Source organism: Heterodontus francisci, chromosome 14 (assembly GCF_036365525.1).
Source record: "Heterodontus francisci isolate sHetFra1 chromosome 14, sHetFra1.hap1, whole genome shotgun sequence".
Lineage (NCBI taxonomy): Eukaryota > Metazoa > Chordata > Chondrichthyes > Heterodontiformes > Heterodontidae > Heterodontus > Heterodontus francisci.
Window position 1 is genome coordinate 64069004 of NC_090384.1, and position 144179 is coordinate 64213182.

Sequence of the window (144179 nt, forward strand, 5' to 3'; positions counted from 1 at the left end):
TATCATCTTGTAATCTGAGGCTTTCCTCCTCACTATTTACGACACCACCAATTTTCATGTCATCTGCGAACTTACTGATCATATTTCCTATATTCGTGTCTAAATCATGAATGTACACTACAAACAGCAAGAGTCCCAGCACCGATCCCTGCGGTACACCACTGGACACAGGCTTCCACTCGCAAAAACAACCCTCGACCATAGAGTCATGCAGCACTGAAACAGGCCCTTCGGCCCACCGAGTCTGTGCCGACCATCAACCACCCATTTATATTAATCCTACATTAATCCCATAATCCCTACCACATCCACACCTTCCCTCAATTCTTCTACCACCTACCTACACTCAGGGCAATTTATAATGGCCAATTTACCTATCAATCTGCATGTCTTTGGCTGTGGGAGGAAACCAGAGCACCCGGCAGAAACCGATGCGGTCACAGGGAGAACTTGCAAACTCCGCACAGGCAGTACCCTGAACCAAACCCAGGTTGCTGGAGCTGTGAGGCTGCGGTGCTAACCACTGTGCCACCTCTGCCTCCTGCCACGAAGCTAATTTTGGATCCAATTTGCCAAATTGCCCTGGATCCCATGGGCTCTTACGTTCTTAACCAATCTCCCATGCGGGACCTTATCAAAAGCCTTACTGAAATCCATGTAGACTACATCAACTGTTTTGCCCTCATCTAAACATCTAGTCACCTCCTCGAAAAATTCAATCACGTTTGTTAGACACGATCGCCCCCTGACAAAGCCATGCTGACTATCCCTGATTAATCCTTGCCACTCCAAGTGGAGATTAATCCTGTCCCTCAGAATTTTTCCAATTGTTTCCCTACAATTAATGTTAGACTCACTGGCCTGTAATTACCTGGTTTATCCCTACTACCCTTCTTGAAGAATGGTACCACATTCACTGTCCTCCAGTCCTCTGGCACCTCTCCTGTGGCCAGAGAGGATATGAAAATTTGTGTCAGTGTCCCTGCAATCTCCTGCCTTGCCTCACATAACAGCCTGGGATACATCTCATCTGGGCCTGCAGATTTATCCACTTTTAAGCCCGCTAAAACATCTAATACATCCTCCTTTTCAATGCTAATATGTTCAGGTATATCACAATCCCCCTCCCTGATCTCTACACCTACATCGTCCTTCTCCATAGTGAACACAGATGCAAAGTAATCATTCAAAATCTCACCTACGTCCTCCGGTTCCACACGCAGATTGCCACTTTGGTCCGTAATGGGTCCTATTCTTTCCCTGGTTATTCTCTTGCCCTTAATATACTTATAAAACGCCTTGGGATTTTCCTTTAGCTTGTCTGCCAGTGTTTTTTCATCCTCTCTTCGCTCTCCTAATTACTTTTTTAAGTACCCCCCTACACTTTCCATACTCCTCTAGGGCCTCTGCTGTTTTCAGCACTTTGAATCTGCCATAAGCCTCCTTTTCTTTTCTTATCCAATCCTCTATATTCCTTGACATCCAGGGTTCCCTGGACTTGTTGGTTCTACCCTTCACCTTTACAGGGACATGTTGGCCCTGAACTCTCACTATTTCCTCTTTGACTGACTCCCACTGGTCTGCTGTAGACTTTCCTACAAGTAGCTGCTCCTACTGGCCAGATCTTGTTTTATCATATTGAGATCGGCCTTCCCCCAATTCAGTACTTTTATTTCCGGTCACTCTTAGTCCTTTTCCATGACTACCTTAAATTTTACAGAGTTATGGTCACTATCCCCAAAATGCACCCGCACTGACACTTCTACCAATTGTCTGGCTTCATTCCCCAGGATTAGGTTCAGTACCACCCCTTCTCTTGTAGGACTTTCTATGTACTGGCTCAAAAAGCTCTCCTGGATGCACTTCAAGAATTCCTCCCCTTTAAGCCTTTTGCACGAAGACTTTCGATATTGGGGAAGTTGAAATCCCCTACTATTATTACCCTTTTAATTCTACACCTCTCTGAGATTTGCCTACATATCTGCTCCTCTATCTCTCCCTGTCTGTTTGGAGGCCTGTAGTACACACCCAGCCAAGCGATTGCCCCCTTTTTGTTTTTAAGTTCTACCCATATGGCCTCATTTGAGGAACCTTCTAAGATATCATCCCTTCTTACTGCAGTAATTGACCCCTTGATCAACAGTGCAATGCCACCTCCTCTTTTACACTCCTGTCACGCCTGAAGATTCTATACCCTGGAATATTGAGCTGCCAGTCCTGCCCTTCCCTCAACCATGTCTCTGTGACAGTAATAATATCATATTCCCATGTGTTACTCAATGCCCTCAATTCATCTGCCTTACTAGTAAGACTCCTTGCATTAAAATAGATGCAATCCAGCCTTGCATTAGTCGCATGTGCCTTAACAGGTCTATATTTGCTCTGCCTTCCAGACTGACTCAGTTTCTCTTCTATATTTGACTGTGCATCACCCCCTACTGTACCTCCACTCTGTATCCCATCCCCTTGCCAAATTAGTTTAACAACCCCCCAACAGCACTAGCAAACCTCCCAGCAAGGATGTTGGTCCTGTTCCGGTTCAGGTGCAACCTGTCCAACTTGAACAGGTCCCACCTTCGCCAGAAACAGACCCAGTGATCCAGGAAGCTAAAGCCCTCCCTCCTGCACCATGTCTTCAGCCACGCATTCATCTGCTCTATCCTCCTATTCCTATACTCACTAGCACGTGGCACCAGGAGTAATCCAGAGATTACAACCTTTGAAGTCCTGCTTTTTAATCTGCTACCTAGCTCCCTAAATTCCTGTTGCAGGACCTCATCCCTCTTTTTACCTGTGTCGTTGGTATCAATGTGTACCACGACCTCTGACTGTTCACTCTCCCCTTTCAGAATGTCCTGCAGCCATTCCACGACATCCTTGACCCTAGCAGCAGGGAGGCAACAGACCATCCTGGAGTCACGTTTGCGGCCGCAGAAATGCCTGTCTGTTCCCCTTATGATTGAATCCCCTATCACAATAGTCCTGCCACTCTTCTTCCTTCCCTCCTGTGCAGCAGAGCCACCCATGGTGCCATGAACTTGGCTCTTGCTGCTTTCCCCTGAGCTATCTCCCCCAACAATATCCAAAGTGGAAAATCTGTTAGAGAGGGGGATGGCCACAGGGGACTCCTGCACTACCTGCCTTCCTCTTCTCTGCCTGGTGGTCACCCATTCCCTTCCTGCCTTTGCTGCATTTGCCTGCAGTGTGACCACCTCGCTAAATATGCTATCCATGACAATCTCAGCAACGCGGATGCTCCACAGTGAATCGATCCGCAGCTCCAGCTCCACAATGCAGGTAGCCAGTAGCTGCAGATGGATACACTTCCTGCACACATGGTCGTCAGGGACACTGGAAGCGTCCCTGATTTCCCACTTAGTGCAGGAGCAGCATATCACGGGTGCGAGCTCTCCTGCCATGACTTACCTTAAGATTATTTAGTTACTCCCTTTAATTAAAAAATACTAATTATGTTAGGGGCCTTGTTCTACTCCAAACACTACCTACTACAATCTAAAGTCCTTAATAAGTCATGACGTCTGAATGTTGCCTCACCCCTCAATGGCTACAATTTCTCTCTCCATTCCCCACCCCCCCCCCCCCCCAGCAACAATACCCCGCTTCGGCTGCTCGCTTCCCGCCTTGCCGCTCCCCCCACCCCAGCTGCTCGCACCCGGCCTCGCCACTCTCTCCCCGCCGGCCATTTGCTCCCTGCTTCCCCCCAACCTCAGTCTCTCGCTCTCCACCTCTGCCCCTCAGCCACTCACTCCCTGACTCCCCACCTCGGCCGCTTGCTCTCCGCCTCACCACCTCAGCCGCTCACTCCCAGCCTCCCCGCCTTGCTGCTTCAGCCACTCGCTCGCCGCTCCTCCCCACGGCCAATCACTCCCTGCTTTGCTGCCTGGAGAAGCAGTGGGGAACGAGCTGCTGAGGGAGGAGCGAGTGGCCAAGGGGTGCTAGGACGATGTGGGAGCGAGTGGCCGAAGGGGGGATGTGGTGAGGTGGGGAGTGAGTGGCAAGCAGATGGGCGTGGGAGGAAGCGGCAAAAAGAAGCGCGATGGCAGGAGGGAGCGGGATACTGTTGGGGTGGGATGGAGGCAGCGATGTCAACCATTAAGGGGGTTGGGGTTTAATTTGTTTTTTGTGACAAATTGAGCAGCGCCATCTTTATTACTGGCAGCTGCCTGAGACATCATTGACAGTGACGTTTCAGTGGAACAGGCTACATTTGCGCATATGCCAGTACTGCACTAGCTAGTGGTTGCATTGTCAGCAAACATAGCCCTTTCATTTTGAGTTTGCAGTCTCTGTAACTCAAATCTTCTTGCCGCCCCATCTCTTTGTATTTCTCTTTCCTCTTTTTCCTTTTGATGCTGCATCTCTTCCCTCTTCAGCTGCATCTCCCTTTCCTCTTTTTCCTTTTGAAACTGAAACTCCCTTTCTTCCTTCTCCTTTTGAAATTCCCTTTTGTCTTTTTCATTTTGAAGCTGAAATTCCCTTCCTTTTCCTTTTGAAGCTGAAACTCTCTCTTCCTTTTTCATCTGTAACTAAATTCTAGCTAGAATTATTTTTTCAGACTCCGATTCTAAGCTTTCTTCTTCTAGTTCATGGGTAAGTTTAAAATGAAATAAAAACAGCAAATGCTAGAAATACTAGCAGGTCAGGCAATAGAGAGAAGCAGAGTTAACGTTTCAGGTCTGTGACCTTTCATCAGAACTGACAAAGATTAGAAAAGAATTAGGTTTTAAGCAAGTGAAGGGAGTGGTGGTGAAGAGAACAAGAGGGAAGGTGTGTGATAGGGCTGAGGGCAGGAGAGATTAAATAACAAAACTGTCATGGGACAAAGGCAAAGAGCATGTTAGTAACTGTGGTGAAAGACAAAGCATTAGTCCAGAGAGAGTGTTAATGACAGAATAATGAGCAGCTCTGTCCACATGAAAACAGGCACATGGTTACAAAATAAAATAATAAAAAATATTAAAAAAGGCCAACCATGCTCTGAAATTGTTGAACTCAAGGTTGAGTCCACAAGGCTGTAGAGTGCCTAATTGAAAGATCAGGTGCTGCTCCTTGAGCTTGCCTTGATGTTCATTGGAACACTGCAGCAGGCCCAGGACAGAAATGTGGGCATGAGAGCAAGGGGGTGTGTTGAAGTGGCAAACAACCGGAAGCTCGGGGTCATGCTTTCGGACTGAGTGGAGGTGTTCCGCAAAGCAGTCACCCAATCTGCGTTTGGTCTCCCCAATGTAGAGGCGACCACATTATGAGCAGCAAATACAGTATGCAAAATTGAAGGAAGTACAAGTATTGAAGGAAGTACAAGTAAATCACTGCTTCACCTGGAAGGAGTGTTTAGGGCTTTGGATGGTGAGGAGAGAGGAGGTAAAAGGACTGGTATTACACCTCCTGCGATTGCATGGGAAGGTGCCGTGGGAAGGGGATGAGTGTCAGGGGTAATGGAGGAGTGGACCAGGGTGTCGCGGAGGGAATGATCCCTTCGGAATGCTGACAGGGGAGGGGAAGGGAAGATGTGTTTGGTGGGGGCATCATGCTGGAGGTGGCAGAAATGGTGGAGGATGATCCTTTGGATGTTAAGGCTGGTGGGTGGAAAGTGAGGACAAGGGGAGCGCTTTCGCGGTTCTGGGAAGGAGGGGAAGGGGTGAGGGCAAAAGTGCAGGAAATAGGTTGGACACGGTTGAGGGCCCTGTCAACCATAGTGGGGGGGGGGGGGGGGGGCGGAATTCTCAGTCCACAGTTTTAAATCAGTGTCCTGAGCATATATTTTCTAACGCCACCTGTGAAATGAAATATTGATGAACTGAAGTTTATCCTATGCTAAGTGGAGTATGTCCAATTTATTTTCAAACCAGGCCCATAATTCATAGATGAGGGAACAGGAGATGGATGCTTCTATACATACAGGATCTATCTGTGTGTATGAATTGTATTATGAGCATGTAGTTTTTTTTTTCCGGAAATATGCGGTGTGCCTTTAAGGCTCGCAAAGGATCAGTACTGCTTTAAAAACCAGCAAGCCTCAGGAGTTGGAGAAAGTGCATTTTCAGTTGCCATTGGATACAGCCATTTGGAGACTGCGATTCAAAGGGTGCATTCTCATTACCTTGGAAACAGCCACTTGGACTGAGCATCAAGCGATACATTTGTTACAATTCAATTTTGAACTGGATTTTTAGTTGACGTCTGTTCTAACAGAACACAGACAGACAGACAGCTGGTGTTAGCAACTGAAAGAAGAGCTCTCATCCACTTAAACTGAAGGAAGAGAATTTAGTCTGTTTAATTATTATCTCTCCAAATTCTAAAATGTCAAGCCAAAACAGAGATCACTAATAATTTAAACTGAAGGAAAGAAAGCATCACTTACTGCTGGAATTAGACTATGGAAAAACCTTTTTTCCCCATCGGACGGCTGTGAGGACTTCAAGCAACATTGGACTGTAAATTTGCAAGGACTCTAATTTTTTCTATTTTAAATGTTGTTTATATCTTCATAGTGTTTAAGAATTTAGTTTTTTAAATTAAACAGTTAATTTATTGATTTAAAGACACCTGATTTGTTTAGCCGCATTCAGGGGTTATAGTTGGTACAATTTGTCTGGGTCTTTCTTTAATTTGGAAAGTTTAAAATGATATGTTATGTGATCTGTGGAGGGACAGGATTGAATTAACAGTGCGTTTCTCCCACCACAAGCAGAATCATATATTTTGATTGGGGGCTTTGACTGGAGCGGTCGGTTGTAACATATTAATTCGGGACTTGTCCAGGATTTGAATCACATATTAATTGGGTTTCTGGATTTGAGTCATATCTTAATTGGGGGCTCACTCACTGTTGAATCATATTTAATTTGGTGGCTCACATCTGGGATCAGAATCAGACTAATTTGGAGGCCTTGCATTTGGAATCTACTTGTCTCTGGAATAACATTTAAATTGGGGTCCTGCGTTTGGTATCATATTAATTGCTCGCACATCTGGGATCATAGCAATTGGAAACTCTATTGTTGGGATCTAAATCTAACACCAATTACAAAAAAATTAAAAGAACCAGGTCTCTTGTATAGTAAGATACAGTCTATACCATTGTTATGGCATTAGTGGTTGTAGCAGAGTTTTTGGGAAAGCAGAATGTTTCCCTGAGTGACTTGATAACTTTAACTAAGAACAAATTAAAAGAATTGGCAGCAAAATTGGAGTTGGAATTGAAATCAGGTGCCAAAAAAGCAGGAATAATTGGATTGATAGTCAAACATCTGGAATTAGTAAAAGAAGATGATGATGATGATGATGAAGCTGAAAGGGAATACGAGAGACATGAAGGTCCAAGAGTGATGCAGTGGTATTGGCTAAGATTCAGTTAGAAACGAAAAAACTTGAGGCAGAAAAAGAATTAAGAACACCTGCATTGGAAAAAGAGGAAAGGGAGAAAGAGAGAGCATTTCAGACAGAAAATGAAAGAGAAAAGAGGTAATTTAAGTTAAAAGAGATGGAACTAAGACAAAAGGGTAGTCTTGAATCCAGGGAAAATTCGGGTCAGGAAGAATCTGAGTTTAGATCACAACCCAACGAGAAGTTGTTTAAATTTATACAGGCTCTTCCTAAGTTCAAGTAAAGGGAGGTAGAGACATTTTTCATATCTTTTGAAAAAATAGCCAAACAGATGAAATGGCTGAAAGAAAGCTGGACATTGCAGGCTGGTAGGCAGAATTCATGAAGCTTATGCCATGCTTTCTGAAGAGGCTTCTGCAGATTATGAGATGGCAAAAAAGGCTATTCTCAAAAAAGGCGTATGAGTTAGTCCCTGAAGCTTACCGTCAGAAGTTTAGGAACTTACGGAGATTGACTGGGCAGACATATTTAGAATTTGAGAGGGTGAAGCAAATGAATTTTGACTGTTGGATATGGACATTAAAGAAGAAACCACATATGGGAACCTTCGAGAATTGATTCTCTTAGAAGAGTTTAAAAACTCCATTCCTTCAGTAGTGAGAACTCATATAGATAACCTGAAAGTTTGTTGTGCCACATTAATATGCTCAAACCATATTACTGCAGGGAGGAGGATAAGCCAGTACAGGTATGTCAGGTAATCGGGACTGTTGAGAAAGAAAAGGATAGTGAGGGTGAGGCAGAAGCAGGCCTAGGAAATTCTCAGATTGAACCTCCAACTATCCCATTAGCAAATGCAGAATGGCTAGGAAAATTAAACAATAGGCTTTTACACTTAGAGGCTAAACAGGGTGAAATCCTAACCAGGGTTTTCACAACGTTTCAAAAGGTTTGTAGGGATAAGCCAGGATATACAACCTTAGCCACACATTATGTGGGTATAGGGGGAGCCATTCCTTTAAAATGACATCCTTGTCGCTTAGGTCCAGACAGACAGTCCCAAGTGGAAGCAAAGGTACAATGCATGCTGAAGGGCAGCTTAGATGAACCTAGTCAGGACAACTGGAATTCGCAGATGGTTTTGATGACTAAACCTGGTGGGTCAGCTTAAACTTGCATAGACTCTAGAAAAGTCACTGTGGTAAAGAAGGCAGACTCCTACCCAAATTCTCATTTAAAGAACTATAAGGACTGAGTGGGCAAAACAATGTATCTTAAAGAGACGGATCGGAGGGATACTGTCAAATTCTTTTGACACCCCAGGGTAAGCAAAAATAAGCTTCTGTTACACTGGACAGGGTTTTCCAGTGTCAAGTGATGCCACATAGGTTAAGGGGTACTCAAGAAATTTCTCATAGAATAGTAAACCCAGTAGTGGTCAGTGCTCCTGAATTTACAGTTCACCTGTCTGAGGTGATGGACAATAGGGAAGGAAAACACGAAACAATTGGAAGACTATTCTTGTAAATTTGAAGTGGGTTAATTAGAACAACCTTTTGAAAATTTAAAGCCGAATGTTCTGATGGAACTTATTGCTGTAATCTAAACATTTTTTTTAGAAAAGTCTATATCTGTAAATGCGGGGAAAAAAATGTGTTCGCATTCTTTCAATTTGTATTTTTTTTTACCCATTGTAATGAAACGCATTCCAGGAATGGTGTTTCATTACACCAGGGACAGAGGTGTTATGATCCTGTAGTTTTTTTCCCCGGGAATATGCAGTGTGCCTTTAAGGCTTGCAAAGGATCAGTACTGCTTTAAGAACCAGCAGGCCTCAGGAGTTGGAGAAATTGCATTTTTGGTTGCCTTTGGATACAGCCATTTGGAGACTGCGATTCAAAGGGTGCATTCTCATTACCTTGGATACAGCCACTTGGACTGAGCATCAAGCGATGCATTTGTTACAATTCAATTTTGAACTGGATTTTTAGTTGAAGACAGTCTGTTCTAACAGAACACAGATAGACAGACAGCTGATGTTAGCATTTGAAAGAACTCTCAGCCATTTAAACTAAAGGAAGAGAATTTAGTCTGTTTAATTATTATTATCTCTCAAAATTCAAGCCAAAACAGAGATCTCTGATAATTTAAACTGAAGGAAGGAAAGCATCACTTACTGCTGGAATTAGACTATGGACTGTTCTACTGTGGAAAAAACGTTTTTCCCCATCGGACGGCTGTGAGGACTTCAAGCAACATTGGACTGTAAATTTGCAAGGACTCTAATTTTTTCTATTTTAAATGTTGTTTATATCTTCGTAGTGTTTATGAATTTAGTTTTTTTAATTAAACAGTTAATTGTTGATTTAAAGACACCTGATTTGTTTAGCCTAATTCGGGGGTTAATAGATGGTACAATTTGTCTGGGTCTTTCTTTAATTTGGAAAGCTTAAAATGATATGTTAGGTGATCTGTGGAGGGACAGGATTGAATTAACAGTGCGTTTCTCCCACCACAAGCAGAATCATATATTTTGATTGGAGGCTTTGACTGGAGAGGTCGGTTGTAACAATTGGAAAGTATTCAAGTGAGTTATCTCTAGGAGGGAGATAACAATTGCTTTGGTTCAGCATGTGATCACGGATTTGTGATGTTTTTTGTTGGTTCTGAGTATCTAAATCTTACAGAAAGCCCACCGACATAGGATTACATAGGACATATGGCACAGAAACAGGCCATTCGGCTCAACCAGTCCATTCTGGTGTTTATGCTGCACTCGAGACTCCTCCAATCTTTCCTCATCTAAGTCTATCATCATAACTCCGCCTATTCCCTGCTCCCTCATATGCTTGTCTAGCTTCCCCTTAAATGCATCGATATTATTCCCTTCAACCACTCCCTGTGGTAGCATGTTCCACATTTTCGCCACACCTTAGGTAAAGAAGTTTCTTCTGAATTTCCTATTGGATTTCTTGGTGACTATCTTATATTGATGGCCTTCAGTTGTGCTCTTCCCCACAAGTGGACATATTCTCTCTGTATCCATCCTATCAAAACCTTTCATAATTTTAAAGATTTCTATTAGATCACCCCTCAGCCAACTTTTTCAAGAGAAAAGAGACCATGCCTGTTCATCCTTTCCTGATATGTATACCCTTGCATTTCGGGAAATCTTCCATGCACCCTCTCCACTGTCTCTATATCCTTCTTATAATATGGTTACCAGAAGTGCACATAGTACTCTTAAGTGTGGAATAACCTAGGTTCGATACAGTTTTAGCAAAACTTCCCTACTTTTCAATTTATCCCTAATGCATTGCCCAGTGCATTGGTTTGCTTTTTTTATGGCTTTGCTAACCTGTGACTCATCTTCTGGGTATTTGTGTATTTGTACTCCCAAGATTCCTGTCCCTCTACCCCACCTAGACTTGCACCTTCCAAGTAATAATTGACCTCCTTATTCTTTTTACCAAATTGTGTATATAGGAATCATTGTTGCTAAAGTTCTTCCATTGTATAGGTAAAGGGAAATATGGTCAATTATGGAAACATTACATGCTTAGTTATTTAAAAGTTGCAATTATGATTCATATTTCTGACTTCTAAAGCCTAGCAACATCTTTTGAATATCCACATAGAGAAACCATGTGAAAACCATATTACCATGTTCTAAGGCTCCACCTACATGTTAAGGTGGATGTAAAAAATTCCACAGCATTATTCAAAGATGAACAGGGAACTATCCCGCCACCTGAGCCAATATTCCTATTTCAACCAATATCATCAAAAATAGATAAACTGATCAAAATTAACTATTTTGCTGTATGTGGAACCTTGCTTCATGCAAATTAGCTGTCACATTTGCCTACATAATAGCAACTAGATTTGAAAAGCAACATCGAGAATGAGACATTTTAAGATGTACAGTAGTGAGAATGTAATGAAATGCTATATTTATGCAATTTCTTTATATAGTTGGTTATGCAAAAAAAAAGCCAGCAGGAACTCCCTTTTGCTTGCAGCATTGCTGCTGAAGACATGTCTGCTGGCAATAGTAGCGCTTTCAGGTATATGCAGCACAAGTGTCAGATCAGTTTGTTCGTGCCACCAAGAAATTAAAACGACATCTTACTCCCCAGTTTTGGTTATTATCTTTTAAAAAATGTTTACAGTTATAACATTGATTGTTGTTGGCATCCTTCCATCTATGAGAGATGATGGACATGCAGCAAACAATACATTTAGGTGGGGTGTCTTTATATAGTGCATCTTTGCTGATGGCTGTTGAGGCCATGCCTTGAGAGGCAGGTTCTGCCACAAGTGCTGCATATGAAGTTGCCAGGTGACATTTTGGATTGTTGCTTTCAGTGTTGGCACTAGTTGCGAAGCTGTAGTAGCCACTGGTCATGGTGGTAGTGCATGCCATGCAACAGGAGATGTTTGCCATTTCCCTCGTTTGTCAGCTAGTGATTTCCAGGTGTGATAGTCAATGTTTAGGGCCATCATGTCACGCTTGCAGGCACCCTTGAAGCAGAACTTTGGACACTCCACTGGTTGTCTGGCTCCGGCTGCCTCATCATACAGAAGGTCCTTGGGTATACGACTATCTTCCATCCTGCAGACGTACCCAATCCACCGTCAATTACTGCAGTAAGGAGGGATGATATCTTAGAAGGTTCCTCAAATGAGGCCATATGGGTAGAACTTAAAAGCAAAAAGGGGGCAATCACTTTAGAGTCATAGAGTCATATAGCACAGAAACAGGCCCTTCGGCCCATCGTGTCTGTGCCAGTCATCAAGCACTTACCTATTTTAATCCCATTTTCCAGCACTTGGCCCGTAGCCATGTATGCTATGGCATTTCAAGTGCTCATCTAAATACTTCTTAAATGATGTGAGGGTTCCTGCCTCTACCACCTCTTCAGGCAGTATGTTCCAGATTCCAACCACCCTCTGGGTGAAATAATTTTTCCTCAAATCCTCTCTAAACCTCCTGCCCCTTACCTTAAATCTATGCCCCCTGGTTATTGACACCTCCGCTAGGGGAAAAAGTTTCTTCCTATCTAATCTATCAATGCCCCACATAATTTTGTCTACCTCAATCATGTCCCCCCTCAGCCTTCTCGGCTCTATGGAAAACAACCCTAGCCTTTTCAGTTTCTCTTCATAGCTGAAACGCTCCAGCCTGGGCAACATCCTGGTGAATCTCCTCTGCACCCTCTCCAGTGCAATCACATCCTTCCTATAGTGTGGTGCCCAGAACTGTACACAGTACTCCAGCTGTGGCCTAACTAGCATTTTATACAGCTCCATCATTACCTCCCTGCTTTTATATTCTGTGCCTCAGCTAACAAAGGCAAGTATCCCATATGCCTTCCTAACCATCTTATCTACCTGTGCTGCTGCCTTCAGTGATCTATGGACAAGTACACCAAGGTCCCTCTGACCTTCTGTACTTCCTAGGGTCCTACTATCCATTGTATATTCCCTTGCCTTGTTAATCCTCGCAAAATGCATCACCTCACACTTCTGAAGATTAAATTCCATTTGCCACTGCTCCACCCATCTTACCAGCCCATCTATATCGTCCTGTAATCTAAGGCTTTCCTCCTCAATATTTACGACACCACCAATTTTCATGTCATCTGCGAACTTACTGATCATACCTCCTATATTCACATCTAAATGTAGATAGGAGTAGATATAGGGGGAGATAGAGGAGCAGATATGTAGGCAAGTCTCAGAGAGGTGTAAAAAGTATAGGGTAATAATAGTATGGGATTTCAACTTCCCCAATATTAACTGGGATAGTCTTTGTACAAAAGGCTTAAAGGGGGTGGAATTCTTAAAGTGCATCCAGGGGAGATTTTTGAGCCAGCACATAGAAAGTCCTACAAGAGAAGGGGCGGTACTGGACCTAATCTTAGGGAATGAAGCTGGACAAGTGGTCAGTGTCAGTGGAGGAGCATTTTGGGGATAGTGACCATAACTCTGTACGATTTAAGGTAGTTTTGGAAAAGGACAAAGATGGCCCGGAAATAAAAGTACTGGATTGGGGGAAGGCTGATTTCAATATGATAAAACAGGATCTGGCCAAAGTGGACTAGGAGCAGCTACTGTAGGAAAGTCTACATCAGACCAGTGGGAGTCATTCAAAAAGGAAATAGTGAGAGTTCAAGGCCAACATGTTCCTGTAAAGGTGAAGAGTAGGACCAATAAGTCCAGGGAACCCTGGATGTCAGGGATATAGAGGATTGGATAAGAAAAAAAAAGGAGGCTTATGGCAGATTCAAAGGGCTGAAAACAGCAGAGGCCCTAGAGGAGTATGGAAAGTGTAGGGGGGTACTTAAAAAAGTAATTAGGAGAGCGAAGAGGGAGCATGAAAAAACACTGGTGGGCAAGTTAAAGGAAAATCCCAAGGCGTTTTATAAGTATATTAAGGGCAAGAGAATAACCAGGGAAAGAGTAGGACCCATTATGGACCAAAGTGGCAATCTGTGTGTGGAACCGGAGGACGTAGGTGAGATTTTGAATGATTACTTTGCATCTGTGTTCACTATGGAGAAGGACGATGTAGGTGTAGAGATCAGGGAGGGGGATTGTGATATGCTTGAACAAATTAACATGGAAAGGGAGAGGTATTAGCTGTTTTAGTGGGCTTAAAAATGGATAAATCCCCAGGCCCAGACAAGATGTATCCCAGGCTGCTATGTGAGGCAAGGCAGGAGATTGCAGGGACTCTGACACAAATTTTCAAATCCTCTCTGGCTACAGGAGAGGTGCCAGAGGACTGGAGGACAGTGAATGTGGTACCATTATTCAAGAAGGGTAGTAGGGATAAACCAGGTAATTACAGGCCAGGGAGTCTAACATCAGTGGTAGGGAAACTATTGGAAAAATTCTGAGGGACAGGATTAATCTCCACTTGGAGACACAGGGATTAATCAGGGATAGTCAGCATGGCTTTGTCAGGGGGAGATCATGTCTAACAAATTTGATTGAATTTTTCGAGGAGTTGTAGATGAGGGTAAAACAGTTGATGTCGTCCACATGGACTTTAGTAAGACTTTCGACTCCCGCATGGGAGATTGGTCAAGAAGGTCAGAGCCCATGAGATCTCGGGCACTTTGGCAAATTGGATCCAAAATTGGCTTAGTGGCAGGAGGCAGAGGATGATGGTCAAGGGTTGTTTTTGCGATTGGAAGCCTGTGACCTGTGGTGTATCGCAGGGATTGGTGCTGGGACCCTTGCTGTTTGTAGTGTCTTCTTCTTCTTCTCTTCTTTGGCCTCCTTGTCTCGAGAGACAATGGGTAAGCGCCTAGAGGTGACACGAAAATTGGTGGTGTCGTAAATAGTGAGGAGGAAAGCCTTAGATTACAGGACGATATAGATGGGCTGGTAAGATGGGTGGAGCAGTGGCAGATGGGATTTAATCCTGAGAAGTGTGAGGTGATGTATTTTGGGAGGACGAATAAGGCAAGGGAATATACAATGGATAGTAGGACCCTAGGAAGTACAGAGGGTCAGAGGGACCTTGGTGCCCATAGATCACTGAAGGGAGCAGCAAAAGGTAGTTCGGAAGGCATTAGGGATACTTGCCTTTATTAGCCGAGGCACAGGATATAAGAGCAGGGGAGTTATGATAGAGCTGTATAAAACACTATTAAGGCCACAGCTGGAGTACTGCGTACAGTTCTGGTCGCCACACTATAGGAAGGATGTGATAGCACTGGAGAGGGTGCAGAGGAGATTCACCAGGATGTTGCCTGGGCTGGAGCATTTCAGCTATGAAGAGAGACTGGATAGGCTCGGGTTGTTTTCCTTAGAGCAGAGAAGGCTGAGGGGGGACCTGATTAAGGTATACAAAATTATGAGGCGCATAGATAGGGTAGATAGGAAGAAACGTTTTCCCTTAAGCGGAGGTATCAGTAATCAGGGGGCATAGATTTAAGGTAAGGGGCAGGAGGTTTAGAGGGAATTTGAGGAAAAATAATTTCACCAGAGGGTGTTTGGAATCTGGAACACACTGCCTCAAGGGATGGTAGAGGCAAGTACCCTCACAAGATTTCAGGAGTATTTAGATGAACACTTGAAACGCCATAGTATACAAGGCTATGGGCCAAGTGCTGGAAAATGGGATTAGAATGTGCACACTGGACCTCAGCATCTCCGCCTCACCTTATCTCAAAAACAGTTCTATTCCGCAGTTTCATTTCATCCTTCGTCTCATCTGACGCATTAACAAAAAACTTTTTTTCTTCCTTTCAGGTGTCAAGGAACGCAAGCCCCGGCAGTTGATGGGGACTCGTGCCTCTCCAGATCCTTCTTCCCCTTCACTTCCCTCTGACCCCACCCATTCTGATCTGACCCCTTGCCATGTATTCACTATACCCTCTGACCTCCCCCTCTCTGACGCTGAACGTTCTGTACTCAGCAAAGGTCTCAGTTTTATCCCCTTATGCCCGCACCTCAATGAATTTCATGCTCGGCATGACATTGAGCTCTTCTTCTGTTGCCTCCGCCTCCAGGCTCACTTCTTTGACCAGGGGTCCTCCCCTCCACCTCCAGCATTCTCCCTCTACCTGGAGCCCTCCCCTGGGCCTCTTAACCGCTCATGATCTTATCACTGAAAACTGTCGGCGAGACATTGGTCATCTCAATTTCTCTGCCCCCCTCACTCACTTTAACCTGTCCCTCTCTGAACTTGAGGCACTCAGTTCTCTCCGGTCTAACACCGACATGGTTACCAAACCTGCAGTCAAGGGTGGTGGTGTTGTTGTATGGCGTACTGACCTCTACCTTGTAGAGGCTCAGCGCCAACTTTCAGACACTTTTTCCTACCTCCCCCTGAACCATGACCCCACCGCCAAACATCAAGCGACTGTCCACAGGACTGTCACTGATCTCATCTCCTCTGGAGATCTTCCCTCTACAGCTTCCAACCTCATAGTCCTGCTACCCTGGACAGCCTGCTTCTACCTCCTTCCCAAAATCCACAAACGGGACTGTCCTGGCAGACCCATTGCGTCATCCTGCTCCTGCCCCACTGAACTTATTTCTTCCTATCTTGACTCTATCCTTTCTCCACTGGTCCAGTCTCTTCCCACCTATATCTGTGACTCTTCTGACGCCCTACGTCATTTTGACAATTTCCAGTTTCCTGGCCCCAACCGCCTCCTCTTCACAATGGACATCCAATCTCTCTACACCTCCATCCCCCACCAGGACAGTTTGAGGGCTCTCCGCTTCTTCCGTGAACAGAGGCCCAACCAGTCCCCATCCACCACCACCCTGTTCCACCTGGCTGAACTTGTTCTCGCATAGAACAACTTTTCCTTCAACTCCACTCACTTCCTTCAAGTAAAAGGTGTTGCTATGGGTACCCGCATGAGTCCTAGTTATGTCTGTCTTTTTGTGGGATATGTCGAACATTCCTTGTTCCCTTCCTACTCAGGCCTCCTCCCCCAAATCTTTTTCCAGTACTTTTATGACTGTATTGGTGCCATTTCCTGCTCCTGCCCCAAACTGGAAAACTTTATCAACTTTTCTTCTAATTTCCACCCTTCTCTCACCATTACATGGTCCATCTTCAACACTTCCCTTCTCTTCCTCGACTTCTCTGTCTCCATCTCTGGGGATAGACAGTCTACTAATATCCATTATAAGCCCACCGACTTCCACAGCTACCTCGACTACACTTCTTCACACCCTGCCTCCCATAAGGACTCCATTCCATTCTCCCAGTTTCTCCATCTCCAACGCATCTGCTCTGATGATGCTACCTTCCATGACAGCGCTTCTGATATGTCTTCCTTTTTCCTCAACCAAGGATTCCCCCCCCACTGTGGTTGACAGGGCTCTCAACTGTGTCCGACCCATTTTCCGCACCTCTGCCCTCACCACTTCCCCTCCCTCCCAGAACCGTGACAGGGTTCCCCTTGTCCTCACTTTCCACCCCATCAGCCTCCATATCCAAAGGTTCATCCTCCGCCATTTCTGCCACCTTCAGCGTGATGCCACTACCAAACGGATCTTCCCCTCCCTTCCCGTCAGCATTCCGAAGGGATCTTGCCCTCCGCGACACCCTGGTCCACTCCTCCATTACTCCACCACCTCGTCCCCTTCCCACGGCACCTTCCCCTGCAATTGTAGGAGGTGTAATAACTGCCCATTTACCTCCTCTCTCCTCACTATCCCAGGCCCCAAACACTCCTTTCAGGTGAAGCAGCAATTTACTTGTACTTCTTTCAATGTAGTATACTGTATTTGCTGCTCACAATGTGGTCTCCTTTACATTGGGGAGACCAAACGCAGACTGGGTGACCGCTTTGCAGAACACCTCCGCTCAGTCGAAAGCATGACCCCGAGCTTCCGGTTGCTTGCCATTTCAACACACCCTCCTGCTCTCATGTTCACATCTCTGTCCTGGGATTGCTGCAATGTTCCAGTGAATCTCATTTACCGATTAGGCACACTGCAGACTGCCGGACTGAACATTAAGTTCAATAATTTCAGAGCATGATGGGCCTGCCATTTTACTTTTATTTTTAGTTATTTTTTCTTTTTTTGTGTGTTTATTGTATTTCATCTTAGTTTGTTCAGTTTGCCTACCCACTTTTTTTTTCATGTTTGTACTTACCGCTGTTCAGTTTTCAGTCCGTTAACACCCTATCTGTACTAATACTTTGTCTTTCAACACATCATTTACATATTGTTTGCCTTTGCTCCATGACCTTCTGGTCAGTTATTCTCTGTGACCTTGTTCTATCTACACCTTCTCCTTTGTTATCTCTTGCCCCACCCCCGCTTTGCTTGCTTAAAACTTTTTACATTTCTAATATTTGCCAATTCTGAAGAAGGGTCACTGACCTGAAATGTTAACTCTGCTTCTCTCTTCACAGATGCTGCCAGACCTGCTGAGTATTTCCAGCATTTCTTGTTTTTATTTCAGATTTCCAGCATCCGCAGTATTTTGGTTTTATTTTAGGATAGGTGCTTGATGGCCGGCACGGACACGATGGGCCAAAGGGCCTGTTTCTGTGCTGTATGACTCTATGACACCGAAGCCACCTCTGTTTGATTAGTGCTAATACACTTGCGAACTTTGCCTTTGTGAGGACTGCTGCATTTGTGAATTTGTCCTGCCAGGATATACCCATAATGCGCTGCAAACAATGAAGATGGAAATTGTTCAGCTTCTTTTCCTGGTAACTGTAAGTCGCTCATGTTTCGTAGCAAGATGCTGAGGACACAGACCTTATAAACCATCAGGAGTTATTCCATGCGTGTTTTGTGAGTTGGTCAAAGGTAGTAGCTACTTTCCCTATGTGTGCATTAAGCTCTCCATCAAGGGACAGACTGTCCATCACCGTAGACCCGAGGTAGCAGAATTTGCTAACGATTTCCAGTGGGGTGTTATTTTGTGTGATCAGGAGCAGAGATACAACACCTTGTCCCATGACCATGGTTTTCTTGACGCTTATAGTCAGGGACAACTAGTTACAGGCACGGGAGAGACAGTCCATGAGTCTTTGTCGCTGAGTTTCGTGTGGGCGACTAGCGCAACATCATCAGCGTAGAGGAGTTCCCTGATCAGGACACGATGTGTTTTTGTCTTCGCTTTCTGTCTTGATAGATTATAGAACATCCACGTCTGACCTAGTGTGCAAGCAGACTCCTTCCATATCTGCAGGGAAGGCGAAGGTCAGGAGCATGGAGAAGAAGATACCAGAGTAGGGTGTGTTTAAAATTAAACCCTGTTACAATAAGACAGGTAAAGACAGCAAAAGACCCCTAGACACCTTTCGCACCTGGTCATAACACAGATCCAGTGTTTGTTTGCGCTGTGTTTCCCTGTCATTAGCACGGCTTTCTTAGCTATTTTCAGGTCATGCAGTGCCTTAGTTGTTGGGTTTATGTTGTGCATCATGTAGGTTTTGTTTTTTGCATCAATAACAGATATCATCACAGCTGAGTAGGTCTCAAACCAGTCCTTGTTGTGGGTTCCGCCTTTACCAAATGATGCTTCTGCTGCTTCATAGATAATTAAGCTTAGTGACTTCTAAGCTTCATCAAAACCAGATTCAGTACTTCCCAGTAACACCTTGGTGGGGAGAATTCGGTCTAGCAACAGTGTGACGTGCTGGTACTTGACATCATTACTTGTGCAAGGGATGTTGACATGTGGTGGGCTGTTGTGTTTGGAGCTGTGGAACTTTCGGGGCTGCACTTTCACTCTGCTGCTGACAGGAGAGTGGTTGGTGTCGCAGTCTGCACTATGGTAGGTGCGGGTGTGGAGAACACTTGGCAGATCGCACCTCCTCGTGACGACCAGGTCTAGTTGGTACCAATGTCTTGACGTTGGGTGACGCCATAATACTTTGTGGCGATGTCTGCCCTGGAAGAAGGTGTTGATGATGCAGAAATCGTTCAGGGCACAGAACTCAAGAAGGCACTGCCTGTTATTGTTGATCTTGTCCACCCCAAGACAACTGAGGCACGTTGGCCATGAATCACTGTCTGCCTCAACATGTCACAGACCTGAAACGTTAACTCTGCTTCTCTCTCCACAGATGCTGCTGACTTGCTGACTATTTCCAGCACTTTCTGTTTTTATTTCAGATTATAGCTATGGCAGTTTTTAACAGATGCCTATCCAACCAGATCGATGATCATGCTCAGGCTTTATGCTGTGACTTCTTCCATATATTTCATCTGGAATCTGCAACATTAACTGTTTCTCTCTCCACAGATGCTGCCACACCTCCTGAGTATTTCCAGCATTTTCTGTTTTTATTTCAGACTTCCATGATCTACAGTATTTTGCTTTTGCTTCCATATATTTCTTGTAGTTTCCTTGAGCCTATTACAATCGTGTTACAGTTTCACATGAATGAAAAGTGCAGAAGCAATAATAAATGTTGGGATATTTTGTTAAATAGTAAAGGAAATGTATACTAAGTATTATAACACACCTGAAAATGTGGTGCAGAATGGTGGGAGGCTTTTTTCCCCTCATATTTCTTTAGCAGGGGTTGGGGGCACATTGGAAAGGTAGAATAAAACTAAGCCTTGCAAAATCAGTTTTATTCAACACTGAGTAGGTAACTGGATGATTCCCAATAAGAGGATGAACTATACTTGGACTATCATTTGAAAACACTCACAGAAATCATTTCAAACCAATGAATACATTTGTGGAAGTTTGAAGACACATACAATTAAAATGGACAAAGACAAACCCTCAGGCTATATTATGTGGTTGGCTGACTTCATTATGGAGATGATGCATTATGAATTTTGAAAGCTGATACTTGTTTGAACTGGTCTAGAGGTATTACTCAAAATTGTTCTGGCACAGGAACACAAAATTACTTCGTATCCAATAGTTTAACATCAGTAGTTGAAAGAATCTTGCAGTGTCATTAAATAGTTTCACTATAAAAGATAATTTTTCTAATTTTTTTATTGGAAGATAACATTTTGAATTATTTAAAATACTTCAACCAGGACTGTGTTGAAAGCCAGATGGCTGATGCAGATGAAAATTAGGGTAATAAAAATGTATGATCGCCAAATATATTGTTAAATTTGCTAAACTTAGAATGATAGAAGCTGCTTTATGTGACTACAAGGTTGAGGAATGACCCGATTGATGGCTTTAACATTATGAATGATTATTATAGATTGTTTCCACTGGTCAGTGTGATGATAACAAGAGGGCACAAATTTAAGATATTGGAAAAAAGAATTAGAGGAGGTAAGAAAACCACTCTTTCCATAGAGTGGTAGAACATTAGGTTATCATTGACAATTCTTTGTCGAAACAGTATCCATTAGTATTTTTAAAAGGGAATTGGATGGTTGCTTGAAAAAGAGGAATTCTGAAGAGTATGGAAAGCCAGCAGAACAGTTAAATACAATTAATAGCTTGGCTAGTGTAATGAAATATGGTAGCCCAGAAGTTAATAAGACTAAGTAGCTTTTGCTATACATTACTCACTTCTCTAAATGATAGAAACCGATACCTTTCACTAAAGGCTATTTGGACAACTGTTTCAGTAGTTATTTGGTCCGTTGTTAGTGGACTGCCAAGCTTTAGGATCTGCATTAAAACTCATATCATTTTGTTTTAAACGTGAGGCAATTCAAAATGATGGCAACTCTGAACTAGGGAATTAAAAATGTTAATGACCATACCATTTGTACCTGTGCTGGATCTACTTTTATATCCTTTACAATAATGTATCCTATTAATCTTGCACTCGAGCCCCTTGCAAGTTTGTTTTCTCACTTATCTGGGATATATTGCACAATATAATTATATCTGCCATTGCAAATGAATAAACAGTCAGAATTTAAAAGTCTGAATTTTTTTAATTTATTAATTACAGCTTATAAAAACAAAATTTAGGCCCCAGAGTATACACATTGGTATCATTAGGAGAGAGAAGGATGGGGGAGTGGGGGGGGTAGTCGTTGGGAGAGAAATACAGCGTAAATTAAGGGACTAGTATTATGCAGTCTGTTCTATTTAAATACTGAATGTGTATGTCAAAAAAGATCAATTCCTATACAATTCCACATAATTAATTGTGTAGCATCATATTTAAATGTTCGGAATAATAGCCATTGGCTTTTCATAATGCAATGCTTCTTGTAAACCTTGTTGCATGATGTTTTGATCCCAAGTTTAAATATGCCAGCATTCAGTGTCTCATCAGAGTACAATATAGCAGCTTACCAGTTTAAAAAACACAAATGTGCTTTTATAAGCAAACTTGTCTCTCTAAACTTTGTGTGGCAGGCTTTGAACAGTTAAAATTAGACCAGCCAAGTGTTGGTGCAGCACACTACAACTGTAATATGCTGCACATGGATTAGTAGACTATGTTGCCTATTTTTCTCCACTTGGCAAGGAAGTTTCAGTTGTGCTATTGCATGTGGGGTTTTTTTTGTTCGTTTATAAAATGTGGACATCACTGGCTAGGCCAACATTTATTGCCCTAATTGCCCTCGAGAAGGTGGTGGTGAGCTGCCTTCTTGAACCATTGCAGCCCTTGGGTATAAGTACACCAACAGTGCTCTTAGGAAGGGAGTTCCAAGATTTTAACTCAGTGACAGTGAAGAAACAGCAATATATTTCCAAATCAGGATGGTGTGTGGCTTGGAGGGGAACTTGCAGGTGGTGGTGTTGCCATGCATCTGCTGCCCTTGTCCTTCTAGGTGGTAGAGGTTGCAGGTTTGGAAGGGGCTGTCGAAGGAGCCTTGGTGAGTTGCTGCAGTGCATCTTGTAGATGGTACACGCTGCTGCCACTGTGCGTCGATGGTGAAGGAGTGAATGTTGAAAGTGGTGGATGGGGTGCCAATCAAGCAGGCTGGTTCGTCCTGGATGGTGGGAGCATTGTTGGAGCTGCACCCATCCAGGCCAGTGGAGAGTATTCCATCACACTCCTGACTTATGCCTTGTAGATGGTGGACAGGCATTGGGGTGACAGGAGGTGAGCTACTCGCCGCAGGATTCCTGCCTCTGACCTGCTCTTGTAGCCACAGTATTTATGTGGCTGGTCCAGTTAAGTTTCTGGTCAATAGTAACCCCAGGATGTTGATAGTGGGGGATTCAACGATGGTAATGCCATTGAACATCAAGGGGAGATGGTTAGATTCTTTCTTGTTGGAGATGGCCATTGCCTGGCAATTGTGTGGCGTGAATGTTATTTGCCACTTATCAGCCCAAGCTTGAATGTTGTCGCCCAAGCCTGAATGTTGTCCTGGTCTTGTTGCATATGGACACGGACTGCTTTAGTATCTGAGGAGTCGTGAATGGTGCTGAACACTGCAATCATCAGCGAACTTCTGACCTTATGATGGAGGGAAAGTCATTGATGAAGCAGCTGAAGATGGTTGGGCCTAGGACACTACCCTGAGGAAGTCCTGCAGTGATATCCTGGCATTGAGATGATTGACCTCCAATAACCACAACCATCTTCCTTTGTGCTAGGTATGACTCCAACCAGCGGAGAGTTTTCTCTCTGATTCCCATTGACTCAAGTTTTGCTAGTTTGGGGGCTGGGGGTGGGTGGGTGGGTGGGGAGTGGTGTAATGCTCCTTTCTACAGAAAAGGAAGTGGCAAAATAACCTCAGGTGCTAGAATAGCTTCTGGCAGCTGGTTACAAAACTGTATGGACAGAAACCTGCTAGCCTAAGCACTATCTAAACAGGAAAAGTATATTTCAGAGATTTATAGAGCAATACTTAAATACCATAAAGTATAGAATAAAAACACAGACTACCATTGTGTTAACATCTAATTACACATCGAGGCCAGGGCTCCTCTTGGATAAATTGTATATCACTGTACTGAATCATATGGAGCAGAATGATCTCTGGTTCAATCTCTCCATTGTGTTGAGTTTCTGATCTGGTGCGATAAGGGAGGGGTGAGGAGAAGAGACATGACACCTGGTCTCGGTGCCATTTAGCTAAGGGAAGGTGGGGGAATTGATTAGCCAGAATGCTTGTTCCTAATCAGCATCCAGTGAGCTCCACCAGAAAGAGCACATGTATTTTAGGTTGGGATTCTGATGAAAGGCCACAGACCTGAAACATCGGGCTGGATTTTACCTTATGTGGATGGGAATATACCACCCGCTTGAAGGAGGAAGTCCCGCCTCAGTGAACAGCCAGTCAATCAGTGGGCCGGCAGCTTAGTCCCAGCAGTGCTACTGGGAGCGGTGGCCACTGCTGGGTCTGCAGCCCAGCCGACCAGGTAAGTTGGGCATGCGTCACCAGTGAGATCGGCCCTTCCCTGGTGAGGCTGGAGTGGTCGTTTGGGGGACGGGGGCATCTTGGATCCCGGGGTTGGTTGGGAGGTGGGGGCGGCCCTCAATCGGGCATCCTATGTCCGACTGCCATGCCCCCCGCCCCCCACGGGGAGGCCGGCAGCTATTGCTGGGTGGCATTTCACATGCCCAGCACACCCGCTTGCCACGGGTAAAATACCTATGGAGGCGGGCAAGGGCCCTTAAGTGGCCACTTACAGGCCTTGACTGGCCTTGGGCGGGCCGTTTCCCCCGCCCGACCGCCGTAAAGTTGACCGGAGGCGGGAGCGGGGAGGGCAGAGATCCCAGAGCCTCCCACTCAATTTTACGCCACCCCCATGCCACCATCCAACCCGCTGGGGCAGCGTAAAATTCAGCCCATTAACTCTGTTTCTCTCTCCACAGATGCTGCTAAACCTGCTGAGTATTTCCAGCACTTTCTGTTTTTATTTCAGATTTCCAGCATCCACAGTAGTTTGGTTTTGTTAGGTTGAGCTTGGCTTTGGTGTTTCCCACAATGGAGTAGTTTACCAATACAATGTCTTGACTAACACCTGAGCAACTTAACAGGAAGGGAGTTGCTGGCACTAATGGAACTGTGCCGCAGAATGAGTTGCTGGCTTCGGGAAAAAAGGAAAAGGAAGAAAAAATTGGGGATGTAAAAAAACTAAGACTATTGATGAACTACAAAATCTATCTATTAGCAGCATAATGGAGAACAGGCATTTTGAACCAACACTAGTGTAAAAAATTGCTGTAAAGTGTATCATACCATTTTTTAAAAAGTTGGTTATTTCTGTAATGTTTGGGTCTGCAACAACGATCAAAATTAATTCTTTTCATTGCTGTAACTGTAGGTGTTGCATTTTAATATTTTTTTACACTATATAAGCTGCAAACAGTTCCTGGGGGGACATGTAGACCTACTATAATGTTTGACAATTACCATAATTATGTTTACAGTTGTCATTTTAGGCTTCACCACTTCATTAAAAAACGTCAGTTTAAAAACAAAATTGAAAAGGAGGTGTTGGGTGTCAACAAAAATCTAGGACAGGGAGTGCTGGGAGAGCCCCTCAAAGAATGAGTTTCGTTAACAGTCATTCTGTGATTATATCAAGAGCTGCAAGTCTTAGCCTTCTGTCAATATTCTGTGTTTTTGCCAAATTATTTTTCTGTAACTGCACCATAATTAAAGCATCCAGGAAAAAAGTATTAATTTTTAGCTGTATTTTATACTTAGTTTATAATCACTTGTTATCTTGTGGCATTTGTTCCACAACTATGCCATAATTTAGGGGGGAAAACTATTAAAATTATTAGATGAAAATCATATTAAAAGAATATCAAACTACTGGCATGATTACTGTACTATTTTCTCAAAGAACCAACACTGAAGTGCCAAAGATAAAATGAATTCCATGAGCAGGTAGAACCACAAAGAAGATTGTCAGACAGATTGTTTCTATAGGTCCACTGACTTTTCTCTTCCTGTTTTCCTGTTTATACTTTAAGAGACAATGTTTTTAGCTGAGGACAACGTGGCGATCAAAGACTGATTTCCGCTGTTCTTGAACTTGCTTCTTCCAGCGCTGCTGTGCGTATTCAACTTTATTCAACACGTTGGCACGTGACCGAGAACGGGACAGCACTTCATGAGCATTGGCAAATGGCTGTGTGTCCTAAAAAGAAAGCAGGCCCTCTTTAGACAATAAAGAATAGTTTTTAAATCAATACAGAAAAATAGCAACAAAAGTACTGATAAATTTGTGTCCCGCAATAACTAAGACCAGTACCCTTTAACTAACAGATATTTTGTAACAAAAAATGAACAGAACTACTAATAATGTGGCAAGTGTATCATTATCTGTGAGTGGAACAAATATGGTGTAAAATTGCATTGTGGAACTTTTTTTTAATTCTTTCATGGGATGTGGGCATCACTGGCAAGGTCAGCATTTATTGCCCATCCCTGACAACTGAGAGGCTTGCTAGGCCATTTCAGAGGGCAGTTAAGAGTCAACCACATTGCTGTGGGTTTGGAGTCACATGTAGGCCAGACCAGGTAAAAAGAACAGAATTCCTTCCCTGAAGGACATTAGTGAACCAGATGGGTTTTTACAACAATCGATGATAGTAATGGTGCCATGAAACTAAGACTAGCTTTCAATTCCAGATTTTTATTAATTAATTTTTACTGCCGTGGTGGGATTTGAACTGTGTCCCCAGGACATTAGCCTGGGTCTTTATAGTACTAGTTCAGTGACAATGCCATTACACCACCATTTCCCCACAATGGTTTAAAGAGTATTTTTAATTGCAAGAAGGCATGTTTTAAAATATAAATACATTTCAAAACTATGAATTTGTAAGAAGTTCAACCACTACAGCTACAAAAATAATTCTTCACTTTAAATAAAATTGGCATTCAATACAAAGTGTCCTGAACGAGAAGCCAGTTGCAAATTAATTTAAAATTCAATTAAAGTGCTTAATAGAATTCAGGAGATTTGTGGTGTTTAATTACAAGTTCCCCTCCAAGCCACATACCATCCTGACTTGGAACTATATCACCGTTCCTTCACTGTCCCTGGGTCAAAATCCTGGAACCCCCCACTGCTTACAGCACTGTTGCTGTACCTACACCCCAAGGACTGCAGCAGTTCAAGAAGGCAACTCACCATCATCTTTTCAAGGGTAATTAGGGAAGGGTAATAAATATTGGCCTAGCCAGTGATGCCCACATCCCACAAACTAATAAAAAAATTACAGAGGGAGATAGGAGTCTACTAATGAAGCGCTTATAAAGCAGTTTTTTTTTTTGGAGATGTGCTTTTGCTGTATGCTGCAATTACTGATACTAGGAAGGTAGTAGAGTCGCACTAGACCTCTGTAGCAAATTAAAGGAAAATAAAATATATCTCCATTCTTACCAATAGAGCAGGAATTAAACACACAATCTAGCTTGACACACTAGTGCAGTGCTGAAGAAATATATTGTTGGAGGTACATCCTTGGATGAGTCATTAAACAGAGTCCTGTCTGCCTATTCAGGTTGATATGAAAGCTCCTGTGGTACTAATCAAGAGCAGTAGGGAGTTCCCCTTGTCAAAATTCCTCCCTAAACTACCAAGACTACCTTAATAGTTTAATTGGTCACTCAGATCATGAAACTTTGGGGTCACTTGTTGTGTGCAAAATGACTACCACATTTCCTGACATAGGAACAGTTACTGCACTTCAAAGTAAATGATTGTACTTTGACACATACTAGGAAATAATATAAAGCAATATATAATGTAGTCTTATTTATTTTCCAGCATCAGCCTGCACGTGTTTGAATTCCTCCAATCAGGTTTGTGCCCCTGTACAACACTGAAACAGCTCTCAGCAAAGTCACAAATGACATCCTATGTGACTGTGACAAAGGTAAACTAGCCCTCCTCGTCTTTCGCGATCCCGTCTGCAGCCTTTGACGTGGGTGACCACGCCATCCTCCACCAATGCCTCTTCTCCATCATTCATATGGGTGGGCCAGCACTCACTTGACTCCATTCTTATCTATTTCATCATAGTCACAGAATCACCTGCAAGAGTTTCTCTTCCCACTCACACACCATTACCTCTGGTGCTCTCAAGGATCTTTTCTTGGCTCCCTTCCTATTTCACATCTACATGCTACCTCTCGGTGACGTCATCCAAAAACACATCAGTTTCCACATGTATGCTGATGACACCCAGCTCTATCTCATCGCCACCTCTCTCAATTCCTCCACTGTCACTAAATTATCAGAAGGCCTGTCTGACATCCAGTACTGGATGGGCAGAAATTTCCTCCAGTTAAATATTATGAAGACCAAAGCTATTATCTTCGGTCCCTATGGGAAATTCTGTTCCCTAGCTACCAAGTCCATTCTTCTCCCTACCAACTGTCTGAGGCTGAATCAGAATGTTCGCAACCGTGGTGTCATATCTGACTGCGAGATCAGCTTCCAACCACATCTCCACGCTCTCACTAGGAGTGCTTATTTCTACCTCTGCAAAATGCTCGACTCTGTATAATTTGCTGCATGTAACCCTCATCTTTACCTTTGTTAGCTCTAGACTTGACTATTTCAACACACTCCTGGCCGGTTTCCCACATTCTACCCTCTGTAAACTTGAGCTCATCCAAAACACTGCTGCCCATGTCCTAACTCCCACCAAGTGCCCTTCAGCCATCACCCCTGTGCTCGCTGGTATACATTGGCTCCTGGTTAAGCAATGCCTCAATTTTAAAATTCTCATCCTTGTTTTCAAAGCCCTCCGTGGTCTCGGCTCTCCCCATCTCTGTATTCTCCTGCAGCCACACAACGCTCCGAGGTATCTGTGCTCCTCTAACTCTAGCCTCGAGCATCCCCAATTTGAATCAGTCCAACACTGGCAGCCGTGCCTTCAGCTGTTAAAGTCCTATGCTATGGAATTCCCTCCCTAAACATCTCTTCCTCTCTAACTCTCTTTCCTCCTTTAAGATAATCCTTAAAACCCATTTCTTTGACCAAGCTTTTGGTCATTTGCCCCAATATATGGCTCAGTGTCAAATTTTGCTTTATAATGCTCCTCTGAAGGGCCTTGGGGTGCTTTATTACATTAAAGGCACTATATAAATACAAGTTGTTGACAGATCAGAAATAAGCTGAAGAATTTAATTCATTAAGGGATAGAGAGATGACTCTTGCCTCAAACTGCAGACAGATCCACTGTTTTAATACAGTGCTATGGTCATCTGCTAACAAGGCAATAAGGAATATCTTGACAGAATGTTCAAGAGGTCACCAAGTTTACAACAATTTTGAAAGTTGGCTGCTCACCATCAGATACATTGATGTCATCGATTCAAACAGAATTACAAACATCTGATAGTAATGAAAGATCTACCACTACAGCTAATGCTCTAAGGATGAGAATAAAAGGAGATGTTGTTCATCTCTTGTAGTTCAGTAAATGGTTTCAATAAAAAAAAAGCAGTCAATTTTTACTTTTGCAATATTATATAAGGGCTACTTGCTAATTCAATGTACATATTATTCATCATTTTTTTTATTCTTTTATGGGATGTGGGCGTCGCTGGCAAGGCAGCATTTGTTGCCCATCCTTAATTGCCCTGCAGAAGGTTGTGGTGAGTTTGTATATATTATATATAATATACAAGCTAGATCCTATGCACAAAATTGATGAACTTGTAGCCTGCAAATTGTTGGGTTAAGGCTTTTATGATAAACTAGGGAGAGAATTGCCTTCATAAAACAATGACAAACACCACAGTGAAAAAAACAAAAATAACTCAAATTAATAGGTTATGATCTGTGATGTCACCTATTGATTCGGGGTGAGCCTTTACCTAAAAGTCAGTTCTTGCTAACCATCAGAAATTAAAAGGGTTACACAATCATAGATATTGTATTATTTCTCAGGCTACAGTTACATTTTTTAATTTTTGTATAATGCCTGCTGTACTGCTCAGTTTTTTAGTCCAATAATCAACAGTTAATACATCCATCTGACTAGGGTGTCTTTCCTGAAAGTTAGAGTATGTGCAGACTTGGTATACATTCTGGTACATATCAGCAGAGAGCTAAACATATATCTTGGTACAACCAGAGACGACAAACAGAGCTATGTTAAGTTGATACTGAGCAGAATAGGTGAAGTGCACAATGTTAAATAATAAACAGACCGGCTGGTTAGATAGTGAATTGGAAAAAAGCGACCCCTAAACATTCTGTTGAAAATGCAAAACAGTACTGAAGAATACAGCTGTATTTTTAACTGACAAATGCCCTAATTGCTCACATTAATCTTCATTCTTAAGTGAACACCTGCAAGTCTGCAAAAGTTTTCTCAGTAAATAAAAAGAAAATCATAAACCAGATAAATTTTACAAACACAAATAAAGTTGAGAACTTTCTCCAGTATGTCAGGTTCCAATTCCTCCAAAGTTCCATTAGCCTGCGGTTCTGGGACATGGGCCTCTTGCACCTGAGCCAAGATGCTTAGAAATGGCTTGGGGCGGGAGAGGTTCCTTTGGACGGTTGAGTTTCCAGAATAAAACTGCCAAGATGCGGTGGAAGTTGCTCTTACAATTCAAATGTTTGTTGGCACTTAGTAAGAACGCTGAAGCAACATGTTTTACTTGTTTTACCTGTGAATTTGCCTTTTACAAAATGTCAATGACTATTTCAGTGGTAAGAAAATTTACCCAATATCACATTCCTCGCAAACAGCAGCTGCCCATTTTTAAAAATAAAGCTAGAATTGCTGTTCTTTTTTCAAAAATAGTTACAATATCAAAGAAATTTTAATTGCCTCATATGGATCTGTATAAAGTAACCAGAAATAGAAGTTTAACAAGTTAAAGTTCTAAACATGACTCAAATAGTTCAGCACTATAAAAGAAAACTGCAATTGGGAATTGTTTCTCATTTTTTTTTATAAGTAAGGCCAACTCCTTGAACTTTCAAAGCATGCTTTGTGCACGTCTTGGGGCAACATTACAGAAATACAACATCACAGAGATATGCATCAGCAAAGATGATCAACTTAAACAGATATAGTACCATTGTGATATTGGGTGAAAAGTACAGGTACCGGATTACAATTTAAAAAAAAAATCAGTACCCTGTAGCGTCATTATACTATCACTCTGTATGAATGTCAAACAGTTATGAATGTACATCAATTCTAAAGTGGTTGTATAATTTGGAAATCAGGTTGGTGATCTGACTTTCAAGAATATTAAAACCAGTAGTGCAAGACCTTCTTCAGGAGAGCAGCATCAGAATTCTGATTGTTCTGCATTGCTGGTCTGTGTGGGAAGGCTGTGGTTAACTTCATTATGGTGCAACTGGAAGCAAGAAGGCAACGGAATCATTTAGCTCTGCACCATTGACCCTTTTATCAGATGAAATTGCACCCAATGAAATTGCCACTGAAAAATATTTCTGTGCTACTTATAACACTAGCGCTAGATCCATTACATGACAAATTATGATTTTTAAAAGTTTAAGATGGAGTCTGGAAGGCCAGGTGACTTCACATCCACTCTGCGAAAGGACAAGACAGAGGTCTTGGTTACCAGGACAACAGAAAACATAGATCAAAGACTTATTTTGAAAAAAGAGAGACTGCAGGGGTAACATCTGAAAAACAATGGGCTTCGCTCTCCCAGAATTTGTTTGTAAAACATGGGGCCAGTGATTCTGAAGATGCAAATATACTAAGCAGCTGTTAACACCTGGAAACAATGGAAAGCCCTGGTGGCGTGGTGAAACTTCTGGATTCTGCATATTGGAATAGAGCCATAAGGTATTGACTTTTGAGTACAGATAAATTTAACAGATTTTCTAAAGGCAGACAGGCTGTAAGAGAAGAAACCAGTGCTTGTGGCCAAGAGAGAGAGAGGGAACACTTGCCCTCAGAAGCCTGACACAGCGAAAGGCTGTGAAGACTTGAACCTAGTTTGAAAGTTGAATCTTGCGGAGAAGTAGAAGACCAGCAGGATCACCAGGAATCGCCTTCGTCGTGAACATCCAAGTCAGAAGTGCTCGGAGAGATCACAGAAATATTTCTTCAGTGGCAATTTCATCTGATAAACGGGTCGATATAAGTGCTCGGAGCTAAGAGGACATTGATGTTTGAAAAGGTCTAGGAGATCCAACGCATTGCAACTGGGAGGAGTTTAGGACTTTTAACCATAAAGATTTCACTATCAAAGAGGACTATGTAACGCATGAGTGTGGTGTGAGCTTTTCAAGTATTTTAGTAAGTAAAGAAAACACATTTGTAATTTGAGGTATCAGCTACTTACAAAGTACTATTTAGTTAATGGGGATTTATTTTAATTTAGTTGTTATAATAAAAGTCTTAAAACGTGAAATCTTGTGGTTCATATCTCATATTTTTTCACATTAACGATCTCACCAAGTTTTAACACCATCATAACTCATCCTTCTAGTACCTTGACTCTGGGAACATAAGGGTAAAGCTGCAATGGTGCTACTCTTCAAGACTCCCTATTTGGCAGTTTTCACTGAGGTGATAAAATGGATACCCAGTAACTGTGTCATCTTATATAAAAAAGGGTCACATGAACAAAATTTACTTCCCATATATGGGATACACTCAGTGGCCAAGAGTATCTGTAGAAAGTACAGACAAATTAATGTTCTCTTGAAGATACCGCATGCCCTGTTGAGTGTTTCCAACATTTTGTTTTTGTTTCAGATTTCCAGGAACAGAATTATATTTTTTTCCTTCCTCTCACATATGCAACAGCTACTTAACATTTGCTGACTCTTCAACTATATCCTGGAATATGGAAATATGGAACACAGTCTGTTTAAACCACCCCCATCTGATAAAGCAATCAGCATAGTGCTTCTTGTATTGGTACTTCAAAAGAAGTCAGAATAATTCAAATAGTAAGATTTCAGCTATCAAAATGAATCTTTAATTCCTTATGTGACCCCTAAGTCCACTGAAATAGCTTGTTGTGCCACCTCTAATTCAATTTGTTGTTCAGAAAACAATCTGGACTGCTCTCTTGTAGCCCTGTTAATTCTCAGTCATGATCTTTCATCATCTTGGTGTAATACTGCCCTGAGTTTCTTGAATGACTTTCCCTCTCTCAGTTTTAGGACTAAATGAAAGACAACTGAGTAATATTCACAGCAAGTAAAAGCAATCATTTCTTATAATACCAATGAGTCTAATTGTTCCTATTTAGAAACCATATAGCACCTAAAATCTTTGTTACGGCCAACACTGTATCACGGTGGCTAATTTGGTGACATTAGCCACCTTGGACTGTCTTCTGCAGCTTTGCTTCAGTACAGCTTTTACAGCATGGTATCATTTGGAATTTTTCTGTTATGAAAACATTGCTTTGCAGCAGATGTCTTATACTATACACACAGGTGGATAAAGTGGTGGTCAGTAACCAAAGATGATACCACTGTACTGTACAAAACAAATGGAAAGTACAATGCTCGAGAGAAAATAGAATATATTTATACATTAAAAGCAATAAATACCATAAATATTTTCAGCAATTTACTGTTTTATAGTCCCGTGCACCTGTTTATTGCAGTTGCAATGTCATTGCTGGGTGAGAGATGAGTCGTCCTTTGGTCTGAACAATCTGGAAGTAATTTTCTTCCTTACTATCTTCTAAAGAGGATGTTTTTGCTAATGTACAGTCCTATAGTGTAAATCTAAGCAATGAATGCTCGCAAGCAAATAGAGCTTAGAGGGTATCACAAATGAGCTAAATCTTGTGAGGCCAACTCTAGTGCCACATCTGCTGCCCTGGCTGAGATGGGGTATCTCAGCAGAATCTGGGAACCTCGCCTCAGACCTTGTGGTCTGTACCGCTGAGTAGTACATTGCACAGACCTTTTCCCACTCAGATAGCCACAAATCATTTTTAAACCAGCATGGTTTCCTTTCAATTTATTCAATTACTTTTTAAAGATAAATACATATATATTGTTTTCTGTAGGTTCTTGTTAATTATCTTCCAAAAATGTAGCTCAGTTTATAAAGTTAACATAAAAAGTAAGATTTGCCTACAATGTGGTCCCCATAGCCATTCATTTATTACTCAGTGTATAATTTTCCAAAACTTTGTGAAGAAAATTATGCCAGGGGACGAGCGGATGGAAATATAACTCACCCGCTTCAAACAATGAGACAGAAATAAGCAAGAAAATTATAGGTCATTTATTGGTAAACTGCTAGAGACTATATTATGCGATGGAATTGCGAAGCACTTGGAGAAATGAGTTAATTAATGCCAGTAATGCATGAATTTCTAAAAGGCAGGTCAACAAACCTTATAGAATATTTTGAAGAAATAGAAGAGAATAAAGGAATTGCAGTCAATGTGATTTACATGGACTTTCCCATATCATGTTAGGGTTTCACACAAGTTAAGTCCCTTATAGTATGTTACATTGAATTAAAGTTAATATGGCCAAATGAATACAGACATGGCTAGAAGGCAGAAAATAAAGAGTAGGGCAAGTTTCTTGGACTAAAATATGTGGTGAGTGCTGTTCCACATGGGTCTTTCTTGGGGCCATTCATATTTACAACATATATAATTATCTAGACCTAGGAACTGAGATAATTACATCATAATTCGCTGATAACATCTAATTGGACATCTGATAAATTGTGATGAACATTTGGAATCACTGCAAGAGGACAATGAATTAGCAAGCAAATAAGATCTTTGGTGTTGCATCTAGTAACATAGAACACACAAGAAAAAAACCCAACAAACTCAAACAAGACTTTAGTTAGGGCTGGAATTTTACGACCCCACAAAGAGCGGGATGGTGGTGGTGGTGGTGGTGTGGGGGGGGGGGGGGGGGGCGCGTAAAATGAAGTGGGAGGCCCTTCCCGACCTGCTCCCGCCTCTGCCGCCATTTTACGTGGGGCAGCGGAAATCAAGGCCCTTAAGTGGCCAGTTAACAGCCACTTAAGGGCCTCCGCCTGCTGCCACAGGGATTTTACTGTTGGCAGGCAGGTGGCCCAGGCCCAAGAAAAGTCGCCTGTTAAAAGGAGGCAGCTTTTTGACGGCCTGGTCGGGGGGTGGGGCCCTCCTGATCAGGCATCCTGTGCTCGACGGAGGGCCACCCCCGATGCCCTAACCACCCCCAACGCCCAACATGCACCCCCCCCCCCTCGTCGCCCAATCAACCCCCCTTGCCTTGCCAGAGCCCGACCGATCACCCCAGCGAGGCCCCAAAAAACGTATCTTTTCCCAGTGCCGTCCTTCCTCCTTTTCTTGAAACTGGGTTTCCGTCTTAGCAGTGGCCACTGCTCCCGCTGGTACTGCTGGGACTAACAGCTACCAGCCCGCTGACTGGTCAGCAGCTCCATTAGGCGGGACTTCCTGCCTCAATAAGGTGGAATTCCTGCCTCAGACCAATTAAGGGCCTGGGGACCTTAAAATCCGGACTGGATTCCCAGGCCAGGTGGAGGCAGGGTCGCCACTGACTTTTCGGTCGGTGGACGGCTCCCATCCGATGAGGGTAAAATTCTGACCTATGTCACAGTTGAACAATGTGCTAAGATGCTACTAGGGATGATGGGCTACAGACATGAAGAGAAACTTGGAAAGTTAAAGATTTTTCATCACAGTTGATTAGGTTAAAGGGAACATAACAAAGGTGTTCATTATGAAAGAATAATTATTCTTATGAAAGAATAATTAGTGATAGTTTCTGCTAGTTGGTATGATAACAAATCTAAAATTGCAAAAAAGTTAGAAAAACTTATTTTTCGAGGGTAGGTACAATAAGTAATTGTTGTAATTTTTGCTGAAGCAGATTCAATAGATTTCTTTAAAAGAGAATTAGACAATTGCTTGAAAATAGAAATACTGAAAGTATATACATGTGGATCAAACAGGAAAGCAGAATTAGACTAGGAGAAAAACAGTGGCATTGACTTGTTGGGCTGAATGGTTTGTTTCTGTGCTGTAACACTCTGCAACTGTATGATTTGGTACAAGCGCAGCTGGCTATAATAAAAAGATAAAAGACTTGCATTTATATAGCAGCGTTCACAACCTCAGGACATCCTAATGCACTTTACAGCCAACAAAGTACATTTGAAATATAGTCACTGCTGTAATGTAGGAAACATGTTAAACCAAATAGGGAATTCAGAAGAAACAACTTTACCTAGAGAGTGATGAGAATGTGGAACTCACTGCCACAGGGACTGGTTGAGGCAAATAGAATAGATGTATTTAAGGGGAAGCTAGATAAACACATGAGGGAGAAAGGAATAAAAGGATATGTTGATAGGGCTAGATAAGGAAGGATGGGAGAAGGCTGTTGTGAAGCATAAACACCGGCATGGACTGATTGAGCCAAATGCCTGTTTCTCTGCTATAAATTCAATGTAATATGTTGGGCATTAAAATGTTCACAGACTCCTGCACCACCTCTCCCCCACCATCCTAAAGATCATTTTATTTTTTGTATGGCAACAGTTCATCTTTTGTTTTTGGAGTATTGTCCTGGCTGTCCTCATTGCTGGAAACTTTCCATTACCTTATTTTAGTGGGCTACCACTGAGATTGGGGAAACCTGCCCCTTTAAAAGGGGAATGTCACTGTTCTACACAATAAAGCAAAAGCAGAAAGACAATAAATTAAATTTCTTAAGTAAATGAACAGAAGGAGAGTGTCTTCTAACAAGGCTGCTATGTCAACTGTGTATTATCACAGTTGCAGGCTTTGCATATTAGGTGATACAAGGAGCAAATTTTGAATTTTTTGATGTATTTTCACTCTGACCACTGTGGACCTTTTTTCTAAAATCTTTTTGAAACATGGTAGTCATTTCTTCCTTAACTTTGGGTATTTTCCCCATTTTGGCTGTTGTCATGCACACTGGAAGTGCAATGATACACGCTATGGACTAACTGTGAAGAGTTATGAAAAACTGACTTTGTATTTTTTTAAAAATTAAGCTTTATTTTTTAAAAGTGAACAATGGTCCAAAATGGCCACCAAAGGAAAAGGGACTGGCCTTTGTGTATTCAAACCATCTGACAAAGACAAGGGACAAATCTTCAAAGCTAAGAGGTGTCAATTGCACCCTATCCTAAAAACATTCCAGAATTGAATGGCTTCTTCTGAAACAAAGGAGGTGTGAAGTAGACATGTCCTGGTCCATTGTGCAATCACCATGGGGAAGAGATCTGAACATCTTCTACCAAGGAGGTTAGAAATAACACATCTTTACCTTAAAAAAGACAGCCCAAAGAGACAGTCAAAAAGAAAGAGATAGAGAGAGAGAGAGAGAGAGAGAGCGAGAGATCGAAGCAACATCTAACAGCATGTGTTCCAGCAAGCCAGAAGGCACATGCCCTGCTGTAAAATCTGACATCGACATTAGACAGCAGGGAACCAGAAGTGTGTTACCATCTTCAACTGAACCTTCAATCAACAGAGAATCAGGCCTTTACCCATCGTGAACTTGATTTTCAAGAGAATTCCACAGGTTTATCATGACCTTCCCCATCCCCCCCCCCCCCCCCCCACCCCCAAACTCAATGTTACTTTCCTTTTTTTCCTCTCTCTATCTGTCTCTTGTGTGCACATGTGCAAGCGAGTGCGTGAGTGGATGTTGCAACAATTTCGGGATAAGGCATATTGATCAATAATTGATCAATAAACAAATGATTTTCTGTTTTTTAAAAACTTACAAGAAAAGCGGCACAGTGGCGCAGTGGTTAGCACCGCAGCCTCACAGCTCCAGTGACCCGGGTTCAATTCTGGGTACTGCCTGTGTGGAGTTTGCAAGTTCTCCCTGTGTCTGCGTGGGTTTCCTCCGGGTGCTCCGGTTTCCTCCCACAGCCAAAAAAGACTTGCAGGTTGATAGGTAAATTGGCCATTATAAATTGCCCCTAGTATAGGTAGGTGGTAGAGGAATATAGGGACCGGTGAGGATGTGGTAGGAATATGGGATTAGCGTAGGATTAGTATAAATGGGTGGTTAATGGTCGGCACAGACTCGGTGGGCTGAAGGGCCTGTTTCAGTGCTGTATCTCTAAATCTAAAAAAAATCTAAAAAAACCTCTTGCTGTCTGTTTATTTGAAGAATAAAACACCAAGGGGTTAAACCCTAACAACAAAACACTTGCTGTAGTCAGGCGAGCATTTGGACAGTGGAAACCACCCACATTGCACCACGTGGCCATAACAAATTGGGGGCTTGAGCCGCAATCTGAACCACCAGTTAAACAAAGAGATTTGGAAAATTGACCTCTAAAATTGTGGGAAAATAAACAAACAAGTTTTCTTGTATTCTTCTGTTTGTTCTCTATGGTGCTAGAAACAAAAGAGGTGACCACATTTAATGGTCAGGAATTTGTAGAGCAGGGAGAGATATCCCATGACAAGTTAAACAAATTAAGTGTCAAAGATTTAAAAAGCTTAACTACAGAAGTGGGAATAACTTTCAGACAAAAAGGAAAGAAACCTGAATTGGTGAAAAGTATAGCTAACCATTTTAAACTTATCCCTGAACTAGAAGACAGCATGGAATCAGCTCTAGCTAGAATTCAGTTGAAAAAGGAAGAGAAGCAGTTTGCAGATGAAAAGGGAGGAGATGCAATTTCAGAAGAAAAAAGAGAAAAGGGAGATGCAAAGAGAAACACAGCCAGAAAGATTAAGTTACAGAGGCTGCAAACCCAAAATGAAAATGCTACTAGTCATTCAAGTCTTATCCCCAATTCAGAGCAAAACTTTGATGTGCTGAGAAACTCAAGACTAGTGCCAACATTTAATGAGGAGGAGGTTGTGTCATATTTTATTTATCTCATTTGAGAAAATAGCTAACAGGCTAAAATGGCCGAAATAATTTTGAATTCTCCTCTTACGGGGCAAGTATGTGGGTAGGGCTCGTGAAGCTTTTTACGTGTTATCAGAAGAAAGTTCCTCTGATTATGAACAAATTAAAACCGCAATTCTAAGTGCTGGTACTGGAAGCATATAGACAGAAATTGTGACACACCCAGAAAAGACCCACACAGACCTACGTGAATTCCTAAGAATTAAACATATGGCTTTTGATCGCTGGATGCGATCTCTCAAGCGAGAACCGTCATATGAAAATTTGGGAGAAGTGATGTTGCTGGAAGAGTTTAAAAATAGCACCCCAACTAATATAAGAACCCACATCGAAGCACAAAGAGTCACAAGAGTAAGGGAAGCCACTAAAATGGCCGATTATGAATTAATACACAAATCTCTAACTCAGAATAAATTTGGGTCTCGTAACTCTTACAAGCTAGGATGGCAGGGATGCAGAGGAAGCAGAAATCGACTCAAAAGGAGTAGGGAAGGAAAACCTGACCAGTCTCCAACTTTTAAAAGAAGGAATCCAGGCGATAAACCAGTAGAGGTCTGCCTGACATGTTTCCAGTGTAGCAAATCTGGGCATGTCCAGGCCAATTGTTGGTATGCCAAAAAACCAGAAGGAGGCATTGCAGTCGAGCTGGTGTCTGTGGCTTTGAAAGTGGTAGGCCAGTGTTCTAAAAGAACTCGAGCAGAGCACACCAGAAGTTTTTACAGAAAGGGAAAATGACTCCTTTTGTGTCCCAGGCACGAGACAAGGAGATAACCATCCTCAGGGATACCAGTTGTTGTCAAACCCTACAGGCAGCCAAACCGACAGAAATGCTACCGGAAAGCAGAACAAATACCACGGTATTAGTAAAAGGGCTTACTGGCAAATGCTTGAACGTTCCCTTAGTTAAAATTTACCTACAGAGTAAGTTGGTCACTGGGGTAGTGACAGTCGGAATCATTCCGAGCTTACCCATGCAGGGGATAGACCTATTGCTGGGCATTGACTTAGCAGGAAGTAAATTATTGTACCCAGAGCAGTACACGGAGACTTAAGAAAAAGAGGAGAGCAAACAAATCTCTATACAGCTGCAGAGGGCTGGGGAAGTCCCAAAAATCCCACTGAGGGTGATAGAGACAGAAGAACTTAAAAGGGCCTGGATAGAACCAAAAAGATATAAAGAAGCTAAAATAAAAGTCACAAAAGTTGAAGGAAAAACACCAGAGATATGGTAATCTGAAACCTTTTTAACGATTTAAATGGGATGAGGAAACAGAAATCCAAGAGTGAAGGAGATGTCTCACCTAATGGAAGTGCCACAGGGGAATGCAGTGGAAGATGGACAATCACCTGCGAGCAGTAGTGTCCCAGAGGACATGGAGCAAATTAGGGAAACATCTATCTCTGAAGTAAAAGGAAAAGGGAAGGTAACAGATCCTAAAGTGAAGCACACTTGTGAAACTCAGAAGGAGACTAAAAGCAAGGTCAGTGTGGATCTACCCACTGAGGAATCAAACGATCAAGCTCCAAATCCAAAACTAATCAAACCCAAAAATTTAGATTCAGAACTAAGCAAAAACAAGGGGTAGGAAAAAATCCAAAATGCCTCGCAGGGGCTAAAAAAAGTGTCACCCACTATCACCCTAGAAATAAGATCAATGTGCTAGAACCTGAATGGTTAACACTATGTATTGTGAAAGCAATAGTTAAGGCGTTAAAGCTTGTACAGAACCTTGCCACAAGCAGTAACAGAAATCTACAAGCTTCACCAACAATCACATGTCCTGGAGATTAACATTCCTAAAGTAGTACAAACTGGTGCGCGAGAAACTACAACCCTATTTGACAGCACGTAAACAAAAGAAATGCAATGTTTTAATGGTACCTCATCCAAAGGAAGGATGATGAAAAAACCTAAACTGGAAGTCTGATGAGTGAATGAAATGAATGTGTGCATTGGTGTGACCCTAAACTTTCTTACTTTTTTTTTATTTCCCTTTTTTCTAAACCCCCACAAAAAACAAACAACATAAGAATGAAATCCAAGGAATTTCATTTTTTCCCTTTTTGGGGGAGGTGTAATGTACACCAAAAGCAGAAAGACAATAAATTAAATTTCTTAAGTAAATGAACAGAAAGAGAGTGTCTTCTATCAAGGCTGCTATGTCAACTGTGTATTATCACAGTTGCAGGCTTTGCATATTAGGTGATACAAGGAGAAAATTTTGAATTTTTTGATGTATTTTCACTCTGACCACTGTGGACCTTTTTTCTAAAATCTTTCTGAAACATGGTAGTCATTTCTTCCTTGACTTTGGGTATTTTCCCCATTTTGGCTGTTGTCATGCACACTGGAAGTGCAATGATACACACTATGGACTAACTGTGAAGAGTTATGAAAAACTGACTTTGTATTTTTAAAAAATTAAGCTTTATTTTAAAGAAGTAAACAATGGTCCAAAATGCTGAAGGAAAAGGGACTGGCCTTTGTGTATTCAAACTGTCTGTCAAAGACAAAGGACAAATGTTTAAAGCTAAGAGGTGTCAATTGAACCCCATCCAAAAAACATTCCACAATTTAAACAAAGAAGGTGTGAAGGAGTCACGTCCTGGGTCACGTGCGATCACCATGGGGTAAGAGATCAGAACATCTCATACCAGGAGGTGAGAAGTAACACAGCTTTACCAGAAAAAAGACAGCCTAAAGTGAGAGAGCAACAAGAGAGAGATAGAAAGAGAGAAGCAACATCTAACAGCTTGTGTTCCAGCAAGCCAGAAGGCACGTGCCCGGTCATAAAATACTACATCTACATTAGATATCAGCGAACCAGAAGTGTCCCACCCTTCAACTGAACCTTCAATCAAGAGAGAAATCTATCATCTCAGGGCTGCACCCATCAAGAACTTGATTTCCAAGAGAATTCAACAGGTTTATGATGACTTCCCCCCTCTCCCACCCCCCTCAAAGCCACCTTCCTTTTTTCCCTCTCTTCTCATGTGTGTGCGCGTGTGAGCAAATGCACAAGTGGTGCAGTTGCGACAATTTCGGAATATGAGAGAGAGAGAGAGAGAAAAAGGGGGACAGAGAGAGAGAGAGAGAAACAGCAGGAAAATTATCCCCTATGTTCTCTCCAATATTTATTCCTCAATCAACATTACAAAACAGATTATCTGGTCATTATCAGATTGCTGTTTGTGGGAGCTTGCTATGCACAAATTGGCTGCCGCGTTTCTTACATCAGAACAGCTACTACACTTAAAAAATGTATTTCATTGGCTGGAAAACGCTTTGGGATGTCCTGTGGTTATGAAAGGTGCTATATAAATGCAAGTCTTTTTTTTAAAAACAGTAAATTGTCATCGCTTTGCTTGATGTATTCATTCTGCAACACCCTCTTCACAATCCTTTGTACCTCTTCTACCAATCTTTCTAACTTGCAATAAAGAACCTATAAAGAAGTATAGTTGGTTGACAGATTGGAGGTTTATTTAGTCCTGTAACATTGAGCTTACAATGCCACTTGCAATTCTTTTAGAATACTGTGATGATTGAGCATTTTAAATACATAATTGAATGAAGATATTGGGAAATCCAGTCCAAGTTGCAGAAGTGCAATTTAGCCTAATCTTTTGGTAAGATATGTACGGCCAGAATTTTACACCCCCCCCACCCCCCCCCCCCCCCACAAAGAGCAGGAAAGTGGCGGGGGGGGTGGTGGGGGGCCTAAAATGGAGCAGGAGGCTCGGAGGGCCCTTCCCGACCCAGTCCCGCCTCCGCTGCCACTTTATGCAGGGCAGCAGCGGTGAAAAACGGCCCACCCGCCCCAGGCCAATCAAGGCCACTTAACGACTATGTAAGGGTCTCTGCCCGCTGCCTCACGGATTTTACTGTTGGCAGGCGGGCGTCCCAGGTCCGAGAAAAGGGTCATCTCCACTGTACCAACCACCCCCAACACGCCCCCCCCCCCCCCCCCCCCCCCACCATCGACCACCCTTGCCCCAGTGAGGCAACAAAAACTTACCTTGGTTCCGGGGATCCCCAACAACCTCTTGAGGCTTGGCTGCAGTCCCAGCAGTGACCACTGTTCCCAGTGGCGCTGCTGGGACAGAGAGCTACCAGCCCGCTAATTGGCTGGCAGCTCCATTAGGCGGAACTTCCTGCCTCAAGCGGGTGGAAGTCACACCTCAGAACAATTGAAGGCTGGGGAACCGCAAAGTGTGGGTCAGATCCCCAGGCCAGGTGGAAGCAGGTTGGCCATCGACATTTTAGTCGGCTCTTGTCCGCTGAGGGAAAAATCCTGGCCGTAATTTTAAACTGGTTCCAAATACATAGAGGAACACAATACACGCTTTGACAAGGAATTTGGCTGCTGAAGTGTTAATTACCCAGATGGTACACAAGTCTCAACCTTACAGAGTTTGATCAGTTTTACTGAGATATTTGACAATACCTTGTTGCATTGCATTGCTGAGTTTCATTTATGGCCTGAGGATTGTAAACAATTTCAGTTCTTTATTTGTGAAATAGGAGGACCCAGACTGCTATATTTTTCTCCGTAGTTCTTGCAAGTCTCTGTCCATTTTTTATATTTTGTTTTTGAGTGTTACAAATGAAGGCTGGCCTACATATATCCTCCTCTATGTTAAATAAGGCACATACTTTGGACAAAGGCTAGTGAATAAGTAGCAGGTTCAAACTGATGTGCGAAGCATACAGCAAGATATTTTAGAGCTCTGTAATGTGTTCACTGTGTACATGATGTCTATAGGCAATGTGTATACATTATATACGATGTGTATGTCTCACTGTTTAACTTGTGCTACAGGCTGAGCAATCCTACACTGCATATCTATTTATTTACAACTTATGGACAATTTTGCATAGGACAATCAGTTTCTTTCCACAATAGTTACTTAATTTCGCCACAACTTTTGGATTAAGATTTAACATTGCAAATTGATATATCAATAATTCCTATTAAATGTTGCTGTGTCAACTGTCACAATGTCGTTGCAGTTCTGGACACGATGGGGACAAAGAGGGCTGAATTTTATAATCCCACCACCGAATGGGCGAAAAATGGCTGCACATTGCAGATCCTAAGCGCGGCGGCTCCTTTGAATAGCTAGGGCGGACTGCTCCCCCCGATCACGTGGAGGGGGTGGGCTGTCCGTCCCCGGCAATGGCGTCAACTGCCTGTGAGCAAGTGATGATGCTGCTTTTAAAGGGCTTTGAGCCCTAACATTAAATTTAAGATACAGTGAATGAAAAAAATTAAATACATTTTGCTCCTCTCCCACCCCAATAACCATAAAATTAATAACTTGCCCTCTCCCCACCTTGTCCACCTGACCTTCCCCCCCCCCCACAAAGTGCATAAACTTTAACCTCAAACCCTTCCCACCATCCCCTACACCAATAATGTTACTTTGACCCCGTTTCCTCCTCTCACGCACTGAGAAACTTATGTCCTCCCCCCTCCCTGCAATTGTCGCCTCGTTTCCCTGGATGGGCATCCGAAGGTGCGGGAGTGTCGGCCAGCGGCAGGAAGATCGCAATGAGATGGAAGGCGGTGGCATAAGTATGATTAATGCATTCATTTTAATTTATTTAAATATGCAAATGGGGGTCCTGACGCCGAGTGTTGGGATCTGCACCGACGCCACGTCACCGCCAGCAATATCGGGCCGGGCCCTCCCGGTGTTGGGGTGCTTGGCGGCCCTGTCCCGGAGGCATTTTCCAGCCCACCCCGCCATAAAACCTAATATTGGGGCGGGGGGTGGGAAAGGGTCTGTAAAATCCAGCCCATGAAGTGAGTTTCTTGAAGTCTTTCTCCCAGCTCTGACACCATCTTATGTTGGTAGACCATTGGCATGAGTCACCCAGGTCTTCTCTTTTTGTTTTCCCCCACACAGTTTTCATAAGAAATAGGAGCAGGACTAGGCCATTCAATCTCGAGCCTGCCCTGCCATTCATTTAGATCATGGCTGATCTTCCACCCCAACTCCACCCTCCTGCAGTACCCCCCATAAACTCAGATTTCCTTCGCATCCAAAAATATCTCGAATATACTTGACAACTGAGCATCCACAGCTCTCTGGGGTAGACAACTCCAAAGACTCGCAACCCTTTGAGTGAAGAAATTTTTCCTCATCTCAGTCCTAAATGGCTGATCCCTTATTCTGAGACTGTGACATCGACCTCATTCTGGACTCTCCAGACAGAGGAAACAACCTCTCAGCATCTACCTCTTTAAGAATTTTTACATTTCAATAAGATTGCCTCTCATTCTTCTAAACTCTAGGGAATATAACCCTAATTTAGTCAATCTCTGTTAATAGGCAAACCCTCATCCCAGAAATCAGTCTAGTGAAAATTTTGTGATTATGTGATAAATAAAAACAGAGAACACAGGAAATAGCATGTCTGGCAGCATCTGTGGAGAGAGAAACAGAGTTAATGGGCTGCATTTTAAGACTTTGCCGCCGAAATAGGTAGCAGGTGTGAAAAAATGTAGCCCGCACGCACAGGGCCCACATCGTGGAGCCACCGCAATTCCAAACATGCAAGCGCCGGTGCCATTTTTAAAGGGCTTACAGCCATCAATGAGCATTTAAAAATGAAAGGGTCATTGACTTTAAAGATGTTAAAAATGGATAAAATGACCTTTCCATGCACTCTCCCACCACCCCCCGCCGCCCAATGGCATCACACATCTTTTCTGCCCTCCCCCCCCCCACCCCCCACTACACCCCCCAGGACCACCTACCTTGAAAATTTGAACCCCCCCCCCCCCCCGCAAAAGTTTGGAACCTTTGCCCTATACCTCTTCCCATCACCCCGCCACCCCCCCCCGACCAATCCGCAGCATTGTAACCCCGCTCCCCCCTCCCACACAGAGAAAATCACCTCCTCCCTTCTCCCCACACGTGCCGCACCTCGTTTCCCTGAACAGGGATTTGAAGGCATGGCATTGCCGGCTGCCAGAATAAAGATTGAAATGTGCTGCCTGAGTCACTGCGCCCTGCACGGTAAGTCGGCATTAACATATTTTAATACGGGTCCTATCGCCGAGCGTCGGGGCAACCACCACGAGGCCTCGCCGCCACCATCAGTACGGGGCCTGCTGGCATTGGGGTTGATGGCGAGCCTCCCCCGTTCCGATCTTCACTGCTCCCCCGCCACCATTCCCAGCATCGGAGAGGCTTTAAAATCCAGCCCAATGTTTCAGGTCATCATTAACTCGGTTTCTCTCTCCACAGATGCTGCTGGACCTGCTGAGTATTTCAAGCATTTTCTATTTCAGATTCCCAGCATCTGCAGTATTTTGCTTTTATGACATATAATTTTCTAAGTGCCCTGTTACCACATCCATGATCACAGATTCTAGCATTTTCCCTACGACTGATGTCAGGCTAACAGGCCTATAGTTCCATTTTCTCTCTCCCACCTCTCTTGAATAATGGTGTTACACTTATTACTTACCAATCTGTGGGGACCATTCTAAAATTTCAGCATTTTTAAAAATCCATGGCTAAGTTTATTTCTTTTTGCTCTCCCCAAGTAAACAATGAATTTTCTCCGTACTGCCTGCACATTTTGTTAGTCACTTATCCAGTTCTGCTAGTGCCCCAGTTAGCTTATTCTTTTTGCATGTCACAAAAATGAATTTTCAGTTCTGCAACTCATTTAATTTTCCGTGATGTACTAAATTCATTTACACTGTTCATGTGTATTCTCAGTTTATTTCATTTTTTTGGATGCTATACAAATTGTAATTTACACTATTCCTCAGCTCACAATTCTTTTTGCACACTTCTTGCCCCATTCATTTATTTCTTTTCCACAATGCCGTCAATGAATTTGCACAGTTTCTCACCTTACTTAAAACCATTTGAATGCTTCTGATCTGATGGACTGTTGCACTGAAATTAATTTATAGTTATTCAGCTATTTTCATTTTCCATGTTGTCCTAAATAAATTTACACTGTCAGCTCAATTAATTCATTTCTGATATTATTTTGAATGAATTTATATTTTCCTCAGCTGATTTAATTCCTTTTCATACTTCATTGAATTAATTCTGTTCCTGAGTTTTTTTTACTGTGGCGTAGTGGTAATGTCACTGAACTAGTAATCCAGAAGCCCAGGCCAGTGCCCTAGGAACATGGGTTCAAATCCCACCATGGCAGCTGGTAGAATTTAAATTCAATTAATGAATAAAAATCTGGAATTGAAAGCTAGTCTCGGTAATGGTGTCATGAAACTTTCATTGATTGTCATAAAAACCCAACTGGTTCACCAATGAACCTTTCGGGAAGGAAATCTGCTGTGCTTACCTGGTCTGGCCTACATTTGACTTCAGACCCACAGCAACGTAGTTTTAACTTCCCTCTGAAATGGCCTAGCAAGCCACTCAGTTAAAGGGCAATTAGGGATGGGCAACAAACGCTGGCCTTCCAGCGACGCCCACATCCCATGAAAATTTTTTTAAAATTAATTTCCTTGCCACACTGAATTAAAATATTCACTTGCTCAGCTTTTCTCATACAGGACAAAAATTGTTAAATTTTTAGTGCATGTGCCATTGAGTCAGAGAGTCATTAAGACACAGAAGGAGGCCATTCAGTCAATCAAGTCCACGCCAGTTTAAATAAAATTCAGTACACTGGTGTGAAGGACTCTGGACTTTGTGTGCATATGCAAGTTTTTAAATTTTCACCCAACATCTGAAAATAACCTGTTAATCTATTTTGGTGGTGTTGGCCAAGAGGCAAATATTAGCCAGAAACAGCATCTCCGACAATGCAATGCTGCTTCATTACCTAACTTGACAATTCAGTGCAGTAATGTGCTGAGGTGTGGTTTGTGAACCAGAGCCAAGAGTGCAACTACCCAGCCAAGCTTTTTGTTAATTAATTCTCAACATGTGGGCAAGGTCAACTTTTATTGCCCATTGCTAATTGCCCTGTGAGAATGTAGTGATGGATGTTCTTGAACCGCTACAGTCCATGAGATGAAGATGCTCCCATAATGCTGTTAGGTAGGAAGTTCCAGGACTTTGACCCAGCAACAATAAAGGAACAGCGAATATGCAGTCACAGACCTGCTCCAGTATCATTCTCACTCTGTCTCTATTTGAGATCACTAAACCATAGGGGTTTTAAAAAACCTTACAGGCAAAATATTTGTTCCCACAAATCATATCATATATGAAATTCAGTGCATGGAGCACTCATTTCATTGAAAACCTGAAGTACTTGTTAATCCTGTAGGTGGCACTGTAATTGGCCATTCCAATATTAGAGGTGTAACACTGGGCAAAATGTTGTGCAAGCAGTGGGGATCCCGATGCTGGGCCAGGAAGGCGAAAGGAACCCCGCCTCGGCCATTCGGGGGATTGCCACCTGTATTTAACGACCTGTATTTAATTAATTGCCTGGTTAGGACTGCTGAGCTGCTAGCTCAGCAGTCCTAGCAGTGCCTCTGGGAACAGTGACCACTGCTGGGACTGCAGGAAGGCCTGGCACCATTAGCAGCGCTGGAGTCCTGGACTGGAGGTAAGTGGGGCGGGCTCACCAGGGCCAGTCAGGCAGGGCCCAGCCGGGTGGGTGGATGTGGGTGAGCCAAACCGAGCGGACCTGCGAGGAGACAGGCACCGGCGAGTGGGAGTTCCAACAGCTTAAAAGAGGCTGCGAGAGGCCAGGGAAAGAGCCAGACCAAGCGGACCTGTGAGGAGACAGGCACCGGCGAGCGGCAGTTCCAGCAGCTTAAAAGAGGCATACTCTCACAGGTACAGCGAGTGTGTTTCAGGACTGACATCACAGTTCAGAAAGTGACGCGCTGCAAGGGGAGGCAGCTGATTGGTAAGTAGGAATAGGTGAGTATTTCTACCCTTTTTTTTTTTAACTACTTTCAACAGCCAAAGTAAAAGCAAAGTTAGGGAATTTAGATTGTAGTAGGTCGTGTTTGGAGAAGAATAAGGTCCCTATTGTAACTATTACTCTAAATTAAAGGAAGTAACTAAGGAGCTTAGTCTAAGGCTAAGTCATGGCAGGAGAGCTCAGCCCCGTGGCATGCTCCTCCTACGATATGTGGGAAATCAGGGACACTTCCAGTGTCCCTGGCGACCATGTGTGCAGGAAGTGTGTCCAGCTGCAGCTAGTAGCTGACTACATTGCGCAGCTGGAGCTGTGGAGCATCCGTGATGCTGAGGACGTCGTGGATAGCACGTTTAGCAAGGTGGTCACACCGCAGGTAATGGCTGCAGAGGCAGAAAAGGGATGGGTGACCAACAGGAGGAGTAGTAGGCACTGGCAGGTAGTGCAGGGGTCCCCTGTGTCCATCCCTCTCTCAAAGAGATATACTGCTTTGGATACTGTTGGGGGGGGGGAATGGCCTGCCAGGGGAAAGCAGCAACAGCCAAGTTCGTTGCACCACGGATGGCTCTGCTGCTCAGGAGGGGGTGAAAAAGAGTGGGAGAGCCATACCGATAGGGGATTCAATCGTAAGGGGAACAGACAGGCGTTTCTGTGGCCACAAACAAGATTCCAGGATAGTATGTTGCCTCCCTGGTGCTAGGATCAAGGATGTCTCGGAGCGGCTGCAGGATATTCTGAAGAGAGACGGTGAACAGTCAGAGGTTCTGGTACACATTGGTACCAATGACATAGGTAGAAAGAGGGATGAGGTCCTGCAACAAGCATTTAGGGAGCTAGGTAGCAGATTAAAAAGCAGGACCTCAAAGGTTGTAATCTCTGGATTACTCCCAGTGCCACGTGATAGTGAGAATAGGAATAGGAGAATAGAGCAGATGAATGTGTGGCTGAGGAGGTGGTGCAGGAGGGAGGGCTTTAGTTTCCTGGATCACTGGGTCTGTTTCTGGCAAAGATGGGAACTGTTCAAGTTGGATGGGTTGTATCTGAACTGGAACAGGACCAACATCCTTGCTGGGATGTTTGCTAGTGTTGTTGGGGGGGCGGGGGGGGGGGGGGGGTTTTAAACTAATTTGGCAGGGGGATGGGATACAGAGTGGAGTTACAGTAGGGGGTGATGCACAGTCAAATATAGAAGAGAAAATGAGTCAGTCTGGAAGGCAGAGCAAATATAGACCTGTTAAGGCACAAGTGAAAAATGCAATGCTGGATTACATTTACTTTAATGCAAGGAGTCTTACTAGTAAGGCAGATGAATTGAGGGCATTGATTAGCACAAGGTATTATATTATTGCTATCACAGAGACATGGTTGAGGGAGGGGCAGGACTGGCAGCTCAATATTCTAGGGTATAGAATCTTCAGGCATGACAGGGGAGGGAATAAAAGAGGAGGTGGGATTGCACTGTTGATCAAGGAGTCAATTACTGCAGTAAGGAGGGATGATATCTTGGGAGGTTCCGCAAATGAGGCCATATGGGGAGAACTTAAAAACAAAAAGGGGGCAATCACTTGGCTGGGAGTGTACTACAGGCCGCCAAACAGTCAGGGAGAGATGGAGGAGCAGATATGTAGGCAAATCTCAGAGAGGTGTAAAAATAATAGAGTAATAGTAGTAGGGGATTTCAACTTATCCAATATCAACTGGGATAGTCTTAGTACAAAAGGCTTAAAGGGGAAGGAATTCTTAAAATGTATACAGGAGAGCTTTTTGAGCCAGCAAGTAGATAGTCCTACAAGAGAAGGGGCAGTACTGGACTAATCCTAAGGAGCGAAGCCAGATAAGTGGTAGAAATGTCAGTGGGGGAACATTTCAGGGATAATGACCATAACTCTAAGATTTAAAGGTAGTTATGGAAAAGGACAAAGATGGACCGAAAATAAAGGTACTGAATTGGGGGAAAGACGATTTTAAGATGATAAAACAGGATCTGGCCAAAGCGGACTGGGAGCAGCTACTTGTAGGAAAATCAACATCAGATCAGTGGGAGTCATTCAAAGAGGAAATAGTGAGAGTTCAGAGCCAACATGTACACATTAAGGTGAAAGGTTGGACCAACAAGTCCAGGGAACCCTGGATGTCAAGGGATATAGAGGATTGGATCAGTAAAAAACAAAATGGGTGCTTATGGCAGATTCAGAGGGCTGAAAACAGAGGAGGCACTAGAGGAGTATAGAAAGTATAGTGGGGGTACCTAAAAAAGTAATTAGGAGAGCGAAGAGGGGCATGAAAAGACACTGGCAGGCAAGATCAAGGAAAATCCTAAGGCGTTTTATAAGTATGTTAAGGGCAAGAGGATAACCAGAGAAAGAGTAGGGCCCATTAGGGACCAAAGTGGCAATGTGTGTGTGGAGCTGGAGGACATAGGTGGGGTTTTGAATGATTACTTTTCATCGATGATCACTATGGAGAAGGATGATGTAGAGATCAGGGAGGGGGATTGTCATACACTTGAACATATTAGTATTGAAAGGGAGGAGATATTAGCTGTTTTAGGGGGCTTAAAAGTGGATAGATCCCCAGGCCCAGATGAGATGTATCCCAGGCTGTTATGTGAGGTAAGGGAGGAGATTGCAGGGCCTCTGACACAAATTTTCAAATCCTCTCTGGCCACACAGGAGGTACCGAGGATTGGAGGACAGCAAATGTGGTACCATTATTTAAGAAGGGTAGCAGGGATAAACCAAGTAAATACAGGCCGGTGAGTCTAACATAAGCGATAGGGAAAATATTGAAAAAAATTCTGAGGGACAGGATTAATCTCCACTTGGAGAGGCAGGGATTAATCAGGGATAGTCAGCATGGCTTTGTCAGTGGGAGATCGTGTCTGACTAACTAGATTTAATTTTTTGAGGCTGTGACGAAATGTGTAGATGAGGGTAAAGCAGTTGATGTAGTATTCATGGACTTCAGTAAGGCTTTTGATAAGGTCCCGCATGGGAGACTGGTTAAGAAGGTAAGAGCCCATGGGATCCAGGGCAATTTGGCAAATTGGATCCAAAATTGGCTTAATGGCAGGAGGCAGAGGGTAATGGTTGAGGGTTGTTTTTGCAAGTAGAAGCCTGTGACCAGTGGTGTACCGCAGGGATTGGTGCTGGGACCCTTGCTGTTTGTAGTGTACATTAATGATTTAGATGTGAATATAGGAGGTATGATTAGTAAGTTCGCAGATGACACGAAAATTGGTGGCATCGTAAATAGAGAGGAGGAAAGCCTTAGGTTACAGGACGATATAGATGGGCTGGTAAGATGGGCGGAGCTGTGGCAAATGGAATTTAATCCTGAGAAGTGTGAGGTGATGTATTTTGGGAGGACTAATAAGGCAAGGGAATATACAATGGATAGTAGGACCCTAGGGAGTACAGAAGTCAGAGGGACCTTGGTCATAGATCAATGAAGGCAGCAGCACAGGTAGATAAGGTGGTTAGGAAAGCATACGTGCCTTTATTAGCTGAGGCATAGAATATAAGAGCAGGGAGGCTATGATGGAGCTGTATAAAACACTAGTTAGGTCACAGCTGGAGTACTGTGTACAGTTCTGGGCACCATACTATAGGAAGGATGTGATTGCACTGGAGAGGGTGCAGAGGAGATTCACCAGGATGTTGCCTGGACTGGAGCATTTCAGCTATGAAGAGAGACTGAAAAGGCTGGGGTTGTTTTCCTTAGAGCAGAGAATGCTGAGGGGAGATAATGATTGAGGTATACAAAATTGAGGGGCATTGATAGGTTAGAAAGGAAGAAACTTTTCCCTTAGCGGAGGGATCAATAACCAGGGGGCATAGATTTAAGGTAAGGTTTAAGGTAAGGAGCAGGAGGTTTAGAGGGGATTTGAGGAAAAAAAATTTCACCCAGAGGGTGGTTGGAATCTGGAACGCATTGCCTGAAGAGGTGGTAGACGCAGGAACCCTCACACCATTTCAAAGTTAGGTGAGCACTTGAAACACCATAGGATACAAGGCTACAGGCCAAGTGCTGGAAAATGGGATTAGAATAGTTAGGTGCTTGATGGCTGGCACAGACATGATGGGCCGAAGGGCCTGTTTCTGTGCTGTATATCTCTATGACTCTATGTGGGGCCATTTGGGGGAAGGGAGGGATGGGGTTGTTGGCGTGGGGGTTGCCTTTAACCACTGGGGGCCCTCCGTGGGCCACAGATTGCTCACAGAGGGGGCCAACCAGCCCACAGGGAGTCCACCTGGTTTTACCCGGTGGCTTTCGCATATGATGGAGGACCCCTGCTGCTGTTTAAATGCCAACACTGGTGGGTGAAGCCCTTAAGTAGCCATTAATTGGCCACTTAAGGGCTTCAATTGGTCTCCGGATGGGAAGCTTGTCCTCGGCCTTTTGCTCCCCAGACTTAATCGGAGGTGTGGGGAGGCAGGAAGGCCATGGGCACTCTGCCCCTCCCCCCCACCTGCTTCCCAGCCTCCTCCTGAAAGGGAAATTAAATTCCATTCACTGTATGATGCACTTTAGCTGAACTATTTTGTAACTGGGCAATCTAATGATTGGTTGCCCATAAATTATTCAATGCTTTATACAATATTTTCTCAATAATTGAACTTTCTATTGCACAAACTAAAGATTTAAACAAAACAAAATAACAAAAATTAAATTTAATCATGCTGTTGTGAAAAATGTATCAAATAAGTTGTTGCGTGTCTTTTATTGTCTTCTTTAAAATTTCTGGTTGAAGGCTTCAACCTCTCCGAAAAGCTTAGGTTTGGATTTGATATTTTTGCCCAGAACTGGGACTCTTATGAGCTGAATTTAGTTTGTACATTCTGAGCATGCACACTTAATTCCCCAGGATGCATCAGTATTGTTCAGTTAGTTGAAATGATGGATATTTTTCTTCAGCTCCCTAGCACTTTCTGCCCAGTAGTTTTTTTTCATTTAATGCAGATGAGTTTTTATATTTGCCTTTTAATTCAGGATTGAAAGTGTTTACCCTGTTTTTAAATAGTGGCTCCAGTTTCCTCCTCCTTGTATGCTTTCACTACAAAGTAAGTTATATAACCAGTTAGGATTGCCATGTAGCTAGTTTCGACTATCCAGTTTTTGAACAGTGTGTCAAAATAAAAAAAAAAATGAAAACTGGATGCTCAAATCTGCTGTTTAAAGTAACAGCACACTTTTTACTTCTCAAATTTCATTATAAGCAAAGCAAATTGTGACGAAAACCACACCTACAAAAAATGGGACATATTAATTTTGTCATATGAAACATTTTGACCTGTTACTGGATTTGAAATAACTTGTTTAAAGAGACCACAGCAGTGGCTGAAAACATGGCTGCACATTTGCATTCTATAGGACAGTGGCTGGAAACATGGCTGCACATTTGCATTCTAAAAGAAAGTTCAATAAAAGACAATGGAGCTGCTCCCTGATTCAATTAGCCAGATTGATTTTGATCAAGAGACATTGATAGTGTAAAAAGCCAGCATTCCACCTCCCTCCCACCACCACCCCCGCCCCACTGAGAGTGTCTGCCAAGTTTAGGGGAAAATCCACAAACCTCGCCGGGCAGGTTGTTCCAAATAAGGAGCTAGTCACATGACTAAACTGCTGGCCAACTTGGGAGTTTTTTTTTAATTGTGCCACACAGTTTGAGGACAGACTGCAACTGAACTTGAACAGGAAAGCACCGATCTCTCTCTCTCTCACGCAAAGTTCCAGGGACCCATGGAAATAACTCCAACCTCAAGAGAGGAGTCGCCAGCAGCCTTCTGGTACCAGCTAAATAAAAGTGTGCACTGTGCCCCAACGAGCATTGCAAGATTTAACTGCAATCAAAAGCTTTACATCGAATCCCAAAACGAGTAACTGATCTCCATATTACTTCAAGCCTTTCCCATTTAATTCTTTCTCCTCCTCTGCCTCTATTTGCGTGCGTTTATTGCATATGCTTGCTAGTGTGGTCGCGTCCCATATTTTTCGTAGTTTTAACTGAATTAGAGTTTTAAGGTTAATAAACTTACACGTTTCTTGTTTAAATCTAAGAAACCCTGTCTGGCTGATATATTTGCCATTACAATTAGCGAGCAGTGAGCAAGGATTTACTGAGGGGAAGCTAAAAACACAGTGTTTTAAAAATTAAATGCTGTTACACCCAAACCAGGAATAGGCTGAGAGGGAAGCCCTAGACCCTGTCCTCACCTGGTCGTAACACAAATACTAAAACTCAAGCCACGATCCCATCCTCTTCCTTCAGCCTCTTGTGTGGCTTTAACAAAGTCAAAGAAAGTACCCTATAACCAGTTACAACAGGAATTGATGAGGTTTATACTAACATTCTTTCCCACAATGGCCCTTAGTTTAATTTTCATATGAATGTAAAGTTAGTAGTGTAAACGGGACTATTAACAGTATTTACTATTCCTCTCCACAATGTTATTTATGGTGTAATACACTGGCACAGCTCCAGAATGACTAAAATATGAAATCTCAGATTGTTAAGAAATGATAAAGCTTTGTAATCTAATGTTAACAATACAGAGTTAAAAAGATTGGATTTAGATAAATGTTCTCACTTTTTAATATATAAATAAACACCTTAAAGATTAGATTAAGAAGTTGATTTAGATCACAGCAGCTGCATTTCCTGAACAATAGATTAACCTCTTCATAGTAAGTGAACAGAATTTGTGAATGTTTATTCTTCCAGCTTTTAAAGCATACAGTCAATGTCACTTAGTGTGATGGATAGCTGTGATTTCCTGCCATAATTTAGTGGATATAGCTGATGCATACACAGCATTCTCTCATTTTGTGGTTCCAAAGCAGTACATTACCAGCGACAGATCTTAATTCCTTGTCTCCAAAAAGGCCTGACTTCAGTTTTTTTAAAAAACTTTCTTTCCCCTGAAGTAAATCAAAGCTTTTTAAATGTATTAATCCCATTTAAATGCATAACAAGAATAAAACGTACTGCTTAAACCCAGATATCAGATAGTCCCAGATTACTTTTTTAAAGCTTTCTGTGGAAAAAGTTTTTAGTGTCACACTGAATCATATACTCAGTAAGCAACAATGTCACAACAGCATATTTTTCTTAAACTCCTGGCACAAAACTTCTGACTAAATGAACTATGCAATTAAAAGAAAACTTCAAATGTGGCTTTTAAAATGCTAGACCTGATTGTATTGAATTTATAATCATAACTGGTGGTTTTAAGCAGATTATACATACTGAACCAATAACAACAACTTGCATTTATATAGTGTCTTTAACATTGCAAAAAGTTCCTTTTGCGACTGCTATATAAAAGCAGTAGCTACTGTTGTTGTTGAAGCAGAGACAGTCAATGAACACAGTCTAAAGTCGTACAGGATATGATGTGGTCAGCAGAGTTTTGGTCGACACTAAAGGCTAGTTAAAAGCAGGTATTTATCTACACAGATTTGATTCAAAGAAAGTTTAACTCATTAATACTGGGGCTTTTCCAGCACATCATTCTTAAAATATTATTTAAAAATCACAGATCTTTGCTTAGTAATGAGTTGTTAGTCCAGTAGGTTACAGAACGCCAAACCTAAAAGGTTGCAATTTAGAGTTCCTTAATAATTGCTGAATTCTTTTATTCTTAATGGAGCACGTTGCTCAAGTTCTCAGCCAGTCTATCAAATGAGGTGCTGCACAGCAGCAGAATTACAGCTTCTTTTTCTCTCAAAATTAATGCACCATCACGCACCTTTGTTACAGCAATCAATTCCTCATCATCATGTTGTCCCCTGAAGCTGTATATTCAAATTCTAAATAAGGTTTTCTCTATTATTAGTGGAGAATAGATGCATATGCATAAAAGTAACATATTTTGGAATCTGTTTATAACCTTTAATGCATTCCAGATAGCAAAATAAAGAACAGCAGCTCATCAGATCTTCAAGATGTCCCAAAGCTAGTCAGATCCAACTTGAAGTGTCACTGTTTCGTAACAAATGTAGCAGCCAATTTTGATCACAAACAGAACAGCAAATGTGATGAATGACTAGTTAATCTATCATTGGTGATGCTGATTGAGATAGATCTATTGGCCAAAACAGAATAAACTCTCGGCTTGTCTTCAAATAACACCATATGATCCACCTGCATTAGACAACATAATTCTGGTTGAATGTTTCAAGAGAAAGATGCCAATTCTGCTCTTTGTACTGCACTGCAATGTCAGCCCAGATCATGTGCTCAAACTCTAAAGTAGGGCTTGAACCCACAATTTTCTGACTCGGAGAAAAGACTGCTACCAACTGAGCTAAGCTAACACTATAACAATGCTGGTGCTGAAACTAAAGGTATGTCTGATCATCCAAACAAACTGTTAGATTCTCCAGATACTTTACACCAAGGCTCAAATGACCTGTCAGACACTTTATTTTAATATTTTTTCCTTGCTCCAACATACATAATTACCTGGTTGAGGAGAGAGATACAAAGCCTCCAACAATCCCAAGGCCATAGCCTACTTTCCCAATTTTCCTTCATTACCAGTAGAGAAGTAAATAGTCATATGGCCACACTGCAGTGCTCCTCCTGCTTCCAATTCTAAAAGTTAGCTACAATGTCCATCACCTTTGTTATACTGTACAAATACATTAACAGCCAAATTAGTGCTACAAAATGGGTCACTCTTTTCCAATATAAATAAACTGTAAAGCAAGGCACTGCGCAAACTGAAATGAGTCAAATAAAAATGAAGTAAATCAGAAGATAGTGATTGAAAGACATCAGGTTTTGAGTTTTAAAAGCCTGAAGAAGAAAGCAAATAGTTTTAGTTTTGAGGTCCTGGAAAGGAATGAAGTATAGCAGAAGATGATGTGATTTTTAAAAATCCTTTTCATGGGATGTGAGCATCGCTGGAAAGGCCAACATTTGTTGCCCATCCATAATTGCCCTGGAGGTGGTGGTGGTGAGCTGCCTACTCGAACCATTGCAGTCCATCTGGTATAGGTACGCACACAGTGCTATTAGGAAGGGAGTTCCAGGTTTTTGACCCAGTGACAGTGAAGGAATGGCGATATAGTTCCAAGTCAGGATGGTGTTCATCTTGCAGGGGAACTTGTGGTGAGTAACTCACCTCCTGACTTCCCAAAGCTTGTCCACTATTTACAAGACACGAGTCAAGAGCACTTGCCTGGATGAGTGCAGCTCCAACAACATTCAACAAGCTTGACACCCATGTCCCTCTAGGTGGTAGAGGTCATGGGTTTGGAAGGTGTGTTGAAGGAGGTTTGGCGAGTTGCTGCAGTGCATCCTGTATATGGTACACACTGCTGCCACTGTGCGCCAGTGGTAGAGGGAGTGAATGTCTAAGGTTGTGGATGGGGTGCAGATCAGGTGTTCTGCTTTGTCCTGGATGGCATGGAGCTTCTTGAATGCTTTGAAGCAGTTAAGAGTTGTACCTTGTTTTGAAATTTCAGTGCAGCGTGAGGAGAGAAGAGTAATTAAATTCAAAAATCCTGCTGTGCACCTTGTTGAACCTGCCATTGGGGTATGCTGACCTAGAGAGGAGTGGCCACAAAACATTGTAGGCCTTTGAATGGCATCTTAGGTAAATTCATTTTGTAATTTGAGGAGTTATGCAGTCAAGCATGTTAGCTTTGAACAAAATCCTCAAGCTGCACTCTCTGGGGGCTTGCTCACACTAGCATTGTAAATAATAGTTTCAGCCTTGGCTTTTTTACATTTAGATTAGATTAGAGATACAGCACTGAAACAGGCCCTTTGGCCCACCGAGTCTGTGCCGAACATCAACCACCCATTTATACTAATCCTACACTAATCCCATATTCCTACCAAACATACCCACCTGTCCCTATATTTCCCTACCACCTACCTATACTAGTGACAATTTATAATGGCCAATTTACCTATCAACCTGCAAGTCTTTTGGCTTGTGGGAGGAAACTGGAGCACCCGGAGAAAACCCACGCAGACACAGGGAGAACTTGCAAACTCCACACAGGCAGTACCCGGAATCGAACCCGGGTCCCTGGAGCTGTGAGGCTGCGGTGCTAACCACTGCGCCACTGTGCCTTACATGATGCATCCCGTCCATCAACGCCCTTATACCAGTCAATTGCCAGGAAGCATGCAATAATAGCTTTACACTGACTCCCCATTTACCCTGCAAGATAAGCCTGATCACCTCATGACACCTCCCCAAAACTAGAGTTGAAGAAATCAAACACGCATCGACCACTTCACAGCACTGGTACTTTTACAGTGCGAACTATTTCTGTTGGATTAATTTGTTGTGCTGCTTCAACAGTTTTAGATAATGCTAAATATTCAGATTTTAAACAGTGAATAATCCAAAGCCAGCAAAACTCACATAAGACCCCAGTAGCTTTAAAAGCTTTTAATTTCTGTTGTGTCTCGGTACATAAATGCTACCTGAACCATAAAGACCAGGACTAAACAACTTATCAGAGTCTGATGTTGTTTCATCATGCTTTTTCATGCAACAGAATTTGGGTGACTACTGATAAAATTAAGTTGCCTATGTATTTCAAATTATACTAAATACAAAATATGATCAAGACTCTTTTGTAATTGATTTACCATCAATTCATGAAATATACTACATTTTGTTACAAAATTTTGAAGATTTGTGTTTCAAAACTGAAAAGATTCCATAGATGCTGGACCTTTGTGTGCGTATGTTTTTTTTAAAGGGAGGTCACCAGAAGGTTTTTAGACTGAGCTTGAAAACAGTTACCGAAAGGTACCTGTCTTTAAATAATTATCCAGCAGGGGTTGTTTTGGACTTGGGGAAGATGTTTACAGAGAAGTGACGGGTGAGGAGGCTTGAGCTCTGAAATGTTTTTGGTTTCACTTTGAATTTTTACAAAAGGCAGTTGGGGATGAACAGTGGTTAGAAAAGGAATTGGAGAAAACTTGCCAAGATGAACATATCACACCAACTCAGTCTGTTCCAGCAATTTGGAAAAAGCCTACCAGTTTCCATCTCTGAGGAGCTGAACAGCAAGAGTAAGAAGCAGACTGAAACTATGGTTGCATTGCTCCTGTAAGGCCTGTGCTGAATCTGCAGTTTCTGCATTTCCTGGAAGCCTACCCAAACTGATCTTCAACGTCGCCTGAAAGAACTGTCTGAGGAAGATCCCTGCGATAGCCATCTATATGCATTTGGGATGCCCAAAACAAAGAACATCGTATCCTCTTCTCTTTCTTCTTCAAGAATTAGCAAGTAAGTAATTAACCCAAGTGTTTTTTTCTCTTTTTTTTGTAATAGAGCTTGAAAATGCAAATCCATTTATTTTTCTGGTATGTGTGAGAGTGTGAGGGGCTAAGGTAAAAAGGGAACTTCGTATTTCAACCTGTGTGTTTATGCTTTACTTAATTACTAGTTAAGCCCTGTTTTATAATAAACTGAATTTTGTTGTTCAATAAAAGAAACCCAGTTAGCGTGTTTTATTCTGGGATAAAACTAGAGTCTATGACTAACCGTAGTGGTGAGTGGGGGAAAAAAATTAAATATATGTTGTGACCTGTGGAGAAGTAGAACTAGAATAAACAATGCACTCCTCCTGCCATGTTTATAACATATAATTGGGGGCTCTTTGCAGGATAAAGCCAATGCCGATGACGCACAATTGTAAGTTGGGTAATAATAATTGAAAAAAGAGAAAAATAGCAGGTTTCTTGTGCAGTAGATTAAAGTTTACTCTACTGGAATGTCTCTTATCAGTTGCTGCAACTTTGCTGGGGAAGGAGGATGTATCCCTGAGTGATTTGAGATACTTAACCAAGGTTAAACTAAAAGATTTGACAGAACTGTTGGTGCTACAGCTAAAACCAGCAGCTAAGAAAGCAGATATAATTGAAGTAATAGCACACCATTTGAAATTGGAAGAAGAAAGCAAACCAGGAGGGTAGTGCAGTTGAATTAGCTAAAATTCAGTTACAGATGAAGCAGCTTGAACAGGAACAGGAAATGGAAAAACTTAAGCTTGACAAAGAAAAAGAAAAGGAAATAGAAATGAGAAAACTTGAGCAGGATAAAGAATTGAAAAAAACTTGAGCTTGAAAAAGAATTGACAATGAAAATGCTTGAGCTAGAATTTCAACGAGAAAGAGAATGAGAAGGAAGGGAATTCAAAGTTAAAAAGTGGGAACGAAGACAATAGGGTGGCCTTGACTTCAAGGAAAATTCTGCTGAGGAAAGATCTGACTCCAGCCCAGGACATCTGGAGAGCTGTTTAAATTTGTGCAAACCCTCCCTAAATTTGAGGAAAGGGACATAGAGGCATTTTTCATTTCTTTTGAAAAGATAGCCAAACAGATGAAGTGGCCAGAGGAAAGCTGGATACTGCTTATGCAAAACAGGTTGACGGGAAGAGCTCATGAAGTTTATACCATGCATTATGAGCAGGCTTCTGCAGATTATGAGATGGCAAAAAAGGTTATTCTTGCTGCGTATGAGTTGGTCCCAGAAGCATACTGGCAGAAATTTTGGAACATCCAGAGATTGTCTGGGAAGACTTGTGTAGAATTCAGGAGGGTAAAGCAAATTAATTTTGATCGTTGGATGCGGGCACTAAAGATAGAGGCCACGTATGAGAATCTTAGGGAACTAATTCTCCTGGAAGAATTTAAAAATTCACTCCCTCCATTAGTAGGAACTCATATAGAGAACCAGAAGGTTTCAACAGCCAGACAGGCAGTGGAAATTGCTGATGATTACAGGCTTGTTTATAAGCCCAAATCCTTTGTCTGTCACCCCCACAAACCCGAGAAAGATAGAAGGTAGGAGGGCGAAAGGGAGGCAAGTAGCCGGGGACAAGAAAGGACAGCTGGAAACACCCAAGGATCTCCTGCTCAGGCCAGAAAGGAAGATGCTGAGGGTGGAAGTGAGATCCGCAAGCCTAAATGTTACCATTGTCACAAGGTGGGAAACCTTTGTGCAGAATTCTGGAAGTTGTGGGATAAACCCATGGGACTTAAGGGGGGTACACAAAGCTAATGCAGAGAAAGGGGCCTTGACCAAGAGTACAGCAGATCAGGCTGTAGTTCTGACTGCAGCGATAAGGCTAAATACAAAAACGACTGAGAGTGCAAGGGTTGTGAATAAGATACTTGAGAGTTATAGGGAATTCTTGTCGAAAGGAAAAGTAATTCCTTATCCCTCAAGTGAGGCAGGTAAGCCTAGTGTTATACTTAGGGATACAGGAGCCGCACAAACTCTTCTGCTGGGGAAAGGCATAACATTCCCACCAGAGACTGCACTGAATGCCAAGGTTTTAGTGAATAGTATTGTCAGGGAGTATATATCCATACCTTTGTATCGGGTGCACCTAGAGCGTGACCTAATGTTTGGAGAGGTAACTAAGAATTGTCCATAATTTGCCAGTAGACGGAGTTGACCTACTCCTGGGGAATGATTTGGCCAGAGCAAAGGTAGGAGCTTCTCCAGTAGTCACGGAAAAACCAAGAGAAGTTTAAGAGACAGAACAGTTGCAGGAAAAGGTTCCAGGAATTTTTCCTTCATGTGTAGTAACTTGAGCAATGGCTAAACAAGTTCCACTGTCGGAGGTAACATTGGCATAGTCAGATAGTCGAATATCTGCAACTTTCTTTGGGGATTTGGATAATCCGATGGAAATATTCAATAAGTCTTCTCTGATCAAGGCTCAGCAAGCCGATCGTGGGTTAAATAAAGTGGCACAATGGCTCTAACAGAAGCTGAGGCAAGAGGATTTCCAGAAGGCTATAATATTAAAGATGGGATACTGATGAGGAAGTGGAGACCTCCTCACAGACCTGCGGACGAATAGATGGTAGTTCATCAGATAGTGGTACCGCCTAAGTATTGCCGGGAACTATTAAGGATAGCACATGAAATTCCTATAGCGGAACATGTGGGGATCCGGAAGACCCAATCACGTATAAGTTGACATTTTTACTGGCCAGGTCTTTCCAGGGACATGGTGCAGTTTTGTAAAACGTGCCATATGTGCCTGATTGTCGGAAAATTGCAACCTACCATAAAACCTCTAATTCCCATACCAGTTTTTGGGAAACCATTAGGTAGGGTATAGGTAGACTGTGTAGGAACTTTACCGAAAAGAAAAGCAAGACACCAATATATATATCCACTACTATGGATATGGCTACTCACTTCCCAGAGGCCAGTCCCTTGAGAATAATTTCTGCTAAGATAGTGGTACAGAAGTTAACCCAGTTCTTCACCAGATATGGATTACCAATTGAGATTTGCTCGGATCAAAGTTCCAATTTTGTGTCTAAAATTTTTCAGGAAGTTATGGGTAATTTGGGTATAATATCGTTAAAGTCTTCAGCATACAACCCACAGACACAAGGAGCTTTATAAAGGTACCATCAGACCCTCAAAACGATGATCAGAGCATACGATCATGAATATTTCCATGATTGGTATAAGGGGCTGGAATTTCTTCTGTTTGCCACTAGGGATTCACCTAATGAGTCTACCGGTTTTAGTCCTTTTGAATTAGTTTATGGACATGAGATAAGAGGTCCTCTAAAACTAATTAAAGGAAGGTTTTTATAACAGAGGGACAAATCTTCTGTGCTAGATTATGTATCCTTGTTCCGGGATCAGCACACGAGAGCTTGCAAAGTGACTCAGGAACACCTTAACGCTTCCCAAACAACTAAGAAGAAATGGGCAGACAAGCATGCAAAGACCCGACCATTTCAACCAGGGGATGAGGTGTTAATATTGCTGTCTTTACAGGCTGAACTGCCGAAAGCACGGTTCAGTGGTCCATATAAAGTGGTCAAGAGAATTGGTAAAGTAAATTATTTGTTGGACACACCAGATCGCTGGAAAAAGAATCGGCTGTGTCATATCAATATGTTGAAATATTATCATCGCCGAGAGGAGGATAAGCAAGCACTGGTATGTCAGCTAGGAGGGATAGTGAAGGAAGAAAGGGATAGTGAGAATGAGGCAGAAGGCGGCCTAAACAATTCTCAAATTGAACCTCCTACTATCCGGTTAGCTAATACTGAATTGTTAGGGAGATTGGACATTATGCTTTCATATATAGATGTAGAACCCTGAGAAGACCTAATAAGGCTACTCATAGCATTTAAAAGCAACTGTAGGGATAAGCCAGGATAAGAGCGGCACAGTGGCGCAGTGGTTAGCACCGCAGCCTCACAGCTCCAGCGACCTGGGTTCAATTCCGGGTCCTGCCTGTGTGGAGTTTGCAAGTTCTCCCTGTGTCTGCGTGGGTTTCCTCTGGGTGCTCCGGTTTCCTCCCACATGCCAAAGACTTGCAGGTTGATAGGTAAATTGGCCTTTATAAATTGCCCCTAGTATAGGTAGGTGGTAGGGAAATACAGGGACAGGTGGGGATGTGGTAGGAATATGGAATTAGTGTAGGATTAGTATAAAATGGGTGGTTGATGGTCGGCACAGACTCGGTGGGCCGAAGGGCCTGTTTCAGTGCTGTATCTCTAAAAAAAAAATATAACCTTAGCCGTACATGATATGGATGTAGGGGAATTCGTTCCTATAAAACAGCATCCTTCCCGTTTAAGTCCAGAGAAACAGGCCCAGGTAAAAGCAGAAATCCGATACATGCTGGAAAACCACCTAACTGAACCCAGTCAAAGCAGCTGGAGTTCTCCAGTAGTATTCGTGCCTAAACCTGGTTCAACTAGACTCTGTATAGACTACAGAAAGGTTAATGCAGTAACAAAGGCAGACTTTTACCCAATTCCTTGCTTGGAAGACTGTATTGAAGTGGGCACTGCCACATTTCTTACAAAAATATATTTGTTAAAGGGATATTGGTAATTTCCTTTAACAACCCCAGCTAAAGAAATAATTGGCCTTTGTCACACCAGACGGTCTTTTCCAATGCCGAGTGATGCCTTTCAGGCTAAAAAAAAATGCCCCAGCAACCTTTCAGAGACTAATGAACCAAGTGGTAGCCAGTGGTCCTAAATGTGTAATTTGATGATGTGACACTTGGAAGGATCGCTTGGAAGAAGTAGAAGCAGCGTTTAGAAAATTACAATCGGCTGAGTTAGTAATAAACCTTGCCAAAAGTGAATTTGCAAAAGTGAGAGTGACCTACCTCAGACGTATAGTAGGGCAAGAACACGTGTTGTCAAGAACAGTGAAAGTACAAGCATTGGTGGAGTTCCCTACCCCCAACAGTAAGCGAGAAATCATGAGGTTTTTGGATGTGTGGTTTCTACTGCAAGTTTCTACCAAATTTTATTATAGCTGCTCCACTGACAGATTTACTACAGAGAAAGAAACCAAGGTAGTGGTCAGGGGAGTGCCAAGCATCTTTTGAGAGGCTGAAAGCCATTTTAGTCAACGAACCAGTGTTGGCTGCTCCAAATTTCACTAAGCCTTTCAAGGTAGCAATTGATGCTAGTGACTTGGGGGTCGGAGCAGTCCTGTTACAAGACAATGAATTGGGCATAGAAAGGTCAGTGGTATACTTTTCTAAAAAGCTAAATTGACACCAAAAAAAAAATTCAACAGTGGAAACAGAAACTCTAGGTTTATTATTGGCTCTTAAGCATTTTGAAGTCTATGTCTGCCATGATTACAGAGCGACAATGCTATGAACTGATCATAACTCCCTAGGCTTTGTGGAAAAATTCAAAAACCAGAATGCCAGACTATTCCAATGGAGTTTACTGTTGCAACCTTATCACTTAAAGGTTATCCACATTGTGGGCAAAAATAATGTAATTGCAGATGCTTTATCTAGAATCTAACTTTGATTAGAATTATCTGAATAAAAAGATGGTACAAAGCAGAATCGTATTAACTGTAGGTAATGAGTAAATGAGGATGAATGTGAAAATGTGTTTTAATTTTTTTCCATCTTCCATTTTTTCCACACTTTGTAATGCAACACATTTAAAATGGCATTTCATTCCTCCAAGGGTGGCAGCATTATGAGTGCTTCCAGTTTTTTGGTAAATTTTGAAGATTTGTGTTTCAAAACTGAAAAGATTCTATAGATGCTCGAACTTTTTTTAAAAGAAAAGGTCACCAGAAGGTTTTTGGACTGAGCTTGAAAACAAACAAAGTTACTGGAAGGCACCTGTCTTCAAATAATTACCCAGCAGGGGCTGTTTCTGACTTGGGGAAGATGTTTACAGAGAAGTGACAGATCAAGATTTATAGCGGTCAGGGGGCTCGAGTTCTGGAATGTTTTTGGTTTCACTTTGAATCGTTACAAAAGTCAGTTGGGGATGAACAGTAGTTTGAAAAGGAATTGGAGAAAACTTGCCAAGAAGAACAAACCACCCCAACTCAGTCTGTTCTAACAGTTTGGAAAAAGCCTGCCAGTTTCCATCTCCCGAGGAGCTGAAAAGCAAGAGTAAGATTCAGACTGAAACTGTGGCTGCATTCCTCCTGCAAGGCCTGTGTCTGAAACCTCTGTTGCTGCATTTCCTGGAAACCTACCCAAACTGATCTTCAACGTCACCTGAAAAGAACAGTTCTAGGAAGATCCCAGTGACAGCCGTGTATACACATTTGGGACGCCAAACCAAAGGACATCTTTCCATATCTTCTCTTTCTTCTTCAATAATTAGCGAGTATTTAACCCAAGTTTTTTTTGTCTTTTTATGTAATAGAACTCAAAAAACACAAATCCCTTTATTTTTCTGGTTAACCGGTGTGTGTGTGTGCGCGAGAGCGTGAGGGGCTAAGGTAAAAAGGGAACTTCAATATTTCAATCTATGTGTTTATGCTTTACTTCATTACTGGTTAAAACTTGTTTTATAATAAACTGATAGTTTTGTTGTTCATTAAAGAAACCTGGTTGGTGTGTTTTATTCTGGTATTAAAATAGAATCTATGATTGACTGTATCGGTAAGTGGGAAAAAAAATTAAACATATGTTGTGACCTGTGGAGAAGTGGAACTAGAATAAACAGTACACTCCTCCCATCTCGGTTTAACAATTTCATGCGTCAGACATAAAATCAAAATACCTCAACTGTTACCAAGTACTGTCTTTATCTCGAGGTTTAATTCACCCACTCAGTTCTTTATTCATCCGTAAAGTGAACATTTTAGATTTATTGCATATGCATTAGAACTCACCCCAAAGTCTTCTTCATTCTGTAGTAGCTGTGAACGGAACAAACGTCTCTTCAGCAGGGGTTCTATCAGTGTCAGGTAAATCATATAAAGCAGCAACAAGCCCAGAATAGATAAATAAATGATGATTGTTACCTGCATATGAGAAATGTAAAGGAAAAGAATACATCTTTTACCATTAATATGAAAATACCAGTTCTTGAATACTGGGAAATAAACCTGACCAGTAAACACAAGAACTGTGCAGTGATGCCTCAATCCTGAAACTTTCTGTCTCTCATAGAGTCATAGAGAGATACAGCACTGAAACAGGCCCTTCGGCCCACCGAGTCTGTGCTGACCAACAACCACCCATTTATACTAATCCTACATTAATCCCATATTCCCTACCACATCCCCAACAAGGGAGAACTTGCAAACTCCACACAGACAGTACCCAGAATTGAACCTGGGTCGCTGGAGCTGTGAGGCTGCAGTGCTAACCACTGCGCCATCCAATTGTAGGAAGCTCTGCTGTTACCTGGGGAGGGGGGGTTAAAGAGAACTTTTTTCATTAAAATGTTGCCTTTACATATAAAACTGTCACAATAGTTGACATGGCAAGAAACAATCTGAATTCTAATAATATTTTACTCCAACAATATGTCCGTGCAGCAAGTTCCTCCCAGTACGGATATTAACAATATGAAGGCTCAGAGCAGTACACTTCAGGCACAAAATTGGACAGGGCCCAAAAATAGGCATAATTAAAAAACGCATAATTAATCAATGCACGTTGCTTCCGGTGCAGGCAGAACACAAACTTCATGCTGCCTGCTGATTTCATGCTATGTGCATGCAGCCAACACTAAACATGCTGCTGAATGGCTTCATTCCTCAGTAGTCGCCCAGGTTTTTGTGGCACTAGCACCATTTAAAGCTAGCCGGCATTACTTAAAGCCAGGCATCATCTCTTAAAGAGGTGAGACATTTTTGGTGGAGGTGGTGGACAGGAGAGAGGTTCTCTGTCCACAGGGGGCCTGCCATACAAACTGTCCAGAGGCAGTGGGACCAGATAGCTGTGAAGGTCAATGCAAGCGGTCTAACCAAGAACCTGAATGCCATGCCACAAGTTCAATGACGTCACATGAATGTTCAAGATCAGTGAATTCATCTTCAAATGCACCACACCCCCATCATTCACCCATCAAAAATCTCTATCAATAACAACTGCTCCATAACATTAATAGCTTCACCTCACTCTCGCACATTTAGCCACACACTCCCATCTCCCAGCTTGCACACACTGCCAACTATTTGACAGTCACACCACCCAAACACATTACAGCACACCACCAGGAGAAGGTGGCACATAACCAGAAGCAGCACCACATAACCGGCAGGAGACTGCCACGGCTGTGTGTCCTCACCCTCAAGAAGGAGACCCTTCTCGCCATCATTGGAGCAGCCATTATTGAGGCTGTGGCCAGCGGCAGGGTTGAAACCATGGAAGATGACTATGCTGATACCTAATCCTCCTGGTCACATCCACAATCTCTTCTGATTTACAAGCTGTAGATGGTATAAGCATGCAGCTCTTGCCTTTCCCTCTCCCCTCACCACAACCCTACCCACATGCCTTTCTCCTTTCAGATATCCAAGAACTGCAACAGAAGAAAAAGAGCTGAAACAGCAGAACCAGTGATGAAAAAGAAACAATGTCACTTGCTCTCACACTTGCAGCCACCAGCTTAGATACTAACACTGTACATACTTTACAGTATAGGTTAGAGGCAGAATCTACATGTGGTGAGACACTGAGCGCAAGTGGCCTGCAGCCAGCGCAGGGAGAAGGGTAACACATACCAGCTCGCCAGTAGGTGAGATCACACGAGTTCTGTTGCAGAGCAGTCAGATGAGAACTTAGATGGGGCGGCCTACTGAAGAAGGCTGATGGATATTGTTACAAAAGGTTTTTCTTTTGTGCACAGAACTTGGAATTCTGTGTTTTAAAGCTAAGAAAAGGATTTTTGCTTAATGGACACTAACCTGCAAATTGTTGGAATTCCTGCAATGTTTTGAAAGGAGGTCATAACAAAAGTTGAACTTTCTGGGTGCTTTGAAAGGAAGCTGAACTTGTACAAGGACAGGAAAACCAGCAATTTCAAGGAAACCACAGGGGTCTAACCTTTCTTCAGAGCAGCTTTTGAGTGACAGGGGGAGATACTATGTCTGGACATGTGACCATGTTCAGGAAGGTTCTTTTTTCACCTTGGACCCTTTAAAAATCCTGTGAATTGGACAACAGGCAGGCATTTGAAATCTTGCTTTGACCTTCCTGGAGAAAGGAAGGAAAACCCAGAAAAGTGTTACCTCGCTCTGTAAAGGAGACTTGCAACTCTTGAAAAGGAATCCTGCATTTGAAAGGTGGCAGACTTCTACTGCCCCCAGTCTTTGAAGAATTCCTGCAACCAGAGTGGTTCCTGCTGCCTCCTGTGTTTTCGGAGATCCTGAAATCTCAAGAAAGCTTCTACTGCTAGACCGCTGTTTTAAAAAACCTAATCAGACTGCTTGCTGCACCCCTGCTGAAAGACCAGTGTGACGCCTGCTGTAGATAAATTGCCTTGAAAGCCTACCCATCATAGACTGTTCATCAACCTCTCCTGGAGAGACTTCTAGTGGCATCCAACTATTCAACTCTGCGACACCTCACCGTACTGAAAACATCCCACCAGAACATGATAGGAATCATAACAAAAAATTGAGTTTAAGAAACAGCTGTAAACCAAAAATCCTTTTCCGCATTCAACCGATTTTGTTTTCATGTATGTGTGTGTGCATGAAGGTTAAGGAACTAAGAGGTTTTTCATATAGAGATTTCTGCCATTTGTAGTTAAGACCTATTATTTCTTTTCTAATAAATACCTGGTGTTGTTCTTTAAAGAAACCTGGTTTGGTGCGCTTTACTCTGGGGGGGAAATAAAGTGTTTAATTTGGCTATTCTTTGGTAGGTGGGAAACTTTATTTGATATGCTATGACTGTGGAGCAGTGGGAATGAATTAACAATACATTACCCCCGCCTTGGTCGTAACTTATTAATTGGGGGCTCTTCTGGGATTAAAATCCAACGCTAATTACGCTAATTATGAAGGGAATAATAATTGAAAGAGAACTAAAGGAACCAGGTTTCTTGCATAATAGGGTACAGTCAACACCACCAGAATGGCATTGGCAGCTGCTGCAGCTTTTCTGGGAAAGGGGAATGTGTCCCTCAGTGACTTGAAAACTTTAACCAAGATGATACTAAAAGATTTGGCAGCACATTTGCGGTTAGAATTGAAACCAGGTGCTAACAAAGCAGAGATAATTGACGTAATAGCCCTAAATCTGAAATTGGGAGAAGACAGTAAATCAGAGGGTGATGCAAATGAATTGGCTAAGATTCAGTTAGAAATGAAAAAACCTTGAGAAGGAAAAATAGAAAAAAAAACTTAAATTTGAGGCTGAAAAAAAATTAAGAAAACTTAAATAGGAAAGGGAGAAAGAGAGCATTTCAGAGAGAAAGTGAAAGAGAAGAAAGGGAATTCAAATTGAAAGAGATGGAACTCCAGGGAAAATTCTGGTCAGGAAGAATCTGAATCCAGACCAGGACCCAGCAAAAAGCTGTTTAAATTTATACAAGCTCTCCCTAAGTTTGAGGAAAGGGACGTACTGCTAAAGTAGTAGTAGAGAAGTTAACCCAATTCTTTACGAGATATGGATTACCACTTCAAGTTCAATCGGATCAAAGTTCTAATTTTATGTCTAAGATATTTCAAGAAGTCATGGGTAATTTGGGTATCAAACAGTTGAAGTCTTCAGCAGACACAGGGAGCTTTAGAAAGGTACCACCAAACTCTCAAAAAAATGATTAGAACATACTGTCACGAATATCCCCATGATTGGGATAAAGGGCTAGACTTTCTTTTAATTGCTACTAGAGATTCACCGAATGAGTCTACAGGCTTCAGTCCTTTTGAATTAGTTTATGGACATGAAATGAGAGGTCCTATAAAACTCATCAAAGACAGGTTCTTAGAACAAAAGAATGAATCTTCAGTAAACGCAAAATACTGCGGATGCTGGAAATCTGAAATAAAAAACAAGAAATGCTGGAAATACTCAGCAGGTCTGGCAGCATCTGTGGAAAGAGAAGCAGAGTCAACGTTTCGGGTTAGTGACCCTTCTTCGGAACTGGCAAATATTAGAAATGTCAAAGGTTATAAGCAAGTGAGGCGGGGGTGGGGCAAGAGATAACAAAGGAGGTGTAGATTGGAGAAGGCCACATAGCTGACCAAAAGGTCATGGAGCAAAGACAAACAATATGTTAATGGTGTGTTGAAAGACAAAGCATTAGTACAGATAGGGTGTTAACGGACTGAAGACTGAACAGCAGCAAGTACAAACATGAAAAAAAAACAGTGGGTAAGCAAACTGAACAAACTAAGATGAAATGAAATAAACATACAAAAAAAATTTGTAAAAAATGTAAAAAAGAATAACTAAAAATAAAAGTAAAATGGGGGGCCCCCATCATGCTCTGAAATTATTGAACTCAATGTTCAGTCCAGCAGGCTGCAGTGTGCCTAATCGGTAAATGAGATGCTGTTCCTCGAGCTTGCGTTGATGTTCACTGGAATACTGCAGCAAGCCCAGGATAGAGATGTGAGCATGAGAGCAGGGGGGAGTGTTGAAATGGCAAGCAACCGGAAGCTCAGGGTCCTGCTTGCGGACTGAGCGGAGGTGTTCTGCAAAGCAGTCACCCAGTCTGCGTTTGGTCTCCCCAATATAGAGGAGACCACGTTGTGAGCAGCGAATACAGTATACTACATTGAAAGAAGTACATGTAAATCGCTGCTTCACCTGAAAGGAGTGTTTGGGGCCTGGGATAGTGAGGAGAGAGGAGGTAAATGGGCAGGTATTACACCTCCTGCGATTGCAGGGGAAGGTGCCATGGGAAGGGGACGAGGTGGTGGGGGTAATGGAGGAGTGGACCAGGGTGTCGTAGAGGGAATGATCCCTTCGGAATGCTGACAGGGGAAGGGAGGGGAAGATGCGTTTGGTAGTGGCATCACGCTGGAGGTGGCGGAAATGGCGGAGGATGAACCTTTGGATATGGAGGCTGATAGGAAAGTGAGGACAAGGGGAACCCTGTCACGGTTCTGGGAGGGAGGGGAAGGGGTGAGGGTAGAGGTGTGGGAAATGGGCCGGACACGGTTGAGGGCTCTGTCAACAACAGAGGGGGGGGAATCCTCAGTTGAGGAAAAAGGAGGTCATATCAGAAGCACTATCATAGAAGGTAGCATCATCAGAGCAGATGCGTCGGAGATGGAGAAACTGGGAGAATTGAATGGAGTCCTTACAGGAGGTAGGGTGTGAAGAAGTGTAGTCGAGGTAGCTGTGGGAGTCGGTGGGCTTATAATGGATATTAGTTGACTGTCTATCCCCAGAGATGGAGATAGAGAAGTCGAGGAAGGGAAGGGAAGTATCAGAGATGGACCATGTAAAGGTGAGAGAAGGGTAGAAATTGGAAGCAAAGTTGATAAAGTTTTCCAGTTTGGGGCGGGAGCAGGAAACGGCAACGATACAGTCATCAATGTACCGGAAAAAGAGTTGGGGGAGGTGGCCTGAGTAGGCCTGGAACAAAGAATGCTTGACATATCCCACAAAAAGATAGGCATAACTAGGACCCATGCGGGTACCCATAGCAACACCTTTTACTTGAAGGAAGTGAGTGGAGTTGAAGGAGAAGTTGTTCAATGTGAGAACAAGTTCAGCCAGGCGGAGGAGGGTCGTGGTGGATGGGGACTGGTTGGGCCTCTGTTCAAGGAAGAAGCGGAGAGCCGTCAAACCATTCTGGTGGGGGATGGAGGTGTAGAGAGATTGGACGTCCATAGTGAAGAGGAGGCGATTGGGACCAGGAAACTGGAAATTGTCAAAATGACGTAGGGCGTCAGAAGAGTCACAGATGTAGGTGGGAAGAGACTGGACCAGCGGAGAAAAGATAGAGGCAAGATAGGAAGAAATAAGTTCAGTGGGGCAGGAGCAGGCTGACACAATGGGTCTGCCGGGCCAGTCCCGTTTGTGAATTTTGGGAAGGAGGTAGAAGCAGGCTGTCCAGGGTTGCGGGACTATGAGGTTGGAAGCTGTAGAGGGAAGATCTCCAGAGGAAATGAGGTTAGTGACAGTCCTTTGGACAGTGGCTTGAGGTTCGGTGGTGGGGTCATGGTCCAGAGGGAGGTAGGAAGAAGTGTCTGTGAGTTGGCGTTGAGCTTCTGCAAGGTAGAGGTCGGTATGCCAGACAACAACAGCACGACCCTTGTCTGCAGGTTTGATGAATCTTCAGTACTAGACTATGTATCCGTGTTCCGGGAAGGCTCAGGAACAGCTTAAAGCACCCCAAACCACTATGAAAAAAATGGGAAGACAAAAACACAAAGACCTGAATTTTTCAACCATGGGATGAAGTATTAGTATTCTTACCATTACAGGGTGAACCATGAACCATTAAAAGCATGGTTCAGTGGTCCATATAAAGTGGTCAAAAAGAGTGGGTAAGGTAAATTACTAGATTAACGCCCCAGATCGCCGGAATAAGAATCGGCTGTTTCATATCAATATGTTAAAGCAATATTATCACAGGGAGAAGGATAAGCCAGTACAGGTATGTCAGGTAATAGGATCAGATAAGAATGAAAGGGATAGTGAGGATGAGGCAGAAGGCGGCCTAAACAATTCTCACATTGAACCTCCTGCTATCCGGTTAGCTAATACAGAATGGCTAGGAAAATTGGACAACATGCTTTTGTACTTAGATGCAGACCTAACAAGGCTACTCACAGCATTTTAAAAGAGTCTGTAGGGATAAGACAGGATGTACCTTAGCCACACATGATGTGGATGTAGGGGAATCCGTTCCTATAAAACGGCATCCTTACCACTTAAGTCCAGTCAAACAGGCCCAAATAAAAGCAGAAATCCAATACATGCAGGAAAACAACTTAATTGAACTCAGTCAAAGCAGCTGGAGTTCACCAACAGTATTAGTGCCTAAACCTGATGGGTCAACCTGACTTTGCATAGACTACAGAAAGGTCAATGCAATAATGAAGGCAGACTCCTACCCAGTTCCTCGCTTGGAAGACTGTATTGACAGAGTGGGCAGTACTAAAATTTAGTGCAAACTTTCTGTAGAAACCACACAACCCCAAAAACCTCATGATTTCAAGTTTAGTTTTGGGGATAGGAAACTCCACTAAGGCTTGTACTTTTGCTGTTCTCGGCAACACTTGTCCTTGCCCCACTATATGCCAGAGATAGGTCAGTCTTGCTTTTGCGAATTCGTTTTTTGCCAGATTTACCACTAAAGCAGCTGCTTGCAATTTTTTTTTAAAAACAGTTTCTAACTGTTCAGAGTGTTCCTTCCAAGTGTTACTGCATATTATTACATCATCAAGATACACTAATCAGTGGCTACCACTTGATTCATTCTTACAAAGATAGATTTGTTAAAGTGATACTGGTAAGTTCCTTTGACAACTCGAGCTAAAGAGATATCAGCTTTTGTCACACCAGATGGTCTTCATCAGTGCCGAGTGATGCCATTCAGGCTAAAAAATGTCCCAGCAACTTTTCAGACACTAATGAATCAAGTGGTAGCCAGTGTTCCCAACTGTGTAGTGTATCTTGATGATGTATTAATATACAGTATCATTTGGAAGGAACACTCTAAACAGCTAGAAACTATGTTTAAAAAAATTGCAAGCAGCTTATTTAGTGCTAAATCTGGCAAAAACGAATTTGCAAAAGCAAGAGTGACCTATCTCGGGCATATAGTGGGGCAAGAAAAAGTGTTGCCAAGAACGGCAGAAGTACAAGCCTTAGTGGAGTTTCCTATCCCCAAGACAACACTTAAAATCATGAGGTTTTGGGGGATGTGTGGTTTCTACAGAAGGTTTGTACCAAATTTTAGTGCTGTAGCTGTTCCACTAACTGATTTGCTACAGAAAAAGAAAACCAAGGTAGTGTGGTCAGATCAATGCCAGGCATCTTTGGAAAAGCTAATGGCAATTTTGACTAATGAACCAGTGTTAGCTGCTCCAAATTGTGCTAAACCCTTCAAAGTAGCTACTGATGCTAGTGACCTGGGGGTCAGTGCAGTCCTATTACATGATGATGAATTGGGTGTAGAAAAACCAGTAGGGTACTTTTCAAAAAAATTGGAAAAAGAAATGTTCGAACTATTGCTAGCTCTTAAACATTTTGGAGTATTTGTCCTCCAAGCCTACAAAGAAACACAAATATACACTGACCATAATCCATTAACTTTTGTGGAAAAATTTTAAACCCAAAATGCCAGAATATTCATATAGAGTTTATTGTTACAGACTTATCACTTGAAGACTGTACACATTTCGGGAAAAAAACATTGTTATCACAGATGCCTTGTCACAAATTTAACTTTGTTTAGTTACATGCGTAAAGATGGTACAAAGCAAAATTCTGTTAACTACCAGTAGAGTGAATGTTGGGGGGCAGGGGCTAGAGTGCAAAAAAATGTTTCAAATTTTTTCAACTTCTGTTCTTACATTGTAATGAAACGCATTCAAAAATGGCGTTCATTTTGCCAAGGGCAGAGGTGTTACAAAAGCCTTTTTTTTGGTACTTAGAGCTTAGAATTCTGTGCTTTAAAAGATAAGAAAAGGATTTTCTGCTCAGTGGACACTAACCTGCAAATAGTTGGAATTCTTGCAATGTTTTGAAAGGAAGTCATATCAATAGTTGAACTTTATGAGTGCTTTGAAAGGAAGATGAACTGTACAAGGACAGAAAAGCCAGCAATTTCAAGGAACCCACAGAGGTTTGAACCTTCTACAGAGAAGCCTTGGAGTGACAGGGGGAGACACTGGGCTGGATTTTACGTCGGGTGGACGGGAGCTGGTCACCGACATAGATGTCAGTGGCAAACCTGCTTCCGCCTAGCTTGGGGATCCATCCCGCATTTTACGGGTCCCGTTTGAGGGAGGAAGTCCCACCTCACTGAGCTGCCGGCCAATCATTGGGCTGGTACCCCTTAGTCCCAGCAGCACCACCGGGAGCAGTGTCGACTGCTGGGACCGAAGGCCAGCCGAGGACATGGAGCCAGGAGTGCAGGTAGGTTTGGGTTGCCTCGCTGGGGGTAATCGGTCAGGCCCTGGTGGGGCAAGAGTGGTCGTTTGGGGGAGAATGGGGGCGTCGAGTCCTGGGGGCGGTTGGGGAAGTGGGAGTGGCCCTCACAATCAGGCACCCTGTGCACGATTGTCAGGGCCCCCCCAGGGTGCTAAGAGACTGCTAACGTTCACTGGACGGCCTTTCCCGGCTCCAGGACACCCACTTGCCATGAGTAAAATCCCTGTGGAAGCGGGCGAAGGTCCATTAGTGGTCGTTAATTGGCAACTCAAGGGCCTTGAATGGCCTGGGGCCGGCGGCCCGTTTTTCGCACCCCCTGCCCCCTACATAAAGTGGGGTGGAGGCGGGAACAGGTCGGGAAGGCCTCCTGGAGCCTCCCGCTCCATTTTATGCCACCCCCCTCGCCACCATCCGGCTCGAAGTGGCATAGAATTCCTGCCACTGTGTCTGGACATGTGACCATGTTCAGGAAGGTTCTTTTTTCACCTTGGACCCTTTAAAAATCCTGTGAATTGGACAACAGGCAGGCATTTGAAATCTTGCTTTGAACTGCCTGGTGCAAAGGAGGAAGTTCCAGAAAAGCGTTACATCGCTCTATAAAGGAGAATTGCATCTCTTGAAAAGGAATCCTGCATTTGAAATGTGGCAGGTTCCGATTGCCTCCAGTCTCTGAAGAATTCCTGCAACCAGAGTTGTTCCTGCTGCCTCCTGTGTTTTGGGAGATCCTGAAATCTCAAGAAAGCTTTTACCCTAGTCTGCTGTTTTTAAAAACCAAAGCAGACCGGTTGCTCCACCCCTGCTGAAAGACCTGTAGACAAATTGTCTTGAAAGCCTACCCATCACAGACTGTTCATCAACCTCGCCTGGAGAGACTTCAAGTGGCATTCGACTATGGAACACCTCACTGTACTGAAAACAACCTACTAGAACGTGATAAACTCAATTTTTTAAAAAATGTTCCTTCTATTCCTAAGAAACAGCTGTAAACCAAAAATCCCATTCCCGGTTAACCTTTTTTTTTTAATATATGCGTGTGCGTGTACACGATGTTAAGGAAATAAGGGATTTTTCATATATAGATTTATGTTGTTAGTAGTTAAGACCCATTAATTCTTTTCTTATAAATAGTTAATGTTGTTGTTGTTGTTTAAAGAAACCTGGTTTGGTGTGCTTTATTCTGGGGGGGAAATACCGTGTTTAATTTGACTATTCTTCAGTAGGTGGGAAACTTTATTTGATATGCCTGTCTAGTACTGAATTAATAGTGCATTACTCCCACCTTGGTCATAACAGTATGCACACTGAACTGCTTGGTTCATTGGCAGGCCTGCCAGAAATCCTGTGGTCGATATCAAGGAGCATGGAGGAGTCTAGTACCACCTTAGCACATGGCTTTGAACACTCCTTCCTCTCCAGCGTGGAAGTAGTGGCTAACCTCATGAGCATAGTTGAGGACCCATCCATGATGTAGTGTCTGATGACCAATGTCTCAGCTTCCCTTGCAACACAAGCAGAAGCCATCCACATCTGGGTGCTGCAGCGGAAGTTATGCAAGCTCAGCTTGCTGTCACGCAGGCCGAGACTGCTACCCTCATAGCTACAGATACTAGGATTCAAAGGGGATTACTGGGTGTCATTGCAATCCAGCAATCTATCCTCCAGCATACTGCTAGGATTGCTGATACACCGCCCCAGGGGAATAGCAGCGGCACAATGGTGTATGAACTTGTTGTCCTCTCTCAGGATGACAGCATTCATCCTCCCACCACTTGCCTTGTTGCCTGTCAGCTAGCCAGCCCAGACTGCTGCCACATGCCAAAATGATTTAGTCCAAAGCCAGGCCTTCTCGGGCCAGAGCTGCTCGAGGTCATCTGCTAAGGTCATCTGTAGTCTTCCCCACTGAAAGCCAGCAGCCTACCACCAATTATGCTTTAGCCACTAGGACATTGGTTAGGAGAGCTGGGACAGACGAGGCACACAGAGGACAGGTGCTAAGTGAATGCACAAGGGTGAATGATTAATTTTTTGTATGCAATACGGCATGGTTTGATTTATAAATTTGGGTTGGAATGTTTGTTTAGTGGTGGCTTTATTTTAGTATTGCAGCCAAGACACGGTGGTGGTCAGAGTGAAGGTAAGGTGTGGAACTGTTGAATTAAGAACTAGGGTTGTGCTCGCTGGTACCGCAGTTTGGATGAGTCGATCACGGACAGATCAGCCAGGAAGGGCTGTATTGGTTGGCTCCTCGATCCTCCTACACCTCTTCAGGTGGTTGATGTATAGCTTGTGGCAAAGGCTGTACACTCAAGATGGTGAAGTTGTGGAGCATGCAAAGGCGACGACAAATCTTGACACACTCTGCCAAGTACTGTTGGACTCCTCCAGAGTGGTCCACGCAGTGGAAGGATTGCTTAAGCAACTCAATGGTCTGCTCAATCTCATTTCATGTGACAGCATGGCTTTCATAATATGCATGCTGCCCACTACAGTCATGAGCTATCTGGTCAGTGGATATCCCTTGTCGCCCAGTAGCCACACTGGTTTATCATGGTGGCTCAAATGCAGCTGGTACAGAGAGCTGATACAGCATGACGGCATCTTGACAGCTGCCAGGATACGAGGCACTGACCTGCAAGATATGCTGCATAAGGTAAAACACCAGATAGGCATTCAGAGAGCAGGATCCCTTCCGGTTATGGTATATCTCAGAGTTGACATGTATGCAGTCAATGGCACCCTGCACTCTGGGTAAGCCTGCAATCCTTGTGAAGCCACCTGCTTGCTCCACCTGCTTCTCTCTAGCAAGGGAGAATGAAATAAATGTATTCAGCTGTCTTGGAGTACAGAGCCTCCGTTAACCTCCTTTATGCAACAGTGGATGGCGAACTGAGAGATGTTGCCAATATCGCCTGCTCCAGCTTGGAAGGAACTAGATACATTAAAGCTCATGGCCATATTCACTTCCACAGCCAATGGCAATGCTGTCCTTGCCCTGCACGGAGGCTATAGTTGTGGCTGCAGTGCATGGCAGATTTCAGTAAGTACCTCCTTAGTGAAGTGGAAACATCTGATACACTGTTCCTTGCTGAGGTTCTAGTAGGAGAATTTTTCCTTGAGAATACTGTGTGGATATGGCCGCCTGCTGAGAGCCCTTCTCTCCCTCCTCCCTCTTCCAGCAGCTTGTCTGCTCTGTATCACCTCTGCCCATTCTGCCCATTACACTGTAGTTCAAGGGGCTTGCAAATTACTGTACATATGTCTAGGAGCAAGTAGTTTGTGCAGAATTCTTGATGTCAGGACAAAGTCCTTCAGCACGTGACACCATTCCCTGCAAACTTCAGCAACTTTAAACAACTCTGGAAATCACCACTTAAGACAATTACAGCAAGATCCCGTAGTAATCAGTCAGCACCTAACCTGTAAGTAGCTGAGGATCCCTTTAAATAGAACTGGTGGGAGTGAGGGGATTCCTTCTCTTGCTGAATGCATGTTCAGCTGTGCGAGGTTAAAAGAGGGAGTTAGCTGGAGTGTTGAGCTCCAAAATAGCAGCGCTGGTGTAAACTAGCATAACATGTTGCCTGCTCTACATACTACTGGTGGGGCACTCCCTGTAGGTGTGCTAACGCCTTCACCAAAATGACAACTGGTGCATCTAGTAATGGATATGTGCATGCATGCTGGACACCATTTTTGGAGGCAAAACAGCACCCGTTGTGCCAGAGATTGGACATTACTGAGCTGAATTCCATGGCATTCATGTTTACATCACCATGAAGCTGAGGCGCTACCAAAGATATGATTTTCAAAATAGAAAGACAGCTATTTTTGCAATTATCTTGTAAAAGAAATGAAACAAAAAAGATTTTCTAATAAAACTTCAAAGTGCATCATATGGTTCAGCCAATTTCAGCAGAAACATAGGGCAGAAGGAAAAATCTAAAGACTGTTGGAATCATATTTCTAATGTTATTATATTTATTTGGATGTGACATTAACTGGTGACACATATCTTTTTGACTGTAAACTAGAAAGTTTGGTATGACAAATTATTCTTAGGAATGCTTTCCTGCTTGTTGCAAGTTGTAATCTTGTTATTTGGCAGGATCAAATAAAAGCTTCTGGACTGACAGCAGATTGTATAATTATTAAAGTTGTATGGCAAGTAAACATTTTTGTGGCTTTTATATATGTTAAAGGATAGCTAATATACATTAAAAGCATTTAGTTTGTGGGTAAAGAGTAATTTATACGAAATTTGTTACAAAGATTTTTATTGATGTAATAGTAGTAATTACAGTAGAAATATAAAGCACAAAATCCAGCAAATGTTCAAAGTATAAGTGTATATATATATATATATACACACACACACAAAAAATCTGTAATGGCTCAAATACCTTTTGTCAATACTCTTGTACTCAATCTGAAAATGTATCTGTAAACTCAATAAAGTTATTTCTGGTACAGCAAATTCAGTTGGTTTTATATATTTATCAAACTTTCTGTATTAGCATATGTAACCTTCAAACAAGTAGTGAATTCTAAACATTTCATTTTAGCAAGCCCCAGATTTTGGATTGCTTATCCTGCTTCAAGCTCCTGCTTTTAACATCAGGTTTAAAATCAAATTTTCATTAATTCTTTGATGTTATGATTCTAACCAAAACTTTATACATACAAATGATTAAAAACATAAACAAGTCACAAATACAAAGTTGCATACTTAAATCTACACAATGGAAGAAATTATGGGCCTGATCTTCCTGAAAAAATAATGGCCTGTTAATGGTGCATGCCATTAATGTGAAAACTGGACAGCAAGTTAGAAAATTCAGGAGATTTGAGAGACACAGCGCGAGTTGCAAATCTCCAGAATTTGCTGATTGTACAAAATAAATGGTGGACTGGCATAAATCAAACAAAATCTCACTCTTAGCCTCCCTGTTATTTTTAAGAACTTGCTGGATTTGCACAGTAATTGCCCATTAAACTTTTCATATAGAGTAATAATTAAGAGCGTTAGTACTTTTTAAAAAACTACACTATAATGTCACGCTCACGGGAAGTATAGCGATGGGCATACAAAAATAAACTGGAGTTATTTTTAAATTTCTCAATCCTTAAATCTCATTGGTTAAGGATGCACTGTTGGTCTTGCTGTTAACAAAGGACTCAGTTGTCCCGTTGCCCTAGCCACACACTTATTAGCTTGCACCACTTCCAGCAAATTATGCTGCAAACAATGTTCAAGCTGAAGTCTAAAGAAAATAGTCTAAACAGGGATGCCTGGGTCCACCAAGATCCAGCCCTAATTCTTTGACATCAAATGAACAATACTACTAATTAAGTCAAGGTAATAAATCTGAATGATCTTTTGATACAAAGATATAGTTTGATCTTTGAAATGAAATAAGCAATGCAAATATTACAGTATTGAATAAAATATGAATGTTTCTATCAATCATTGCAGATTATAATAAAGAACAATGCAACACATTTTTTGATGTTTACATTGGTTCCATTTACAATTAGCAACACAAGAGTGCCGAACCAACAACATATAAATACCCTGGAAACAGATTGTTACGACTGAGGTGGGAGGAGTGCACGGTCTTTTCTAGCTCCACATTTCCACAGGTCACAACATTTTTTTTTAAAGTGTTTAACCAGTTACCAATGCAGCCAATCATATACTCTACCCTTTATCCTGGTTTCTTTAATAAATAAAAAAAATCAGTTTTTAATAAAATAAGACTTAACCAGTAACAAAGCAAAGCAATAACACAGATTGAAATATGAAAGTTCCCCTTTTTAAATTCCCCACACAAACTCATACACAGACACTGAAAAAAATACAGAAATTCTCTCTGCAGAGGTCTGTTACAAAAAAAAGACAAAGAAGAATACTTTGGCCAAATACTTGCTAATTCCTGAAAAAAAATGGAAATATGTCAGTTGTCCCTCTTTGGTCTGGCGTCCCAAATACGCGAAGACAGCTGTCACTGGGATCTTTCCAGAGTGGTTCTTTTCAGGCAATGTTGAGGACCAGTTTGGCAGGCTTTCCAGGAGAAATGCGGCATCAGGGGTTTATGGCAGGCTTTGCAGAAGAAAGCAGCATTGATTTCTCTATTTCTTACACTTGATTCTCAGGAAGTTTTCAGAGATGGAAGAGGGCGAGCTGATGGTGGCTGTTCTCTTGGTTAGTTTTCTCCAACTGTTTTCAAAACATCCCAGCACACTGTCCAATGCGAAACCGAAAACAATGGGCTGAATTTTACCAGCCCCTCGACGCTGTGCATTGTGGTGAGGGGGGGGGGGGGTCCGTAAAATTCTGCAGGGAGAGGCCTGCCTCGACTCCCGATAGCGAGAAGGGCCCGCCGTATATTACTAGCGGCGGGGGGACCTTGGTGCGGCCCCATTCCCCACCCCCACCGGCCACTTGGCAGTTGAGCCTACATCTAAATATTTAAATGAGCAAAAATTAAATGCAAATGAACTTACTGCCGCCAACTCCCGTCCCATGCTGCTTTTACCACTGCTGACAGCAACTTGCGTGCCTTCGAAACTCCGTAGGGGGTTCCGAGGCGAGCGGAGATGAGTCAAATTATCCGGGGGGGGTGGAAAACGGTGGGCGTAAGCATGGAAAACCTTTTTCATTGGGTGTGGGGATGGTGGAAAGGGGTTTAGGGTCAAAGGGAATAAAGTTTGCGGGGGGTAAGGTCGTTACTGTTAACTAATTTTTTTGGGGTGGAAAATAGGCCAAAAAATGACTATGTTCATTGTGGGGGGGTGGGGTGGGAGAGAGAATTGCAGGTGTGGACGAAGCTTTATTTAAATTATTAAAGAACCGGTCCCTTTAATCAATTAAAAGTCCTCTAAGGGCTGGAAGCCCTTTAAAAATGGCACCGATGTCTATGCTGTGGCGCTGGACGCCATTGCTGGGGACGCGGTGGCCACTCCCTCTACATAAATGAACCCCCGTGCAGGGGCTCGGTGGCGGCACTTCAGTGTCGGAAGCTTGCTGCTTTCACAGCGGAATGCCGCAGAGTGCAGCACGCTGATAAATTGAGCCTAATATCTCAAGAGTCAAGCCTCCTGACCCCTATTAATCTTGACCTGTCATTTCTCTGTAAACATCTTCCCCAGGTCACCAAGGTTTCTGTTGTTTACTGCTTAAAGCACATGACTTCCTGCAAGGTTGTTTTTAAACAACATCTCAATGTCCTTTCAATGAACTGTCAACAATAAAATCCAGTTTCTATGAAAACTGCAGCCTTCCAATAAATCCGTCTTCACAATTTAAATATAAGTCCTCAGAAACATACTTAAAAAAAAATTGAAGCACTTTCGTAACAAGATATTTTAGTGTAATTATCCCTAATTATTGGAATGTTATTTTAGGTTATTATTAACAATAAATAAATTGCAGCAAAATAATATTGGTCACTTGAGCGACACCAATAAGAAAATAGATATTTCCACTTACATTTACTACCAGACAATTCCATATATTTTTCCTTAAGAACATATTAAATGAAATATGATGCAGGGAAGAAGGCTTTTATACGAAAACTTAAAAAAAATACCTTAATTGTAGCTGAGCTTCTTTCTTCATATTTGCATGCACATCTCAAGCAGTAAGCTTCAACATCTTGTCCAGCAACTGGCATGGGTTGAACAACATGTAGGCAGTCACTGAAAAAGACAAGATTTCAACTGCTATCAAGGTGCTATAAACTCTCCCTTACCCCACTTGTATTTATTCCATAGAAGCAATACTATCAGTGATGTTTGGTCAGATCTTTACCAATTGTTCCAGTAGAGGGAATTATATTTACTTCTAACTTAAAAAAGACAGATGATTAAAGTTAACCATTCTGAACCATACTGTATCAGCAAAAATAGCTTTAGAGCATTTCAGCAGGTTGATATTTTGCACATGATTTCCAAGTTATTTCTGAGGTATAACTAGAAATAACTACTTACATTTATATAGTGCCTTTAACACAACAAAACGTTCCAAGGTACTTCACAAGAATTTTATCAAAATTCCATACAGAGTCACAGAAGGTGATATAAGGAGAGCTAACCAAAAGCTTGGTCAAACAGGTGGGCTTTAAAGAACATCTTAAAAGGATCAGAGAGAAGTACAGAGGTGGAGAGGTATAGGGAGGGAATTCTGAGCTTCGGGCCAAGGCAGCTGAAAGCACAGCTGCCAAGGGTGAAGCAATTAAGATTGGGAATGTGTAAGATGTCAAAATTGGAGGGGCACAGAGATCTTGAAGGTTTGTTGAACTGAAGGAGGTTACAGCGATAGGAAGGGGAAAGGCCACGGAGGGGTTTGAGGATGAGAATTAAGATGTTGCCAGACTGGGAACCAGTGTAGGTCCATGAGCACAGGGATGATGGATGGAAGGATTTGGTGGGAGTTAGGATGTGGGCAGCAGAGCTTTGGATGTTCATAAGTTTATGTAGGATGGAAATGGGAGGCTGGCCAGCAGAGCTTTGGAATAGTGAAGTCCAGAGGTAGCAAAGGCATGGGTGAAGCAGATGACCTAAGGCAGCATTGGAGTCAGGCAACGTTAAAGGTGGAAGTAGGCAGTCTTGGGTGATGGAGCAGATGGATATGTAGTCGGAAGCTCATCTCAGGATCAAACACAACACTGCTGTTTGCAAACTAAGAAATAACAGCAACACTGAGAAGAATCCTCCTTCCTCCACAGAAAGGTACTAACATTAAAAAAAAACCCACAGCTTCTCAAAGTTAAAGCATGACAAGTGCTGGGGAGCACAGGGAAGCAAAGAGAGATATTAGCAAAATTATAGCAGACATTTCATAACAAGGTTAAGGGGCTGAATGGCCTACTTCTGTTCCTATTCCTGGATACTCAGCACAATTACAGATCAGAATTGGAACAACATTCTAGTCTGTTCTATTTTATGCATTAACCTTACAACTAAATTGCTTGCAAATGTTAGAATTTTCTACTGAACCTTCCTGAAGAAGCAAATGAACAATTGTTTCATGATAAAGATTCAAAACCTTACACCATACAGCATATCAAATTATTTTTCTATTCCCCAATTAAAACTGCCATTTCAGATTTCCTGTATAAACAATGAGCTTCTCAGTGGACATCAGCAAGTAGTTTTAGGTAGAGGAGCACAAATCAGCACCTTTCCATCCATGATGCCAACTCTGAAGCACCTAAGCCAGAAAATGTTAGTATTGGTTAAGTACTCCTAACCACTGGAGTTATACTGACTTTTTCCACTCCAAACATGAAAAGAATGACAATCTACATTATGTCTTTTGAAGGCACTTGCTGATTGCCATCTGAAGAGCTCATTAGGTATTGAGACCCAAAATGGCTCACCTAAACAGCGTTGCAACTTAATGGCTAATTTGCACTCCCAGCAGGGAAGCTGCAGACAAAGGGAAGTAAAGTTATAACACTTGGTCTGATTCGCTAAACTCCCTTTTCTTCCAGCCTATAAAAGATTTAATCTCTCCTATCAGATAGAAATTCGACTAGGGTTAAGGTGCTTTTCTATCACCTGGGTCCAGTTAAAAGAAAGTCTCCTCTGCTGGCAATATAAAATGAGTTCAAGTAGTCACAACCCAGTTTCTAACAGACACAGGACTCAGCACAAAAATGCTTATAAGTTGTCACAAATTTTGCAACTAATTGAGAGTGCACTCACTGGGACCACAAGGATAGCGGATGTATGAAGTGGAAACATAGGAATAGTAGACTTCTTCTTTGGCCTCCTTATCTCGAGAGACAATGGATAAGCGCCTGGAGGTGGTCAGTGGTTTGTGAAGCAGCGCCTGGAGTGGCTATAAAGGCCAATTCTAGAGTGACAGGCTATAATAGACTATACAGCCCCTAAAGCCTGTTCCATCATTCAATGTGTTCATGGCTGATCTGTACCCTAGCTCCAATCACACATCTTGGCTCCATATCCCTTGAAAGCTTTGGTTAGCAAAAACCTATCAAACTCAGATTTAAAATTATTAATTGAGTTAGCATCCCATGCTTTTTGCAGGAGAGTGTTCCACACCTTTTCCCCAAGAAGTATTTTCTAACTTCTCTCCTGAATGGTCTGGTTCTGATTTTAAGGTTATGTCTCCTCGTCCTAGACTCCCTCATCAGCAGAAAAAGTTTCTCTCTCTCCAATCTCTCAATTCCTTTCAAAATCCAAAAAAACCCAAATAACACCTTAACCTTCTATATTCCAGGGAATACAAGCCCAGTTTATATAAACACTCCCCATAACTTAACTCACGGAGCCCTGGTAACATTCTGCTAAACCCGTGCTGCACTCCTTCCAAAGCCAATGTATCCTTTCTAAGGTGCAGTTTCCTGAACTGTACACAATACTCCATATGTAGTCTAACCAAAAAAACCTAAAATGTCACAATCACACTCCATTAACGTTGAGACTTAGTAAGAAATTTACTCTACATCTGCCCATAGAAAAATTACAGCACAGAAAGAGGCGATTCAGCCCATCGTGTCTGCGCCAACTGAAACAATTAGCCACAAATTCTAATCCCACCCTCCAGCACCTGGTCCACAGCCTTGCAGGTTACAGTACTTCAGGTGCAGGTCCAGGTACCTTTTAAGAGTTGAGGAATTCTGCCTCCACCACCGATCCGCGCAGCGAATTCCATACAGCCACCACCCTCTGAGTGAAAAAGTTTTTCCTGACGTCACCTCTAATCCTTCTACCTTAAATCTGTACGCCCTGATAATTGACCTCGCCGCTAAGGGAAACAGGTCCTTCTTGTCTACTGTATCTAGGCGTTCATAATTTTGTACACCTCAATTACGCACCCATTAGCTCCTCTATTCTAAGGAAAACAATCCTAGCCTATCCAATCTTTCCTCATAGCTGCAATTTTCAAGCCCTGGCAACATTCATGTAAATCTCCTCTGTACTCTCTCCAGAGCAATAATTAATGTTGAAACTGATTGCCAAGAAATGGAAAAATCTTTGATCCACCAATCCCATCACTGATATTCCTCATCTAAATGAATACGAAATTTGCCCAAAAATAACATATGGGACACACTGGTTTAATTCTCCATACCAGCAGCTCCTATCATTAAGTCCATCACTAGAAGAAGGTATCAGCAAGTGAGGGCTGTGGGACCAGTAAGAAAGAGTTTGCATTTTCACATAGATGCATATACATCACCTTTTCACATTATAGTTATTTATAGTCATACCATCTACTATAGTTAAGTAAATAGCAATATTACTTGTCAAGCTGTATGCAATAGCACCATCTAATGGTCATGACTACAAATAAGTTTTGTGCAAAAATAAAGCATGTGTTATTACATTTTCATTTGCAATGATGTTACCAATGAAGTATAATAGACCTGCAATAATAGTGCCAAGCCTGCTATACTCTCAGCACTACATGAACTGCTATGCCTGTGCTGGGACGAGGGAGCAGTACCCCAGGACATGCGCGATGCCAACATCATCACCCTCTATAAAAACAAAGGTGACCGCGGTGACTGCAACAACTACCGTGGAATCTCCCTGCTCAGCATAGTGGGGAAAGTCTTTGCTCGAGTCGCTCTGAACAGGCTCCAGAAGCTGGCCGAGCGCGTCTACCCTGAGGCACAGTGTGGCTTTCGTGCAGAGAGATCGACTATTGACATGCTGTTCTCCCTTCGTCAGATACAGGAGAAATGCCGTGAACAACAGATGCCCCTCTACATTGCTTTCATTGATCTCACCAAAGCCTTTGACCTCGTCAGCAGACGTGGTCTCTTCAGACTACTAGAAAAGATCGGATGTCCACCAAAGCTACTAAGTATCATCACCTCATTCCATGACAATATGAAAGGCACAATTCAACATGGTGGCTCCTCATCAGAGCCCTTTCCTATCCTGAGTGGTGTGAAACAGGGCTGTGTTCTCGCACCCACACTTTTTGGGATTTTCTTCTCCCTGCTGCTTTCACATGCGTTCAAATCCTCTGAAGAAGGAATTTTCCTCCACACAAGATCAGGGGGCAGGTTGTTCAACCTTGCCCGTCTAAGAGCGAAGTCCAAAGTACGGAAAGTCCTCATCAGAGAACTCCTCTTTGCTGACGATGCTGCTTTAACATCTCACACTGAAGAATGCCTGCAGAGTCTCATCGACAGGTTTGCGTCTGCCTGCAATGAATTTGGCCTAACCATCAGCCTCAAGAAAACGAACATCATGGGGCAGGATGTCAGAAATGCTCCATCCATCAATATTGGCGACCACGCTCTGGAAGTGGTTCAAGAGTTCACCTACCTAGGCTCAACTATCACCAGTAACCTGTCTCTAGATGCAGAAATCAACAAGCGCATGGGTAAGGCTTCCACTGCTATGTTCAGACTGGCCAAGAGAGTGTGGGAAAATGGCGCACTGACACGGAACACAAAAGTCCGAGTGTATCAGGCCTGTGTCCTCAGTACCTTGCTCTACGGCAGCGAGGCCTGGACAACGTATGCCAGCCAAGAGCGACGTCTCAATTCATTCCATCTTCGCTGCCTTCGGAGAATACTTGGCATCAGGTGGCAGGACTATATCTCCAACACAGAAGTCCTTGAAGCGGCCAACATCCCCAGCTTATACACACTACTGAGTCAGCGGCGCTTGAGATGGCTTGGCCATGTGAGCCGCATGGAAGATGGCAGGATCCCCAAAGACACATTGTACAGCGAGCTCGCCACTGGTATCAGACCCACCGGCCGTCCATGTCTCCGTTATAAAGACGTCTGCAAACGCGACATGAAATCGTGTGACATTGATCACAAGTCGTGGGAGTCAGTTGCCAGCATTCGCCAGAGCTGGCGGGCAGCCATAAAGACAGGGCTAAATTGTGGCGAGTCGAAGAGACTTAGTAGTTGGCAGGAAAAAAGACAGAGGCGCAAGGGGAGAGCCAACTGTGCAACAGCCCCAACAAACAAATTTCTCTGCAGCACCTGTGGAAGAGCCTGTCACTCCAGAATTGGCCTTTATAGCCACTCCAGGCGCTGCTTCACAAACCACTGACCACCTCCAGGCGCGTATCCATTGTCTCTCGAGATAAGGAGGCCCAAAAGAAAAAAAGAAATAATAGACCTGCAATAAACAAATATCTTCCAATGCATACAGTGCTGCAGAAATCTGATCAGCAGGGAGCAAAGATACTGCAATTTAGAACACAAATTTTAACAGACCTAGACTAAGAACTCCTAATCTAATGGGACTATTGGAAATTCTGGTCTGCCATAGATATGCACTCAGGTTTACTGATGGCAGTCTAAGTATCTTGTTTGATACTTCTACAATAGCATAGCCCCCCAATGGTACCTCCTTGTGACCTGAAATAGATAACCATGTCTTCCACTCATCTACTTCCTCAATCCCTTCAAAGATTTAAATTAACTATCTTAGAATGAGTGTAATGTAGGGTATGGTAATGTAACGACTAGTAATACAGAGGCCTGGACTAATGGTTAAAAGGCTCTTAAGTGGCCATTAATAGGGCTACTTAAGGGCCTCAATTGGCCTCTGGGCGGGAAGGCCGTCGTCAGCCTATCCTGCCCCCAGCACAATCGCTTGCTGACAGGGCAGCAACGGGTCCTCCGCTACCCATCGCAATTCTATGGGCCCCGCCCCACCACCTCCGATCCCACCTTAGGGACCATAAAATCCAGCCCCTTATTTTCTTTTGGTAAGAAAACCTGCCATTCCTACCCATTTGTGAGTCCAGTCGCACACCAACGTAGTTGACTCTTAATTGCCCTCTGAAGTGGCCTAGTAAGACACTCAGTTGAATCAAACTATTACAAAGCATCAGTATTGTGGAAGCATCTTCACCACACAACTGTAGCGATTTAAAAAGCCCACCACCACCTTCTCAGGGCAACTAGTGATGGACAATAAATGTCGGCTTTGCTGGCAACATCCACATTCCCAAGAATGAATTTTTAACAAGCCGATGGAATTTAAGTACTGAACAATTAAAAATTTCATTTAGGTTTCCACTTTTGGCATCGGATACTCCAGATCAGATGGAGAATAAAACTCTTTCTATGCTCTTTCAGCAATATGCCTCAGATACAATTGAACCAACCTACCATTTCCATTTTCCACACCATCTTATCTTATGGATTTTCTAAACAGACCTACAGTCAATGTGAATCTCGCACATGTTTTATGATTTCTTCATTTTTCTGCAGAAAAGATTTGAAAAAAAAATGCATTTTAAAGCATAGTGTTTGTGCATGTTTCAAATAAAGGCCCTGAGATGATGGGTAATTAAGATGTTATTGACCTAGCTTTGATGTTCTTGGAATGTCAATGATCCCGTTTTTTGCCTGTGAACAGCAAGAGATAAAATACAGAGTGTTTTACATAACCCAATGTTTGAAAATAGAAAGCAGCAAAGCAGTGAGGTTCAGTGAAAGGCTGTACGATAGACACAATGCAGGAAAAAGTTAGAAGTTCTCTGAAACCTTTTCTTTTATCATCTCTTGCCCCACCCCTGCTTTACTTGCTCAAAACCTTTCACATTTCTAATATTTGCTAGTTCTGATGAAGGGTCACTGACCTGAAATGTTAACTCTGCTTCTCTCTTCACAGATGCTGGCCCATAGAATCGCGACGGGTGGTGAAGGGCCCGTTGCCGCCCCATCGCCAAGTGATTTTGCTGGGGGCAGGATAGGCTGATAACAGCCCACCCACCCAGAGGCCAATTGAGGCCCTTAAGTGGCCTATTAACAGCCACTTAAGGGCCTCTTCCTGCCACTGCTGGGGTCATTCTCTCAAACATTAGTCCAGGCCTCTGTATTGCTGGTTGAATTACATTACCATACCCTACATTACACTCATTCTATGATGGTCAATTCACTTGTCTTCACAAACTTTTGCAGGAAAATTAATGGAGAGGCTGATGAAGAGAAAAGCAGCAATAGCTTTTTTATAAAATGTCAGTGATTTAATATTATGAGGGAAGCCTACTTACCAATCCTTCTGCGATATATTTTTGTTATAAATTTGGCCTGCATTATCTTTGTACGGTGGACAAATGCATTTGCACCGGACATCTTCAAAATTCTGCAACAGAACAAATAGTAATTAAACCACAAGAGCAGTACAACTTTGTGCATGCTGATTTAAAACTGTTATGAGCGTTGTGCTACCTACTATTGAATGCGCAAGGACAATGTAGGAATACTTGTTTATTTTTGAACATGCACTTTGAAGGCCAAGAACCATTACAAAGGCTGTTTACTATAAACATAATCATGCCGCACACCAGGATGGCAAAACTTTGAAGCACCCCAATTGCTGCTTTAAACAGCATAGTAAGATGAACTTCTGCATTTAGAACCTGTAGGACTGGTACATTTATCAAGAAATAACTAGCTACAATCAGAGACTGATACAGCACAGAAGGCGGCCACTCGGACCATCATGCCTATGCCAGCTCTTTGAAATAATGATCCAATTAGTCCCGCCCCCCCCCCCGCTCTTTCCTCATAGCACTGCAAATTCTCCTTTGCAAGTATTTCTTCAATTTCTTTTTAAAGTTATTATGGAATCTGCTCCAAAACACTCTCAAGGAGTGCACCCTTTAACAACTTCCTGTGTAAATTTTTTTTCTTCATGTTGTCACTGGTTCTTTTGCTAATTACCTTAAATCTGTGTCCTTTAGTCACTGGCTCTTCTGCAATCAGGTTCTCCATATTTACTCTATCGAAACTCTTTTAGATTTTGAACACCTCTATCAAATCTCCCCTTAACCTTTCTGCACCAAGGAGAACAACCCCAGTTTCTGTAGTCTCTCCACGTAACAATTCATTTATCCCCGGTATCATTGTAGTACAAAATGTCCTGCATACAAGCTCTGCACACCACATTACAGGAAGGACGTGATTGCACTTGACAGGGTACAGAGATTTATGAGGATGTTGCCAGGACTGAAGAATTTTAGCTATGAGGAAAGATTAAATAGGCTGGGGATGTTTTCTTTGGAAAACAGGAGGCTGAAGGGAGATTTAACTGACATGCATAAAATTATGAGGAATAGAATGGATAGGAAGGTCCTATTTCCCTTAACAGAGCAGCCAATATCCAGAAGGCACAGATTTAAAGTAATTGGTAGAAGGATTAGAGGGGAGTTGAGGCGAATTGTTTTCACCCAGAGGGTGGTGGGGGTCTGGAAATCACTGCCTGAAAAGGGTAGTAGAGGCAGAAATCCTCATTGCATTTAAAAAGTACTTAGATATGCACTTGAAGTGCCACAACCGACAAGGCCACAGACTAAGAACTGGAAAGTGGGATAGGGCTGGATAGCTCTTTTTTTTAGCTGGCACAGACACAATTGATCAAATGACCTCCTTTTGTACCAGAAATTTATATGATTCTACGATTCTAAGGTAGTTGAGCATGATTTGCCTTTAACAAATCCATGCTAGCTTTCATTTATTAACCCATATTTTGCCAAATGCCAATTAATTTTGGCCCAGATTAATGTCTTTAAAAGTTTGTCACCTACCATTTGGCATATTGGCCTGTAATTACCAGTCTTATCCCTCCCCTCTTTTTTGAACAGTGTTGTAACATTTTCAATCCTCCATGCCTCTGGCATCACTCTCATATCGAAGGAGGGTTAGAAGATTGTGGCCATAGCCATTGTCACCCTTACTTCCTTCATGCATCCCATCTGGCCTGGGTGACTTTTCTACTTTGAGCGCTGCCAACCTTTTAAGTATCCCTTTATATTTACCCTATCCAATTTCTTCACAATCTCCTCCTTTACTGTGACATTGGCAGCATTCTCTTTGGTGAAGACAGATGCAAAGTACTCATTTCATACCTCAGCCATGCCCTCTACCTCCACAAGAAGGTCGCCATTTTAGTCTCTAATCCACCCCACTCTTTTGCTATTTATGGTTATAAAAGACTTTTGGTTCCCTTTTAGGTTATCTGTTAATCTATTCTCATATAGTGTCTTCAATATGCACTTAATATAATAGTGCACTAGCAAATAGGGTCAGACTAGTGAAAAATGATAAAAAGACAGAATTAAAGGCTCTTTATCTAAATGCACCTGCAGCATTCGTAACAAGATGGATGACTGATAGCACAAACAGAAATAAACAGGTATGAAATGATAGCCATTGCAAAGACGTGGTTGCAGAGTGACCAAGGCTAGGAACTGAATATTCAGTGGTATCTGACATTTCAGAAGGATAGGAAGAAAGGAAAAGGATGTGATGTAGCTCTGCTAATAAGGATGAGATCAGTACAGTAGTGAGAAATGATCTTGGCTTGGAAGATCAAGATATAGTATCAGTTTGGGTGGAGATAAGAAATAGCAAGGGAAAGCAGTCACTGGTGGGAGTAGTTTATAGGCCCCCCAACAGTAGCTACACTGTAGGACAGAGTATAAATCAAGAAATAATGGGGACTTGTAAGAAAGGTACTGCAATAATCGTGGGCAATTTTAATCTTCACATCGATTGGAGAAATCAAATTGGCAAAGGTAACCTTGAGGATAAGTTCATACAGTGTATTTGGGACAGTTTCTTAGAACAATAGGTTCTGGAACAAACTGGGAACAGGCTATTTTAGAACTGATGTTATGTAATAAGACTGGATTAATGAATGATCTTACAATAAAAGGATCCTCTCAGGAAGAGTGATCATAACATGATGGAATTTCACATTCAGTTTGAGGTTGAAAAACTTGGATCTGAAACGAGTATCTTAAACTTAAATAAAGGCAATTACAAAAGTATGAAGAAAGAGTTGGCTACAGTAGACTGGGAAAATAGGTTAAAAGGTTACAGGGTAGATAAGCAGTGGCAGCCATTTAAGGAGATATTTCCTGGCTCTTAAAGATATATGCCATTGAGAAAGAAAGACTCTCCGAGGAGAATGCACCATGAGTAGCTAGCTAAGGAAGTTAAGGATGGTATCAAATTGAAAGAAAAGGCGAACAACGCTGTGAAGATTAGTGGTAGGTCAGAAGATTGGGAAACATTTAGAAACCAGCAAAGAATGACTACAAAAAAAATAAAGAAGGAGTAATCAGAACGAGATCAAACTGGCAAGAAATATAAAAACAGACAGTAAGAGCTTCTACAAGATGATAAAAAGGAAGAGAGTAGCTAAAGTAATTGTTGGTCCCTTAAAGGATGAGACTGGGAAATTAATAAATGGGAAACAAGGAAACGGCAGAGACTTTGATCGAGTATTTTGTATCTGTCTTCACAAAAGACGACAAAAACACAAGAATAGTTGAAAATTTATGGGCAAAAGTAATTAAATTGTAGGTTCTCTCTCATTAAGAAACAGGTTTACAAGAGAGCTCTATAATACATGTGTGACGAGGTGACTAACACAATTCCAACTGAACTGTCATGCGTCAGTTAACATCACTTCCTGTGATGATGTGTGAATTACTCAGACTGTTAAAGTGATATCACAACATCCCCCTTTCCTAAAATAGAAATGCACAAAGGATAAACTGTGCACACAATGAAAGAGAACAGTTTTGAATAATATTTACATATGCACTGACTCATGTCCTTCAGTCAAATGTCTCTAAAATATGAGAGGTGATCTACTAATTCAAGCTGATAATGAGATGCATCCAAGGATAGAGGGATGCAAGAGTGGAAATTGCGGAGGCACTGGCCATAATTTTCCAGTCTTCCTTAGAGTCACGGGTAGTGCCAGCAGACTGGAGAATTGCAAATGTTACACCCTTGTTCAAAAAAAGGATGTAAAGATTGGCCTGTAGTTGCTGCTCTTTCAGTTTAACTTCGGTGGTGGGGAAACTTCTAGAAACAATAATTCGGGACCAAATTATCAGTCACTTAGACAAATGCAAGTTAATTAAGGAAAGCCAGCACAGATTTGTTAAGGGAAAATCATATTTAACTAACTTGCTGGAGTTTTTTGAAGAGGTAACAGAGGGGGTTGATGAGGGCAATGCTGTTGATGTGGTGTACATGGACTTCCAGAAGGCATTTAATACAGTGCCGCACAACAGACTTGTGAGCAAAATTGTCAGCAATGGAATAAAAGGGACAGTAGCAACATGGATACGAAATTGGCCGAGTGACAAGGAAATAGAAAGTAGCGGTTAATGGATGTTCTTTGGGCTGGAGGAAGGTTCGTAGTGGAGTTCCCCAGGGGTCAGTGTTGGGACCCATGTTTTTCCTGATATATATTAATGACCTAGACCTTGGTGTACAGGGCACACTTTCAAAATCTGTGCATGTTACAAAACCTGGAACAATTATGAATGGTGAAGAGGATAGCGTAAAACTTCAAAAACGACACAGACAAGTTGGTGGAATGGGCAGACAAGTGGCAGATGAAATTCAATGCGGAGAAATGTGAAGTGATTCATTTTTGTAGGCAGAACATAGGGAGACAATATAACAAAAGGTACAACTCTAAAGGTGGTGCAAAAGCAGAGGGACCTGGGGGGAAATGTGCATATCATTGAAGGTTGCAGGACAGGTTGAGAGAGCAGTTAATAAAACATACAGTATCCTTGGCTATATTAATAGGGGCATAGCATAAAAGAGCAAGCAGCTTATGTTGAACTTGTATAAAACACTATTTCGGCCTCAGCTGGAGTACTGTGTCCAGTTCGGGGCGTCACACTTTAGGAAAGACGTGAAGGCATTGGAGAGAGTGCAGAAGATTTACGAGAATGGTTCCAGGGATGAGCAACTTCAGTTATGAAGACAGACTGGAGAAGTTGGGACTGTTTTCCTTGGAAAAGAGAAGGCTGAGAGGAGATTTGATAGAGGTATTCACAATCATGAGGGGTCTGGACAGAGTGTATAAGGAAAAACTGTTCCCACTTGTGAAAGGATCAAAAAGAGAGGGCACAGATTTAAAGCGATTGGCAAAAGAAGCGAAAGCAACATGAGGAAAAACTTTTTCACGCAACGAGTGGTTAGGATCTGGAATACATTGCCTGAGAGTGTGGTGGAGGCAGGTTCAATCGAGGCATTCAAAAGGGAATTAGACTGTTATCTGAAAAGGAAGAATATTCAGGGTAACAGGGAGAAAGTGGGGGAATGGCACTTGGTAAATTGCTCATTTGGAGAACTGGTGCAGACACAATAGGCCAAAATGACCACCTTCTGCACTTAACAATTCTATGATTGTCACTCTGTAGACTGGTTGACAACTAGACTGGTCGACTTTGTTCCCCCTTTCCTTTCTTGACTTGTATGTCATCCTGTGCTTGAGCATTACACATCACTTTCTTCACACCCTGTGGATTGGAATGTGAACGTGTTCTCAAAGCAATAGGGTTATCAGGCACAATGTTGTTATCTAGTTCCCTCAGCTGACATCAGTTTCTTCTTAGTACTGCTCCATTAGGGGTGGTAATTTCATACGATCTTGGTTCGAAGGTTTTGGACATCTCCACGAGAAACCATGTTTTCTCCTGTGGATGGATCACTCTGACCTTCTATCTGATCTGTAACGGTGGTAGTTCCACACCTGCATGTTTGTCGTGTACAGCTTTCATCTACTCTTGTTTTGCTAGCAGTCTGTCCTGTATGGATGGAAATTTCATGAAGTGGTGACTTGGTAGAGTGGTCTTACTTGATCTTCCAAATATAATGGTGATGGTAATCCTGTGCCAACTGGTGTTGCCCTTTAGGTGCAATATGGCTACATGCAGATCTTATTTGGTTTCTCATCACTTCACAATCAATCAGTGATTTGACCGTGCGTGCCATTCTTTCGGCTAGACCATTCGACCTAGAGTGATGTGGTGAAGATGTGACGAGACTTGGTTCATCGCCCATTTCTTACACATGACTTCAAACAGTTTGACAGTGTACCGTGGTCCATAATCTGATATTATCTCCCCCGGAGGGCAAAATAAGCTGAATATTGCGCTGATAGCGTTAGCATCTGATTGGCTTGGTATGTCCCTCAATTGTCAAATTATGGGGAACTTGAGCAAAGTAGTTGGCTAGAAATAGATAATTGTCACCTTCAACAGATAAGAGGGCTCTGGCTATCCTTGTCCAAAGATGCGATGGAACTTTATGCAGAAGAAGTGGCTCTTTATGTTGGCATGCCTCACATAACCATACTGCTCACTTGATATCACTGTTAATTCCTGGCCAGTAGACTGTTTCATGTGCAAGTCTTCTGGACTTCAACACCCATATGACCTTGGTGCAACTGTGAAAGAATGCCATGGTGAAATGTTTGTGGAATTAACACCTGTCTTCCCTTGAAGATCACACCACAAGATACCCACAACTCGTCTCAGTATGGCCAAAAGATTAAGTTCTACAAGAACTTCTTGTATTGTTTCAGGTCATCCTTTGACAACAAGTTGCCATAACTCCATTAAAACTGGGTCTTTGGAAGTTTTTTTTCCTGAGATTCCTCGCACTTCCCTTATCTGAACTGTATCAAATCTACCCGATATAGATCTTCCAGTTCTATATTGATTCCTGGACGTCTAATGGAATGTCTTCACATTTTCTGGGATTGGGCAGTCTGCTAAGAGTGTCAGAGATCACCATATGATTGCCAGCTTATATTTGACCACACAGTCATATCCTTGCACTTTTATCAATAACCGTTGTAGACAGGGTGGTGCACTGGCGAGCAATTTCTGCCATACCATAGCCAGTGATTTATGATCCGTCTCAACTATGAAATGCTGGCCTAAAAGATAAATGCGAAACTTGGGGATTCTGAATAACAGAGCTAATGTTTACCTTTCTACATTGGAATAACCTGCCTGTGTGGGTGACAAGCTCTTTGATCCAAAAGCAATTGGACGACCCTCTTGCAGAAAGCATGCCCCAAGACCTTTCAATGAAGCAGCTACTTCAAGAATGGTATCCTTATTCGGGTCATAATACTGTAAACCCGCCTCTGTCGACAGCGATTGCTTCAGCAAGTCAAATACATATGGTGGTCTGCTTGCCACAGTTAAGGCGTATCCTTTGCAAAGAGTACCCATAGAGATAAATACTTACCTGAAAAGTGGAGATGTAGGGAGCTCAGAAATTAAATAAACAGAGACACCTCCAGAGGCCTTCTTTGTCTTGTGGACTTGGCATGGACTGGATATCCTCTACCTTGCTGGTATCCAATCTTATGTCTGCAACTGTGTAGACTGAGCCAGAGAAGTTGATGCGACTTGTGTTTATGGCACACTTCTTGCTGTTGAATACAAGGCCTTTCTGCCAGTTGGCATTAGGATGTGCAGATTCCTGTTGTGCTCCTCTTTTGTGCTGCCCATCACTGCTAGATCGTCAGTAATACAGACACACAGTGGAACATTCTCCATGTGATCCATATGTTGCTGAAATAAATCCTGGCTTACTGATAAACCAAATGGTAAGCGCAAAAAAGGAACTTCCAAATGGAGCTCTGAAAGTCGTTAACTCTTGTGAACATTCAGAGAGATGGACAGACCAGTATCTGTGCTATGCATCTAGCTTAGAAAAGAATCTAGCTCTTGCGAACTTGGGTTCACTTCTTCCAAGGTGGGGATTTTATGAGCACATTGTTTTAATGCCTGGTGCAGCCTTTTAGGGTCCAAACATCCAAACCATAGAACCATAAACAATTACGGCACAGGAGGCTATTCAGCTCATCGTGTCCATGCCTGCCGGAAAAAAATTTAGCCTGATGTTGCTTTTTTTAAAAAAAATCACTGCTGTTATAGAACTGTACCATTCTATGCGCTGAACATGCCAAATAATTCTTTGCCTTTCTACAGCATCCAGCTCAGCTTTAAGTTTGTCCTTAATATGGAGACTTATTTTCTTGGTGGATCTATAGAAGGAATGGCATTATCTCTCATATGTAGAGTGGTTACTCCTTTGAAACTTCCCATTGTATCAAAGTGATCCGAGTACTTTCGTTGTGACCCTATTGAATCCATCCAAGACTTACATCCGTTTTGGACGCCGATCCTTGGCACGCTGTTGATCTCATGGATTGTCACAATTTGAAGCTGGTAGCGCTGCAACTGCTGGACCGTTAGTATCAACAAGGTAGAATGTTTGACCAGAGCTCCCATACCTTTATTCCAGCGTTACTGCTCCCATACAGTTAATTGGAGGATCGTGGTATACAGTGAGTCTTGCGTTTGTAGGCTGCATCATGGCTTCCCATCTTGCCAGGTACACGTTCTTCAGTATGCAGTGGCAAAATATTTGCACTTGCCCCTGTATTGCGCTTGAGTCGCAGTTTGTGCTGTCCAGCCTTCAGTGGGCATATGATTTCAATGCTGGTGAATGCTTCCTGCTGAGTAACCACATTCATCTGGTGCACAGTTGTTACTGTGTGAAAGGCTTGCTCACCGTCAGTGGTCTGCAGGTTACTCACATCCGTGTTGATCTCATGGACATGTCTGCATTTCGATTGTCCATTTACAAATGTATCCCTGTTTCTCTCACAAGGTGGTGCCTGGTTCTGCTGTGACTTCTGGACAGTTTTACAGCACCAGACCTACTGCACAGCCTTGCCCAGTGCCCTTCCTTGCCACACATCATGCAGTTGTCCATGTAGGCTAAACAAATTCTCAGTTGGTGTACGAGCTCGCACTTGCCACATATCTTGTTTTTCTGAGATCACGTGAATCACAACCATAGACAGGGTAACCAAGTGCTCATATGTACTGCCTGCTCACAACTATAGCCTTGAACCTCCTGCCTTCTCTCAGGAGACTTTCAATGTTATACCCTTTTTCTTCATCTCATAGCTCTTTCTGAAAAGCTTCCATCGGAGTAGACGCAATGACCAATTTCATGAACTTTTCGGATAACTCCACCTCCGAGAAATCACACGCTTTTTCTTTCATGGGATGAGGGCATCGCTGCCAAGGCCAACATTTTTTGCCCATTCCCAATTGCCCTTGACAACTGAGTAGCTTACTAGGCCATTTCAGAGGGCAGTTAAGAGACAACCACATCGTTGTGTGTCTGGAGTCACATGTAGCCAGACCGGGTAAGGAGATCAGATTTCCTTCCCCAAAGGGCATTAGTGAAGCAGATGGATTTTTACAACAATGATAGTAATGGTGCCATGAAACTGAGACTAGCTTTCAATTCCAGATTTAATTAATATAAATTAATTAATTGAATTTAAATTCCAGTAGCTGCTGTGGTGGAATTCGAACCCATGACCCAGGGCATTAGCATGGGCTCTGGATTACTAGTTCAATGACATTACCACTACACCACTGTCTCCCAACATCTGCTCATGAATTAATCAATGGTCTCCTTCGATTGCTGCCTGTACGCCATTAGTTCAAGACGATGAATTTGAAAATTAATCTTGACCTTCAGCAGATCCCCTAGTGCAGTCTAGAGTCTCACTGGGTCCCTCTGGTCCGCTTCAGATAGTCCTGAATGTTGACACGGTGCAGCCCCTCTTTGCCAATAGCAATTTTTATTTTGAACGCTTGCTTGTCCAGCTCAGAGAGCAAAATCCAAAAAATACAACTCCATGTGTTGCTTGAAGAGTTGCAATTCATGAAGGAGATCTTGGGCTTTCCAATTCATTGATGGAAATTTGGTAAATTACTGGTCTGCAAAAATCTTTGGCTGGAGCTTTCCCCTTTAAATGACTCAGTCTTTTTTCACTGGGAAATAAAAATATGCAGATCTCCTGCATGCACAGTGTCAGACTTCAGCCACATCCTGTGTTCAGTGCCTGCAGCGCAGGCTTTCTGCCTGCAATCGGGAGACTCCGCACATGAAGCGGTTATAGTGGGAAAACACACAATGGCGGTGCCTATGCCCCGATGTGAACTGATTCTGCTTGCCTTTCGAGAGCCCGATTCTGCTCGATTCTTGCATTTTCTCAACGGCAATCTTTGAAATAACAACCCCTTTCATGTACTCTCACACTCTTGAGCACCGAATTCAGCAGCTGGTCATCAAACCTGACAGTGTCATGCCATCATATCTACCTCCAATAGACTTCAATGGGAGAAAATTGCTGTCCCGATGAACACCCGTTGCTGAGTCTCTCTGCGATGCTGCTACTTCGATGCATTCTGCTACTTCCACATTGTGATCTTCAACTACACCTCGATGCTACCAGATGTGGATGGTGTGCCCAGAACTCGAAAAGCTTCAGAAACCACAAGCTGCCACCATATTATGTTGTTATTGCTTTCTTCAGGGATAAGGTACCAAATAATCTTGAGTTGAATGGTAATTAAATTGTGGGTTCTTTCTTAAGTAACAGGTTTACAAAAGAGCTCTATAACGCAAATGACTAGGTGACTAACAATTCCAACTGAACTGTCACATGTTGGTGATGTCAATTCCTGTGATGTGATGTGAATTACCCAGACTGTTAGTGATATTACAAAAGCAGGTCCAGCAAGTAATTAGGAAGGCAAATTGAATGTTGACCTTTAGTACAAGGGGAATGGGTATAAAAGTAGGGAAGACTAGATACAACTGTACAGGGCATTGATGAGACCACACCTTGAATACTACATACAGTTCTGGTCACCTTATTTAAGGAGTGATATGCTTGTATTAGAAGTGGTTCAGAGAAGCTTCACTAGATTGATTCCTGGGATGAAGGGGTTGTCTTATGAGGAAAGGTTGTAGTTTAGAAGAATGAAAGGTATAAGCTTATTGAAACAAGATGATTTTGAGGGGGCTTGACAAGATAGATGCTGATAGGAAGTTTCCTGTCATGGGAGAATCTAGAACTGGGGGCACAGTTTCAAAATAAGGGGTCTCCCATTTAAGACAGAGATGAGAAGCAATTTCTTCTTTCAGAGGGTCGTTATTCTTTGGAATTCTCTACCCTAGACAGCAGTGGAGGCTGGGTCATTGAATATGAAGGCCGAACTGGATAGATTTTTGATCTACAAGGGAGTAAAAGGTTATGTAGGTACAGGCAGGAAAGTGGCATTAAGGCCATAATCAGATCAGCCAGGATCTTATTGAATGGTGGAGCAGGCTCAAGGGGCCAAATGGCCTACTCCTATTTATTATGTTCTCTTTGCTCTTATTTCCTTTTTCAGTTCTCCTCTACAATTTTTTAATTCTTTAATTCAGCTTGATTCTCTACTGAATTATGAATTTATCACAAGCCTCCTTTTTCTGTTTCATTTTAATTCTTATATCTTTAAGTCAACTGAGAAGCTCCAGATTTGGATACCCTTTCTACCCCCTCATGGGAATGTGTCTAGTTTGTACCCAAACTATGTGTTCTTTGAAGGCCTACCTTTTTTAAAAGTAGGGTTGGAGGAGGTTACAGAGCTGATAGCAGTAAGGCATGAAAGGATTAAATACATCAATGAGAATTTTAAATTAAGGCATTGGCATTCTGGGAGCCAGTTTCATCCAGCAAGCACAGCTTGATGGGTAAGAAGGCCTTTGTAGGTTAGGATACAAGCTGCAGTTTATGAAAGGTGGAGAATGAGGCGCTGACCTGGAGAGCACAGAGTCATAATACTTAAGTTTGAAGGGGATAAAGGACTGAATGAGGATTTCAGCAAGAGATGGGCTGAAGTGGATGATGTTAGAGGTGGGAGATGAATCAAGGTGGAAGGCGGCAGTTTTTGCGATGGAGAGATATGGAGTTGGAAGTTCAGCTAGGAATCAAGTAGGATGCCGAGGTTTTGAACACTCTGGTTCAGCTTGAGACAGTGGCCAGGAGTAGAGTGGAATCAGTGGCATGGGTGTGGAGTTTGTGGTGGAGGCTGAGGACGACGGTATTGGTCTTGAGGAAATTGAGGCTTAGCGAAGACTGGATATCAGACAAACAGTCCGATAACACAGAGGCAGTTTGGGGTCCAGAGGTGGTGGTGAGATAGGGCTGGATGTCATTTGTGTACGTGTAAAATTGACCTTATGTCTTCAAATTATTTAGCCAAGGGAAGCGAGTAGATAAGGAAGAGAAGGGGGCAAAGGGTAGATCCTTGCGAGTACTCCACAGATTTCAGATTGATCTGGCTATGACTGGATAGGCAAGAGTGGAACCAAGCAAGCCATGTACCATTGAGCTGGACAACAGAAAAGAAGCATTGAAGGAGGATGGCGCAGTAGACCATGTCAAAGATTGCAGAGAGGCTGAGAAGAAGGAAGAAAGATAGTGCACATGGCCACAGTCACAGAGGAAACAATTAATGACATTTATTAGGCTGTTTCAATGTTGTGGACTGAGTGGAAGGCTAATTGAAGATATTCAAATATGGAGTTCTGGGAAAGAAGGGCACAAATTTGGGAGGTGATGACATGTTCATGAAAGTGGTTGAAATGGGATGGTATCTTTGAGGGCAGTGGCAGTACCATGTAGGTTTGCTGGTCTCATTTATTTATTACCAGCAAGTCGTGGGCACCGGTTCCAGCCCCAGAGGCAGCTCCCAGGTAGCAGAGGGAAGAGAGATTGGCCAGCTAGGATCCCAGATCAGGGTAGCAGGCAAGTTCTGGGATGGGGAGGTGGCTCCTCCTGGCTGCTTTTTCAGGCAATTATAAATTGTCTACTTGCCTTTTTGGTGGCTGCCTTAAGCAATCTCTTTAAGGACTGCTGGTTTGACTGCTATGCACCCGAGAAAGCTGACCACTCATGCACAGCGTGTCACGATCCAATTTGGTGAAGGGGCCTGAAATAGACATTAGGCCTCCAACTTGAATAGACAATGGATCTAATGCCTGTTTCAGATGCACAAACAGGACGAATATAGGGCACAGTAACCAAAATGGTGTCTGGTACAATTCTGGTGTGTGTTAAGTGTATACATGCCACACACAATATTAGATCTGTCTTTCAAGAAAAGGGCACTGTGCAATTGGATCTCAAGGCTTATGTTCTTGCAACGCAGCAATAAATTCCCATTAAATTGTTAAACACCCCAGATTCTGAGGCACCAACTAGACTACCAAGCTTTAAAAAAAGCCACCAAGTCAAAATGCCCAGCACTTTCCATCATTACCAGCTTTCTAAGAGCTACACATGCAGCAGGACAAGAAGAAATAAAAGCTGCTTGGTTCTCTTCTAAACAGCTACAAAATAATCATCAATAATTGATCAAGACTAATTTTTATACCAAAAATAACTGCATAAACCAAGCAATCACTATCATGGAAATTACAAACTGCTTGAAGCAAAATCTAACACGAAGTAAATAGGAACATAAGAAAATTACAAAAACACAAACTAACAATTGCAACAGGGAAAAAAAATCAAAGATTCCATTGCAAACATACATTGATTTTCCTCATATCTAGTTAATACCTAGAAAAACAAAATATCAATACTCGGTCCCAACAATGTATCAGAGGAGAATATCACGAGATGGGAGGGAAACGAAGAATACATACGGCACTTACAAAAGGTAAGATAAATAAAGCAGTACCACTTAGACATATTTCTTGTTATGGCTGTAAATTCTCTTCAAAAACTCTGAATGCCGAATTACTGGATAAAACACTGGTAGCTTTAGGCTGTAAAATACTAATCTTTCAATAACATAAGAACAGCAAAATGTTGAGAAGGTTATTAATCAGTAAGTAATAAGCGCCTAACAATTTTTTTTTAAATAATTGAATTCAATGTCTAGGTACCCTGGCAAAATGCAGGAGGTCAAAGTAGGCACAGCAATTACCACAGGTTTTGCTCAGTGGCGAGAGTTCACCATTACTCAGTTCTCAGACCATTCCTGTTCCTAAATCACATCAAGGGAATTCCACATTTGAAGAAAGGATTATTTTTTTTAAAAAAAACAATTTGCTGGTGACATTGCCATTTGGATATCCTCCATGAACTCGGATTGTACATCAGAAAAACTTCAAGAGATGCCTGAATGATCTGGAAGAACAGACAGGCCAGAGGCTGCCATTCTTTCAAACCCTATAGATAGTAGTGCACCCTGTTCTCCGAAAGAAAAATAGGACAAGGAACAGATGTTACAATTCAGTTAGTCAAAACCAGCAAAGGAGAGCAAGTCCTGGGCACAACCTTCCAGAGGAAAATGGCTTGCACATGGCACATCAATATCATCATCATCAGGGTATCTTTTAGGTCGGGCCAATGCAGGTCCTGAGTGGAAACATGGAGACTGTAAGCCCAAGAACCTTTTCAGAATATATGAATCCTGCACCAGTCCGATCATGGGGCTGCAGTGTAGAGGCTTGAGCATAGGAGTTTAGGCAGTCAGTAACAGCAGTGAATCACTTTTCTGTGGCATGTTATGTGCTTTGCAGTATCATCACACTGCTAGCATTGGCAAATGCACCACCTCTGGGAATTTAAAAAAATGTATTCAGTTTAATTTCAAGGCAGGGGTTGCTTTTAGAATAAAGTAACACAAAGACAGTGGGGGAAACTGAAATAAAAGTTTTAGAAAGAAATTATTTGGGGACAGGTTCAGTTCAAATCAATTTCTAAACAAATCTTCATGGGGCTCAGTCTCTTCATACAAAACCTGGTTGTATATAGCTTAATAACTCGATACTGAAATGAACAATCCAGACTGCTTGTACTTAAAAAAAAACAGCTGGTACGTAAATAAATTGAACCCAGATTATTTTCATCAAAGTACATTTCACTTTTTAAACAGTTTTTAAAGAGCTTTTCATTTAATGTTTATCAAAATAAGATTTTGGGTGTGCAAACAAGGAAAGCCAATTCTTTTTCTTCACAAAATGCTTAAAATCCAAGAGCAGCCAGGAGTATTTTCCACTTGGGCATTTAACTTAACTGCAGAAGGAATGTTTAAGTTCTATAAGCTTGTTCAAAAAAAAAAATCACAAATGAGAATGTTAATTTTTTTTTTCCAATTGCAAATTTCTTGGAAATGCTAGGATTGCTTGAGGGAACAGGCTGCAAAAAGTGTTGACTATAATATTGCATTTAATTTTTTTTAACAGTTGGAAAAACTGGATCTGTTCTTCCATTTTGGTTTTTGTACTAAAATGTAAAACAAGATGAAACACACAGCATTTATTTTTATGTTGTTTCATTCTAGATATATGTTTATCTTTAGACAGTTAGAAGTTTGGAAGATTTGTATGAATCTAGAAATTTGAAACAGGGTTTTTATGCTGGATTGATAGTTTGTTTCGTGATGATGATAGTAGCATCAGTAATAAAACAAACTTGAAACAGATGGATGTAGTAATTGTATTAAATATGCAATCAAAACAATGATTAACAGATTAACTTTTTATCAAGATAAATCACAACTCTCAAAAAGCATTTAATAGCCCTACTATAAATCCTTCCTAAACTGAATATTCCAGCTGTAGTTGAACCAATAACTTCTACAAATTCAACATAATTTCCTTGCTTTTGTATTTAATGTCCCCAAGTATAAACCCAGACTTGCATATTCCCAGGATATGTGTTCATCATCCTATCAGGCAAAATAAATATTAAGCATTTCTGCCATTCTTTCATTTCCAAATACAAAATTCCTCTTCATCTCAGCGATCTCATTCTTTACTAACTATATTTTCACTATTTGCTTAGGAAAAGTCTTTATGAAAGCATGCCAGACTTCTTTCATACGCTCTCCTAGCCTCTTAGAGTTTCAGTTTTGTTTCACTTCTACCCTTTTTAAATTTCAGTTTTTATGTATTATTCCCCCTCTATATTTATGTCTCTTAAAAAAACTAAAATTTCCTCTCTCCTCTCAATTTATCCATGGAGCCTCCAACCAAATGTATCCCATTTAAGCTTAGCCAGAATATATCTAAGCAACGTTTTATCAAGCTCATTTTTAAATAAACCTGGACCAGCAGTGGGAGATCATCAGTTTTTTTTTTCAATCAATTAATTTAGGCTAGTTGTCCATTCATCCCACTGAAATTTGCTACTTTCCAGTTGAACACCTTTATTGTTGGCTCCTAATTTTTGATGTGAACCTAATTCCATTATAGTCACTGTTTCCTACCTTCAGATTGCTTAAGTGCCCTGTTTTAAAATTAACGTTATCAAAAACATTTTCTTAAAGGTTACGTTTTTGCAATAATCTATTAGAAAGCAGAGGAATAAACATTAGGGACATTTTAATTGCAAACTATACGGAGTACATTTTTAATATCGTATATCAACACTCCATCATACAAACTCACTTGTCAAATATTCTTCAGTATATATTGTAAAGTTCATCGCATGACCTACAAAACTCGTGTACAAATATGAGTCACAGGGCTTCGCATGTAATTTCCTGTAGTTCAGTTTGAACTTCACTTCCCAAAGATCACGAGACAATTTCTGCAATAGTTGAAACCTGTCCAACTGTACCAATGAGAATTACTTTCCTTTCAACCAGTTTAATAAAATTAGCATTCGGAACAAAGGAAGATATTTATCTAGAATTGCCATCTTAAATCAGGCCTCCTCGTTATCCGGGTCTTAATTAACAGAATTAAACGTTAAAATAACCAGTCTGGAGAGTTGGCAACAGTAGCATTCATGATCAGAAAGGAAAGGCCTAGCCTATAAACTATTTTTAAAAAAGGAGCTGTGTTTGAAGCATCTGATTAAAGTGGATCGTTTTTAAACAGCAAAATACAAACAGGGTTGTTACTTTCGAGGAGTGAGACAGAGCAGAACTGCAAACCACAAAATGTGGATTTCCGCTTTCACTCATCGCTCACTGCTGTTCACACTAGATGATGAGCCCTTGATGACAAACGCCCGGGACCAGAGCCGAGGCCGCCGTCCCTCCGTTTAGTAGCAACGGAGGACGGTGTTTGCCTGGCCCAGGGCTGCGGGTATCCGCCAGCTGTCAACCGCTCCTCACTCCGTACCTCGTCCTCTGCGTTCCTCGCCAGCACAACCAGACACAGCAACGACAAGACAGTCAGACCAAAACCGCCGCTCGCCATTACTCCGCCTCGCGCTCTCCCGTTGTCAGGGCTCAGTCTCCTGGAGACGGCGTTTCCCTGGTAACCGGCTGCCGGGCGCGCGGTGAACAGCTGAGGCCTGGTCTGTCCGTCAACGCGCCAACGACACCAGCACCACCGTTCCTAGATGGACAACCAAACAGAACTTTGTCCCTTCGGTGCTGGGGTGCCTACGTTTATTTTTTATTGCTCTTTGTTGTTATCGTAAGGTGGGGAAAGAGCAGAATGGGCGCCTGTTTTTAGCTATATTTGTGCTCGGCGTGTTACACATTATATTGTCCGGGTTAAGTTGCTGTCCGAAGAGTCAGATTGCTTTGCCGCACTTTTGACAGATCTATCATCTCTCAACAATCAGAACTTATTTTCATTTATACATAGTTTATCAATATCAAAATAATAAATCATAGATACTGTCCCATTTATTTAAATAGGTGTTCTTATCATGAAATCGCTGTTGACCCCCTAACATCAGGGAATAAAAGTTAACCACGGTCAGACCGATTACAAATCCCTTTAAAAGTAGAAGTTATTTTTTTTTATTTTAACATCCATAAAATTCAGTCGGAAAAGCCGAAATTGATTATGACATTCAAAATGAATGAGATTTAATAGATCTGGTAAAGTTAAGTTTGCCATATGTGCAAGTCCAAATCATGAGTGGGCTATTTTGTACAATCTTCCACACCGGAGAGTTCAGGGAATTTACTGATTTACATAGCAACGTTAAAACAACATTTATTACACAAATGGAGAATCTAAACAGAGATATGGATTCTGATGCCATCTATAAAAAAAGCTGCTTACAATGTTGACTTGAGCCAAAAGATGGCATGACAATTTAAGTTAATGTACTAAATGGACAGCAAATAGTGGAGACCCTCCCATGGGGGAAACCTAAACCTGGCAGTTATTGTCAATTCAAAATTGTAAGCAAAGCACAAACTGTCCAATTGCAAGTGTCATTTTGGAAATATTGAGAGAGGTATTGTATAAGGACGTAAACCCACTATAATTCACATTTTAGGGTATAAAATGCCTTATGTATGATGTAGCACAACAGCATATGAACAACAAACATCCTGGGATTCAAAATTGCTATCAAGTTATTTACTAAAACGTATTTTGCTTGTTGTACGTCAAGTTGGATTGCAGCATCAGCCCCAGAAATTACAACAATGAAAAATGTTAATATTTTCTCCATTGATGGATGTTTTCTGTTCATACATGAAGGTTTCAAAAGCACCTCTCAGGAGCAAACAGACACAACAGGAAGAGGAGCATTTCCATTCATACAAAATAGAAATATATATTTATCTTTACATACATGGTACAGTTTATACTGTGTACAAAATTAAGGCCAAAATGAAAATGCATATAATCTGATAGTAAAAGAATATGGGTCAAAGCTGAGGATATTTCAGTTTCTGTATTCCATTTAATTCATTCATTAAAGCTGTACCTGTAAGATCTACACTTCTTCTTCTTTGGCCTCCTTGTCTCGAGAGACAATGGGTAAGCGCCTGGAGGTGGTCAGTGGTTTGTGAAGCAGCACCTGGAGTGGCTATAAAGGCCAATTCTAGTGTGATAGACTCTTCCACAGGCGCTGCAGATAAAATTGGTTGTCGGGGCTGTTACACAGTTGGCTCTCGCCTTGTGCGTCTGTCTTTTTCCTGCCAACTGCTAAGTCTCTTTGACTCGCCACACTTTAGCCCCGCCTTTATGGCTGTCCGCCAGCTCTGGCAATCACTGGCAACTGACTCGCACGACTTGTGACTTCATGTCGCGTTTGCAGACGTCTTTAAAGCGGAGACATGGACGGCCGGTGGGTCTGATACCAGTGACGAGCTCGCTGTACAATGTGTCCTTGGGGATCCTGCCATCCTGCATGCAGCTCACATGGCCAAGTCTAGGAAGTTGAGAAAAATAACAGATTCTGCAATATTGTATGATTTACACAATCATACACAAATGTTTTTTGTGAAATCCAGGGAAAGCTCAGCCCTTTGCCTATACTTACTCAAGTGCTGCTTGTTAAGTGGCCTCCTTAAACTAAGGTGTTCACTGGTTTTTCCCCCCCAATGACAGCTGACAATTTGCAGACCGATTAACTCTCCCTGAGTTGGTGTGAGACTCAGTCATTTTAGTTTAAGAATGTAGCATTTGTGGGGAGGCTTGCTGTTCAAAATAAACATCACTCACATGTACATAAAAGAGCTGGAGACTGTGCCAACTTCTGACAACACTAAATTAGGAAGAATAGTAGACAGAGAATGCAGTTATGAATCTGCAAAAGTTCTTAGATTTAGATGCACAACTTGGGGAAAAATTGAAATTTATTAATATTCAATATACATTTTGTGCACACGTCCAAAATTATGGGTTGTGGGACAATGAATGGAATTCAATTAGCATGGGGTGACATAATGAACCTGGAATTAACGGGACAATTCACTTCTCGATGTCAGATAATGTAATAAAACAATTAAGAAAGATTATAAAATGCTAGAATATACAATCAGAATAGTAAAATGTAAGACTATATAGGTTATCCAAAGTCTTTCTGGTCAGGCCACTTTTAGAGCACTGTTTCAGTTTTTCTCATCATGTCACAAATAAATATATATTTAGGTTACACAGGAAAACAACAAAACTAATCCCACATACAAAGGGGAAAAGCTATGAAGAAAGATTAGCGAAGCTTAAACTTTACAGTGCGGAAAGAGGTGGGACCTCATTGAAATATATCAATAACAGTAAATAGTATTGTTATAATCTGGTGAGGAGGGGTCGAAGGCATCCCCTCTTTTCCCTCCCCTTGTTTGACCACAACAGGCTTATTTCTTTTTTAAGTGGATATACTTGCCAACTCAGTGAGTGTTTAACTGTTTATGTGCCGTGATCATAAAAAGAGCCAATTGGTCGGGTTTTCTCAAATTTAACAAATAAAGAGGTTAACTTTATTGTACTTAAACTGATCTAAGTAAAATAACTAAACACGCTCCAACTTTCACACACACACACACAAATAGGTTACAGAGTGTGGAAGGATCGATTGGTCAAAATAGAGTCCAGAGAAATAAAAGGGGTATACAGTCTGTGGAGATTGGTGACTCGGCTGGCTTCAGGCTGAATTAGGTGGTCGCGCGACTTTTCTTTGGTCATCCTGAGGCTTTCAGTTTGTAAATGTGGACGTTGATTTGGTGGTACTCCGGAAGACAGCAGTGCAGCTGATCTTTCTTCGAGGGAGCTCTGTTCTTTCCGGAAAGTTCTCAATTCTCAATAGTTCCCCCTCAGGTTTAACTAATTAAGCACAGTCAGCATCGATCGGTGAACAGGCTAACACAATCAAACACACATCAGTTAAACCACTAAACACTACAGTCTGCAGCAGGGAATATGTCTCAGTGCTCACGGTCAGCAGGCAGAGTTCAAAGCTTGCAAAGTGTGAGTGATTCATCTCCATCAGTTTAATATTCAGGATTCCAACTGGTGGATTAAAAAATCATCATTCAACCTAGCACGTTTTCATGGCACCTCTACAACATGCTAAATGAAATGTGACGACAGGACATTTCATCATAAGGTTGTAAATAAAAAAAGAAACGGTACACATGCATTCATCCTCAATCACTCACTTGTCAATCTCACACTGCCATAACTGTGCTCTGGTCCAGTTTTCATCTGGGATGATTCTGTGCTGAGTTACACTCTGGATAAAGCATAAGCTATCACATTGTTTATCCCTGCAATGTGGGTAATCTTTAGATGGTAGGGTTGCAAAAGCAGACTGCGTCGAAATAGTCTTACATTCTGGGTTTTGAATTTCTGCACAAATGTCAAAGGATTGTGGCCGGTATAAGCTCTGGTCTCTCTATATCCATTTCAGACATATACTTCAAAGTGCTTGAGAGCCAGTAACAGTCCCAAAGTTTTTTTCTCCACAGTAGAGTATCTCTTTTGATGCTTGTTTAATTTCTTGGAGAAATACCCAACTGGTCTTTCAATGCCTGACTCATCATCTTGGAGCAGGACAGCACCTAACCCGAGGTCACTAGCATCAACTGCCACTTTAAATGGTTTGTTAAGGTTTGGAGCTGCTAGCACCGGCTCATTGGTTAAGACGGCTTTTAGCTTCTCAAAAGCTGTTTGGCACCTCCCTGACCACACTACATTCGTTCTTTTCTGTAGAAAGTATGTCAGTGGGGCGGCTATAGTGCAGAAGGAGACCATTTGGCCCATCGTGTCTGCACCGGCCCTCCTAAAGCGCAATTCCCTCAGTTTCATTCCCCTGCCTTCTCCCCATAACCCTGCACATTCTTCCTTTTCTTTTAACTGTCTTATTCCCTTTTGCATGCTTCAATTGAACCTGCCTCCACCATGTTCTCAGGCAGCAGATTCCAGATCTTAACCACTCGCTTTGTTAAAAAGTTTTTCCTCATGTCAGTTTTTGCTTCTCTTACCAAATATTTTAAAACTGTGCCCTCTCGTTCTTGATCCTTTCACGAGTGAGAACAGTTTCTCTCTATCTACTCTATCCAGACCCCGCATGGTTTTGAATACCTCTATCAAATCACCTCTCAGCCTTCTCTAAGGAAAACAGTCCTGACTTCTCCAATCTATCTTCATAACTGAAGTTCCTCATCTCTGGAACCATTCTCAGGAATCTTTTCTGTACTTTCTCCAATGCCCTCACATCTTTTAATGTGTGGCGCCCAGAACTGGACGCAATACTCTAGTTGAGGCCGTACTAGTGTCTTATAAAAGTTCAACATAACTTCCTTGCTCTTGTACTCTATGCCCCTATTAATAAAGCCCAGGACACTAACTAAAACAGTTAAAGATAGTATCAAACTTAAAGAAAAAGCCTATAATTGTGCAAAGATGGGAGGCAGGTCAGAAGATTGGACAGAATAGAAAAAACAGCAAAGAATGACTAGAAGATTGATAAGGAAGGTAAAATTAGAGTATGAAAGAAAGCTAGCTAGAAATATAAAGACAGATAGTAAGAGTTTCTATAGATATTTAAAAAAGAAAAGAGTTAACAAAGTGAGCACTGGTCCTATAGAAAGTGAGTCTGGGGAATTAATAATGGATAATAAGGAGATGGCAGATGAATTGAACAGATATTTTGCATTGGTCTTCACTATTGAGGATACAAGTAACATCCCACAGTATTAGCTGTAAGTCAGGAAATGGAAGGGAGGGAGGAACTCAAGAAAATTACAATCACTAGGGAAGTGGCACTGAACAAATTGTTGGAGCTGCGGACTGACAAGTCCCCCGGGTCCTGATGGACTTCATCCTAGGATATTAAAAGAAGTGGCTAGTGAGATAGTTAATGCGTTAGTTTTAATTTTCCAAAATTCCCGAGATATGGGGAAGGTTCCATTAGATTGGAAAATAGCGAATGTAATTCCTTTATTCAGAAAGGGAGGAAGATAGAAAGCAGGAAACTACAGGCCAGTTAGCTTAACATCTGTCTTAGGGAAAATGTTAGAAGCTATTATTAAAGACGTTACAGCAGGGCATTTAGAAAAATTGAAGGTAATCAGGCAGAGTCAACATGGTTTTGTGAAAGGGAAATCATGTTTAACTAATTTATTGGGGTTCTTTGAGGGAGTTACATGTGCTGTGGATAAAGGGGAACCATTGGATGTACTGTACTTTGATTTCCAGAAGGCATTTGATAAGATGCCACATCAAAGGTTATTGCAGAAAATAAAAGCTCATGGTGTAGAGGGTAACACATTGGCATGGATAGAAGATTGGTTAGCTAACAGGAAACAGAGAGTAGGCATAAATGGGTAATTTTCTGGTTGGCAAGATGTAACGAGTGGTGTGCCACAGGGATCTGTGCTGGGGCCTCAACTTTTTACAATTTATATAAATGACTTGGATGAAGGGACCGCAGGTATGGTTGCTAAATTTGCTGGTGACACAAAGTTAGGTAGGAAAGTAAGTTGTGAAGAGGACATAAAGGGGCTACAAAGGGATATAGATAGGTTAAGTGGGAGGGCAAAGACCCGACAAATGGAGTATAATGTGGGAAAATGCTGGAAATCTGAAATAAAAACAAGAAATGCTGGGAATACTCAGCAGGTCTGGCAGCATCTATGGAGAGAGAAGCAGAGTTAACGTTTCAGGTCAGTGACCCTTCATCAGAACTGGCAAAGGTTAGAAATGTAACAGGTTTTAAGTAAATAAAGTGGAGGTGAGGCAAGAAATAACAAAAGTGAAGGTGTTGATAGGACAGGGTCACAGATAATAACTGACCAGAAGGACATGGAGCAAAGTCCACCTGTCTGCCCATTCCCCCAACTTGTCTATGTCCTTTTGAAGTTCTACACTATCCTCCTCACAGTTCACAATGCTTCCAAGTTTCGTATCATCTGCAAACTTTTAAATTATGCCCTGTACACCAAGGTCTAGGTCATTAATATATATTAGGAAAAGCAAGAGTCCCAACACTGATCCCTGGGGAACTCCACTACAAACCTTCCTCCAGCCCAAAAAACATCCATTAACCACTACTCTTTGTTTCCTGTCACTCAGCCAATTTTGTATCCATGTTGCTACCATCCCATTTATTGCATGAGCTACAGGTTTGCTCACAAGTCTGTTGTGTGGCACTGTATTAAATGTCTTTTGAAAGTCCATGTACACCACATCAACAGCATTGCCTTCATCAACCCTCTTTGTTACCTCCTCAAAAAACTTCAGCAAGTTAGTTAAACATGATTTTCCCTTAAGAAATCCATGCTGGCTTTCCTTAATTAACTCGCATTTGTCCATGTGACTAGTGATTTTGTCCCGAATTATTTTTTCTGGAAGTTTTCCCACCACTGAAGTTAAACTGACTGGCCTGTAATTGCTGGGCTTATCTTTACACCTTTTTTGAACAATTCTCCAGTCCTCTGGCACTACCCCCAAGCCTAAGGAAGACTGAAAAATTATGGCCAGTGCCTCCGCGATTTCCACTCTCACTTCCCTCAGTATCCTTGGATGCATCTCATCCTGCCCTGGTGCTTTATCCACTTTAAGTACAGACAGCCTATCTAATACTTCCTATTTATTAATTTTATACCCCTCTAGTGTCTGAGTTACCTCCTCTTTCAACATTGACTGGGTTGCATCTTCTTGGTAAAGACAGATGTAAAGTCTTCATTTAATACCTCAGCTATACCGGCTGCCTCCATGTGTCTTTCTGGTCTATAATCAGCCCCATTCCTCCTTTTACCACCCTTTTGCTATTTATATGCCTATAGAAAACTTTGGGATTTCTTTTGATGCTAGCTGCCAGTTTCTTTTCATGCTCTCTCTTTACTTCTGTTATTTGCTTTTTCACTTCCCCTCTGGACCTTCTATATTCATTCTGGTTCTCAATAATATTTTCTACCTGGCATCTGTAATAAGCGCACCTTTTCTTCTTTATCTTATTCTCCACCTCTTTTATCTTCCAAAGAGCTCTGGATTTGTTTGCCCTACTTTTCCCCTTCGAGGGAACATACCTCGACTGTGCCAGAACTATCTCTTCTTTGAAGGTAGCCCATTGTTCATCTACCGGTTTTCCTGCCAGCTTTTGACTCCAATTTATTCACCCCAGCCCCATTGAAGTTGGCCTTCCCCAGTTAATTATTCTTACCCTGGATTGGTCTTTGTCCTTTTCCATAGTCAGCTTAAACCTTATGATACAATGATCACTGTCCCCTAAATGCTCTCCTACTGATACTTGATCCACGGCCCACCTCATTCCCAAGAACCAGGTCTAGCAGTGCCTCCTTTCTCATTGGACTGGCACCATACTGTTGTAGAAAATTTTCCTGAACACACTCTAGGAACTCTTGCCCCTCACTGCCCTTTACACTACTATTATCCCAGTCTATGGACTTGCAGTAAAACCCTCACATTCCCAGAAATTGCATTATTTCCCATTTGGTTGTGGGAACCGGAAAATCCATCAACACATTCGCTGCTCTGGGCCGCACCCACCCTTGACCCACAACATGCCCTACGTAGGTTACCTGAGCTTTAGCGAACTCACTCTTTGCAAGATTTGCCTCTAGGTCAGCCGACTGTAACCTTCAGAAGAGGGTTTTTAACTGGTCCGCCCAGTTGTCACTGTATATTAACAGATCATCCAGGGACACTACACAGTTGGGTAGGCCAACTACTACCTGGTTCATCAGACTATCGAAGGTGGCTGGGGCATTTCTTAATCCAAATGGCATCACCCAGCACTGCAAAAGGCGTCTGGAATGACAAAAGACGAGATCGCTTTAACTCGGGTGGTTAAGGGAACCTGCCAGTAGTCTTTTAACAAGTCTATTTTTGTTATGTAGGTGGCATTTCCTACTCTATCGATGCAGTCTTCCAGGCAGGGAATTGGGTAGGAGTCAGCTCTGGTCACTGCATTAACCTTCCTGTAATCAATGCAGAACCTTGTTGAGCCATCGGGCTTGAGCAGGAGCACAAGTGGGGAACTCCGGCTGCTCTGACTGGGTTCAATAAGCTTGTGCCCCAGCATGTATTGAATTTCCTCCTGAACTTGGGCCAGTTTCTTGGGATCTAGGTGATAGGGAATTTGTTTTATGGGAGGGGTCTTTCCTACATCCACATCATGTAGGGCTAGGGTTGTGCACCCTGTTTTGTCCAAGCAGACCTCTTTAAATGTCTTGAGCAGCCTTGTTAGTCTCCTCTCTGTTTTGTGTTTAAATAGGGAGTACAGTGTCTAATCTCCCGAACATTTCAGTGTTAGCTAACCGGATGGTAGGGGGTTTGATTTGGGAATCCTCCAGGCCTCCGCCTAACACAGTGGCGCAGGGGCGGCACAGTGGCGCAGTGGTTAGCACTGCAGCCTCACAGCTCCAGCGACCCGGGTTCAATTCTGGGTACTGCCTGTGTGGAGTTTGCAAGTTCTCCCTGTGTCTGCGTGGGTTTCCTCCGGGTGCTCCGGTTTCCTCCCACATGCCAAAGACTTGCAGGTTGATAGGTAAATTGGCCATTATAAATTGCCCCTACTATAGGTAGGTGGTAGGGAAATATAGGGACAGGTGGGGATGTGGTAGGAATATGGGATTAGTGTAACATTAGTATAAATGGGTGGTTGATGGTCGGCACAGACTCGGTGGGCCGAAGGGCCTGTTTCAGTGCTGTATCTCTAAACTAAACTAAACTAAAACTAAACTAACTTGTCCTCGCTGTCCCTTTCGCCCTCCTCTTTCCTGACGGCCTGACAGACCTGTGCTTGTTTGTCTCCTTCCTGGCTGTGATACTGCTTTACATATTAATGTGACACAGCCTTTGCTTTTTCCCAAGGTCTGGGGTGTCAATTGAATAATTCACCTCGCTTATCCTCTTTATTACTCTGTATGGACCACTGAACCAGGCTTTCAGTAGTTTACCCCATATTGTTAGTAGTACTAACACATGGGGCTGAATTTTATGAGGCCTCCAGCGTTGGGAATCATGGCGGGGGGGGGGGGGGGGCCCAGAAAATTCTTCCAGCAGACGCCACGACCTCATATGCCGAGAAGGCCCCGCAGCATTTTACTGCCGGCCCACCCACCGCTCGGTGGCGGGGCCTTCATTAAAATATTAAAATTGATTGTCATGCAGGCCCCACTCTGCCAAAAATGAGGCACACATTATTCGCCACACCAACATTAAAACTTAAAATTGCTGCTGGGAAGAAAAGAGGGCCTACCACAAGTAATTGCCAGGCCCCTTGCTGGAAAGACCTTTTTTGCATACTGGCAGACTGTGTTGGAACAAAGGACCCAGTCCCTGCTTCTCCAATACACAGAAGACCTAGTCAGACCAGGTTAGTCACATGATTAACTGGCTGTTTGAATTTGAACTTGCCACCGTTATGTTAAAAACTCAAAAAGCTGTTTGTTCCTGGACTGGAAAAGACCTCTCTCCTGTCTGCTCTCATCTCTCTCACCAGCTTCGGAAACCATTGAAGACACATGAATCCCAAGAAAGAAAAGTCTCCGACAGTGAACAAGGTTTAAAAAGAATGCTGGGCCTCAACAAAAAGCAAGACCATATCTTAATCAAGGACGACAGCGAGCTCGAAACACAGTAACAAGATATTGCCTCAAACTGTTCTACTTATCTTTTCTTCTGCTCTTTCCTGTCTCTATTTTGCATGTGCTTACCGCGTATGCATGCTCGCATGGGGCGCAGCATGTATCTGTGGGTGTTAACTGAATTAGAGTTTAAGTTTAAGTTTTAATAAATTTCACTTTTCTTCTTTAAACCTGTTTGTGCTCATTTCTTCGCCTTATAATTGGAACGCAGTGAACAAGGATTCACCAAGGGGGAGCTCATAACACAGTGTGTTTAAAAATTAAAACCCTGTTACAATAAGACCAGGTGAAGGCAGTAAAAGATCCTTTCTCACCTGGTCGTAATATAATGTTTAAACATGCAAATCAACTTACCTTGTCCCAGCTGCCATCCCACACTGATACTACGACCGCTGGCCGGAAGTCCCGCGCCTTCAGAAGTCTGTTTGGAGTTCCGAAGCGTGACACTGGTGGGGAGGGGGAAGGAGTGAAAATTTCAGGATGGTTGTGACTGATGCACTGTTCAGACGTGCTAACAATTTCATTGGTTTTAGAACGGACAACACCAGCCAGGCTGAAAGAGCAAGAGGATTCAGCGCAATAGCTGGGTTCCCAATGGTTCTGGATATGATAGACTGTATGCATGTGGCAATTAGATCACCAGCAGGTCATTCAGGGGCATTCATTAATTGAAAAGGCTTCCATTCATTGAATGTTCAGCTTGTATACGATCATCGCAAGAGAATCATGCAGGTCTGTGCATGGTACCCAGGGAGTTGCCACGATGTATACATTCTCAGAAACTCTCAGGTGCCTGCTCTTTTCAGTCCCCCGGACAGATTGGAAGGTTGGATACTTAGCGACAGGGGTTATCCTTTGAAGACATGGCTAATGACACCCATGAGAATCCCAAGGAGTCATGTTGAGGAACGCTTCAATGAGAGCCATGCGGCCACCAGAGTCACAATCGAACAAACGATTGGCCTGCTCAAAATGAGATTCAGGTGGAACACTGCAGTACGTGCCAGCACGGGTATCCAGGATTATTGTCGTTTGCTGTGCCTTGCATAACACGGCAATGGAAAAGGGAGATGCCATTGAAGAGGTTCAAGGTAACCGTGAGGTGTCATCAGATGAAGATGGAGTTTCTGACGAGGACGATGAGCAACACTCACATGATGGCAGGGGAGAGGAAGCAGAATGTCCTCCGGAATCAAGTGTACGAGACCCAGGATGCCCTAATAGGCAGGCGTTTCTCTTGAGAGGATCGCTCCATGCAAAGATTTCACATTGTGGCATGCGATGAGCCATTGTGGGATTGTGAGAGGGGAAAGAGACGCACATCCAAGGGAAGAGATGATCAGATTAAAAACAACATCATGTCATGATGAACCCAACCCGAGTGTGTGACATCTCATATATAACCGCTTCAGCAGTGCAACGATGTCTGATGCTACCTCATGGATGACGTTTGCAAAGTTAAATGTTCAAAGTACAAATTTATTTACAGTAATCTAATGTCCAATTCAAATAAATAATCGGAAAGTAACCCAGTGAACCAGGAGTGATGTTCCTGTGATTTCTTAAAACATTTGTGGGTGCTCTTACATGTGGACGATCCCTCACCACCAGACTTACCAGAGGCAGGTGGCTGATCGGGCTGCCGCCCTGCTCTTGATGACTTTGGCGGACATCCTCTGCCTGCTCGCGCTGTGCAGGCCACGGCATATCAGTGTGCTCATAAGAAATATCAGGAGCACCCTCTTACACCCTGGGAGTTGCGGTTGACATGTCACTAGCAGAGGGAGCAAGGGTCCGAATGGTGCACCAGGAGCGCCCTGAGAGGAGCTCCCATGTGCTATCGGCTGCTGCCCCTGTGTCCTCCTGAGGCTCGACTGGTCCTCAAAGCTGACTTCAGAGGGATGAGCAGCCTCGACCTGCCGCATGCGCATTTGAGTTTGTACTCTGATGGCCTGTTCCAGGGAGGCTACACTCCCTCTGAGATCACGGATGGCTTCCCGTACTGGCCCCTCCAATGCAGCCCCCAATCTGTCAATGGAGGATGCCAGATGGACAAATGCCCGAGAGTTTGCAGATGACATGCCCTGGATGGAAGTTTCCAGAGTATGTGCTATGTCTCGCGGCGTCTCAGGCAACTCCGCCGGATGTTCATGCACCGCATGTTGAACCTGCAACATCTCCAGCCGAATGGACGTTCTCAGAAGCGCGTCATCAGCTTGCGGCTCTGCACTGGCCTGGCCTCCCATACTCCTCCGAGTAGGAGGAGGCATTGACCAGTTCTGCCTCTGGTGGATAGTCAGGTGACTGTGCTGTGCTAACACCCGTAAATGACACGGTTTCCGCGGAGACAGTAATCCCAACCGTGGTGGAGGTCTCTGCGTTGGTGCTTGGTGAGGTGCGATGATGTGACGGTGCACCCTCTGAGGCGATCTCCTCATCCTCAGAGGTGGACTGCTGAGCCCCCGAGACCCCTCCTGACCGCTGATGTGTTTCACCTGCAGGGAAAATCAGTTTGATCAGCACCACAGATTGAAGCACATGTCCCTTACTGCAGTTTGCACACATTTGTGTGCATCAACTTTTATTAGCACACTTCAGTGCATGAGACAATCACCACTTCAACTGCCCCCCCGAAACCGCACCCCCCCGCCACCTCCTTACACCCTCCCACTGCATTCTGGGTCACTCACTCTGGCGACCAGGGCCACCAACCTTGCCATCTGCCACGGCACATCCTCCGTCCTCCCCTGCCAGCATCAAGGCATCCTCCTCTATACTGGTCAGGTATGCCTGATTGCCATGGCCACCACCGGTCCGGGACCTCTCCCAGGCATTGGGAGCCCTCTTCTCCTATTTAAACAAGCAAGCCTAGTTGAGACATATTTTTTTTAGAACATTACAGCGCAGTACAGGCCCTTCGGCCCTCGATATTGCGCCGACCTGTGAAACCATCTGACCTACACTATTCCATTTTCATCCATATGTCTATCCAATGATCACTTAAATGCCCTTAAAGTTGGCGAGTCTACTACTGTTGCAGGCAGGGCGTTCCACGCCCCTACTACTCTCTGAGTAAAGAAACTACCTCTGACATCTGTCCTATATCTATCACCCCTCAACTTGAAGCTATGTCCCCTCGTGTTTGCCATCACCATCCGAGGAAAAAGACGCTCACTATCCACCCTATCTAACCCTCTGATTATCTTATATGTCTCTATTAAGTCACCTCTCCTCCTCCTTCTCTCCAACGAAAACAACCTCAAGTCCCTCAGCCTTTCCTCGTAAGACCTTCCCTCCATACCAGGCAACATCCTAGTAAATCTCCTCTGCACCCTTTCCATAGCTTCCACATCCTTCCTATAATGCGGTGACCAGAACTGCACGCAATACTCCAGGTGCGGTCTCACCAAAGTTTTGTACAGCTGCAGCATGACCTCGTGGCTCCAAAACTCGATCCCCCTACTAATAAAAGCTAACACACCATATGCCTTCTTAACAGCCCTATTAACCTGGGTAGCAACCTTCAGGGATTTATGCACCTGGACATCTACACTACCAAGAATCTTCCCATTAGCCCAGTACTCTGCATTCCTGTTACTCCTTCCAAAGTGAATCACCTCACACTTTTCCGCATTAAACACCATTTGCCATCTCTCAGCCCAGCTCTGCAGCCTATCTATGTCCCTCTGAACCCTACAACATCCTTCGGCACTATCCACAACTCCACCGACTTTAGTGTCATCTGCAAATTTACTAACCCACCCTTCTACACCCTCTTCCAGGTCATTTATAAAAATGACAAACAGCAGTGGCCCCAAAACAGATCCTTGCGGTACACCACTAGTAACTAAACTCCAGGATGAACATTTGCCATCAACCACCACCCTCTGTCTTCTTTCAGCTAGCCAATTTCTGATCCAAAGCTCTAAATCACCTTCAACTCCATACTTCCGTATTTTCTGCAATAGCCTACCATGGGGAACCTTATCAAACGCCTTACTGAAATCCATATACACCACATCCACTGCTTTACCCTCATCCACCTGTTTGGTCACCTTCTCGAAAAACTCAATAAGGTTTGTGAGGCACGACCTACCCGTCACAAAACCGTGCTGACTATCGCTAATGAACTTATTCTTTTCAAGATGATTATAAATCCTGTCCCTTATAACCTTTTCCAACATTTTACCCACAACCGAAGTAAAGCTCGCAGGTCTATAATTACCAGGGCTGTCTCTACTCCCCTTCTTGAACAAGGGGACAACATTTGCTATCCACCAGTCTTCCGGCACTATTCCTGTCGACAATTACGACATAAAGATCAAGGACAAAGGCTCTGCAATCTCCTCCCTAGCTTCCCAGAGAATCCTAGGATAAATCCCATCTGGCCCAGGGGACTTATCTATTTTCACACTTTCCAAAATTGCTAACACCTCCTTGTGAACCTCAATCCCATCTAGCCTAGTAGCCTGAATCTCAGTATTCTCCTCGACAACATTTTCTTTCTCTACTGTAAATACTGACGCAAAATATTCATTTAACACTTCCCCTACCTCCTCTGATTCCACACACAACTTCCCACTACTATCCTTGATTGGCCCTAATCTAACTCTAGTCATTCTTTTATTCCTGATATACCTATAGAAAGCCTTAGGGTTTTCCCTGATCCTATCCGCCAATGACTTCTCGTGTCCTCTCCTTGCTCTTCTTAGCTCTCCCTTTAGATCCTTCCTGGCTAGCTTGTAACTCTCAAGCGCCCTAACTGAGCCTTCACATCTCATCCTAATATAAGCCTTCTTCTTTCTCTTGACAAGCGCTTCAACTTCTTTCGTAAACCATGGCTCCCTCGCTCGACAACTTCCTCCCTGCCTCACAGGTACATACTTATCAAGGACACGCAGTAGCTGCTCCTTGAATAAGCTCCACATTTCGATTGTTCCCATCCCCTGCAGTTTCCTTCCCCATCCTACGCATCCTAAATCTTGCCTAATCGCATCATAATTTCCTTTCCCCCAGCTATAATTTTTACCCTGCGGTATATACCTGTCCCTGCCCATCGCTAAGGTAAACCTAACCGAATTGTGATCACTATCACCAAAGTGCTCACCTACATCTAAATCTAACACCTGGCCGGGTTCATTACCCAGTACCAAATCCAATGTGGCATCGCCCCTGGTTGGCCTGTCTACATACTGTGTCAGAAAACCCTCCTGCACACACTGGACAAAAACTGACCCATCTAAAGTACTCGAACTATAGTATTTCCAGTCGATATTTGGAAAGTTAAAGTCCCCCATAACAACTACCCTGTTACTCTCGCCCCTGTTGAGAATCATCTTCGCTATCCTTTCCTCTACATCTCTGGAACTATTTGGAGGTCTATAAAAGACTCCCAACAGGGTGACCTCACCTCTCCTGTTTCTAACCTCGGCCCATACTACCTCAGTAGATGAGTCTTCAAACGTCCTTTCTGTCGCTGTAATACTCTCCTTGTTAACAATGCCACACCCACCCCTCTTTTACCATCTTCTCTGTTCTTACTGAAACATCTAAATCCCGGAACCTGCAACATCCATTCCTGCCCCTGCTGTACCCATGTCTCCGAAATGGCCACTACATCGAAATCCCAGGTACCAACCCATGCTGCAAGCTCACCCACCTTATTCCGGATGCTCCTGGCGCTGAAGTAGACACACTTTAAACCAGGTTCTTGCTTGCCAGTGCCCTCTTGCGTCCTTGTAACCTTATCCCTGACCTCACTACTCCTAACATCCTGTACACTGGCACTACATTTTAGGTTCCCATTCCCCTGCTGAATTAGTTTAAACCCCCCCCGAAGAGCACTAGCAAATCTCCCCCCCAGGATATTGGTACCCCTCTGGTTCAGGTGAAGATCATCCTGTTTGTAGAGGTCCCACCTACCCCAGAAAGAGCCCCAATTATCCAGGAAACCAAAACCCTCCCTCCTGCACCATCCCTGCAGCCACGTGTTCAACTCCTCTCTCTCCCTATTCCTCGCTTCGCTATCACGTGGCATGGGCAACAACCCAGAGATAACAACTCTGTTTGTTCTCGCTCTAAGCTTCCACCCTAGCTCCCTGAATTTCTGTCTTAAATCCCCATCTCTCTTCCTACCTATGTCGTTGGTGCCTATGTGGACCACGACTTGGGGCTACTCCCCCTCCCCCTTAAGGATCCCAAAAACACGATCCGAGACATCACGAACCCTGGCACCTGGGAGGCAACATACCAACCGTGAGTCTCTCTCGTTCCCACAGAACCTCCTATCTGTTCCCCTAACTATGGAGTCCCCAATGACTAATGCTCTGCTCCTCTTCCCCCTTCCCTTCTGAGCAACAGGGACAGACTCTGTACCAGATACATATGATTTGGTATCTCACACCCTAACCCATTGGGTTTGGTGTTCCATTTCAGCGCTATTGCAATGCAGTGCCCAATTTGAACACTATTGGATCATCATGCATCCCAGACCTGCCCATCCTGCGTCCCAATACTGTGCAGCAGGCAAGGACTGCTCATTGTTGGTTTCCACCTTGCATCGTTAGGACAGTCTGACCCTTCCCTGATGCCTTCACAATGAGATTAATGAGGAGTACCCCTTACCTGGGCAGAGCAAAGCAGGTCAGTGAGCTGCTTGCGGCACTGGAGCCATGTCCTCCATACCACAAAGCGGCTGCTGACCCACCGGGCGACCTCCAGCCAGGCCCTCTTGGTCACATCTGAAGGCCTTCTTCGGCCATCAGCATTGAATAATATGTCACGTCTCGCCTCTACCGCCTGGAAGAGGACCTGCAGAGATTTCTCTGAGAATCTGGGGGCTGTGGTGAACCTTCTCTCCATCACTCTGGATTTCTTCTGCAAATGTAATCCCCTTTCCTGCCCCTGGGCACTGTCATTCTTCCTTCACTTCTTGACTTTCCAGTCAGTTGGTCACCTGGGCAGTTACACTCACAACTCCTCCTCCGATGTATTCTCTTGAGCGGCTGCTCCATTGTACTGCTGTATGCCTTTTTAAAGGGCTGACATTGGCCCTGCCCCCAACTCCACTGATTCAGCCAGCCGCGCGTGCTCTGTCGGGTGCCGAACATGTTGAGGGGACGCTAATTGGCTGCCCCGCGCGTGATGCCGGTGGGTGGGTGGCGCGGAGTGGATTCAGTTTACTTGGCCGCTTCCGACCCGGCCACCCCGGAGTCACCGGGAACCGAAAAATTCCAGCCCTGGTCTCTTTTAATACAAAGCAAGCTCACTGGAAAAGCCCATGAGGTTTATTCCTTGTTGCCAGGTGAGAGTTCATCAAATTATGAACTGACGAAAAATGCTATCCTCGGGGCATATGAATTAGTACCCGAAGCCTATTGCCAAAAGTTTAGAATCCTCAAGAAGCAAGCTAATTGAACTCATCTGGAGTTCGAAAGAAGTAACCAGCTGGCTTTTGACCAGTGGCTGAGGGCTCTTAAAATACAGCTCAGCTATGCGACTCTCAGAGAAGTAATCCTCTTAGAGAAATGTAAAACCTCTCTCCCACTCTCAATAAAGACCCATGTAGAGGAGTAGCGGGTTCAGGGAGCCCGGCAAGTTCTGAGCGATGAGTTTGCTTTAATTTATAAGTTCGTTTCCCAGGGGAGAACCTTTCCTAATCACCCTCACAAATCCGTAAAGTACAAAGGGTGGGATGGTGATCTCTGCCCAGGCAGTCCTGGGAGACAACTGAAAGCAGGAGACACAGGGGGCCCTCCTCCAGCCAAAAAGGAAGGTGCTGTGAGCAAGAGTGAGACCCGGAGACCTGTGTGCTTCCATTGTAATAAGGCAGGGCATTTAAAAGCTGACTGCTGGAAACTAAAGGAAAAACCAGTAAGGTTAATCAGGGCACATCCGCTCAGTGAAGATGGGGACCTGATGCAAAGCACAGCAGAACAAGCCATGGCTTTAACTGCAGTAAGAGTGCAATCCAGGAAGTTTACTATGGCCAGTGCAGGAAAATTTAATAGGATTCCTGAAGGTTATCAGGGTTTTGTGTCTGAAGGGAAAGTAACCCCATACCCCTCGAGTGGGGCCAGCAAGCCCATAGTAATTCTCAGGGACAGAGGGGCCACTAGATCCCTTTTACTGGGAAAAGGCCTGACCTTACCCCACAGAGTGCAGTGAACACCAGATTGGTGGTGAATGGTATTGGAGGGCGGTGTATGCCTGCACCTGGACTGTGACCTAGTTTCGGGACCGGTGACCATTGGGATTGTCCCTAGTTTGCCTTTGGATGGGGTTGACCTGCTCCTAGGTAATGATCTGGCGGGGGTGAAGGTGGTAGCCCCCCCAGTAGTGAAAGAAAGACTGCAGGAGGTCAGAGAGACAGGGCAGTGGCAGAAGATGGTCCCCTGCAGTTTCCCTGAATGTGTAATGAATCAGGCCATGATCAAACCAGCTCCCCCAGAGGAGACTGCATTGGCACTGCAGGCAGATGACCATGAGGTCTACCTGTCTGAGACTTGCTTTGGAAAATTAGGAGACCCAGGGAATGAATTAAATGGATTTTCCCTAGCTGAGGCTCAGCGAGCCGACCCAGTATTGTGAGAGTTAGCACAGGCTGCCCAGTTTGAAAGTGAAGCAGAGGGAATCCCTGATTACTACTATTTAAAGAATGAGGTACTGATGAGGAAATGGAGTTCTCCTCACAGACCTGAGGGCAAGGAGCATCACCGGTTAGTGATGCCACAGAGGTACTGGGGAGAAGTAATAAGAAGGGCCCACGAGACTACAGTGGCTGTACATGCCAGTATACGAAAGACCAAAACCCGCATAAGACAGCAGTTTGACTGGCCAAAACTCCACAAAGATGTGGTGGAGTACTGCAGGAGTTGCCACATGTGCCAGTTGAGGGGAAACCCCAACCTACAGTGAAACCTGCACCCCTAAGTCCTGTACTGGTGTTGGGAGGACCCTCCAGTCGAAGGCTGATGAACTGTAAGGGAACCCCGTCGAGAACAAAAGCGGACAGGCAGGCACACGGCTGGCAAATGTTTGGAAAGAGAAGGGGAAAAAGTGACCAAGAGGGCAGGTTAAAAGAAGTCTGGGAGGAATCCCGGATGAAAACCCCTACTATCTGGTCAGCCAACCCTGAAAAATGTGAAAAGTTAGACCCCACGTCCTCCTATGTAAATGCAGACTCTAGAAGCACCCCACCAGAGTTGCTAACAGCATTTCCAGGAACCTGCAGAGACAAAGAGAGACCTCTAGGGGGCACAGAAACCATGAGGGTGATGCCTCCGCCCTTTAAACTCAGCAGGCTGCCCGCATCTAGCGGCCTCCGAGGAGTCTCTGCGATATTTCGCACGGGGGTTCATTTCGACAGTGAGGGTGGAGCGCCTGCCCCCGATGACATGTAGGGGTAGCCTCCGCGTCCCTGGCAACGGCGTCCGGTGCCATCACGCAGGCGCCAGCGCCGTTTTTAAAGGGCTTTAAGCCCTTACAATTCATTTTAATGTTCAAAACATAAGTGACTGTTACTAAATAGAAAGGTAAATAATGGAGGTCCTTCCTCAACCCCTGCAATTGATTTCTCAAATACCTGACTTTCCCCCCCAACATTCTAACATCTGGCCTCTAACCCCTTCCCACCATTCACATAATCTGTTTTCCCCTCCCCTCCTTTTGGAGTTCCGAAGGTGCGTGAAGGCCAAACTGAGGCTATAAAATCGGCGTGGGACGGCAGATAAGTTACTTTGCATATATTTAGTGGCAATCTGCATATGGAGATGAAGGGCCTGCCGCCAGGCGGTGGCGGGGGGGTGGGGGGGCCGCACCGAGATCGCCCTGCCGCCAGTAATATGCGGCAGGCCCTTCTCGATGTCGCAGGTCGAGGTGGGCCTCTCCCTGCAGCATTTTACCAGCCCCTGCGCCGTGATCCGCGCATCGGGCATCCGGTAAAATTCAACCCATTGACTTTGAAAGAGCCAACACTCACCAAGTGTGACTGGACAGTTTGAGGGCTAGAGCTTTGAATCTCACAGAAGATTCCAGAAGGATCTCATTAACACCACAAAGAGGTTTGGTAATATCATTGGACTGCTTGTGCAGCTCTGGGGAGACTGTAAGCTTTATCACACAGAAAGCAGAGTAGAGTAACTGGAAAAGCCATCAAGGAAGCAGCTCTCTCTCTCTCCAGTCAGACCGCCAGAGCCAGTAACTAGGGGACGAGGATTGACTCCCTCTTCTGCCTTCCTGAGAAGCAAGCCCACAACTGTGCACATGACCCAGTGAGGACTTCAGGACTGCAATTTCAACTGAGGACTCTGGGAATTGCTAAACTGTACTTAAATTCCATTTATTCTGGACTCTACTCCAACCACCAAAGCTGTTTCCCTCTGTAATCTATTTGTGTGTTTGTGACTCTCGTGTGAATGTGTGTGTGAATGCGCAACGTATTTTTAGTAATTTTAACTGGTTTAGAGGGTTAAGAGTAATAAACTTACCTCTTTCTTGTTTAAACTCAAGAAAGCCTGTCTGATTGTTTCTTTTGCAATTACATTAGAGGAACAGGAGCAAGCGCTCACTGAGGTGGTAGGTGCAATCACTGTGTAGAAAGGATAAACCCTGTTGCGGTCAAACCAGAGAAGGGTGAAAGGGGGAACCTGAGACCTCTTCCTCACCTGGCCATAACAATATAAACATTTCTTTGCAGCACTACGCTGTACCTCTGTAGAAACTGGAAGCAACCTCAAAGCAATAGCAGAATATTGTGAAATGTCATATTAACATTGGGAAATACTATTACAGTGTTGCCTATGGATGACATACAAAAGGACTTTTCAATGGAAACAGACATATCTACTGATTTTCATAATATACTATTCGATATCCGCTAGCATTGCACATTGAAGAATAGGGCAGTGTTTAGGTTGAGTTGGCTTTGGAGCGTAAGGGGATAATTCAAACAGGGCATAGGTAGGGTTGTGATGCTGGAGACCAGCAGGGGAAAGTGAACTGAAGCATATTAACAGTGATTGACATTTCATATTTCTCAAGATAATTCATTCTACTACCAGATCAAGTCAAAAAACAAGTTTATATTTGGGAGGCAATTTAAGGGTGCTGCTTCTAATACCTAATATAATCTGTATACAAGGAATAATAAATGTTGGTAATAATCTTCCAGGCAGAGCAATGGGGCAAAACATCATAATTCTTCAAAATAGGTAGATTTTGTGATGCGAGTGTTATTATGATATCAAAGGAATGGCCTTTTCAGATTTTTTTATGTTCTGGAATGGAGTCTAAATCAACTTATAGTCTTTATTCTTCTTTTTAATAATAAATTTCACTCTTAACAGTGTCCTGATGCTAACACATATTTTGAACTTTGGCAGTTCTTTGCTAGGCCACTGGATGGCAGTGTGTGTCCATGAAGATGTTTCTCCAAGTGCAGTGATTCCTGTGTCTGGTCAAGCTCAGAACAGGACTGCACCTTCAGGACAGGAATGGATGAAAAAAACGTTCATTTTTTCTTATAAAGCAGAGTATTGTTTCTGATTAAGCATCCACCACATTTTATTACGTGCTCCTCCAACTAACTGAACATTTTCCTGCAATTTTCCTGCCTTAAAGATGTTGGAGAATACTTCCTCTGGCAAGCCTACTGAATTTCATCTTATTGTCCCTCAAGCAGGGACTTTTAGAGTCAGGCTACAAAGAACAAAGAACAGTACAGCACAGGAACAGGCCATTTGGCCCTCCAAGCCTGCGCCGATCTTGATGCCTGACTAAACTAACACCTTCTGCACTTCCGGGGACCGTATCCCTCTATTCCCATCCTATTCATGTATTTGTCAAGATGCCTCTTAAACGTCACTATCGTACCTGCTTCCACCACCTCCCCCAGCAGCAAGTTCCAGGCACTCACCACCCTCTGTGTAAAGAACTTGCCTCGCACATCCCCTCTAAACTTTGCCCCTCTCACCTTAAACCTATGTCCCCTAGTAACTGACTCTTCCACCCTGGGAAAAAGCTTCTGACTATCCACTCTGTCCATGCCGCTCATAACTTTGTAAACCTCTATCATGTCACCCCTCCACCTCCGTCGTTGCAGTGAAAACAATCCGAGTTTATCCAACCTCTCCTCATAGCTAATGCCCTCCAGACCAGGCAACATCCTGGTAAACCTCATCTGTACACTCTCCAAAGTCTCCACGTCCTTCTGGTAGTGTGGCGACCAGAATTGCACGCAATATTCTAAGTGTGGCCTAACTAAAGTTCTGTACAGCTGCAACATGACTTGCCAATTTTTATACTCTATGCCCCGACCGATGAAGGCAAGCATGCCATATGCCTTCTTGACTACCTTATCCACCTGCGTTGCCACTTTCAGTGACCTGTGGACCTGTACGCCCAGATCTCTCTGCCTGTTCATACTCCTAAGGGTTCTGCCATTTACTGTATACTTCCCACCTGCATTAGATCTTCCAAAATGCATTACCTCACATTTGTCCGGATTAAACTCCATCTGCCATTTCTCCGCCCAAGTCTCCAACCGATCTATATCCTGCTGTATCCTCTGACAATCCTCATCACCATCCGCAACTCCACCAACCTTTGCGTCGGCCACAAACTTACTAATCAGACCAGCTACATTTTCCTCCAAATCATTTATATATACTACAAAGCGCAAAGGTCCCAGCACTGATCCCTGCGGAACACCACTAGTCACATCCCTCCATTCAGAAAAGCACCCTTCCACTGCTACCTTCTATCTTCTATGACAGAGCCAGTTCTGTATCCATCTTGCCAGCTCACCTCTGATCCCGTGTGACTTCACCTTTTGTACCAGTCTACCAGTCTGTTCCTGGCAGGATGGAGCAAGGAAATCAGATCTAGGCCAATTCTCTTTCACTTGATGTCCACAGATGCTGAATTCTACTTCACTGCACTTTATAATACTTCCATACAGAAAAGTGTCAAATGATTATTTTCTATTGATAACATTTTAAATTTATATTTATGTTACTTTCAAATTCAACTCTATGGTAAGAGTGGTAAAAATTTTGTATCCCTTTGAAGTTACATAGAAACATACCATTTGGTATACCATATCTTTCTGATTCCACTTCATGTATAATGTTTTGAACATTTAAAGTGTAATTTCATTTTAATTTCCAGATATTCTGTAATGGAAAATAAAGTCATATTTTAAAAGATACCTAGGCCATCCAAGCCCAAAAAGCTAATTATTTGTTTATGATTTAATGTTGCTCTGGTATTTCAAATGGAGCAATTATTATTTATTTTCTTTGCCTGATTAAAATTGGTGACTTAAAGTTAGGAATAGCATAGAGTAACACAAAAAAGCCTGGAGGAAATTCATCCTAGATCTTGCTGAGTGAGTGATACTGCAGATCACACGTACAGACTGTAACTGATGTGCTTGTGTCCTGTGAGTTAAATTCAGTACGGAGTGGAGTTGCTCCATTTACAATGCAGGTTCTTAACAGGAAGCATGTATAAGTGAGGAGATACTTTCTACATTCACAAGTGCAAGCTTTCTTTCATTGGTTATATCAGGTGTGAAGAACAGAACAGATGCAGCAGCATATCTGGCAATTGTTCACACACACTGCCTACAAATTAGAAGCCACCCTAGAAATGGATAATTTCATAGATTCATAAAAATTTCAGCACAAAAGCTGATGTAAGCTACCTATCCTTCTCCTATTTCCTTGCTCTTTTTCCCAAGTATTTTCGTGTTTTTCTTTTTCAAGTGTTTAATTCTGTCATACAAAATGTCATGATTGCAAATTCTCAGAAAAAGTAATAAAATAATTTGTCAAATTAATGGACACTAACAATTTTATTACTAATAGTTTTCATTTTGCCCTATTATTTTCTGATATTTCACAGAAGATTATTGGATACTATGTGAAAAAAAGCCTGAAAGGCACATATGGGGCTGGATTTTACATTGGGCAGACGGGAGCTGGCCACCAATGTAAAAGTAGGCTTCCACCTAGCCTGGGGAGCCGTCCCTTATTTTACCGGTCCCCAGGCTTTAATTGTTCTGAGGCAGGACTTCCAGCATTTGAGGAAGGAAGTCCCGCCTCATTGAGCTGCTGCCAATCAGCGGGCTGGCAGCTCTTAATCCCAGCAGCGCCAACAGGAGCGGTGGCCACTGCTGGGACTGCAGCCCAGCTGAGGTCATGGAGCCAGGGGTCCAAATTAGTTTGGGTTGCCTCACTGGGGATAATCAGTTGGGCCCCAGCAAGACAAGGGTGGTTGTCTGGGGGGAAGGGGGGGGCATCTTGGATCCTGGGGGTGGTTGGGGAAGTGGGGGCGGCCCTCAATCAGGCGCCCTATGCCCAATTGTCACGGCCGACCCCCGGGGCGCTGAGAGGCCGCCAGCTTTTACCGGGCAGCCTTTCCTGGCTCCAGGACGAGGCGGCATCCTTTAAACTCAGTGGGGTGCCTGCAATTAGCAGCCGCCGCAGAGCCCCACGATATTTCGCGCAGGGGCTCATCAGCATCACTGCACCGAGCTGCCCCCCATGTTACGTGGGGAAAGGCAGGACATTTGGCACAGTGCGAGACATTTTGACAGCTGTTGAGCAGGTACTGGGGCCCTATTTAAAGCACCCCAGCACCTGCTTCCTGACAACTGTCAAAGAAATACTTACCTGACTGCTGAAGAGTGGGGCTGCTGTCAATCTGGCAGCAAAGCAGAAAGTGCTGCAGAAATCCAGCAGGTCAGGCAGCATCTGTAGAGAGAGAAGCAGAGTTAATTTGACCAAGTTCACAGACCTGAAAGTTAACTCTGCTTCTCTCTCCACAGATGCTGCCTGACCTGCTGAGTTTCCCCAGCACTTTCTGCTTTGCTGCCACATACTTACCCTGCTGTGACCCAGTGTCCTGTGAAGTTGCGATCCTCTTCTTCCACTCAAGTGTAACATTCCTTCATGTAGGCGTGCTGCACCTAGGTGAATAATCTTAATTTTGCACATTCCAGGACATGAGACTTAAATATACTATAAAAGGCAAATACACAACAGAAATAAAACCATAATTGAAGAATAATTACCTACTATGAGCATCTAATCAACTGACTGTGAAAAGCCACAGACTGAAATGCATTTGGAATCTGTATTCATTTCTCTGCTAACCGTTATGTGAAAATACATGTAACTGCAATTATACAATCTTTGTTAAAATACCAGGAAAATATGTTCATATTCTAGCTGCACTGCCAACTAGAAATATTACACCAATAAATATGATCAGCTGCTGTAGAAGCAAAATGTTCGTGAACATGTGTCGATGTATAATAGTTGAAAAACCATGACAACAACACAGATTTCCCCACCAGTCCTGCATTGGTTTTCAAATATGTGCAAGACAAACCTTGCAGCCAGAAGTTAGAGCTGTTACATGGTGGAGTCACCTTTGCATTTAAAGGACCACACCAAAAGCCGGGTATGGCAGATGGGTACTCTAGAGAGGTCCCACAGTTCAGCGATGCCTCCCTGCTCACTCTCCTCCAGGCTGTGCGGGCAAGGTGGGAGGTCCTTTTCACCAGTGATGGTAAGAAGTGGCTGTCCCGCTTGAACAAGGCAGTCTCGCTGGAGATGGCAGAGGAGGTGAGTAGCCGTGGGGTCATCCGACGTCAATGGGTCCAATGCTGGAAGGGGATGAACGAGCACTCCCCCAGCCAGCCAGGGCTCGCTAGGCCTCGTGTGCACTGGGTATGAGTACCAAAGTCATCCACAGCCAAAAGGCAATCAGATCAGCAGCCTTCCTCCAGTCAGGCTGCTTGCGCAGAGGTTGCACCAAGAAGGGGCAACCTCTCCGTTTACAGAGAACCCACTGACACAAATGGGAATGCATGGGTGTCACAGCAATGTAAATACGTCTTTCACTAAATGTTCCTCACCAACATGTGTGTCCTTTTCTCTGTGTGAATGATGTGTGCCAGCATGTAGCGCCAATGTCACATCCCTTTGCACAGTTGGCCCTTCAGGAGAGCCAACGTATGCAATATCATTGCCATGCCACCATTACACATGAGCGTCTCCACGGATGCAGTGACACGGACATTGGCTCAGACAGCTTCTGCCTCTAATGGTTTACACAGGGATGCTGCAGATGTGGATTGGTGCACAGCAGGTGAGCGAAGGTGATGTGTGGCTTGCAGAACTCATGTCGGTTCCTATGGACCAGACAGCCTTTGTCTGATAAGCCACTGCCGTACATCCCTAGCTCACTGATAGCCCTGCGTGCAAAGCCTGGGTGCCATCTGCCCTCCCATGCATCTTTCATGTAGGTCTTCAACGCCCTCATAGTCAGAGGAGGAATCCTGTTGACGTCTCGCTTCATCATTCCAGGCCTGGCCCTTATTGGGTGCATAGTTGTGCAGAGCAGCAAAGAAAGGAGCTGGCCTTTCCAGCCCATCGTACAGGGCATCACCCTATCCATACAAGCATTGGAGGCGTTCTTTCAGCATGCCGATCTCCTGCTCAATGGTGGCTCTTGTAGCTCAGTGGCTGGCGTTGTATCTCTCTGCAACAGTGGTGGAATCTCTCACTGGTGTCGGGAGCCATGTCTGCAAGGAATAGCCCTTATCTCCAAGAAGCCACCCCTCCATCTGAGCCACTTCAGTGAACAGCAATGGCAGCCGGACTGGCGCAGGTCCCAGGAGTCATGGCAGCTGCCTGAGAAGTGGTCACAGATTTCCATGAAGCTTCTGCAGTGATCACAAACCAGCTTTACCTAGATTGAGAGGATTCCTTTAATATTGACGTCTGCAGACGGTAGCCTGGCAGGAGGCCTGATGGCCACATGAGTGCCGTCTATGAACATTACAGCCTGTGGTTCTCTGGCAATGGTGTCGAAACCGATGGCCCACTAGGCCTGGCTGCGGGAGTGCGTCCTGAAGCGAACATACTCACTGACCCTCCGGTGCAGGGCATTGGTGACCTGCTTGATGCAGCAGTGCACTGCTGACTGTGTGACCCTACAAAAGTCTCCGGTGGGCCCCTGACAAGCTGCATAGGCATCAAGCTTGAAAAATGCTGCCACTTTGAGGAACAGAGGCATAGGATGTGCACTGGAGCCCATGGGTTGCAGGTCATCTTTGAGCAGGGCACAGAGATGTGTCACCACCCTCTCTACATGCGCAATTGCCTCTGACACTGGTGCTCTGACATCCGATGGTATGTCATGAGCGGCCTGTAGGTGCACAGCAACCGTAATGGTGAGGTCCCCTTGGGGGCTACTACTCACGCCCGGGGGCCTCTACATGGATCACACCTGCCTGTTAATTTTGCCTCTGGCGCATATGGATCCCTAGGAGCATGGATGAGCCATACCTATTTCCATGTGATAAATAAAGTTGAACCCTTCATGTATTCGAAGGTTCTTAACAAGGCAGGGATTGGTGTTGACGGGTACATCAGCTGCTTTCTTGGATCAACTGTGTGGCGTGCCATGGCATTGCCCATCTTGGCCAACACTCAGAGTGGCACAGCATGACCACATCAAGATCCTACCAGCTGAATCGATTGCCCCCACCATCCATGCAACAATGCTCCTGCCCTTTCTGGCACCCTCCCCACACACACAGGGTGACTAGAGTGCCATTGCTCCTTCACAAACACAGACAAATGCACAGTGTACACTGTTTATGGAGGGAGGGTACACAGTACCTCCCTTCATGCCTGCAGAACTTTCCCTCCAGTAATCCCGGACCCCCTGCCTCCTCACTTAAAGAGTGCAGAGCTGCAACCCCTGTAAACACCTCTCCTCCCTTCCAGTATGCAAAGTGAGACTCCTGAGTATCCGCTCCCCCGCAGTATGCAGAGTGGGACCCCTGTAATCCCCCCTTCTCTCCTCCCTTTCAGAATGCAGAGTGAGACCCCTGAAAACGGAATTTACCTTCTGTCATAAAACCTTCTGCCTCCGATGACCCGTCGGCTTTCCTAATCGTGAACAGGCTGACACGTGACAGCTTCCTGTTCAAAGTAAAATCAAGAAGTGTCCGTGGAAAGGCATCGGGCTGCATAATCTGCACAGGTAAGTACCGTTTAACATATTCTAATTGGTGTGCCGCCGCCCTGCGGCAGAGGGGCCGCACCGAGGTCGCCCCTCCGCCGGTAATTCTCGGCTGGCCCTTCTCGACGTCACTGGGTCAAGGCAGCCTCTCCCCGCAGAATTTTACCAGCCCCCCCCCGCACCACTACCCGCGGCGTCGAAGGGCCGGTAAAATTCAGCCCAAGTACACATCCCACTCAGGCGAGATATGCAATTGGCTGTCAGTGTCAGTAGACTCTGAATATAGCAAGGTGGCACAGTGGTGCAGTGGCTAGCACCACAGCTCCAGCAACCTGGGTTCGATTCTGGGTACTGCCTGCGTGGAGTTTGCAAGTTCTCCCTGTGACCATGTGGGTTTCTACCAGGTGCTCCAGTTTCCTCCCGCAGCCAAAGACCTGCAGATTGATAGGTAGCTTGGCCATTGTAAATTGCCCCTAGTGTAGGTAGGTGGTAGGAGAATTGTGGGTATGTGGTAGGGAATATGGGATTAATGTAGGTTAGTATAAAATGGGTGGTTGATGGTCAGCATAGACTCGGTGGGCCGAAGGGCCTGTTTCAATGCTATATCTCTAAATAAATGGATAAACCAGTGTCTTCAGAGTCCAAAAAGAGAAAAATTATATATAGATATTTTCCTATCATGTAAAATATATTTAGATACTTGCATTTAGTTTTAAGCTTGCAAATGTTAAAAAGTTTTGGGCTTGCAAACAGTCACTTTTTGTATTGAGAACCATAGGGTAATGCGGTCTTTAACGTTAAAAGCTTAATGAAAAATCTATTTGAATTGGAATATATTAGTCTTCCACTCAGAGAATAGCTGCTGGACACGTTGTACATTTGCCAAGTATTACCCTGCCCCATCTCGTTTGTGGTTGTGTCGATGCATAAAGTCTCTGTAGAAGGAATAGTTGCATTATCCAATGGCTCTTTGAATTTCATGAGGAGATGGAGTCATGTAAATGTCTCCTCCAATGCTGTATGGTTTGAAACCTCCTGGCACACTGACTGAATGCAACTGCAGATTAGCCACTTGGTACTGAATAAGCAACAACATTTCAAATATCAGCATTGCATATATTTTATTAAAAAATCAATTGATAATTATCCATCTCAATTTCAGTTTGAATATAATGAATTTTACAGAAAACCCACAATAGAACATATGACTTTTATTGTAACAAGAACTGCACTGCTATTGATACTTGCTGCAATATGAATTATAACAGCAGCATGTTGGCGACCCAGTTACCCAGGTTTCTATGACAACTGCTCTTGAATGTCTTCCTTTAATATTTAACTTCATATTGAATCATCAGTCTGAGCAGCTGTTACTGAGTAATACTTTCAGTTTGTCTGCTCCCCCTTTCTGAGTTTTGCCATGATGTTTCCATGCATAGGAGGTGCATAACAATTTAAATCTTTTATAAAAACAGAACGTGCTGGAAACACTCAGCAGGTCTGGCAGCATCAGTGGAGAGAGAAGCAGAGTTAACGTTTCAGGTCAGTGACCTTTCATCAGAACTGGCAAAGGTTAGAAATGTAATAGGTTTTATGCAAATAAAACTGGGGTGGGGCAAAAGAGAACAAAAGGGAAAGTGTTGATAGGACAGGGGTCACAGAGAATAACTGACAAGGTGGTCATGGGGCAAAGGCAAAGTGTGTTAATGGTGTAGTGAAAGACAAAGCTGTTCCTTGCGTTGGTGTTCACTGGAAGTTCGAGGAACAGCACCTCATTTACCGATTAAGCATGCTAAGCCTACCGGACTGAACATTGAGTTCAATAATTTCAGAGCATGACTGGCCCCGCTTTTTTATTTTTATTTTTTATTTTTATTTTATTTTATTTTAGTTGGTTTCAAAATTCAATTTTTTTTACCATGTGCCTGCCCAGTTTTTTTCATGTTTGCTTTTGGCTAGGGCTTTCATTATTCTGTCATTTAACACCCTCTCTGCACTAACACTTTGTCTTTCACTACACCATTAACACACTTTGCCTTTGCCCCGTGACCACCTTGTCAGTTATTCTCTCTGACTCTCTGTCCTATCAATACCTTCCATTTTATTCTCTTTTGCCCTACCCCTGCCTTATTTGCTTAAAACCTATTACATTTCTAACCTTTGCCAGTTCTGATGAAAGGTCACTGACCTGAAACGTTAACTCTGCTTCTCTCTCCACAGATGCTGCCAGACCTGCTGAGTATTTCCAGCACTTATTGTTTTTATTTCAGATTTCCAGCATCTGCAGTATTTTGCTTTAATTTAAATCTTTTTCTCCCCCTCTCCAACTTTCTGCTCTCCCCTCCCCTCCTGACGGAATGTGGCTGGGCTACAGCATCAAGAATGTCAGGTGCCCTCCAGTACCACTTAAAATGATGATTATTTGTATATGAACCATGACAGTACATTCCAGCAAACCATTCAGCTGTGGAAGATACCACAGTTCAGCCCATTCTTGACCTCAGGTGTACATGCACACTTCCACAGGGGTCATCAGAATGCTAGTCAGTGCAGATGATTGTTGGACAAATGCAGACCGTGCTCAATTGTAAGGCCCTTCAACATCAGTATTATTGTCAGCAAAATTTGAACCTAATACTGAGGCCGAATTTAAGCCTAATCAGACTGGGTTAAGAAAACACACGTGGTTTTAACTTTGGGCACACAATCAGTTTGTGACAGGATGTCTGCCCAATGAAATGTATGAGATGCTTGCACTACTTGGATCTCTAACTCCTAATAAGAAACATGATATACTTGTAGACATTCTTACCTACTCCAAGACCCAGTCCTCCACTATTTGTACTCTAATAATGGTAAAGGGTGATTAGATTCAGTCATCAGTGAGCTGTGGCAGGTGTATTAAAAGTGATGAATTCAGTTTTGCATTATTAATGATTCCAGTTAATATTCTATGAACGGCCCAGCTTCACGATTAGAATGACATGTATTCCCTTAGAAAATCACTACGTCAGCCAAGGGGCTATTGCAAATGCAATTCAATTCATTTAGAGATGAAAGCAAGGGCACAAAAGGCAGAATGAAAAGAACAGAATATAGGTAGAAGAAGCAATATAAAAGCTTCCACCGATAAGAGGTTAGTTAAATGCTGCAACATGGTTCATTTTGAAGAGTTGTTCCAATTAAATTAATATACAGTCTTTGAGCTTTCATCATTGGAAAACATTCTCCACTAATTAAATCCCATTACATATTACTGAACAATACTTATTTATTAGATTTTTTAATGTTCTTCAACAAAAAACATCTTTTTACTTTATCTACTCAAGAGTAATTTATGCTAAAATCTTTCTTTGATCAGAAATATTTTTTTTTGATTTTGGTTAATCATTGTGCTTATCCTGGTTAGGGATGTCAATGCTGGGAAACAGCTCACTTTCTACTTTTGACACCAACATCCCGATTTTGCAATGGCCTGCATGGCTGGAAGTGGTCTCGCAAACAGCATGTGGTGGTCAGAAAATTAGATGCAGGAGTTCCTGCCTCTGATTCTCGGCACACACAATTTTCACACTGCAATTCTGGGGGGAGGGGAGGACAGGGCGTACGTGAAAGGAGGCCGCGCTTGCGGACACGAGGGAGACTCATTTTAATGCCTGATAAATTTACAACAGACCCCACGCCAAAGTTCACGTTCGGGTGAAGCTCCAACCAGAGCTTTCGGCTCATCTAGAAACCGCGATGCATAAATTCTGAGGCTCACCTGCTTAGGCGGTTGACTAGGTTGTAATGAAAATCCTTTTTGACTGGGAGCGTTTTGCAGCCTGTGTCATGAACATTTTCAGAAGATCTGAAATAAAAACAGAAAATTCTGGAAATACTCTGAAGTTCTGGCAGGATCTTTAGAGAGAGAGCTTTTATATTTTCAAAAGCTCATTTTCTTCCCTGGTATTGCCTTTTGCACATTTGTTGCTTTTTATATGTTGCATTTGCATTTAAAGCAAATGCTTTAGGACACATTGAACCTAAGGAGGTTGGGATAAAGCTTGCTGTGCGCGATTCACCTCTCATTGATGGGTTAGCAGAAGTGCAGGACAACACCAGCTGTTCGGACTCCTTCTGTGAACTGCTGGAATTTCTTCCAGTCTCCATTTGCTTTGCAGGATGGATTTGGGGATGTAATACTGTCTCTGATAGAAAAATAAGAAGAGCTTTCTTTTATTCTTTGATTGTTCTTTGTCGCCTGGAAGTTCCAGAATTTATTGCCCATCCTTCGTTGCCCTTGAAAAAGTGGTAGTAGGTCTTCTTCAATTGCTGGAATCCGTGTGGTGAACTTGCTCCTACAACAGTCTTAGGCAGGATATTTCAGGATTTTGACCCAGCAACAATGAAGGAACTTCGATATATATCCAAGTGTATCATTTGGAGTTGAGGTTGTTCCCTTGCCACTGCTGCCCTTGTCCTAGTTGGAGGAGATCTCAGGTTTGGGAGGGAAGCTGAAGAAGCTTTGGTGATTTGTTGCATTCCATCCTGTAGATTTGTGTGATTTAAATTCTCTTCATGGTGCAGTTTAGTGTGCTGTATTTTAAACTGTCTATTCTAAGCCTTTGATTCTCTTTTCTAGCAATTTGCTTGTCATTCTCAGGTTAGATTGACATATTCAGAAGAGCCAACCTGTGATCTGTGTGTGCACTCAACTATCATTAAACAGTTGACTGCAATATAAAGGCTTAGATATTTTAGCAAAATGATAGTTTTGCTTAAGTGTAATGTTATTATAATAATACAGATTAATAGTGTCCCTGAATACCCAGCTGACATGACTAACACTCTTTTCATAATTTTTTATAAAGCAAATTGCCAAGATATTTTGTTTTGCTCAAGGAGGTAAAATCGTATTTCTTTGCAGTCTTTTACAGTAAGAGCACACTTTAAGAACCAAGTAATGATAGTCGTGGATGAGCTTTCCGGACGTCGATGGTGGGCACTGAGGAAATGGCTTATTACCTGCACCAGCTTCCCCCCCCCCTCCCCCCCCCTTTACCCCCCTTCCACCCACCCCCCCCCGTCCCCTTCCCTGCTCCACCCTCTCAGCTCACCCCCTCACAACCCTGTCCCAGCCCGCCCCCCCTCGCACCATCTTCACCCCGCACCCCCTTCCCCTGCAACCCCCCCCCCACCCCCTCCCTCTACCCCTCCCCCTTGCATCCCCTCCTCCCACCGGCACCATCCTACACCTGTGTAGGGGCCCCAACAACCCCACTGCCTTGTGGGCGTCTCGGGAGAGACCAAGGCTAAGGGAGTAAACCCTAACAGATAATCCGGAGCGGAACCCCGTAGGCGGTCATGTGTCACCTTTGGCATGTTTCCGGCAGTTCCTGCAGCCATACTGGAGCCAAACGTCGTGTCCTGCACTCCTTTGGACCCCACCAGAAAGGCCGAGAGGGGGGTTTTGACGACTGGGCAACTCTCAACCTCCATAAATTTGCCCAGGCATGCGCCATGGAGAGGTCACTCCATAGTTGCCTCACAGCGACTAAAACAACACGGAAAGCAGCAGTTACGGGTTATAAGTCCAGATAAATTGGCGTAGAAACTGGGCGCCACGGGTTGCCTTTGTCGGTGGGAGAGGTCATTGCACCTCACTGGACAGCTACCGCCCGCCTCAAACCGGGCAGCCCCCGGTCAATAAGGTTCTGTCCCGCCACAGTCTGCCTGCTTCAATGGGTGCTTGGAGCTCAGGGTCATTGCCCGAAAGGTGGACTGATACACCGCACCAAACAACATGAAAAAAGGAAAGAAGGTACCAGCCTTCTTTGCAAGCTGGAACGTCAGAACTATGTGTCCTGGCCTGTCGGAAGACCTTACACAAATCAACGATTCTCGGAAGACCGCCATCATTAACAACGAGCTCAGTAGATTCAATGTGGACATTGCAGCACTTCAGGAGACTCACCTCCCCGCGAGTGGCTCTCTAGCAGAGCAAGACTACACCTTCTTCTGGCAGGGCAGGGATCCTGAAGAACCAAGACAGCATGGAGTGGGCTTCGCCATCAGAAACTCCTTGCTCAGCATGACAGAGCCTCCCTCAAATGGCTCAGAACGCATACTGTCCATCCGACTGCTCACCACCTCTGGTCCAGTACACCTACTCAGCATCTATGCTCCAACACTCTGCTCCCCACCTGAAGCTAAAGACCAGTTCTATGAACAACTCCATAACATCATTAGCAGCATCCCCAACACCGAACACCTATTCCTGCTGGAGGACTTTAATGCCAGGGTTGGGGCCGACCATGACTCATGGCCTTCCTGCCTTGGGCGCTATGGCGTTGGAAGGATCAATGAGAACGGGCAGAGACTACTTGAGTTGTGTACCTATCATAACCTCTGCATCACCAACTCGTTCTTTCACACTAAACCCTGTCACCAGGTTTCATGGAGGCACCCAAGATCACGTCGTTGGCACCAGCTAGACCTCATTGTCACAAGGCGAGCCGCCTTAAACAGTGTTCAAATCACACGCATCTTCCACAGTGCGGACTGCGACACCGACCACTCCCTGGTGTGCAGCAAGGTTAGCCTCAGACCAAAGAAGTTGCATCATTCCAAGCAGAAGGGCCACCCGCGCATCAACACGAGCAGAATTTCTCACCCACAGCTGTTACAAAAATTTCTAAATTCACTTGTAACAGCCCTTCAAAACACTCCCACAGGGGATGCTGAGACCAAGTGGGCCCACATCAGAGACGCCATCTATGAGTCAGCTTTGACCACCTACGGCAAAAGTGCGAAGAGAAATGCAGACTGGTTTCAATCTCATAATGAAGAGCTGGAACCTGTCATAGCCGCTAAGCGCATTGCACTGTTGAACTACAAGAAAGCCCCCAGCGAGTTAACATCCGCAGCACTTAAAGCAGCCAGAAGTACTGCACAAAGAACAGCTAGGCGTTGCGCAAACAACTACTGGCAACACCTATGCAGTCATATTCAGCTGGCCTCAGACACCGGAAACATCAGAGGAATGTATGATGGCATGAAGAGAGCTCTTGGGCCAACCATCAAGAAGATCGCCCCCCTCAAATCTAAATCGGGGGACATAATCACTGACCAACGCAAACAGATGGACCGCTGGGTTGAGCACTACCTAGAACTGTACTCCAGGGAGAATGCTGTCACTGAGACTGCCCTCAATGCCTCTACCAGTCATGGATGAGCTGGACATACAGCCAACCAAATCGGAACTCAGTGATGCCATTGATTCTCTAGCCAGCGGAAAAGCCCCTGGGAAGGACAGCATTACCCCTGAAATAATCAAGAGTGCCAAGCCTGCTATACTCTCAGCACTACATGAACTGCTATGCCTGTGCTGGGACGAGGGAGCAGTACCCCAGGACATGCGCGATGCCAATATCATCACCCTCTATAAAAACAAAGGTGACCGCGGTGACTGCAACAACGACCGTGGAATCTCCCTGCTCAGCATAGTGGGGAAAGTCTTTGCTCGAGTCGCTCTGAACAGGCTCCAGAAGCTGGCCGAGCGCGTCTACCCTGAGGCACAGTGTGGCTTTCGTGCAGAGAGATCGACCGTTGACATGTTGTTCTCCCTTCGTCAGATACAGGAGAAATGCCGTGAACAACAGATGCCCCTCTACATTGCTTTCATTGATCTCACCAAAGCCTTTGACCTCGTCAGCAGACGTGGTCTCTTTCGACTACTAGAAAAGATCGGATGTCCACCAAAGCTACTAAGTATCATCACCTCATTCCATGACAATATGAAAGGCACAATTCAACATGGTGGCTCCTCATCAGAGCCCTTTCCTATCCTGAGTGGTGTGAAACAGGGCTGTGTTCTCGCACCCACACTTTTTGGGATTTTCTTCTCCCTGCTGCTTTCACATGCGTTCAAATCCTCTGAAGAAGGAAATTTCCTCCACACAAGATCAGGGGGCAGGTTGTTCAACCTTGCCCGTCTAAGAGCGAAGTCCAAAGTACGAAAAGTCCTCATCAGAGAACTCCTCTTTGCTGACGATGCTGCTTTAACATCTCACACTGAAGTGTGCCTGCAGAGTCTCATCGACAGGTTTGCGGCTGCCTGCAATGAATTTGGCCTAACCATCAGCCTCAAGAAAACGAACATCATGGGGCAGGACGTCAGAAATGCTCCATCCATCAATATTGGCGACCACGCTCTGGAAGTGGTTCAAGAGTTCACCTACCTAGGCTCAACTATCACCAGTAACCTGTCTCTAGATGCAGAAATCAACAAGCGCATGGGTAAGGCTTCCACTACTATGTCCAGACTGGCCAAGAGAGTGTGGGAAAATGGCGCACTGACACGGAACACAAAAGTC

General features: G+C 43.3%; 1 protein-coding gene across 3 annotated transcripts; it reads right to left on the bottom strand.

Moving 5' to 3' along the window:
• Positions 1-24767: 24767 nt before the first annotated feature.
• tmem9b (TMEM9 domain family, member B) lies at positions 24768-107939 on the bottom strand. 3 transcript variants are annotated; one of them, XM_068046360.1, is made up of 5 exons: positions 107594-107939; positions 90805-90896; positions 83384-83492; positions 66614-66640; positions 24768-25852 (listed from the first exon to the last, which is right to left on the bottom strand). In XM_068046360.1, the coding sequence occupies exons 1-5, from the start codon at positions 107669-107671 to the stop codon at positions 25697-25699; spliced, it is 462 nt and encodes a 153-aa protein (XP_067902461.1). In that variant the 5' UTR covers positions 107672-107939; the 3' UTR covers positions 24768-25696. The 3 variants fall into 3 exon arrangements, with proteins under 3 accessions (XP_067902461.1, XP_067902460.1, XP_067902462.1); XM_068046359.1 differs by having other exon boundaries at positions 66614-66745; positions 107594-107931; XM_068046361.1 differs by lacking the exon at positions 107594-107939 and adding an exon at positions 106913-106998 and having other exon boundaries at positions 66614-66745.
• Positions 107940-144179: the final 36240 nt, after the last annotated feature.

What these genes read in the sequence shown, in the direction of transcription:
- tmem9b (XM_068046359.1), bottom strand. Translation starts at nt 107,671, where the DNA reads ATGGCGAGCGGCGGTTTTGGTCTGACTGTCTTGTCGTTGCTGTGTCTG. An exon ending in CGAGGAACGCAGAGGACGAG is followed by an intron (nt 90,897 to 107,593) that starts GTACGGAGTGAG and finishes GTTCTGTTGCAG; the next exon opens with AATTTTGAAGATGTCCGGTG. An exon ending in GAAGCTCAGCTACAATTAAG is followed by an intron (nt 66,746 to 83,383) that starts GTATTTTTTTTA and finishes TCTCATATGCAG; the next exon opens with GTAACAATCATCATTTATTT.